The sequence below is a fragment of the Aristolochia californica genome, unplaced genomic scaffold (assembly GCF_029961685.1).
Source record: "Aristolochia californica isolate CCGP_79_NKW_82.1479 unplaced genomic scaffold, dmAriCali1.0.hap1 SCAF_9, whole genome shotgun sequence".
NCBI classification, from domain to species: domain Eukaryota; kingdom Viridiplantae; phylum Streptophyta; class Magnoliopsida; order Piperales; family Aristolochiaceae; genus Aristolochia; species Aristolochia californica.
Window position 1 is genome coordinate 26,385,933 of NW_027182290.1, and position 144,179 is coordinate 26,530,111.

Consider the following 144,179-nt stretch of genomic DNA (forward strand, 5'->3'; position numbering starts at 1 on the left):
TTCTTTTTATATTGTTGATTTAGATGAATTTTGTGGGTAAATTCCATGCAAACCCTCACGAGACACAACTCGTTCACTACTGTAAAGTAGGGGTTTAACAGCTTGTTGCATGTGCTAAATGCAATCATGTTCCCTACGAAAGTGGCATTTTGTTTTCCTAGGCTTAATTTTTGTTATGTTGTTGTTTTGCTAGGGACTAGTAAAGACTTAGTTTGGGGGTGTGATAGATGCCAGATTCTGACATGAGAACTAAGTTAATTATAATTGAATAACCCTTATAATTGTGTTATAGGTGGTTATTTATCGGTTTTCACTTAAAACGTACATTTATTGAATTTGACATTAATCATTGCTTATATTGCATATTTTTCTCTCCTGAATGATATTTCATTCCTTTTAGGGTTTATTTCTTCTTGAAATGATTTTTATGGATTTAATTATGGAATTTCGGGAGAATTTTAGTGGAGAAGGAAATATTTACCAAAATACCCTTAGTGAAAGGGAGGTGATTTTTTAGGGCAAAGCGTATTAAAACGAGAGCCCGTCGACGAAAACAGGGGGGCCGTTAACCGGAAAGAAGAGAGAAACAGGGGAGGCCGCCGACCGTTCGGGTCTCCCTCCGTACGGCGTTCGTCACCGTCGTCCACCACCATCCGACAACCGAGAACAGACCCGAGGAGAGCTCGAGAGAGTCTCCGTCGCGGCGAGTTCGACGCTGCTATTCTCTGCTCGCCAGGCCGAGAGGTGACCCGAGAGGGCTCCTCCGGCATCGATTCCGCATTCCGACCATCCTCCAGCGTCGATTACCCATTTCGGACCATTTTCGAAGCTATTTCGACTCAGACCGAGACTCGAGAGAGCTGGTCAGAGGATTTCGGCTTCATTCCGTTGTCCGCAGGTCGTAACCTCCGTATGTCGGCTTCTATCCTTCTTCGCCGACGTCGTCTCTACCTTCGGCCACTCGCTCTTGCTACCCGAAGCCATCAATTTCGGGAAATTGCAGCACCCGTGAGAACGAGTCTACTGCCCGAGCGAGAGGAAGGAGAAGGGGAGTAATTCGTCATTTTTGAATTTAATTTTTTATATAGTTTGGACTTATGTTTTGAATGTTTATTGAATCTGATTTGATAATTAATGTTTATGGAATATTTGTTTTCCGAATATTTGATTGAATTAGCTAATTAGGGTAGAATTATAATTGAGGTTGGATTTTGGTATTTTAATCCGATTTCTGTCTTTCACTCTATGCGCCCGAGAAGGGCTAGACGCAAGGATTGAGAAATTGGATCCGTGGTTACATGGCGCTCGAGAGAGGCACGAATAACCGTAAAATCCGGAGTTGACGTTTCCTGTTGTGCATGTAGTTAACCAGATGATTGCTTGATAATTTAGGATATAATTAGTGTTTAGTTAATATTAATTCATCATATTTGGTTAGGCTAGTTGACTGAAGAATACACAAAATTCAGTCCTCCTTGTGGATATGACCCTCGCTTCCCGCTAAATTACATGAACGATTCGTACGCTTGCAAGGTATTAAAGCCGATGTAACTAAATTTTACATCAAGTTTTTAGCTGGTCACAATCGGTACAAAGGGTTCTCATTACTCGTGACCTTCTAAGTCATGTTATCAAAATCCCTCCTCTGATTGATGATGAAGATGAAGCCTACCACAAGTGGGTTAAAAATGATAACATGGTTATCAGTTGGCTCATCAATAGCATGCATGGAAGAGCATGTAGCTAACAATGTGGTCCTTTTGGAAACAACCAAGGACATTTGAGACACTTGTGCTAAGCTCTACTCGAGTACTGCCTCATTACAAAGAGTATATGATGTCTTAAAAAGTATGTTGCATACTAAACACAGAGATAATATTCATGAGTTTTTGGCCCGATTTCGGGGCCTTCTCCAAGAATGGAAAATACCTCAGCCATACTCCAGTGACATTGCTAATCAAGAACGACAACGAGAGGCCTTGGCAGGAGCTATTTGCTTGTCAAATATTAAGCCTTACCTTGAGGTTGCAAAGACCCAGCTTCTAAGTTCCTCTACTCTTCCATCCTTCGATGACATCAGTGCTACGTTACTACGGATCCCTGATCCATCCCCGCTTTCTCCTATTGATGCTCTATTGGCTATGTTCTCTGGAAATCAAGGTACATCATCCTCATACCGAGGATGGGGCAGAAATATGAGAGGGGGCAAATGGTCGAACGGGTCCGAATAATTCTCATACTGAGCCTCGAGTTTGCACTTACTATGGTGGTCAGAACCACCTTGTAGAAACATGCTAGAAACTTCATGGCAAGCCTGATTGGGCCACGGGTAATCCTGTCTCTGTTAATGTTGAGAAACGAGAAGAAAAGGCTGACTCCCACTCCGGAAATGTGACTCTCACTATTGAAGACTATGATGATTTTCCTGGAGGAACCTATCCATTCATCTTGACTGCATTAGAGTCTTGCTTACGACTATAAACTTAGCACATTGTGGGCAATCCCCACGTTTCTATCCTTTTGTACATTACAGTTTTTATTTTTTGTTTATTCATTCTTATTGGGATAACCTTTGGTGTACTCTGGTCTTGATTGATTGGAGGTCCCTCGGCGAAGCCGGCCCCGTCATGGACTCAGGGTACTCTCTTGCCGGCTGAGAGCATAAATGGCTCCGGTAGTCGATGACCAGACTTTTGGTCCCTAGTTTGAGAGGCCTGTACTCAAACAACCGTTCTGGGATTGACCAGTTCGATCTTGAAGTATTGAATGAAAACCTTATGGTGAGTAACTTAAGGACTTGTGTTCAGCGACTCTTTTATATCTTAACAATGATTTTCTTTTGTTTTTTGTTCGTGGTTTTCAAATTACTCCTCTTAGTATGTGGTTAATGTTAGTAGAGTTAAAATAAGTTGCTCAAATGAATTTCAAAACTTTTCGTAAAACTGTGTAGAATATGCCTATTAGAAATCTGATATCATTTGTTGTGATCCATGAGAATTCAATGGGATAACTTACTATTGCATTAGACTTGGAACTTAGTTGCAAAAGAGAACATGTAAATCTAGTGTTGATCTATGTTAGTCTGAATAGTCTTGTATGCCTATTTGAACTCATTCCTTTTTATACCTCAGTGAAATTCCTTGTTGTAATGTATGAATGCAAATGGAAATGCTCTTACTTGCAAAAGACAGATAACTTCAGAAACAGCCTGGGCAAACCCAGGGACATGCACCGGAACTGTCGGTTACTTAAAAATAAGTGCATGTGCAGTGAAGACGAATACAAAATGGTGGTAATACCAAAAGTATTCAGTGAAACAAAAATTACGCTGGTAATAGCGTAAAATGGGTTTAAATCTGGAAGCAATGAGTTTCCTTAACTTTGATGATGAATTGTAATTTGAAAGAAGTTGCAGGTCAAAATTGAAATTGGTATATTTCTTTTGTGAGATTGTCAGACAACACGCTTACTCTACTATTTTCTCTTAATTGTGATATGACCAGGATTTTATTGTTATTTGTTGCCTCTTTGTTCTGTTGAAGTAATTGCTTATGGGTCACATTGGTTCAGGTGGAGTAACAATGAGTGTATTTGGATTGATAATGTGCTATATTTTACACAGGTTTTCAAATTGAGCAAGATTTCATATGATTTTCAGATAGTTTACGATACTAAGTATTAGTCATATGCTAATGAGGAGTAAATTTTCTTCAGTTTTCTTTTTATATTGTTGATTTAGATGAATTTTGTGGGTAAATTCCATGCAAACCCTCACGAGACACAACTCGTTCACTACTGTAAAGTAGGGGTTTAACAGCTTGTTGCATGTGCTAAATGCAATCATGTTCCCTACGAAAGTGGCATTTTGTTTTCCTAGGCTTAATTTTTGTTATGTTGTTGTTTTGCTAGGGACTAGTAAAGACTTAGTTTGGGGGTGTGATAGATGCCAGATTCTGACATGAGAACTAAGTTAATTATAATTGAATAACCCTTATAATTGTGTTATAGGTGGTTATTTATCGGTTTTCACTTAAAACGTACATTTATTGAATTTGACATTAATCATTGCTTATATTGCATATTTTTCTCTCCTGAATGATATTTCATTCCTTTTAGGGTTTATTTCTTCTTGAAATGATTTTTATGGATTTAATTATGGAATTTCGGGAGAATTTTAGTGGAGAAGGAAATATTTACCAAAATACCCTTAGTGAAAGGGAGGTGATTTTTTAGGGCAAAGCGTATTAAAACGAGAGCCCGTCGACGAAAACAGGGGGGCCGTTAACCGGAAAGAAGAGAGAAACAGGGGAGGCCGCCGACCGTTCGGGTCTCCCTCCGTACGGCGTTCGTCACCGTCGTCCACCACCATCCGACAACCGAGAACAGACCCGAGGAGAGCTCGAGAGAGTCTCCGTCGCGGCGAGTTCGACGCTGCTATTCTCTGCTCGCCAGGCCGAGAGGTGACCCGAGAGGGCTCCTCCGGCATCGATTCCGCATTCCGACCATCCTCCAGCGTCGATTACCCATTTCGGACCATTTTCGAAGCTATTTCGACTCAGACCGAGACTCGAGAGAGCTGGTCAGAGGATTTCGGCTTCATTCCGTTGTCCGCAGGTCGTAACCTCCGTATGTCGGCTTCTATCCTTCTTCGCCGACGTCGTCTCTACCTTCGGCCACTCGCTCTTGCTACCCGAAGCCATCAATTTCGGGAAATTGCAGCACCCGTGAGAACGAGTCTACTGCCCGAGCGAGAGGAAGGAGAAGGGGAGTAATTCGTCATTTTTGAATTTAATTTTTTATATAGTTTGGACTTATGTTTTGAATGTTTATTGAATCTGATTTGATAATTAATGTTTATGGAATATTTGTTTTCCGAATATTTGATTGAATTAGCTAATTAGGGTAGAATTATAATTGAGGTTGGATTTTGGTATTTTAATCCGATTTCTGTCTTTCACTCTATGCGCCCGAGAAGGGCTAGACGCAAGGATTGAGAAATTGGATCCGTGGTTACATGGCGCTCGAGAGAGGCACGAATAACCGTAAAATCCGGAGTTGACGTTTCCTGTTGTGCATGTAGTTAACCAGATGATTGCTTGATAATTTAGGATATAATTAGTGTTTAGTTAATATTAATTCATCATATTTGGTTAGGCTAGTTGACTGAAGAATACACAAAATTCAGTCCTCCTTGTGGATATGACCCTCGCTTCCCGCTAAATTACATGAACGATTCGTACGCTTGCAAGGTATTAAAGCCGATGTAACTAAATTTTACATCAAGTTTTTAGCTGGTCACAATCGGTACAAAGGGTTCTCATTACTCGTGACCTTCTAAGTCATGTTATCAAAATCCCTCCTCTGATTGATGATGAAGATGAAGCCTACCACAAGTGGGTTAAAAATGATAACATGGTTATCAGTTGGCTCATCAATAGCATGCATGGAAGAGCATGTAGCTAACAATGTGGTCCTTTTGGAAACAACCAAGGACATTTGAGACACTTGTGCTAAGCTCTACTCGAGTACTGCCTCATTACAAAGAGTATATGATGTCTTAAAAAGTATGTTGCATACTAAACACAGAGATAATATTCATGAGTTTTTGGCCCGATTTCGGGGCCTTCTCCAAGAATGGAAAATACCTCAGCCATACTCCAGTGACATTGCTAATCAAGAACGACAACGAGAGGCCTTGGCAGGAGCTATTTGCTTGTCAAATATTAAGCCTTACCTTGAGGTTGCAAAGACCCAGCTTCTAAGTTCCTCTACTCTTCCATCCTTCGATGACATCAGTGCTACGTTACTACGGATCCCTGATCCATCCCCGCTTTCTCCTATTGATGCTCTATTGGCTATGTTCTCTGGAAATCAAGGTACATCATCCTCATACCGAGGATGGGGCAGAAATATGAGAGGGGGCAAATGGTCGAACGGGTCCGAATAATTCTCATACTGAGCCTCGAGTTTGCACTTACTATGGTGGTCAGAACCACCTTGTAGAAACATGCTAGAAACTTCATGGCAAGCCTGATTGGGCCACGGGTAATCCTGTCTCTGTTAATGTTGAGAAACGAGAAGAAAAGGCTGACTCCCACTCCGGAAATGTGACTCTCACTATTGAAGACTATGTTGCATTTCAAAAGATGAAGTCCTTTAATGGAATCCTCCATTCCTCTATTATCTACTGCCACTACCACTATTACCTTTGGTATGTTTTCTTCCTCTTCATCCTCTTCCTCTGGGATCATCAACTCCTGGGCCTTTGAACATCTGTCAGGTAACAAACATTTGTTTCAGTCATTATCTCCTTCTCTTCCTCAAAAATTTGTTACTATTGCTAATGGTACCCAAACCAAAGTCCTTGGCAATGGTTCATCTTCTCTTACCTTATCTATTCCTCTTCAAGATGTTTTGTTTGTCCCTCAATTTCCTTTAAATTTACTTTCTGTTAGTCAATTAACAAAATAGTTGAATTTCTTTGTCACCATCTCACCGTCTTCTTGTATATTTCAGGATCTCACTACGAAGCGGGTGATTGGTGGCGGCCATGAAAAGGGGGGCTTGTACTACTTCACTCTTCCACCATTAGTTGCCCTATCATCCACTACATCCAAGGCCCAACTTTGGCACAACCGGCTTCATCATTCGTCTACCTCTTCACTTCGTTCTTTGCTTTCGTCTTTAAAAGTACTTTCTACTTTCAATTGTGAGGTTTGTCAATTAAGTAAACACATTAGGAGTACATATTCTCCTCGTTTTACAACTACAAGTGTTTTTCCTTTTGATTTAATACATTTTGATGTATGGATGTGTCTCAAATATTTCCCGAGTTAAATATTTTGTCACTTTTGTTGATGATTTTACCCAACTGACTTGGCTATATTTATTTAAAGAACGATCAGAAATTCTTCCTCTATTTAAAAATTTTTATGCTAGGTATTAACACAATTTGGGATGAAAATTCAAATCCTTAGGTCTGATCATGCTAAGGAATATTTGTCTAATGAATTCAAATCATTTTGTGACGATAATGGGTTTATCCATCAAACATCATATGCCTATACCCCTCAACAAAATGGTGTTGCTGAAAGGAAGAATCGTCACCTTCTTAAAGTTGCTCGGGGCCTCTTCTACTCCAAGAAGGTACCCTATTTTTATTGGCCTCATGCTATACTTACGACATGCTTTCTTATTAATAAGTTACCTTTATCGGTTCTTCATAATAAAACTCCTTACTCAGTTTTATTTCATGGTGAATATTTTTTTTCTCTTCCTCTTAAAGTGTTTGGATGTACATGTTTTGTTCAAGCTACTTCCCGACAAAAAAATAAACTTGATCCTCGGTCTATGAGGTGTATTTTGTTGGGGTACTCTTGCACCCAGAAAGGTTATATCTATTACAATTCTAACCTTCAAAGGATGCTTATTTCTCGGGATGTAACTTTCTTTGAGGACACCTCCTTCTACTCCCCCCATGATGCTCCTCCAGGATGGACATTTCCTTCTACCACTCCGTGTTCGCTTGTGCCTTTCAATGTTGATATTAATCCACCCCCAAACGCGCCGGCCGTACCTTAACCTATGGAGTTGTCGGATCCACCAAAGGTAAGTCCTTCTCCTCCTATGTTTGGGCCGGGATTTGATACTAGGCCTATTGCTTTAACAAATGAACGTTGTTCCTGTACTACTTCGCATCCTATCTCAAATCTCATGTCTCACCATCGCTTGTCTTCTGAGTGTTTTCAGTTCCATGTTTCTCTTTCTTCTACTTCCATTCCATAGTCGTATCAGGAGGCTCTGAAGCATCCAAGATGGAAGGCAGCTATGGATGAAGAAATGCATACCTTATATGAAAATCAAACTTGGTCCTTAGCATCACTCCCGAAAGATAAAAGACCGGTTGGTTGTGGATGGGTGTTTTCGGTGAAACATAATCCGGATGGATCGGTTGCTTGTCTTAAAGCTCGACTCGTTGCTAAAGATTATACTAAGTGTTATGGGATGGGTAGATTATGAGGAGACCTTCTCTCCTGCTGCCAAATTGAATTTGGTACGTATTATCTTATCTATTGCTGCTAACTTATCATGGCCCGTATATCAATTAGATGTCAAAAATGCCTTTTTAAATGGTGATATACATGAGGAAAGTTATATGGTTCAACCACCTGGTTATGTGGTTGAGGGGGAGTCGGTATGCCGGTTAAAAAAATCTTTATATGGGTTTAAACAGTCCCCTCGGGCTTGGTTTGATAAATTTAGTCAAGTACTTCTACGATTTGGTTTTAATCGATGGTGCTTGGTTGATCATTCAGTATATTTTAAAGATACTGTCACTGGGAAAATATTATTGGTTGTATATGTTCAAGATATTTTCTTAACTGGTGGTGTTGCTCAAAGCATACAAGAAGTGAAGAATCTGATATATTAGGAATTCAAGACTAAAGATCTAGGTATGCTTAAATATATTTTGGGCATAGAAGTTCTTCAATCCAAGCATGGGATAATATTGTCTCAGTGGAAATATGTCTTGGATCTCCTTAAAGAAACAAGAATGAAGGGTTGTCAACCAGTTGACACACCTATGGCTACAAATGTAAGATTGTGTGCCACGACTGGAGAAGATATTGATATTGGCAAATATCAAAGACTCATGGGAAAAATGATCTATCTCACAGTAACTAGGCCAGACATATCATATATTGTAAGTGTGGTGAGTTAATTCATGCACAAACCACAAATTACCCACTATCAAGCCTTAAAGAGAATATTACGATACCTAAAAGGAGCTTCGGGAAGAGGATTGTTGTATAAAAAATATGGGCACTTCAACATAGAAGGCTTCTCATATGCAGATTGGGCTCGATCACCTGGTGATAGGAAATCTACATCGGGATATTGTACTATTTTTGGAGGACACTTGGTTACATGGAAAAGTAAGAAACAAAATGTGGTTGCAAGATCTAGCGCCGAAGCGGAATACAGAGTTATGACCCATACAGTTAGTGAACTCTTATGGATTAGGACCCATCTTACCGAATTAGGATTTTATAAAAGAGGTTCCATGGGTCTGCATTGTGATAACCAAATAGCCATTCATATTACTTCAAATCTAGTCTTCCATGAAAGAACTAAACATATTGAGGTGGATTGTTACTTTATACGGGAGAAGTTTCAAGCAGGAATAATCTCTCTCAAACATGTTTCATCTCAAGAGCAAGTAGCTAATATTCTCACTAAACCCGTTACATCTAAAATCATATATTTTATATGTGGCAAGTTGGGTATTTATGATGTCTTTTCTCCTCTAGCTTGAGGGGGAGTGTTGGAAGATAGGCTCAAGCCCACAAGCTCAGGACAAGAAACCACACGTCAAAGGAGTGGCATGTGTAAAATGTAGTACTTTCTATAAAGATGGCATAGAGGTGTAAATATGTGTTCCTTTTATGTATTTTGTTTTATCAAGTTGTAGCCCTAAGGGCATTGTAAAATTATAAATAAAGACATTAGCTAAGAGGTAGAGCATTGAATCCCTCTCCTCTTCTTCCACAAATTCGTCCAGCCTCCCTCTTTCTTATTTGACACAAACCCTTCTTTCCTTAATCCAAACTCTCTCCTTATACGTTCTTCTTCTCCTCTCCTTTCTCTCTTCTTCTTCTTCTTCCTCGTTGATCTAAAGTTCTTCTCATGGGATCCTAAATTCTACATAATCCGATACGCATAAATCTCAATAATTTCATAAGATGAAGACAATAATAAAATCATCTCTAAACCATCTTCTAAAAATCCAAAAACCAAGAGCATGAAGTAATAATAACAGGAATGAAAAACTTATCAAGCTTCAATCTTGCTTCACAAAGAGCCATCTATGAGTAGCTTTGATCATAACTTCTTAGAGCATTCTTTTGACATGGGGATCCTAAATGTGATGCTCTGATACCATGTTGAATTTAGGACCTCATGATTGAAACCTCGAGCAAGATGAGAGAGGGAAAAGCAAAACAGTAAAGAGAGAGAGAGAGCTCGGGTAGAGAGGAGAGAAGAGAAAATAGGGAAAAAGACTTTAGGCTAGAGAGAGATTCTTCCACGAATTGAGAAGTGGAGAACTTGATTGAACCCTTAAACCAAGACCCCTATTTATACTATTTCTATTACATATTTAGGGAAACTTCAGAGAAAAGTTAGGATCCCTAATATCCTTAATTACATCAATCATAATTATACAAATCTACATAAATTAAATAAAAATAAATCAATTACATTAATCAAGGAAGATTGTCAAATATTTCAATTCATATGATAAGGATTCTAGCTCATGTGATGACTCATCATGCTACCTCACGTGGTGACTCATCATGCCAGCTCGTATGGCCATGGTGGGTTTGGTCCCACCTTGTAACACTTCCAACCTTATAAAGTCTTATTGGAGAGAGAGGAGCTAGTGCGTCTCCTTCTAGTGAAGGTGTTTAACACTAACTTAGAAATTGAGGAGCTCGGGCCTCATAGACTCAAGATTTCTTCCTATGAGAAGAAAACGTTTGTCTCCATTCAGATTGGCTCTCTACTCTAGAAGATGTCATAGATGATGCTCGGGCTACTCAGATAACTGTTAGTTCCATGTTAGACGAGGAGAAGGCACAGCCGCAAAGGATCAAGCACCACCTCAACACCATCCTCAACCGACTCCCTCCTCTAACTTAGTTGACCTTAGGATCCACCCATTTATTTTTTGACTCCCAGTGTACATGTTTTTTATATTTCTATGTACTTGTACACATCATTTTGTAATTAATTGAAAATCTTTAAGAAATGACCTTTGAGCTACTTTTTGTTCTATTCTATGCATTCAATTACCTATCATTTTTTAGTATGACAAAAAGGGGGAGAAAAAATAGGAAACTTGGATAAAAAAGACCTAGGCACTTATAAAATTGCGCGTAAAAGGATTAAAACAAATTGTGCACAATTATAGGGGATTTTAATATAGAATTGGATATTTACTAAACCTCAACCCTATGGGAAGTGTAATTTTTATTTTTTTCCAAGTTTAGTTTTGTCGTTATAAAAAAAAAACAGAGATTATTGACTGTAGGTTGACTCCCACATTGCTTTTGATGATAACAAAACTTCATTGAACTAACAACTTGCAAATCTAAAGTATTTCGGATACTTTACCTTCAAGAGCATCTCAAGGTCTAAAGTATCAAAGTTAAAATGAAGACTCCAAGAATATTTGTAGAACATCTCTTGAGGAAGCACCCACAAGGAAGAAAACAAGGGAAAGACTCAAGTTCATACATTATAGACAAACATCTAAACTCTATCATTTTTTTATGAGAGTATTGTAACTCCTATTCCTTAAGTACTTATGAAATCAGAGCTTTAGGATATAAATTTCATATAGACATGTTTGGAATCATGATACATATCACTTAGAAAACATGTTAAAGCAGATAAAGAGAAATTTCCATGCTTCATAAAATCTACACTTTTAATTTGGCATTGGAATGATTGATCGGTCACTGATAATGATCGATCATCTAGAATTGTGCAAGCCAAAAATATAAAGCATTATCGATCACCCATAGTTGATTGATCGATCATCCATGATATGGCCATTTCATGCTATAACGCATGATCGATCATCTCTCAGAGATTGATCAATTATAGCGGCCCAAGCAAGCATAATTTTCATGGAATGATCGACCATCCCTCTAGATTGATCGATCAGTCACAACCTTGTGATCAATCAAATGAAAATACACTAATTGATCATACTTGTATTGCAAAACTAGAGGGAATCTCATTTGCTTTCATTTCATATTAGACAAGCTCTCGTACTCTACATTGTGCTACAAAATAAGTCGAAGTTTAGATCTCTCAAGGAGAAGGTACTCTCCAAGTTTCGGTTGTAGGTTTTCCTTTCTTTATTTTTAATGTGTGAAAGGTTCATCTAGAACCTTTTTAATCTACATATAAAGGGCTAGTTAGAGCTAGAATCTAGCCAATCTCTTGGGGAGATTGTATTTGTAAAAAACGTGTATTGAACTACATGTGGCGTAAAGAGAGCCAAAATATCCTTTTTTGTAAATTCCAGCTATTAGAGCTTTGAAATAGTAGAATTTCCCAAGCAAGGGTTCTTGGGCCGTGAATACCGATAGAGAAAAATCGATAACAAAAATCCTCCTTGTCTAAGAAACAGCTCACTTTGAAATTTGATTTTATGCATATCTTTTATGTTTGATTCTCATACTTGTGTATAAACATAAATATAAGTAATCTTTCTCTATTTGGCTACAATGCTTTAAAAAGTGTATTGAATTTTCTTAGTGCAATTCAAACTTCCCTACCTATGATAAATTAATATTTGACTTACACCCTTCCTCGAGTAGTGAAGATTCTAGACGTAAGAAAATGATCTTAACAAAGTGAATATGTATACAGTCAGATAATGAACTTCATAAAGCTAAAACAATGACAATGAAGGGTTACCCCACTAGAAATAAGTTAAAGATTTGAAAAAGTTGAGCTAACTTCCATTCCTTCAAAAGACCTTGAAACCAAGCAAAGTATTAATTGAGGTTCCCTTCATGTTTTGCACTCTACATTGCCTAAAAAATATCATAAATTTTTTGTAGACTATCATAACCAAAGTAAAGTTTAGTATAGTTATCCCACATACGTTTGATAGATTCCAAATGAACAACATTGTTGACTATAGATTCCTTCATGCTATTAATCATCCTGTTGATTACTAATGTGTCCTTTTTTAGCCACTTTTTGTAGCTAGCATCTTCCTCATTAATAAGAAGAGGAAATTTTGATAGGTGATCAATTAAGTTTCAAGGAATAGAAACCTCTTGACCAACTGAGACCAAGAAGCATAATTAGAAACACCTTATAATGGAACAATAGTAATATTCAAAAATCAAGTTTCCCAAAGTCATGGGAAGAAGAAGAACTTTTAGCCATATTTAACAACAGAATTTAAATTAGCAAATAGCTAATGAAAACCAAGGCAAAATTTTGATTTATGTGTGCATAATTGCACCAAACAATGGCAGGTTTTCTTATGAAAAACGAGTTCAGGAACTGCCTCGAAAAGTCGAAATTACAGCCAAAAATAAATAAAAAAGAAAGCCTCTTTTTATGCTACTTATGTGCTGTTTGGAGAAGAAATTCCAGAAATTTCAAATATAGTTGAGTATTTTCTATAAAGGTGAGAACAAACTGCAAATTCTATATAAGCAATAACTTACTAAACATATTTGACTAAAGTCCCATGTAAATCAATATTTGAAAAAAATACTTCCAAACCCTAAATTAGGGTTTTAATGCCACAAAAAATAAAACAACATTCATAAGCCTCAAAGTTAAGGCCTGACATTGAAAGGGAATGTTCAAATTTTGCATTGCAATTCAACGAGCATAGTGTTAGAATTATGGTTTCAAATATATTATTTATAAAATAAAATTACCATGATATTAGAGGCATGAGGCCCACTTCAAGATGTTTTGTCATTGAAAGTTCAGTACAGGGAATAATGGCCAGCACATCCCTCTGTAGAGGTAGATTCATTGGGTGCGTTGACTGGACACATCCCTTGGGCATGAGGAGATGTATCTCTCTTGAGGGGATGTATCTCTCTTGAGGGGATGTATCTCTCCTTAGAGGATGTAACTCTCCTAAGGGGATGTATCTTTATGAATAGTCATTAGTGCCACACCCTTTAGAAATCTATAAATTCCTCCACGGTCTTACAAGTAAGGCTAAGGCTATTTGCACACCCAGTCTAGCTGAACGAGAGCAAACTTATCACGTGTAAACGAATTATCAAAGGTTATCTTGTGCACTTTAAGTTCTATTTATATTCTACAAGATGAAAGGTACACTCTCTTTATTCTTCTTATTTCAGTTCTATGATATATGTATGGCTTTCATGATAATGGAATTATGGAGGATTTAATATCTATTTATATGATATTTATTTTATTATTATTAGACATCAAGTCTAACAAATACAAGTGAATAATGCCTCTGCTGGTATCATAGAGATAGATTCTAATTTTCTATATTTTTTCCATATTTGTTTTGGATTTTTTGGTTATTTATTTGTGAATGAAAATAAGCCTAGTTTAGGCTTATTGGGTTTTGGCGCCGCAAGCGGGCCTATTGGTGCGAGCCTGCCGATGAGCGGATCTGCTGGTGCGGGCTGTTGTGCGCGGGCTGTTGTGTGCGGGCTATTGTGTGGGCCTACTGGTGCAAGCTTGCCAATGTGCAGGCTTGTGCGGTCCGGGTCGGTAATGACCCAGAACCATGAACCAAACCGGGTTTTGCTAATATAATGAGCCAGAATGTGTTTTAAGGGGTTTTTTTACCCAGAATTGTATTTTGAATAGAATTTTCATGTTATTTGGAATTTATTTTACTATTTGAAGATTTATATGTTGATATTTTAAAATTAGTTCATATCTAATTGGTTTAGTTTGTTGTTTTTTTTAAATATTTCTTTGCTATAATTTCTTGAAGTATTTATAATTTGTGTTATTGCATGTCTTGTTATATATTTATGTATTTGTATGTGAAAATTAACTTAATTATATAATTTGTTTTATGAGTTATACTAATTTTATTATACGATTAGCAAAATCCCCAAACGGTAATGCGAATTGTATAATTAGATTAGTATATTGTAAATTAATTCATATGAATCCCCAATGGGTAAGTATGAATTAATTTATTTGTTTGTTTGTTTGTTTGTGATATTGTTAGTTTTTATCATGTGTGGAATGATTTGCCTAGTAACTCTTATGAATCCCCAAAAGGTAAATAGGAGTACTAGATGGCTGAAATGATTGTATAATTATGTATGTTCTCCCAAATAATGAAATATTTTCTGGATGATAGGAAAATCCAGTAGTGGACATAATTTTGCTGAGTCCCTAAAGAAAAATGTACTTGATGAGACTAATTATGTGAACTGGTCACAACGGGTTGACTTAATGCTACGAGGCTATAGGTTTGATAAGATTATCAAAGTGGATACTCCTCCTCAAAGACCTTCCCGATTAAACTACCCTGGTAATTTGAAACAGTATAAGAAGGACCTTGGAAAATTCAAGGAATGGGATAATGCTAATGAAATTTCTAGGTCACATATTCTTGGGGCTCTAAGTGAGACTCTCTTGATGACTTATTTTCATGTCCCCACTACAAAAGAAATTCTCGACCAGATTGAGGTTAAATATGGTAAAAAGTCATCTACTCACATCAATAACTTATGGCAAAAGTTCACTCGTGCCAAATGCGCAGAAAATGTTGATGTGAGAAAACATGTAAATGACATGCTTGCCATGGCAGATGACTTACAATATCATGGTAGACCAATGGATGAAGAAACTAAAGTGGTCACCATTATCAACTCTTTACCCAAATCTCTCAAATATATTCAAGACTTTTATTCTTTGTCCAAGACAAAGTGGACTATATTTGATTTGGTTAATATGATCGACCACCAGTCCGATTGACTCAATCCAAGTATTGAGTTAGATAAACCTTCAACTAGCGCTAACGTAGTTTTGAAGCCAAAGAAGAAGAATTTTAAGAAAAAGAGACAGAACTTTCGATTTCAAAACTTCAAGGACAAAAAGGTCAATCAACAAAGTATTGAAGTACATGCAAATCAACGTGTTTGCTTCTTCTGTAATAAGCCAAGACATATAAAGAAGTATTGTAGGGCTTTGAAAACCATGCAAGAAGGGCAACAAGAGAACACCATTGACTCCTTATCTTTTGAAACTTTTACTATTTATATCAAGCCTTTTAGTTGGTGTGCTGATTCTGGTGCAACTATTCATGTATCGAATGAGTTGCAGGGTTTCAAGGAGCTAGGAAAAATTGAGGACAAAACAAGCTTTATTTACATGGGAAATGATGAAAAGGCCATTGTGGAAGGTGTGGAAACTTACCGGCTAAAGCTTGTTGATAAAAAGTTTTTTTATTTAGAAGATTGTCTTTATGCTCCTTCTATGAGAAGAAGTCTATTATTTGTATCTTGTCTTGAGAAACTTGGATTTACATTTTACTTTGGAAGTAGAAAGTTTCTTATGTTACAAGATGAAAAAGTTATTTTGAGAGGTTTTCGAAATTCTGGTCTATATTAATTGCAACTTAGTGGAAATATGGTGTTCAATGTTTCTACTTCTTCGGATATTAAAGAAAATGAATTGTATTTGTGGTATTTACGACTAGGGTATATAAATAAGGATAGAATTACAAGACTTGTGACACAAGGATTATTGAAAAATCTTTCACATAATAATTTTCCTATTTGTGAGTGTTGTATATATGGAAAAATGACAAAGATACCCTTTCCATCCAAAGGCTCAAGAAGTTCTCATGTTTTGGATATTATTCATTTTGATATATGTGGACTTATGAATGTGAAAACTCGTAATGGTCATTCGTATTTTATCACATTAATAGATGATTTCTCAAGATATGGAAGAGTATATTTACTGCATAGAAAAAATGAGGCCTTACATTATTTCAAAACCTTCAAATTGGAGGTATAAAATGTCACAGGAAGGAAGATCAAAACATTGCACACCAACAGAGATGGAGAGTATTGTTCTGAGTTATTCTCTGAATTTTACAAGTCAAACGGGATTATCCATATGTTTAGCATGCCTTATACACTTGAATAGAATGGTATTGCTGAAAGGAGAAATCGAACCTTACTAGAGATGGTAAGATCTATGTTGGCACTTGCCAATTTGCCAATATCCTTTTGGGGTGAAGCACTATTGATAGCTACCTATATCTCAAATAGAGTGCCTTCAAAGTTGGTTGAGAAAACACCTTATGAGGTATGGTCAGGCAAAACTCCTAGTTTTAACCATTTTAAAGTATGGGGATGTGTTGCTCATGTTTTAAAACTTGATCCTAAGGACAAATTGAAGGCTAAGACTCGAAAATGTTTATTCGTTGGATACTCTGAACATTCGAAAGGATATAGGTTATATGATCCCAAGGAGAAGGTGATTATTGAAAGTAGACATGTAAAATTCATTGAGGATAAATTTGATTGTGATGAAGATTTAGGTACGAAATCTCACTTGGAAGAATATGTTGAAATATCTTCTTTTGAATCTCCTTCTAATATAGAGAATTCCACCTAAACGGATATTCGAAGAGAGACTAGAGAAAGAAAACCAAGTAAACTCCTATCATCTTCAGATTTTTATACCTATGTTGGAGAAACATATGAAAGAACAAGGTTGAATGAAGATGTTACTGATCCTGACACTTACGAGGAAGCACTCCTTGATGTGGATTCCGACAAGTGGAAGTCGGCAATGGAAGAAGAGATGGACTCTATGTATAAAAATGAAGTTTGGAAACTTGTTGATCCTCCTACATCGGTTAAGCCCATTAAGTGCAAGTGGATTTTTACAAGGAAGAGAAATGTTGAAGGTAAAGTTGAAATATTCAAAGCTCGTCTTGTTGTCAAGGGTTTTACTCAATAATACGGGATTGATTATGATGAAACATTCTCTCCTGTTGCAAGAATACAGTCTATTCGAGCTCTCCTGGCATTGGTTGCATATTATGACTATGAGTTGTTCCACATGGATGTTAAAACCGTTTTTCTAAATGAAAATTTGGATGAGAAGATTTATATGGAACAACCACGTGGATTTGTTAGACCTGGAACTGAAGCAAAGGTGTGTAAGTTGGACAAGTCTATTTACGATTTGAAACAACCCTCAAGATTATGGAATATCAAGTTCAATAAAGCAATTACAGTGTATAGTTTTACTCAGAATCCAGAAGATTATTGTGTTTATATAAAAACAGTGAGAGATTGCATTATTTTTCTTACCTTATATGTAGATGATATTTTATTAGCTAGGACTGATATTCAGTTACTCCAAGGTATATAAAGACAAGGTTGTTTCAGGCATTTGATATGAAAAACCTTAGGGAAGCTTCTTATATTCTTAGCATTAAAATTATAAGGGATAAATCTTTGCGAAAATTGAGTTTATCTCAAGAGAAGTATATCAACACTTTTCTAGATCGGTTTCACATGTTTAACTGTATACAAGGTAAAGTACCTTATGATAGCACTAAAAAGATAAACCAGGTGGATTGTCCTTCTCGCCTCAAAGATAAGTTGGACGAATCTAAGTATCCATACGCTTCTGCTATGGAGAGTTTTATGTATGCTCTTATATGTACAAGACCTGATCTTGCCTATGCTGTTGGGATTCTTAGCCAGTTTCAGGCTAATCCAGGTTTCACTCACTGGGAAGAGGTAAAATGGGTAATGCGCTATCTAAAACGAACAAAGTCATATGCTTTGACTTATCAAGCGGACAAGTTGGAATTGGTTGGTTATTCCGACTCAAATTATCAAGAATGTATTGATACCCAAAAGTCTACTTCTGGTTTTATCTTTATGTTTGGCGGAGGTGTCATTTCTTGGAAAACCAAGAAGCAAAACTGTGTCGCGCAATCAACCATGGAGGCAGAATATGTGGCTATGAACTTAGCTACAAGGGAGGTTGTCTATCTTCGCAAATTCTTGTGAAGTCTTCTAGTGGTAGACTGTGTGGAGTGACCTATTCCTCTCTTTTGTGATAATGCATCTGCTATTGCTATCACGAAAGATCCGAAGTATCACTCCAAGGCTAAACATATCAAAGGAAAATACCACTACATACGAGACATGTTGAGGAATGACAAAGTTGTTATTTATAAGATATCTTCTCCGGATAACTTAGCTGGTCCACTAACCAAGTGTTTTCCCATGACCATATTCACTTTCCATGTGGGGAACATGGGGTTGATTTGTTTATAATTGATGAGGCCAAGTGGGAGAACAATGTTTTGTATGCATTGCGGTCTCAATGATTTGTAATACTATGTATGTCATGACATTGTAATTTATATTCCATGGAATGATTTTAAAAGAATGCATATGCTTTTGTGTGATAATATGAGTACTCAGTGTATGCCTTGAGATTCAGCTTCCTTATTAGGTATGCACTTGTACGTGTATATGTGAGGGTCTCAATAGGGAATGACGGTTGAGTCTCTAAATTGTCTAGGCCAATGAGACTGCATAGGCACAGTTTTCTTTACGGCTAATACTCATGCTGGTATAGAGCTTTACCCTGAGAACCTCAGGTACTGAGTATGCTATGGACGGTGAGATGCCTTGATGTCCAGCTTTTCTATTAGGTATATACTTGTATGTAAATACGGAAGAGTCTCAATAGGAAGGTAGGGTTGGATGTCTAAATTATTCAGGCCTATGGTGCTGATTAGGCACACTTACCTTAGTGGCTAATACTCGAATTGGTACAGAGCTTTACCCTGAGTTCAAGTCTGAGTATGCTATGAATGGAGACCACTAAACTGGCAAATTTGACAAGTATAGATTTGGTTTATTCCCTAGCCTTGGATATCTAAGATATATATTGTGTAGGCCCGGGTTAACTACACATGTATTTTAAAGTGTTTAAGGTAATGCCTACGGTCATGGTATGGTTTTATGTGTCAAGATTAATTTTTCATGTTTTTTCAAAAATCGGAGTTTGAAATGGATTTGAAACCAAGTGGGAGTTTGTTGGAATTATGGTTTCAAATATATTATTTATAAAATAAAATTATCATGATATTAGAGGCGTGGGGCCCACTTCTAGATGTTTTGTCATTGAATATTCAGTACAGGGAATAATGGCCAGCACATGCCCCTATAGAGGTAGATTCATTAGGTGCATTGACTGGACACGTCCCTTGGGTATAAGGAGATGTATCTCTCTTGAGGGGATGTATCTCTCTTTAGGGGATGTATCTCTCCTAAGAGGATGTATCCTTATGAATAGTCATTAGTGTCACACCCTTTGAAAATCTATAAACTCCTCCATGGTCTTACAAGTGAGGTTAAGGTTATTTGCACACCCAGTCTGGCTGAACAGGAGCAAGCTTATCACTTGTAAACGAATTATCAAAGGTTATCTTGTACACTTTAAGTTCTACTTATATTCTTCAAGATGAAAGGTACGTTCTCTTTATTCTTCTTATTTCAATTCTATAATGTATGTATAGCTTTCGTGATAATGGAATTATGGAGGATTTAATATCTATTTCTATGATGTTTATTTTATTATTATTAGACATCAAATCTAACACATAGCTATGCATGAATGGCATAGACACTAAGCAAAACGAAAAATGAAAATTTATAGTATGGATGTTGAACTTGCATGAAGATGACTTAAGCATGCATGGGAGAGGGAAAGAAAAATCTTTGACATAAAAAAGGAAAAAAAACTCAACTTTCCAAGCACAGATTCAAACTTAAATCAAGAGAGATTGAGGCCAATTTTTTTACTGTGGTAGTTTCACTAGTTTGTAGTAGCTATATATTGTCTTCCCATGCTTCCAAATTATGAATTGGGCACCAAAATCAGGTCTTAGAATCTATGCTCTGATACCATGTCAAATTCTAAGGCTTTGGCATATAAAATATTTGGTTAGAAAGAGAAAGAGAAAGATAAGAGAAAGAAGGAGAAGAAGATAAAATAAAGGTCGTAGCTTGGTTTAAGAAGAGGATAACGTGTGAGAACGAAGAGAAAGAGAAGAGACTCTTCTTTGGGCATGGGGACGAGCTCCTCGTCACTTAAATTTATATTGAAAATTATTACATAATATCAATCTTACCGCTAGGGCTTAAAATAACGAGTAAATAAGAGTAAGTAAACAATACGGTTAAAGTTCTTTTTAATATGGTTAAACTCTATCCTTGGGTTTATCATCTCCTTTTGGTGTTTCTACACCTTCTTAGACCCAAGATTAGAAAATGGTTTAAAAAAAAAAAAAAAGGACTTCTAGAAGAGAAATCTGAACTCATTCCTCCGAACTACCAGATTGGAGAGGGCTCTTCCGCACCAAGTCCCAAAGGATCTATCCTAACTTAGTCAAAGTCTTTTATTCGCATATGAAGATAGAGGAAGAGGAAGGGCAAGAGATTAATTTCACCATGTATATCAAGCACGTCAACATTTCAATTACAGTATGTGAACTATCATACTGATACGTCAAGGAGAGTTGTCCAATTGACTTGGACCATGCACATCCTCAGCCACTTCTGATGCCATCAATGCTGTATGTGTTCAGATGTCTCAGAGTTCGTATGAGATAAAGATGAAGAACCTAAGCATGAAGTTGAGGTTTTTTATAGAGAGAGTGATATATTTCCTCAAACCAAGGAAGGACAGTGTTTAGACTCACAACCGCCAAAGTATTCTGGCTATGGGTGTGAACTCAAAGAATTGAGCTTGACTTCGCTTACTTCATTTTCTATTAGATGATCAACATGGCCAATAACATTCAACTGGACGGTATGCCATTCAACAAATCATCTTGACAATCTTGGGGCAGAAGGGAGTGGATTTGACCACAAGTACCCTTTGTTTTTCCCAAATTTCCAAATAAATTGGTCACTTGGCTTTGAAAGAGTCCGTGGGGAAAGGGCGGGGTAAGGAACCCCATGAGGTAGAGTGCTTCGCTTATGAGCATAGTCCCAACCGGGACCAAGCTGAGCAATAAGGAGAGAAAAGAAATAATTATTAAGAGAGAGAAAGAGAGAAGAAAACATATGGGTCTTCCCACCTTTCTTCTATTTGTTCTTTCTGAAGCTTTTACCGAGGACAAGGTGTGGGAAGATGGAGAGTCGTCGCACTTTTCTTCTATTGGCTGTTTCTTATGCTTTTACGAAGGATGAAAATACCCTTCGTGCATAACCCTTCTTAGTGCCAATGACCACAACTCAAAGAGTATTGAATATAGAACCAAACATATGTTCCCACAAGGGTGCTTCTAGACTTACCTGAATATGGAAAGGAGAAGGGGACGATTCCCTCATATTTAAAAAAAAAAAAAAAAACTATTATTTTCAAAACTTTAATATCATTTGTACCCTAAAATTTAACTGATTCTATTGACCATATTTGGAATTTAGCTACATTAGTAAATACAAAATCTAACAAGCCACCTTGAGAATGTGTCTAAGAGGTAGTATACAAAAATTACTCTTTTAAAATAATTAATAACTTTAAAATTTAAGTTGATGTTTTATTGTTTTTGTAACTTCTATTAACTTCTATTAACTTCTACTAACTTTAGGGAACATATTTGTGCACTAAAATTTTTATTACAAGGCCAAAATTAAAAAACCTCATCCACTTACGGTATTCAAAAATACTTCATCTAACAGAGTCATATTTTAAAATTACCCATTTAAAATAAATCTATTTACTCTACCAAATCGAGAAACAAAGGATTCTAGAGGTGATTTCAAATATCAAGTTAGCCCATTCAACCAGTACAAAAATGGCTTAAAAACACTTCTATTTTCTCCTACCCACTTCGTTGGCATATATCTTTGTAACCCCACCATAGACTCGGGGATTTCTCATCCAGGGACCTAAATCTAACAACATTTCATGCTCAATAGCCAAAGGCATCACCGGAACTTCCAACAGAAAAATGTTAAAGAGGAACTAAGCATTTAGGTTTTTTCAAAAAGAAGTCCACAAAAATGCTCTTACTACAGGCAAACTTAAAATGCGGTTTAACTAGGAAATGCTTCGATAACTAAAAAACTCATGTGATCTTACACAGTCATTAGAAGACAACTATATATCTGATCTTTAGTTCAAGAAGACACTACTGTTCCACCACAGCATATTGAAGTGGAGAAAACAAAGGTAAGGTTCATAACATTATGATTGAAAAGAAATCTTAATATAAAGCAACAAGACTTTTTATCTTCCATCCCGCTCTCACAGACTGGTATCCTCAGTTTGCCTGTCTATTCATACAAAAGTACTGCGATCAAAACTGATTTGTGGCTATGAAAAATCTAAAAATAACACCTCCATATTTCTGTTAAATACTAAAATGAACATGCAGAAGCAAATATCCAGAAACAAAGGTCCAGTCCTCAAAGGTTGCAAAATTTTGGACAATTTTCACCTCAAAGAAAGAATGTTTAATATGATCCTTTGAGATCTTGTGACATCTAATTGTCAAATGCTGTGCACATAATTATGGACATTTCATCTAAAAATTCTTCTGCCAACCGTTCTATCCTATTGAGCCAAAACAACTTCTAAAGCACTTTTCCAAGGTTAAGTAAAAGGTAATATGCCAAAACTTGGGAATTGATGAATGCCAAAACTAAGTTATTAAACCCACAAGGGTCTAGGCTGACCCAATCCATAGGAGCTCAATAACCGAAATGCCTAATGCTGAAATCTAAGCTGGCTTAATCAATGATTTTCACTCAAAATCAAGTAAATGTTTTTACCTTTTCTTAATGGCTCTTATACTAAGCTCAAATAACTCTTTCTACAACATTATAGGCACTTGATCAATAAGCCAGAAGTTCTCAGATCTGAGGAAATGCAAAAACTATAGCCTTAAACTTATCCCATCTTAAGTTAACCTAATAACATGCCATTTCTCAGAGTGTGCACTGACAACACCTCTTTTTTTTTTTTTTTTTTTGAAATGGAGACACATAACTCCTCACATGATCAAAATAAAAATCCCTAAAAAAGAAGCCATAGTATAAATCTAGATAACTCAACACAATACCCTTCAGCATGTTGCTTACTACATCATGTCATCCCAAATGTAATTAAGAAGCAAGAGATGGAGAAGCTACTCAAAGGATTTTGAAGTACTTGAAGGGTGCACCTGGAAAAGGTCTTTTGTATTCTCATAATGGGAAAATTGATGTACTAGGGTATTCTGATGCCGATTATGTTGGGTGTAAGATAGATAAACATTCTACATCAGGCTACTGTTGTTTTCTTGGAGGCAACCTGGTAAGCTGGAAAAGTAAGAAACAGATAGTTGTGGCTAGGTGCAGTGCAAAAGCCAAGTATTGAGCAATGGCTCATACAGTTAGTGAGCTTATGTGGATTAAGTTTGTGCTTCTTGAGTTTGGTTTTTCATTACATGACCCTATGGTTATGAATTGTGACCAGGCAGCCATTTTTATTGCTAGCAACTCTGTATTCCATGAGATAAGGAAACATATAGAGGTTGACTGCCAGTTCATTAGAGATGCAGTTATGCAGAGGAAAGTCGTAACTCCTTATGTAAAGTCTTCATACCAATTGGGAGATATAGTTACCAAACCTTTGGGGAGACGTGAAAAAGTATCCTTTAGTGACAAGCTGGGATTGTTTGATATCTACTCTCCAAGTTAAGGGGAGTGTTAAAATACAAGTTCAGGGGTATTTTGGCCATTTCCTATATTTTCTATATTACATTTTTCTCTTAGTAAGACTATTAGATAGAGAATTGTCTTATTTTATTTCTAGTTAAATTTTCATTCAATTTAGACATGTATTTTAGGAGATATGTAATTTTGAGTATTGAGGGGCATTTTTGTCTTTTGTAAATTTTACTTAAACCCTGATTATAAAGAAGCAGGCCTTTTTGGCTTGGATTCCAAGGCAGCAAAGGTGCCCCTCTTTCGGAAATCTTTTTCCTCTTCTATTTTCTCCCCAAATCACCTATTTTTCAAACTTGATGAAAAAAAAAAAAGCATTCGAGGTGGGGAAGTAGTGAAGCAAAAGATGGAAAAATCCATAAAAGTGCAAGCAATATGGAAAGGTTATGGACTAGAGGTGGAGGAAGATTCATGGGAAGGCCTATTGTTGCTGAAAGCATCCAAATGAAGTTAATAATTTTACCCAGAGCTAACCATTTGAAAAATAATAATTCTAATGAGTCTCAGCCTGAGGAATAGAGCCAAGAAGTGCTTTCATGGTGCTGAATTTGATCATACTACAAATAATTGTAAGCTTAAAAGGGTGATGTTTGATGAATGTGGGGAGTTTTGATTTTAAGGAGTCCCTTAGTGAAAGTTTTATGATGAAAAAGGCCAGAATGATGAGGCAGTATTATCTGGTGATGTTGGAGACCCTTGTTGGTTGTTAGAAGTTTATTCATTCTACAAGGGTCATCCAATGATTGGTTAAAGACAAATACTTTTCGTACTACATTTACTGTAGCTGGAAAAAAATTGTTGATTATAGATGGCAACAGTTGTCAAAATGCTATATATGAGGAGGTCATGCAAAAGCTTAAATTACTTAGAAAACCCTAACCAAAACCACATACATTACACTAGTTAAAAATGGGGCTGACTTGGTCATTTTCCCAATGGGAAATAGATACTTTGACAAATTACTTTGTGATATAATATAGATGGATGCATGTCATATGTTATTGGGACATCCTTGGCAATATGGTAGGCAAATTGTTCATTATAGAAGGACCAATTCTCACACCTTTTAAAAGGATGGGATAGCAATAGTTACATCCCTCTATTAGTGAGGTCACAAAGCATGGCTGGACGAGGGGTCGGTCAAGGAGTAATTTCCTCCACCAACCATCTGAGGAACGAAGTAACTCCCACTCAACGACCACTCCCTCTGATCCAGCACCTCTAGTAGGACAGCGCCCAGGAAGGGGCGAAGATCGAACCAGTCTGGGGAAGCAGCACCGGCAGCAGCAGCAACGAAAAGATAAACAACCGGAAGAAGAAGACAAGAAGGAAAAAGAATGTATTGACTCTGAAGATAGTTCAGGCGAGAGATGGCAAACTGTAATCTCGAGATCCTCACGCCGAAGGATCCTAGTGGAGGATCCGACCAGATACGAATTTCATAATGGAAAAGCAAAGCTGACTTTTCGAAAGAGGAAGGAGAAAAGTGGGGAGGCCATCCAGATTCATGCACAAGAGGGGGGGAAAAAATCATACATCTCCCTCCCGATCTCCGCAGTCAACTATTTCCTAGACATCTTCAGGAAAGTCCAATTAGGGAACATGGGAAGAAAATACAGCAGATCACTCCTCACCGGGGATCTGGAATTCCAAGTACACAGCCAGTATCATGGAGGACTTCTTCAGTGCGTCATCCACCAAAGACGTGGCCAAATGATAATGGGTATGATTTTTCTCCCACAGCTCTCCACTTCTGGAATGGGATGGAAACGCTTTGATCAAATTCTCCAGCAGCTAGCCACACCCCAAAAAATCCACTCACAACCCAGCGCTTCACACCAGTCAATTCTGTCGCTTCCACCGGATCCTCCACCAGAGAAGACTCAGGTCTACAAAACCAATTGTCCAACACCACCACCAATATCACTCCCCCAAGTTTCACCCCAAAAAAACTAGTTCTCTATATCCCTGCCAGCCCACATCGAATCTGAGGGCAAGCGCAAAATGTCCCTGGCAATGCTCTTGGAAGATCCGGAAAAAATTTTCACCAGCAAACAACTCCAAGAATGGCTGCAAAAACGAAATATCATGTCCACAGCCATCATCAAAGCTCATGAGAGGAGCTGGCTAATCAACTGTCATTCGGAGGAGGACCGCAGGAGACTACATTCACTGAAGACAGAGACTAATTCAATGATCCTCCACATGACCAATTGGAGCCCAGAACTCACAGCCCCCATCTAGAGGCAATGGGTTATCGTCAAAGGTCTTTCGGTGGAAATCCGATGTCTGCATACTCTGGAATGCCTCACAAAAGATTTCGGAGAGCTTATTTGGGCCGAAAGCCAGCCAACGCAGCTTCACAAAGAAAAAAATTTCATCCGGCCAAAATCACCGGTAAGTGATTTATAGTTTTTTCATATCTCCTGCGGAAAAACCACGATCTGGGTCTCCATGGAATTTGGAGATCTGGAAATCCTTCCGGCAGCCAACTCAGAAGAAACCTCACGAAACATAACCCAGGCTGAGCCGACCCACCAGTTGCTGACTCGGAAACATCACTCGGAGCTCAATCAAACATGGGTTCCAAAAAAAAAAAAAAAAAAATCCGACCACACAAAATCAATCCGCATATCCCGAAACAGTCCAATCAATACCACTTCACAGTAACCCTCTCAATGCCTCCGCCAAAAAAGCTTCAATCCACATAAATGCCTCCACCGAAAAAATCCCATCTCTGAAATCGCCCTTGCCCACAGTGCCAATCCCCAGTTTTCCCAAAGCATCTACAATACATCTGTCCCCAAACCCAAAATCTGACAAGATCTCTCAACCTGATCTACAGCCACATCCTTCACCTGACAAGGGGATTCTCATTACTTCTCCATGCTCACCTCCATCGCCGTCACACTCTACCTCACCTCGACACAAAAACCAAAAAAAGAAACACTTTCCCCCCACACACCTATCTCTCCATTTACCAAAAACCATCACCACCCTCTCAAATCAATGGTATTTCCAATGCCCCTCCGATCTGGCAACCTCAAGCCCCGCACCGTACTTCTTCACATAAAAAAACACCTTTTCAACCATCAAATCCACAGCCGTAGACCACATCAATTCCCAAAACCCCTCAGTCCACATCACGCCGCCGCCCTGTCCTTTCATTTCTACATCACCCCCTTCCCCTCCGCCGCCCCTCGATTCCCGAAGCAGTACCACTCGCCTGTCATACGTCAACCTCTCAGTCCACATCACGCCGCCCTCCCGTCCTTTCATATTTAAATCCCTCCCCTCCCCTCCGCCACCTAAGGCTCTCGTTTCCCGAAGCCGTACCCCTAGCCTGACATACACAAACTCTCCCCCATCCCACGGCTTCTCTACCTCGATAAATCCCCTTTCCTCCCCACTCTCACCCACATTCTTGGCTCCTTCCCGAGGATTACCTCCTGAGACACCCCCCCCCCCCCCCCCATCTCAAACCTTCCACATCAACTCTCCCAGCATCCCGCTCCTCTCGCCGTCCCATCAGACCCTCTCTCTCTGACACAAACCTCCCTATATACGGCCACCCCTCGAGCCCCGCTAAGCCCATCCCTCCTCTCCAATGAATCCACCTGGAATTTAACCCCCCTTTTTACTCCCCTCCCCCCTTTTATATTCACTCTCCCACTATCCTCTGCCCCACCCCCCTTCGTATTATCTTCCCCCACTCGGACACCATGGAAAACCCAACCCCTCCCCTGCACACCAATACTGGAAAACAAATCGACAACACCCCTTACTGGTATACCTATTCCAGAAAAAAGAAAGAAGGGAAAAATAAAGCCAAAATCAGCAACCCCGCACCTTCCGAAAAAAACACTGACAAAGATAAAATACCCCCCCCCCCCCCCCCCCCCTCCTGTCCATCCATTGGAATTCCCCCCTGCTTTCCCCTCTGGAATCCCTCCAATTTGGTCCGACCTCCCCCCAACTATAACCTCTAAATCTACCCCAACCAAGACCTTCACTCCCAATCCACGGGATGAGCTCCTCCTGTTTTTGCTGGAACAGGAACAAGACTTTCCACGGGAGGAATTTTCAGAAATGACGGAGCTCGCCAACATCTTCTGTGTGGGCTACTCTGAAGCTGGAGCCATGGCGCGGAATATCAACACCCACCGTTCCCCATGATCGTTCTATCATGGAATGTTACAGGTCTTGGCTCTCTGGCCAAGCGAGCCCTCATCAGAGCGGCGCTTTTTTATGTTAAGCCAAAAATTGCTATTCTTCTTGAAACTAAGATACAGTCTTTTGATTACTCAATTGTTTGTAATTTATGGTATGACACCAACCCAGCGTGGGCTAATGTGGGTGCAATTGGCCATTCTGGTGGCATAATTGTCAACTGGGATCCAACTGCTTTTGATGCTATTTCCGTCATTCCGGGGCAATACTCAATCAGTCTCCAGCACCTGGATCACAACCTCGATACTTCTTGGGCGCTAGCCGGCATATATGGGCCAACTCGTTACCGTGACCGAGCATCTTTCTAGGTGGAAGTCTTTCAGCTTGTCCAATTGTGGGAACTCCCTTGGCTCATTGGAGGAGACTTCAATGCTACTTTACTTTGCTCTGACAAAAGTCCTCCTGCCTCCCAAACCTCATCAACCATGAGAGCTTTTTCTGATTTTATCAATAGTCTTGCTCTCTCCGAGGCTCCTCTCTCGGGGAAAAAAATCACCTGGACAAATTGTCAGAATCCCCCTATTTTGTCTAAATTGGACAGAATTTTTGTCAATATAGAATGGAACCTCCTCCTTCCCAACGCCTCTGGCCAAGTCCTAAACAAAATAGGATCTGACCATTGGCCTATCCAACTCAATTCTCGGCCAGTTACGTGGGAAAGATCTCCCTTTCAGTTTGAGAACGCCTGGTTATTAACCGAGGCTTTCATCCCTTCTTTGAAATCATGGTGGCTCGAATTAGAAAATCATCCGAATCCGGGTTGGGCCCTCCCTCGGAAACTCAAAGCCCTCAAGACAAAGATCAAAATGTGGGATAAAAATCACCGAATTTCTGCTGCTTCCCAGAAAGATTCGATTCGCCACCGCATTTCTGAGCTGGATCTACTAGAGGAATAGAGGTTAATCTCTCCTACTGATTTACTGATTAGAAATAATTTAAATTCTGAATATCTTACGTTTCTTCGTTCTAAATCTGTCCGTTGGAAACAACATTCAAGATTTCGTTGGATGGCTGAAGGTGATGGAAATACAAAGTTTTTCCATTCCATCGCCTCAGCCAGGAGGAAGACTAACCGTATCACTGCTCTCTGTAATGGAGACCAAGTGGTAACGGATAGTGCCTCCATTTCTAACCTTTTGGTGAAGTATTTCTCAGAGCTATATTCAGAAGTCTGTTTCAGAAAACCAAAAATCCATCAGCTCGACTTCGAGCGCATCTCAGCTGAAGACGCTGCTGATCTTGAAAAACCATTCTCCTCAGAAGAAATTGAACGGGCTGTCCTTGGCCTTCCTAAAGATAAAGCCCCCGGACCAGATGGCTTTAATGGTGAGTTTTATCATTATTTTTGGGACCTGTTAAAAAATGATGTTTGTGCCCTCATCCACAATTTTCACCAAATGGGAATAACTCACTCTGGAATCGGTGCATCTTTTATTGCACTTATTCCTAAAAAAACTAATTCGGAGGTTCCTAAAGATTTTTGCCCTATTAGTCTCATTTCCAATTCATATAAAATTATTGGGCGTCTATTGGCTAATCAGCTAAAAGTTGTCCTTTACAAGGTAATTAATCCTTGTCAAAGTGCTTTTATCTGAGACAGAAACATCCTGGACTCTTCTCTAACAGCTCATGAACTCCTTGATTCTTTCAAAAAAATTTCCCTTCCAAGGTTTGTTCTGAAAATTGATTTTGAGAAAGCTTTTGATCGGGTTGATTGGAAACTGGTGGACTATCTTTTTGACCATATGGGTTTTGGCACAAGATGGAAATTCTGGATGAGGAGCTGTATTTCCCCTCCTTATTCTGTCTTGGTAAATGGGAAACCTCGAGGCTATTTCAAAGCTTCTAGGGGGATAAGACAAGGCGACCCCCTTTCTCCATTTATTTTTACTCTCATTGGATAATACCTTACCTCTATGATCCGGTTTGCTAAACGTTCGGGTTGGCTCAGTCCTTTTTTTCTGATACATACCAAGACGTTCCCATTCTTCAGTTTGCTGATGATTCTATCTTTTTTGGAGGGTTCATGAGACAAATCAAACACATGAAAGCAATTTTGAACATCTTTGAATTGACGTTTGGTCAAAAGATAAGCTGGGAAAAAACATCAATTTTTGGATTTAATATTAAAGCCTCTATTCTCAGCTCAATGGCGAACTATCTGGGTTGTAAGGTAGCGTCCGTTCCGAGTACATATCTGGGCTTACCTTTGACTCCACTCTTGCCTTCAAAAAACTCCTGGTTTCCGGTTGTTGAGAGGCTTGAGAAGCGTCTGGCTTCTTGGAAAGGAAAATTTTTATCCAAAGCTGGTAAACTGGTTCTTATCAAATCTTGCCTTCATAGAATCCCATCCTATTTTTTATCTTTGTACCATTGTCCAGCATCTATTCGGGATAGAATTGAATTGTTGAAAAGAAGATTCCTATGGGATGGGCCAAATGGGGAAAAAAAGTTTAATCTTGTAAAATGGGTAGATGTTTGTAAACCAATTGTAATGGGGGGGCCTCGGGATTCGGGACATTGCTACCACAAACAAGGCTCTGCTCTTAAAGTGGATTTAGAAGTTCAACATGCAACCCAATCTACTGTGGTGCCGAATGGTTGCAATTAAATCCGGAACAGATAATGGCTGGTGGACGGACGAGGGAAGATTTTACAAGTTATCTCCCATTTGGAAGAAAATTGCCAAACTCTTACCTACCTTCAAATCTGCCGTCAAATGCTACATTGGCAGCAGTACAGATACTCTATTCTGGTCGGATTGGTGGATAGGGTCTAGTTGTTTAAAGGAAAGTCATCCTCGATTATACCAACTGTCAAGATCTCGTAGCTCAATGATTTCTGACCATTGGCAATCTTCGGGCGGCTGGAATCTTCATCTCAGGCGAGCATTGAATGACTCTGAAGCTGTTGAAGCCACCTGTCTGGTCAATTTGCTTTCTGGTGTGACCTTAAAAAGCTCTACCGATACACTCATTTGGACGCCCAACAAACAAGGTATATTTCTCTACTGCTTCAACGTACCATCACACGATTTCATACCCGCCTCCCCACGCAGAACATCCTGTTGCTTTTGCATGGTCGCTCCCGATTCCTCCTCGCATTAAGTTTTTCATCTGGACGGTATGTCGTAAGAAAATCTTAACTTCTGACGCTTTGCAAAGACGAGGCATTAATACTCCTAATCCAGAATGCCCATTTTGCAACACATCTCCTGAAACAGCAGATCACACGCTTCTACACTGCGAATATGCTCATAAGATTTGGACTGAATTAATGGACAAAATCGGTTTATTATATTGCCCTTCGCCAGATTTGCAAAACACTATCTTAACTTTGGTTAGCTCTCGTCTTTCGAAGTTGGGGAAAATTTTGATCTCTTGTTGTGTTGGGCACATTGCGTGGAATTTATGGAAAGAAAGAAACAATCGTAAATTCAATCAGAAAGTTATCCCTCGGAATATTCTTTGTGAACAGATCGTCGGTCAAGTTAGCTCTTGGGTTCTCCTTCGCAAAGAATTCTGTAATTTAAGAGCAACAAACATGCGAGAAAATTGGCGAAATGTTGCGGGTATGTCTTTTCCATCGAAGGTTCCTATTATGGTTGAATGGACCAAACCTCCTCCTGGACACTTTAAACTCAATTTTGATGGAAGTGCTCTCGGGTGTCCGGGGCCAGCTGGTTTTGGCGGAGTAATTCACGATGATCAAGCGAATCTTCTCTTCACTTATGCAGGTCCAATTGGAGTATCTGACTCTACTTGTGCGGAATTGCATGGTTTGTTCAACGGACTGAAGTTCTTCAAACAAAAAAAGTAGGGTGCTCTCTTGGTTGAAGGGGATTCTCAAGTCATTATAAACTGGTGCTCCAAGCCATCAAAACCTCCTTGGCGTCATTGGGAGATTTTTTATGAAATTTGTAATTTAACTTCTGGTTTACAATACACTTGGAAACATGTTCCAAGATCTGCTAATCACTTAGCCGATGCTCAAGCGAAAAAAGGCATTACCCTCCAACATCTTGTTGTGGAGGAAATGTCTTTTTAGCTTCTAGGTATATAATTTTTCTTTTTAAATACATTCACACATCCTCTCAAAAAAAAAAAAAAAAATAGTTACTTCCCTCTCGTCTACAAAAAAAGACTCCACCTTCAAGTGAATTGGCATACTATATATTAAATAAAGTGGACTTAGAACGAGAATTGGATGATGCTGGGTTTTGCATTATGGTCTTTATGAAGCTTTAGAGCATGATTTCAAATGTAGTTACAGAACTGCTAGAAGAGCTCCACGATGTCTTTCCCAATAATTAACCTGCAGGTTTACCACCTCTTACATACATACAACATCAAACTGACCCTGTCTCTAGGGCTGCTTTACAAAACAAGCCATATCATCACATGGGTCCAAAAGAACATGAGAAATCGCAAAGACAAGGTAGAGTTATTAAAAAAAGGGTATATCCAAACCTAGCCTTAGTACTTGTACAACTTTTTTGGTTCCAAAAACATATGATACTTAAAGAATGTGCATTGGCAATCAAGCTATCAATCAGATCACTGTAAAATATACCTTTTTCTTATTCTACGCCTTGATGACATGTTGAATCAACTATATGGGCCACAGATCTTTTCAAAAGTAGATCTAAAAAGTGGATGCCATCAAATAAGGATCAAATCAAACGATGCATGGAATATGGCATTCAAAATAAGGAAATATTTATGTGAGTGGTTGGTCATGTTATTTGGCCTTTCTAATGCTCCTTCAACATTCATGCAAACAAGGATACAACTTCTAAAACACTTAATCAGGAGGATTATATATTTTGATGATATTTTAGTTTTTAGTGCCACTACTAACAAACACTAGTTTTGTGGAGGATGATATTTTGGGAACTTCCAGAAATGAAGTTTCATGATCCCAAAGGTAATATTCTTGGTGTATGAAGTATCTAGAGGAGTTAAGAGTCAATGACAGCAAGGTTCAAGCTATTTGCTGAGTGGACTAAACATTTCGTGGCCTTGCTTCCTTGTACCTTCAGTTCATCAAAGATTTTAACACCATCAAGAACACTAACTGATTGTTTGAAGGCAAAAGACAAGTTCTTATGGAATCAAGAGGCACAATATGCATTTAAATCAACCAATCAAGGCAAGGTTGATGGTGATACGAACCCAAGCTCCAAGAGTGATGAAACACTAGGGTTGTCAACAGGAAATGGGTATACAGCTGGAAGATGAGTGGGTTTATGGAAGATTTTGTTGCTCTACTTTTACCAACTACAAGCAAGCTAAAAGAACAAAACTAAAGACTGAGGACACGTGCCCTCCCTCCAGCCATTCTTTTCTATTTATAATAGAAAAATAAGACAATAAAACTAGGACTCAATTCTGAAACTAAAGTAGAATGAAACTAGGAGATTACTAAGCTAAGAAAGTCTAATCTAACAATGACTTAGAAACTAAGAAACATGCTATAACCTACTAGGAAATAACCAACAAGAGGTTCCCTAAATAAGGAAGCTCCCCAATTAGGGAGGCTTCCAAGTTGGCGCCACCCTGGGAACAAGTTTCCTAGGTGGGACCTTCTTGGAAGGTGCCTGGCCAAGTGGCACCAACTAGGAGGAAGTTTCACGGTGGCTGGTCCCCCCTTGAGCATCCCAAATTACAAAACAACCCCTAATGCTGAGTGACAAGCATATTTTGATAAATTCCAGAATCCATTATTCTCGAGGTTTAAGTGAAAGAGTGTGTGAGAGAAAAAGGTAGTAGAAGAAAGAGAGAGAAAAAAAAAAAGATGTTAGGAATTAGACGCCCTTATTCAATACTAGCGAGAGTAATAATAATCGCAGAAGAAGAAATAATCAAGCACAAAAAATACAAGATTTATACAGGTTGGCCTCAAGGTGAGACTACGTCCTATCTTCAACCGTTGCAATAATTCACTATGATGATGAAACAGTTTATAAGAGAAATCGCACACACCCAAGCATGCCGACTCTGTGTAAAGCGTTAATTAGACTCCACAACTTAACAATCTCCCACTTGGAGACTAATCCATCATCAATAGCTCCTTTGCAGCAACAACAACTTCTCAATCTTTAGAAGTTCAACTAAAGTTGCACACAACTTTAGTTTCTCAATCGCAGTCTCCGTCAACATATCAGCCGGATTTTGACTCCCTTGAATCTTCTACGTGTTAAGACTCCATCCTCCAGAGCTGATCTAATGAAGTGATAAAGTACGTGTATGTGCTTTGTTTTGGCATGATAAATAGGGTTCTTTGCTAAATGAATAGCACTCTGATTGTCACAATACAACATATTATTCCCATGTTTGATCCCTAATTCTTCCAAGAAGGACTGCAACCATACCATCTCTTTGCTAGCTTCGGTCACGGTGACATATTCTGCCTCAGTAGTAGAAAGAGCAACTATTTTCTGCAACTTAGAGACTCAATTAATTGTTGTTCCACCCAATGTGTATACATATCCAATGGTACTTTTCCTGCCATCAATGTCTCCAGCCATGTCAGTATCTACATAACCCTGTAATCCCAAGTCTGACTTTCTAAAACATAAGGCTGAGTCTGTAGTGCCTCTCAAATACATAAGAATCCACTTCACTGCTTCCCAATGTTGTTTACCTGGATTACTCATATATTTACTCATAACTCCCACTACATGAGCTATGTCTGGTCTAGTGCACACCATGGCATATATGAGACTGCCAATAGCAGAAGTATAAGGCACATTGACCATGTAGGCTTACTCCTGATCTGTAGAAGTTAACTACTCCTTAGATGGCCTAAAGTGACTAGCCAAAGGAGTACTCATTGATTTTGCACCATTCATGTTGAACCTGCTCAACACCTTCACATATTCTTCTTGGGACAGTTTCAAGACATCAGTATCCCTAGAAATCCTCATCCCAATTATTTGTTTTAAAGCACCCAAATCCTTCATTGCAAACTCCTTGGACAACTCCATTTTCAACCATGTTTGCAAGCACCTGCAATCAACATGTCATCAACATATAGCAGTAAAATGATGTAGGAGTCATCAAGGTTTTTCACATAACAACAATGATCCGTTTGGCACCTCAAGAAACCAATAGTACTCATAAAGATGTCAAACTTCTGATACCACCGTCTTAGAGCCTGTTTAAGACCATAGAAGTTCTTTTGAAGTTTGAACACCATTATCTCCTTTCCTTGTGCTTTGAAACCCTATTGTTGCGTAATGTAAATTTCTTCCTCCAAATGACCATGAAGAAAAGTTGTATTTACATCCAACTACTCTAAGTGCAAGTCTTCATTTGCCACTAGTCCAAACATTGTTCTAATAGTAGTCAATTTCACTACTGGAGAAAAATCTCAGTGTAGTCAATGTCTTCTTTTTGTTGAAAGCCCTTTACAACCAGTTGTGCCTTGTACCACTTGCTGCCATCATGTTCATCTTTTATTCGATAAACCCATTTATTCTGCAAAGCCTTCTTCTGTTTTGGTAACTCGGTCAACTACCATGTCTGATTGGATAACAGTGAATTCATCTCATCCCTCATGGCCAACTCCCACTTGGTTGATTCATCAACTTGCACGGCTTCCTCATAACTCTCTGGTTCACCTTTATCAATCAACAGAATATAATTCAACTCAAGGGAGTATCTCTGTGGTGGTCGATCCGCGTGTCGACTCTCTGTAAGGCGTTAATTAGATTCCACAACTTAACAAGAGAAAAGAAGAAGAAGAAGAAGAAGAACTCAAAGGGAAAATAAATAAAGAATAAGAAAGATAAAAGACATCTTGAATAAATAGGAGCTCAGAAGGTAAGTTTAACTATCCCCCTCAAGCAAGTGCATAAACATCAAAAACACCTAACTTGGAGCATGAATTGTGAATAAAGGTCGCGATCCTTGGTAAAGAGGTCTAAAAGTTGATTATTTGGAGGAATATAATGCATGCTAATAACACTGGCTTGAAACTTCTCCCAAACAAAGCAACAATTAATTTTGAATGTGCTTAGTCACTTATAGAAGATTGGATTAGTAGCAATATGAACAGCTACCTAGTTGTCATAATGAAGTTGTTAGGAGTATGGGAGGAAAAATTAAACCTCGTTAGCAAGGATTTGAGCCATAGCATTTCACTTACAACATGAGCAATAGCCCAGTATTCAGCCTTTATGCTGGATCATGCTATAATTTTTTTTCTTACTGCTCCAGGTAATCAAATTGCCACCAACCATTGTTTAATTGCTAGCAGTAGACTTTTTGTCATCTGAGAGCCAGCCCAGTTGACATCTACAAATCCTTCAATATTAACATGTCCATGATTTTTATATAACAATCCTTGACTTGGACTCTTCTTGAGAAATCATAAAATTCTTTCTAATGCCGATCAATGTGACATTTGAGGATGATGCATGAACTAACTAGCCACACTCACTACAGAAGAAATATTTGACTGTGTCACTATGAGATATATTAGTTTACCAATCAATCACAGAAAATTCCCCACATCTTCCTCATGGCCTTCTTCAACACGCAGTTAACATTCAAATCCTCAGGAACATCACGAGGTTGACACCTAAGCATGGTGGTTTTTTCTAATAAATCTAACACATACTTTCAGTGAGATAGAATAATATCATACCTAGATTGCAACATGTCAATCCCAAAGAAGTATTTCAGCCCCTACATCTTTAGTTTGAAACACTTTGCTAAGTCCCTCCTTTGTTTGTTGAATTCCAACCTTATCTCTCCCAGTTAGCATTATATATGAACTACACCTCGAGTAGTACGCTTCACAAAGATAGAGTGATCAACTTCACACCTCTTAAAACCAAAACCGATAATCACTTTATTTTGAACTTTTCAAGTTATGCTTGTTGGTATTGCTTTAATCATAAATAGAATTTCAAAGCCTACAAACCTTCTCCCCCTCTACCATGTAACCAGGTGATTGAAACATATTAACTTCTTCATAAAAATCCCCATTAAGAAAGGTTTTTTTAATATCTAACTTTTGAAGTTCCCAATTAAAAATTGCAGCAATAGAAATCAAAACAAGTACCAAAGTAAGTTTAGCAACCGGGGAAAATGTCTCTTCACAGTCAATGCCATATGTGTAACCTTTGCAAACCAACCTGGCCTTAAGACAAGCAATACTACTATCAATCACCGTAAAAACCATTTGTAAACCACAATTTTTTTTTCATGTGGCAACGAGGTCAAGTCCCATGTGGTGTTCTCATATAAATTGTCATCTCCTCCTCCATGGCTACTCTCCAACGCGAATTGTGTAGAGCCACTTGATAGTCTTTGGGAAGATAAACAAAAGAAATAGCTGCTAAGAAAAAAAAAGAACTAGAAGACAACCGATGAATTAGACATAAAGTTAGATATGGGATGAGAAGTAGAAGACCTTGATTAAACACATGATGCTCTCTCCGGATGGCTATTGGTCAAGTGTCATACTGTAGCCCAAAAGGAGCAAGTGGAGAAGGAGAACTAGCCTTAGAGTTAGCAGACAACTCGAGTGATTGGTCAACGTATGGAAATGAAGGCTCAAAAGCTTCTTCAAGCGATTGTGTCAATGGCTGGTCCAGTGGCATGAGAGGTCTAGGCATCCTTACAAATGGAGTAAAACCATGGGGAGAGGAACCAATCCAAGAATAGAATGCTTTGTCTTCAAAAAATGTGACATCTATAGAAACACAGGTTCAACACAACCCTAGATAGAGCACATATCCCTTTTGATTTTTAGAGTAACCAACAAACACACATTTTAAGGCTTTGGGATCAAGCTTTTTATGACTACGGCTGAAGTCATGGACAATACTAATACATCTGAATGCTTTAGGAGGAAGTGGAAAAGATTTAAATTAGGAAAAGTTTGGAAAGAGGGGATGCATTATTCAAAACAAGAAAGGGCATCCGATGAATGACAAAACATGTTGTGAGTACCACATGAGGCCAATAATATTGGGAAACGTTCATGAACAGCAATAGGGCTCGTGCAACCTCTAAAAAGTGTCTATTTTTACGTTCGGTTCCACTGTTTTGCTGAGATGTATAGGTACAAAAAGTTTACTGAAGAATGCCTTTATTTTCTTTAAGAGATATTCATTTGCATTATTGGATCAAAACATTTGGACTTTTTTCTGAAATTGGCTTTCAGCCATGGCATAGATTGATGTAAAAATATCAAACACCTCAAAACGATCTCTCATTAAAAACAACCAAGTAACTCATGTATAATCATCTACAAATATGACAAAACAACAAGACTGGGCAATTTTAAAAACTTGTATCGATCTCCATACATCAGAGTCGATTAAAGATAAAAGACTAAAACTAGCCCTTTTCAGGAAGAGAAGGGAACACACTTCTACGATCTTTATTTAACTAGCAAAACTCACCAGAGAAACTTTTACAAAATGCAAGTAAATAATAAGAGATTGTAACATGGACAAAAATGGATGACCTAGCTTATGGAAGCATTGAATTGTTTTGTTGATCTGAGGTTGCAAGTGCTTAACTGACCTCATTATCCAGATAATAGAGTCCTCCTTGTCTATAGCATCCACCAATCATCCATTTAAACTAGTTGTCCTGAAAAACACAATGAGTAGAAAAATAAAGGTTATAAACAACTGGGTGAGAATTTGAGTAGTAAATATTATATTTTATTTTTAAGAGTGAGTAGTAAATATTATATTTTATTTGCATATTATAAAAGCAAAATTTATTGAAGTATTTTTTATATATTAATTAAATAATTAAACTTAATTTAAAATTTTAATTATTTAATTATTTATTAATTCAGACAAGTTAAGCTCTATATTAACTTATTAATCGAAAATTTAAATAAAACTATCTTATAAAAGTTAAATCTATTAGAGTATTTTATTAATAAAAAAAATTTGTACTTTCCACTATACTTCTCACTATACACTAACACAAAAAAATTATTTTACACTATATTTTTCATTGCACACACTAACACAAAAAAAGTAACTCACTTTGACTTTTACTTTCACTAGGTAATTCACTTTCAAAGTATCGTAACCACCCTAGAATTGAGAATATATTGGTTGAAGAACAACCATAGAAGGGGATGTGAAGCAAAGACAACAGATCATTAACTCCCATTCGTTTGAGTGTTAATCAGTAGGCAAAAAGAAAATAATCTGTCACATCAAATTGAGAACACACAAGAGAATACACTTTATGCTCAACAAATTTGACTAACTACACATGAAAATTATAGTTTATCAGATTATTAGCTAGTACATAGATGAGGCAAACAAATCAAGAACGTGACGGCAAGCTCAGAGCCAGAATTATGTGCACTTCACTATCCCCGACAATGATCAAAATACAACAAATCTAAGACAAAGTATTTCTGCTTTTAGCTTGTGTCTTCAAGTCCCTTCTCCTTGAAAAATAACCTGACAATTTCACTCCGGAAAGTGAAGCTACGGAGCGAAATTTTCTAAGCAAACGAATCAAAGTGTGGATAAAAAGCGAAAACAAAACGTACAGTTGCTCAATGTGTTTTTCTTCGTTGCGGTTGCCTCTCCGTGACTAGCCGATAAATCCAGTATACCTAAGAGATAAATTAAAGACAATTAAATAAATAAGAAATTAAATTAGAGAAAAAAAATGACATTCTGTAAGAGATAACGTTGGTTACCAAGGCAAGAACGTGGACGGCAAAGAGAATAACTACGAGAAAAGGAAGGGCATCGAAAAACCAGGGCCGCAGTCCGGGCTGCTCCGCCATTAGCACCTTACCAGTTCACCTAGTGCAGAGAGTTTCCGTTCTCAACATTCTAGAAATTCTTCGGTCTCGGACCCAAGAACCTTTGCCGGCGCTCCATTTGACTGGAGTGCGCATAATACTCAAAAGTAAATAAAACCTAATACAGTACATAATTGACCTTTGTAACCTAATACATAGTCAAAATTTATTGGATATCCTGATGTAAAATCCACGGAACTTTGAAATATGAAGTCATGTACTCACCCTCCATTTGGAATGTCTGATGTATCAAAGGTGCACACCCTCCATTTGGAATGTCTGATGTATCAAAGGTGCGTACCCACCCTCCATTTGGAATGTCTAATGTATATCAAAGGTGCACCATATGTATTGTACCCACCCTCCATTTGGAATGTCTGATGTATATCAAAGGTGCACCATATGTAATGTACCCACCCTCCATTTGGAATGTCTGATGTATCAAAGGTGCACACCCTCTATTTGGAATGTCTGATGTATATCAAAGGTGCACCATATGTAATGTACCCACCCTCCATTTGGAATGTCTTATGTATATCAAAGGTGCACCATAAGTAATGTACCCACCCTCCATTTGGAATGTCTGATGTATATCAAAGGTGCACCATATGTAATGTACCCACCCTCCATTTGGAATGTCTGATGTATATCAAAGGTGCACCATATGTAATGTACCCAAGATTATTATATAACTATTAATATTAGTGTCATTTTTATTATTATTAATACCATAATAAAGCTATATTATATTTTTATCATTAAATTATAGAATTATTTTTTATTACTATTATTATTATTATTATTTCTATTTAAAAAAAGCGTTAGTAACATATTTTATAATTATGTAGATGAGTGGCACTACTTGTAATTTTTGTAACTTTATATCCCTTTTTTTCCACTTTATCAGGTTCCTAACTCTCAATTATAAACATGAGCTCCCTTGTGTGTGTGAGGAACCTTCCTCAAGGCTCAAGCTCTCTTCACCGGTCTCCTCTTCTTTTCTCTTCTTCTCTTCTCCTCTTTCTCTTACCCTAGTCTCTTCTAGACATGAAGCCCTAAAATTTAACATTGTATTAGAGTAAAGATTCCAGTATTATTTTCATTAGTTACTCAAAAGTAAAACAAAGTTGAAGGTTTGAAGGCTTCAAAGGGTATGTCCTCATCAACTCAAAAGGGCAAGAAAAAAATTTCAACAGGTCTCTTATTCAAATCAGGTTCCAAAGTCATCATTTTCCATGTTTTGAACTATCAATAGTTCATGTTTATACTTCCCTTGATGTCCTTCAAATTAGAATTCCATGTTTCTTTTAAAAAAATCGTTTATGAGGCCTACATGAAAGCTAAAATCTAAGTTTTTTATTAGTTCATCATATGGGTTCAAAATAGTGTTAAATTGATGCCATAATTTTGAAAAAATCCTCTTATTGAATTCAGATTATAATTTATAGTTTATATGTGTTTTATAAATTCTGAATCATCAAACCATAAGTTAGGGTTTCAAGTTCTGGATGAAAAGTTGTTGTTTTGTTGAGTTTTGATCCATTAAAGGATTCTGAATCTTTCGTGGGTATATGATCAATGAGTTATTGCCTAAACTAGTCCAGCCATGTATATAAGTCCTTCAAAAGTTGTTGAAAGATGACACTTTAGTCATAAGTTGGTTGATAAATAACATGGATGAATTAGTAACTAACACTTTCATTGACTTGTATACGTTCTTGGAAATTTGGGACACTTGTTCTAGACTTTATTGTACTCCTGACAACCTGCAAAAGGTTTTGATATTTTTCAAGAGAAGTATAAGACAAAGCATGGAGATAACTTTTGTTAAAAGACACCCACGTGTGTAAGGGTGGCGTGACTAGTAAATAAGGAGAACTTTCATAGATATGGTATACAATTATAATTATTGCAAGCTGGTGTATACCCTCTTATTTATTTTTCTTTTTGAAGCATGTAACCCTAAAGGCATTTGTAGTCATTGTAAACGCCTTTTTAGAATTATAAATACTACCTTAAGGCATGGGGTAGAACATCAAGTTTCATCTCGACTGAATTATAAATACTACCTTAAGGCACATCTCTCCCTTTTTTCCTCTTCTTTTTCTCCCTTGGTTTCTTTCCTCCTCTCTTCCAAGAGCTAGAGTTCTCCCTCATAAATTATGTTTGAGCCTTCTCTAATCCTCTTATTCACAATGAAATGTTTGGTACAAAAAGAACTGAATAATCGTTGCATATGATTGATAACAAAAGACTAAAAAATACTTAGAAATTATAAGCTATGCTATTAAATAAACTTGATTCCTCTTCTTCAACAAACTTTGACTAAGATTCTAGGACTTTCTAACTTTAGAAATTACATCAAATTGGAATCCTAATCAAAAACTCTTAACTAAGACTCATACCTTAACTTTCTAACTTGAAAAAACTCTCTAACCCTTGGAGGCTGGAGCCCCCTTCTTATTTGTCTAGCCAATTTTGTGCTCCTAGCTTTCTAGAATTAACTCCCCAAACTCCCCATTACATGGCTTTGCATGTTTACAAATCAGCCCATATACCCTACCATTCTTATTTACAAAATTAGAATTCTATCATAGAACTTTATTTTTAATGTGATTTTGCAACTCATTTCACTCAAGACACTTTGGTCACAATGAGGGAAGACTCTCAAAAGCATACTCGGACTCTTCATTTGTGAAGATCGGATTTGCTACACTGCTCAAACTAATTTTCAAAAACGGTCATTCCTAGGGAAAGAGAGATCCCACCCTCTTGTTTGCGGAATTACCCCAATTAGAAATTCGCAAAGGCATACAAATGAACCCTGAAGTGGAGAAAGAAAGGAATCTTCCTACACCGACTACTGAAAAGAAATTTTGTCCTTAAAGAGCGTTGTAGCATTAACCCTGAGACCTGTACAGAAGAATTAGCCATGAATAATTGGATCTTGCCACCATCTAGAAAAATATTAATGTATCCTGAGGAGAATTTAAATGTTCTCTTCATGAAAGTTTGTGAAGAAATCTAGATATACAAAACCACAAAGACTCCGGTAATTTATAACGTGAATGTGCAATCAGAGAAGAAAGAATTTCACATATAAACGAATGGGTCTCGGGTTTCAATAACAGTCTTATGAGCATGGAGGACCATGTTGCTGGCGCTGAATTAACAGCTCTTCCTAAGGACCTTAACCCATTCAAGACTCTCGTAGCCACTGCTTCAACCTGAAAAAGCCAGCAAACTTTCACATAAGAAATTTGAATGTATTTCTTACACTTTCACCTTAATCCAGGTCCACTAGTTGTATTTCACTCTGAACCGGTAAAGAAAGAATCTTCAGGCACAATTGCCTCAATCTTCTCCAAGGTACGTTGAGGATTAGCATCTAGTACTGCTTGACAAAGACAAAGTAATCTTAAAACACAAGGTAGAAGGAAGAGAGCTGACCTGAACTTGTGGCGCTTCTCCAACCTCACTGGAATTGTAAAAGAGAACTTCATCATCAAGAAAAGCATCTGCTGCTTTAATTATGTCTTGAACAAGAAATACCCGCACTCTTCTGCCTTTCTCCGACAGAATGAAATGGAGCAGATCTTCTGTAGCAGCAACAACAGCTTTCATGTCAAAGGATCTCCATCCTTGAGTGCTAGTGGAAGCATTTGTAACAGTGTCTGGGAGTTCATTTGTAGACTCAGATGCTTGCTCAGAAATTGCTGCAACCTGGAAAAAAGTAGAATGAAATTACTTGAGTCAGGAGAAACTGGTGACCAATAATACCTGGAGTTCAAGCAAACGTGCCATCTAGTAGCTCATTCAGCTTAAGAGGTAGCTAGGATAAACAGGTCTTACATAACTTACGGTTACCATGGGTACCTTTCATATCATTTGGATTCCTTTCAATAGAGAACAAATATGAGAAAAATTTAAATACTAAAGTAAATGAACAGAGTGAGTATCACTGAAAGAAGGTATCTTTTGAAAACCAAATCAAGCCTCCCATCAAACTTACAAAAGGGACTTGACACAGTTGAATGCATAAAGCAAACAAACTGAGTCACACACCATATTGGTGAAAGAAGGTATCTTTTGAATACTACATCAAACCTCGCATCAAACTTATACTTCCTATGACGTGATTGATATCATTAACTACAAAAAAGGCCTACCAGGCGTTCAAACCGATTCCATCGAATCGAGCCATCATTGCAGATAAGAAGCTCTCTTAATATTTTCCTCATGTCAGGGCTGGGGTCTGCAAGGAGTCTCCCGATAACAAAAGGATAAGCGCTCTCAACAACTTTGAAGGCAGGATCTAATGCTTTTGCAGTCCCTTCGAGGGATCCCAATGCTCTTATTACAAGGGCATAGTCTGGAGGAAGAGAGAAGCTAAACTCATACATAACTTCATACAACTGATTCATTATAGCCTGAAATCAAACATCAAAAAACAGAGTCAGACTATTTGTTTATATTATAAAAATAAGTAAAAGATATCAAAAGCATTTATAAAGTTCATTTAGTGGTACAAAGTCGTGTAAATTCACTTAATACATATTTTACAATGGCAAAAGTGCAAGGAAATAATGCCACTATGTGGAGAGCCCTTCTCTGGAATTGACACATTGACATACCACATCTAAAGGCAATTTGTAGCCCTCTGCCAATAGATATACATGTTCAATGTAACATTGTTCAATGTCACTGCTACACAAGATCCCCATCTCATGGCCAACAAATGACCCACTTCAGATGGCCTCCAAATGCCAACTACATGTATATCTGGTGAGTAGCTCAACCATCTTTACAATTTCAGACAATAAATTCTCATCAGGGAACAAATTGACCAGCAAAAGACGTTCAAACAATCACAAGTGATGAATTGAACCTGAAAATCTTGAGATATTCTGGTGCCATAACCAAAGGATGCAGCTAGTGCTTCTGCTACTAACTGCGTATCTACCCCTTCAGGAATAAATCCCAGAGACAGGAAGTCATTTGCAAGACCTAAAGCATCACGGTTGACAAAGTGCACAAGCTGGTACAGCAAAACAAAAGGAAACACGGAAATCAACAGACTTACAACAGCTCCGGCAGATGTTAAAACAGAAGATGTCTATCTATACAAGTAAATAAACTAGACAAAATGTGCATGAAGAGGAGATATTTGGCACGTGAAAATACAGGAAAAAAATACATAGAAAAAAGAAGGAAGAAGGTTAAATGAGAACATTATGAAATTTCTTAAGAACAGTTCCAAGACACATCAAACATCTATTTCAGCCAACTGAAGTATGATAAACCACAAATCTTATATGAGAAAAAAAAAGTATGCAGCTGTCAAGTTGCAAAGGTCAAATCTTCCAAATTCATGCCACATCTCTGAAGGAGCATTCCTAGTCAATATGCAAACCCCGTATCTCATCTCCGAAGGAGCACTCTGTTTTGTTTTAGCTGCTTTCCCTTGGAATATTCATAAAGCATGACTATGTCCATACCAGTTGTTAACTCAATCCAACTACAGTTGAAAAGTCTCATGAACTTCTTTCATAGAATAAATAAAAAATATCTTAAACCTTTGACCTCCAACCATCCCCTCTGTCGACTTCAACTATGTCATCCCAAAGACGACTATATCGTCTTACAGTTACGATGTGAAATTTTTTCCAAGATCAAATTGGGAATATTTTGCACTTAAATATGTCATTTTGCTTTCAATATTTCTTGAGTGAAACAAAAGACAAATCCTGTGAATCGCCTATGTCAAAGCATGTGCATGATAACAAAAAGATCCCATCACAAAAGCCAGAATATGACAGCCACTAGATTACATGGTAAACAAAATATGTCAAACATCTTAACATTTTCATGATAACAAAGTATTTAGAAAAAAAAAGTCATGGATACTAACCATTCTGATAAGTCCCACACGGTAATGGCGAGGAATATCCCCCATCATACCAAAATCGAAGTATGCAAGGTGCCCATCACTTGTGGCAACAAGGTTCCCAGGGTGAGGGTCAGCATGAAAGAAACCGTCTTCAAGCAGTTGCCTCAGTGAACAATAAAGACCCTATTACATGGAAAAATATAACTCTTGCATCAAAAGCAACAATCAAGCAATACTTGCTACTCAATTATCAATCAAAGAACACAAAATAAGAATAAACTTTTGTTAAGGGATAGTCCCGCATGGATTAGTGAGTGCAAAGATCTTGAATTTATTAGTTGGGAAAGAGGTTTTCTAAGTTGACTAGTCATTTTGGGATGGGCATTGGATCCAACTTGACATGGTATCACAACAAGTACTCATATATGGGCCTACACCTAAACTATCCACTTGTAGAGCCACAAAAGAGGGCCTACACTTAAACTATCCATTTGTAGAGCCACAAAAGAGGGCCTACACCTAAAAATTATCCACTTGGAGAGCCACAAAAGAGGGCCTACACCTTAAATTATCCACTTTTAGAGCCACAAAAGATGGCGTACACCTAAATAATCCACTTGTAGATCCACAAAAGAGGGCCTACACATGAGGGGGAGTGTTGAGGAATAGTCCCATATAGATTAGTCAGTACAAAGATTTTGAGTTTATTAGTTAGGAAAGAGGTTTTCTAAGTTGACTAATTATTTTGGGATGGACCTTGGACCCAACTTGACAACTTTTTCTTTCAGAATCTCCCTATATCAGGCCAAAATGTGTCCTTCTGTAGTTTTTACCATTTTCTGGCAATGTTTTCCTCCCTATGTACATCTTTCTTTTCCTAAAGTTTTTCTTAAGCTTAAATTCCTTTCAAAACTCTTATCAACAATAATTCAACATTGATCATAAAAAAGACCACCAATTTTATTTAAAAAAAAAAAAGTCAACCACTTAAACCTCATAAATTATTCAATCAAAAGCCAACAATGCTACCTACACTAGTATGGTAAACTGTGTGCCATTGAAGCAATGCTCCCAACATAAAGTCAAGTTAGTCAGCCTATATCATTACAAATGGCCAAAACCGATCCAATAGGTATATAAAAGCAATTGATGAACAAAATCACACAAGTAGCACTAATGGAGGTTTCATAACTGCAAATCTTTTGGTCCAAACAAAAAAATCTCAGAGGTACCTGATCAATCAATTGATTACGATCCAAATGAGCTTCATTCAGTCCATCTGCATCTGTGAGTTTGATACCATCTATCCATTCCATTGTAAGCACAGACTTACGTGTCAAGTTCCAATATATCTTTGGCACTTTCACAAATTCCATCTTTGAATTTACCCCATCCAATGCTGCTTTTACTTGACCATTGCTTTGACTATTGTCTGTCAAATAAATACAATCATCAATAGTTTTTTCTTTTGAAAATTAACCCCTTCCTCCCACCCTCATACCCACACACAGACACTAGGAGAGTGAAAAAAATATACCCTGTTGTGGAATTGAAGCAAGACATTTTCACTTTAAAATCTTTCTCTATTGCAACCCATCATTTGTTTACTCCATTATTATATTGGACGTCTTCAAGTCTTTCATCACTGCTTTCACAGCCGTCATATTAAACTCTCTTCTACTTCAATTTTTGAAAAGTAAAAATAAAAAATCGTTTCCCCAGAAAAAAGCTTAAGCAAGCACCTAAAAAACTCTTGACAATTGTCAAACTGAAGCCAACATTCCCATTAAAAAACCCCCAGCACAGGTCTGGGGAGGGAGGGAGAATAAAAAAGGAAAGGAAAGAAAAAAAACAATTATTATGCACTTAGTTGGAGACCGTGTAAAATCATGAAAATTAAGTTTTGAATAACTTCAAAACAACTAGCAACTGCAGTTGTCGTCCATTAAATAATTACATAAGATTTAGGGTAAACGTTGACAGAAAATACAAATCAAGACACTTTAAGCCAAGTGACTAAATTACCCCTACTTGAAACAACTTAATAAAGAGGATCCTAACAACAATATTACCAAAGAACCTTACATCTCTCAACAAACTCCATGGTTTTGATGATAAAACATAAAACAGGTGCCTTGAAAGTATGCTCCTAATGATTTTATCAATGCTATTAGACACATGCCTGGCAACATAAGTTTGAGTCTACAACATGAGTTTGAATCAAGAACTTAGAAGATTCTAGCTTTCACTCATGGGCTCAAGTTAAAAGAAAATTGCCGTGAAGAAGATAAGTGAAGTAGAAGACCTTTATAGATTGAAAAGTGTCAATTTTTATGTAAAAGTCAGATTTTCCACATAAAACTCCACTTAACTCATCACTCCTATGAAGCATCTAAGCTAGAAAGCGATTGAAATGAAGTAGAACAAAAAATGACCTTGATGGGAAAAAATTACACTGAAATTTATCAGGTTGAGCTGATATGGATCAAGTTGTCAAAATAAATCTCCAATAAGCTTATGGAATTTAACAGGTTGACCTGTTAGGGGTAGGGTACACCTGTTAGGAGTCAGATCGACTAAATGGACTCCCAGTAAGCCAGGTTGCCATCCTGTCCCCAATTCTTAAGAGGTCAACCTCATATTTCAAGGGGGGTGCTTTTCTAAACCATTTTTTGGGAAGATCAAACTTTCCTGATCATTTATCAGGCAGACCAATCCATCAACAGTCCAAAACCGGTAAGTTGTGTATTAAACTCTATAAATACCCCTAAGGTGCAAAATTTTAGGAGGTTCAAAAATCATCTAGATACTGTCCAGGAGTCAAAATTGCATACTTCCTTTAATCTAGACCATATTTCAAAAAAAAAAAAAAAAAAATTCATTACCAGGTGCTCCAAAGACCGATTTCTTTCAGGTTTATCCACAATCAAGGAGAATGAAGCTAGGAGTTTTTTTTGGCTGAATAGTAAAATATCCACCAGATTGTATTTGATTTTGATTGTATTTTCTTTTATCTTCTGATTATAATAGGCTTTGTGCCTTGTTTGGAGGTTATTTGTGAACTTCAGGGGAGCAGGTTAGTCGTGAGTTCTTAAAGAATCGTTGGCTCTTGTTGTACTTGATGGAATGGTCTCCACTAAATCTCACATTGGTGTTGTGGGCTCCGTAAATCTCATTGTCTGATAGTGAATCTCATGCAGGCTGCTTGAGCATGGATTACACCAATTTTGATTAAATCACATAAAAACTCATGTTTCTCATTAATTTATAAAAACTTTTATTCGTTTGCTAGCATTCCTTTCCATGTACACAATAGTGAACGCGATTAAATTTTATAATCACTCAATTCAACTGCCCTCTTAAATGCCATCTAGGCTAACACCTAAATACCTCAATTTCAAGAAAATATTTCGATTGATCATGGGCTTTAGTGTGAAAATGGCCCTAGAGATAATTCTTCAGCTCTTCTATTCCTTTTTCTTCACTACAAGAGATGACATTGCTGTCCACATGATATAAACCTAGGAGTAGAGTTTGCACGAATTTTAGAGAAATATGGGGGACAAATGGCTAGGGTTAAGCTACAACAAATTAACTCAGAAAGCAACAAAATATATTAAGGCTTAGGGTTTTGAAATATGTGCCCCCCACTTCTCCTTAAATATATGAAATAATACAACTTATAGTAAAACTAGGGAACTTCAAATCTAATAATTAGAAAACAAGGATGTTTCCTAAACTATGCAACTTCTATTCTAAGCAAGATAACCCCAATAAGAAAAGTAACCCCATGGCTGGCACACCCCTTTTTCTGAAATTTCAAAACTACCCCCAACTAAAATACTAATTGAAGTCTTTAAAAATCCTTTTGCCAGCCCTTTTACACATAATTTCCCCTTGTGCCCCATAACCTCGAGTGCTATCATCAAATCACCAGAGTTGCATCTGAGAACAAACAATGAATGATGACAATGGCTACAGGAAGAACTAAATGAAGTAACTACCCTATTTAACTATTCAAACAAAGCTCCATGGCTTTGCTTCAGATGTAAATAGCCTTTTCTAACTTTTTTTTTTTTTTTTTTGAAATGATGATGAATAGCCTTTTCGAACTTGCACACTCCTATGTCACCTTTTCTGGGTGCAGCAGGTAAGTCCAACTCGTTGTCATCATAACCCTTAGACAGTGGAAGTAGTAGAGTAGAAAAGATGGTTTTACTTCTTGTCTCTCCTCTTTAGGTAGATTATACTTTCTTGTATTACAACCACCTTTCTTATGTCAATTTTCCTGTAATGGTTTCTCTAGTTGGGGCTTGGAATCAACAACAAGAAAAACACTGACTGAAGGAGGCAAAAGAACATCATTAATCAACTTTGAAGAGGAAGGAAACTCGACCAATAATAAGAAATAAGAAATATCTTCAAAGAGTATCACATCTGTAGAGGTCAAAATCAATTAAGCGGTTGGGAAGCAACGAGTGCTCAAGAGAGGGGAAAGAGTGTCAACATGGGGAGCGAAAGTTTATAAGAGGGGAAAAGAGTGAAAGCATGAAAGCGCAAAATCAAGTGGATTACAGAATTGAGAACCACGGTCAATCATTTCAGCGGATTAGCATCTTCACAAGGGAAGAGCAAAGAGTTGGATTTCGACAAAAAAAATCTCTCTTTTGTGTTGCATCACAATGGTATTCACATGTTCTTGGATTTTTTTTTATGGAAATGTGTGCAATTTTATTCAAAAAGAGGAGAGATACAACCTAGCGAGATGGGTCATCCTCCACAAGGAGGCATTGGAGGGAAGAACCCATTTTGGCATGATAGCCCCGCCAACTAATTGGCGGATCTAGGGGTGTGGGTCATATACAATTTAGATGAGAAGTAATATTACAGATTTCAAAAAAACATATCCCAGTGCTGCCAGGGGGAGGATTTTCTTCGCGCACCAGTCAATGACAACCTTGGAGTCACCTTTGAGGATAAGGGGCCTAGCGAGATGGTCCTAGATGATCAAAAGGCCCTAAAGCAACCCCGCAAACTCCGCAGTAGTAGAATCAGATATACCAAGTGGGCTAGCAAAGGAATAGAGGAGGCAGCTATTTTCATCATGAATTACCCCACCAAAACCAGTGGGCCCAGGGCAGAGGAAAATCAAAGACATTGGTTTATTAGAAGTTCAATGGTGGCATTTTTAGAGAGTGTTTTGACAATCTTCATACAGTTACTACAAAAGCTTGGAATAGCATAAATAAATGGTTACGCATGATGAACTTTGAGTTTCATCTACTAGTTGAACCTTGGGCACAGTCTCATATATATCATATACATGAACTAAGAGAAGGATGACAAATAAGAGCAGTTGCCATACCACAAAGGACGACAAAGATTTTTGATTGTTGGAATTCCTTTGTCAATGTTGTGGAGCATTCTTTTCTTGACAACATATTGTCCAAACGTGTACCCATATACCTCTTCCTCAACTTTCTTCAAATATTCAACCTCGTACATCTATGCTACAAATCAGTTCTTACAGGGATGCCTTGGTTGAGAGTCCACAAATTGGAGAAAGAGAAGTTACTTTGAGAAATGGTCTAGGACGCACATTGCTAGTGGTGGAAAAAATTGAAAGGATAGCTTGAAGATAGTACAAGCATCATGGGCCACATTTTGCTGAATTGTGATCGAATGGAAATAGTTGAGTAATTGGTTAAAAACTGGAATGTATCTGAAGGTTTGGAAGCATCCTTCTTATGGAGTAAACAGTAGTTGATTATATTTCCTAATCAACAAATCATATGTGTAATATTCAAGATGTAAAGGAGACATACTCACAAGGTTTATACTATGGGACGATAGGCCTTAGCAAGAAAATAGTCACTGGGTTCTAGCACATGGTGTTCTAGTTAAACTGTGGAACTCAGAAATTATCTTTTATTTTTTTGTGAAAAGAGTGATTCATTTGCAACCAACCGAAAGGCGATTATAAAGGAGGGAGAGGGCAATCGAAACAATGAGAGATTGATGATTGACCCCCTCATTGACTAGCCTATCAGCTAGACCATTTGCCCATCTTTTTTTACATGAGACCTGTTAAGGAATAGTCCCATATAGATTAGTGAGTACAAAGATCTTGAGTTTATTAGTTGGTAAAGAGGTTTCCTATGTTGGCTAGTCATTTTGGGATAGGCCTTGACACTCCCCCCACTTGTAGACCATCTTTTTGTGGCTCTACAAGTGGATAATTTAGGAGTAGGCAATTTAGGTGTAGGCCTTCTTTTGTGAGTGTTAATGACTAGCCAACTTAGGAAACCTATTTACTAACTAATAAACTCAAGATCTTTGTGCTCATTAATCTATGTGGGACTATTCCTTAATAAGAACATTTACAAACTACAGGATAAGTCGGATTACACACTTCAAAAGAAGCATTTAAGTGTCTCCAAGGACATGAGAAGCTTGGAACTCCTACTTATTACAGAGAGTCCCCTTCAACTTCCAAAGGCCCAGAGAGACGCTGATGAATGAGGTGAAGCCCAAGGAGGACAGCCTGCAACTCTGCTGAGGTGGCATCCTCAATGCCCGTTGAGCTCGAGTATGTCAAGACAATAGACCCATCCCCCCCCCCCCCTTCTGATTTACGTTTTATATGCTATTTGTTGTGCTAGTTTGTTGTTATCCAACCTTGTCTTTTGTAAACTTCTTCCTCTTAATGGAGTTAATAATATTCTCAGGAAAAAAAAGGACGGGCATAACCTAGTGATTCTCCATAAAAAGGAGCCAAACATCTGGTGCACAAAGTTCATATGTTTAATTTTGGCATCATTTGAGTTCTTAATAGACATTCGAGTTAAAAAAACTTATCTATGAAACTAAAACCATAAGAAAAGAAGGAAGTAAGCATAGCATTTTAAAGTAAACATTTTGACTTTTTACACTCACTCACTACACCCCAAACCCCAATGAGACATATTTTAAAAAAAAAACTTATCTATGAAACTAAAAACCATAAGAAAAGAAGGAACTAAGCATGGCATGAAAGCAAGAATTTATTCTCTTTAAAAAAAACATTTTGAATTTGTTTACATACACTCACTACTGCCCAAACCCCAATAAGACTTATACCACAAGACCTCGCACTAAAAACCAACCCCACTCACTCCCCCAAACCATTGAGCTGAAAATTAGTGAGAAAAACGTACATTTAGGAAAAGAATAAAGAGAAGCAAACCGATCTGCATTTTGTGCCTCAAGTATGTAGTCGATTTCCTCAAACATGTGCCTGACCTGCCCATTCATGAAAAGCCTACTAATGTTAATAACTCTGCCCTACAATACACTGTTTTAGTTCAAGAAGGAAACCGATAGGAACATAATAAAAAAAGAGAAACAGCAGAAAGGAAACAGAATACAATAAAGAAACACCTAAACTAATTATAGAAACTAAATAATCCTTTTTGTTGTCGTCTTCATAAGAGAGATTCATTTATCACATCAGACCTAATTGAGCAAAAAAAATGCATAAAACTATTTCATCCAAAATTATTCATAAAACAAAGACCATGATCAAAATATAAATATCACAGACATTAGATGTAAGGAAAAGTAGTGAGATGAGATAGAGGGAATGCAGGAGTTGCAAGGAGACTGCACAAAGGTGAGTTTGGGATAGGGAGCACAGCCCTGGGAAGGATGGTAATCATGAATAGCAGAGAAGGCGAGATCGCAGCAGGAATAAGCAAAAAAGACTTGAGATGAGAGGTAATGGAGAGAGAGGACGCGAACAAAGGGGAGAAAACAACAAAAATGGTCAGGAGAGAACCAGAGATCATGAAACTACGAACATCACGAACCCCAACGCAGCTCATTCTTAAGCCTTTCTCTCTCCCTTTTCTCTTTCTCTCTCATTCTCTCTTCATCTCTCTCTAATCTTACTTTTTACAGGTTTCTTGAAGCACCACAACATCCGGCTTCTTGATTTTTAAAGTATCACAACTGGAAGCTCTTTTTTTCTGATTTTCAACTCCTCCAATTTCAGGACATAATATTCACCTTTTTTTCAGATCATTCATAACAGAATGATACTTCTTGACAAATTCAACCATTCTTGTCTAGGTTCCTTCATCAAATTGGTCCTTTTTTATTTTAAATAGCTTCCAGAAGTGAACAAGATTGTTTTTTTTAGCATTTCTTACCCCCTTTTCTAGTGTTGACTTTAGCTATGTCTTTCCCTTTTGACTTTCGATTAGAGCATTCCTCAAGCTGAGTATCAAAATTATCTGCCTGTCTCACCTAATGCATGACTGTAAACACTTGAAGCAGATAAATGTTAAAAGTCTAATTGCTTCGATTGAAACTGTCCTTTTCAGTAGTATCACTGCTGGATTTTTTGCAGCTTTTGTAGTTGTTGGAACTATGTCGTATGGTTCAGCAACTACCCCCATCGGACCCATTGGAGAGGATGGCTTTCTTGATGATGACTCGTCACTTCTAGACGGGGACTAATCCATTATTGGTTCAAGAATGGAAATAGGAGTACCTGGATCATCTTCAACATGAGCATTGAGTGCTGGAGTTGTAGGTGATTCACCAAATTTTCTCCAAATATATGTTTTAGGAGCAATGGAAGAAGCAGATGTAGGGGTTATAAAAGGATTTTTTTTTTTTCAGGGATATGCTGAGGGGAGTGATTTTCGCCAATCTCAACGCTTGATTTTGAATTGTGATAGGAGTTTTGAATGGATTGTGATAAGAAATAAGATATAGAAGATAGGGAGAAGAGAGGAACAGGAAAGAGGAAGAAGAAGATGCTGGAAGAGAGCCAGAGAGGAGCTCTCTTTTGGGATCAAAATTCAACCCCTGATGCCTTTTCACTTTAGTGAGTTTGAGGTACAATGACATATATATCCCTCTTATACTTAACTACTTGTTAACTCCCAATGTACACCTCTAAATTACATACAAATTGGTCCATAGAGACATCTAAACATGCTGAGCAAGATAGTATCCTCACTAGTAAATACAGACCATATAAAAAGACCAAAGTACACCTTTATACTACTTTCTAACAGATTGATTTGGCTGAAGATGGTTATCATGTTTTGGTGGTGGTGATGAATGAATAGGATAAGTGAGGAAGGTGGGAGTAATAGGTAAGTGGTTCGTTGAATTGTTTGGTGGGATATTGATTGGGTCATTGATTGGAAAGAGTGATGGAATAATAACTGGTATGTGATTTTGTGGGAGGTGTGATTGAGAATTGATTGGGGAATAAATTGTTCTTTTGAGCTTTTTTTTTTTTTTTTTTGATAAAGATGTAATAATAACATGAAAGAGAACAAAATTTTAAAAAATTTGGGGGAGCATATCCCTTACAACCAGCGATTGTAGGTTAGCTCCCTGCCTAGCAAGGACATCTGTTGCCGAATTAGTGGATCTCAGAATGAAAGTTCAAATACAAGAAACAATTGAGGTAATCCCTAAAATTTGCTGAAAGGTATCCCAATGTCGCCACGGGGGAGGAAAAGCATTCTCACACCAACCGATAACCACTTTTGAGTCACCTTCGATATGAAGAGGCCCGCTGCAATTGTCCCTGAAGACGCGGAGACCGGAGAGGAGGCCGTGTAACTCAGCAGACATAGAGTCAGATATGCCCAAAGGGCAAGCATAAGAGAAGAGCTGATTGCCGGAATGATCTGAAATGACTCCTTCGAAACCCGAAATCTCTGGATTACCAAGAGATGAGCCGTCAAAATTTAACTTAAGGTGACCAGGAGCAGGAGGAATCCATTCTTGCAAAACCGGGATCTTTGTCCCATAATGCATCATAGTCATATTTCTCTAGTTTTCACATTCCCAAAAAGGAAAAGAAGGCTTTCTTAGTCAGAAGCCAAGTAGATATATGCCCCACCACTCGATCCGCTACCCGATCTGCAGATTCACATTTTGTATCTAAACGTCTTTTATTGCGCTCATTCCAAAGTCCCCACGGAATGAAACTAATGCAAGCAGAGAGCATCATTTTACCAAGACCAGGTCGAGGGGTACCAATGAGCGACTTACTAAACGAAAGCAGATCAGCCGCCATGCAAAATTGAAGCCCAAACTTACTAAGAATGAGAGTCCACACCCCTCCAAGAGAATATGCATTGGAGAAGAATGTGACTTGTGGTTTCATCTTCAGAATTGCAGAGTGGGCAAAGGGGATCAATTGAGGGATGTCCTCTTCTTCTAAGAATGTTTGCCAATAGAATCTTGCCCTGATAGGCACTCCACATGAAGAACTTTCTCTTTGGTGGGGCACATATACGCCATACGAAGTTAATTTCAATCTCCCTATCAGACGAATTCCAACCATTTAAAAAGCTATATGCTGATGAAACAGTGACTTTGCCCCTTTTATCTGGCTACCAAATGAGCTTGTCAACCTCCAAAGGCCGAATTTTAACCGATGCAACAGAATCCATCAGGCGACTAGCCTCCAGGGCCTCGTTATCCGAGAGACCCCTTCTAGGATGAAGGTTCATACCACCTTCCTCAAAAGCTTCTACTATTGATATGTCTCTACGGGATGTGAGGAGAAAAAGACTTCTGAAAGCGTTCTGTAATGGCACCTGCCCTATCCACAAATCTTCCCAAAACTTGAGCGATCTACCGTTGCCAACATAGAATCTACTTGCAGAGTGAAATTTTGGAAGCAGGAGGTATAGTGTTCTCCATATTGAGGATAAACCTCTACGATTACCGCCTGACATCCACCAATCAGTATCCCCACCAAGTTTAGCAAGAACCATTTCCTTGCAGAGATTTGAAGAATGGGTATTAAACTTCCATAACCATTTGAGAAGCAACGCTTGATTCATATTATTGGATTTCTGAATTCCAAGGCCACCCATGTTCTTTGGCAAGCAAACATCATCCCATCGAACCAAATGATACTTGAAGGCATCACTTGAACCCCTCCATAAGAATCTTCTTTTGAGTCTATCCATAGCCTTACAGATGGAGATAGGACAGGGCATAAAAGATAATGCATAATTAGGGTTTAGGAATTCCTGCAATGCAAGACTTAAGAAGAATGAGCCTACCCACTTTACTAAGCAATCGTCCCTTCTAGGATGCAAGTCGGGCTTCAATTTTCTCCACCACCGGATTCCAAAGATTGTTACATATAAGACCATTGAATAGGGGCAGACCAAGGTAGGTTGTTGGAAGGTGACTTGTTGAGCATCCAAAAATACTAACCATCTCTGTAAGAGTCTCAAGATTAACATTGAAACCCATGAGGGAAGTTTTTTCCCAATTAACTTTCTGGCCAAATGCTAATTCAAAGAGCCCCAACACCTCTTTAATCTTTCTTGCACTGTCAGTGTTGCCGATTCCAAATATGATGGTATCGTCTACATACTGAAGAATGGGGATATTGAAAGCCTGATTGGTACTAGTAGGCGGGAACCATCTGAGATTGCCTGCCGAGTAAAACATAGCAGATAAGAATTCCCCAACCATATTGCATGGAAGCGGGGAGAGAGGATCACCCTGTTTGGTTCCTCTGGTTCCTTTGAAATAACCACAAACTGAGCAATTAAGGAGGAGAGAATACGAGACCGAGCTGACACAACTTCTAATTCAGAATCTCCATCGATTTCCAAAGCCCATTTTTCCCATAATCTCATCTAGCAGAATCCAATTCACTCTGTCAAAAGCTTTTTCAAGATCAAGCTTCAAGGCAATTCTTGGATCATTATTGCGCCGGAAATGGTCAATAAGCTCATGAGCTACCATAGTGGAATCCAAAATCTCTCTTCCTTTTAGAAAAGTGCCTTGCCCTCTGTGTATAACTGTTGGAAGAAGAACTTTGAGACGATGAGCTAAGATTATGGCAATAATCTTGTAAGCACTTGTGACAAGACTGATAGGCCTGAAATCCTCTGGTTTCTCCACACTAACTTTCTTTGGGGCCAAGGCAATAAAAGACGCACCAATACTAAGGAAAGTGATACCATTATTGAAGAAGCCATTAATCATTGCGATGATATCTTCCTTGAGGCGAGGCCAGAATCTTTTCAGAAAATCTCCATTAAAGCCATCAGGGCTTGGCGCCCTATCACTTTCCATGCCTAATACAGCACATTCAACTTCTCTGACTGAAAATGGCATCTCTAGGAAAGAGGCAGTTGTTGGGGAGAGACGAGAGAGCATGATATTCTGAAGCTTTGGCCTATTAAAGCATTCCTCCGAACTGTAAAAAACTTGAGCAACACATTAGTAATCGAAGTCCTACACGATGTTACCTCATTATTTACACATAATGAGGTAATTTGGTTGGACCTATGCTTTGCCGAAGCTACAACATGGAAAAACTTTGTGTTGGCATCTCCTTCCTTTAGCCATTTAAATCCGGCTCTTTGCTTCCAACAGACCTTCTCTTAATGGAGTATTGCATTAAGATTAGAATTAAGAGAAATACGGGAAGAGAACTCCGCCGGAGATAAATACCTCTGCTCTTCTACCAAATCAAGGTCCGCAAGTTGAGAGAGAATAGAAGACTTCTCAGTAATCAGAGAGGAGCGATGGTTCGTGGCCCACTCTTTAATTTTCTTTTTTAAAAATTTAAGCTTCAGAAAGAAAGTCCACTCCCGCCTGCTCAGATATGGACCCGCCATCCACCATTCATCAACAAGAGCCTCAATTTTTTTTCCCAATAACCAGGAATTTTCGAACCGAAAAGGAGAAGGACCCCATTTCTCAAAAGAGGTGGTTAACATGATAGGCCAATGGTTTGACCCTACCCTATTCAGAACCCAACCAGAAACATTCCCGAAGAGCTGCAACCAATCTAGACAAGCCAGAAAACGATCCAACTTTGACAAAATTGGTTGTTGTTGGACCATGTGTAATTTTTCCCAGAGAGAGGGATCTCATCCAGCCCACATCCGTCGATGAAATCAGAGAAACCCCGCATAGATGCAGAGATGCGGTTGGCCGGCGGTTTCTTTCGTTGCAATATCGAATAGCATTGAAATCCCCCGCAAAAAGCCAAGGGAGCCTCCAAGCCTGGAAAAGGTTACTCAGCTCTTCCCAAAACAGGCTACGCTCACGATATCTGATCGATCCATAAACTCCCCTTACGCAGCAAATTCTACCACTAGAGAGATCCCTAAATTGCAAACCCAATGAGAAGCTACCTTCAAACACTAGAAGGGATTCTAGACATGTCGAGTCCCAAGCAACAAGGATGCCTCCTGAATGACCAGTAGCATTAACAACTACCCACTTTAATGAAGAGTTTGCCCAGAGCTCTCTGACAATATCATCGGACATCACTTGACATTTTGTTTCTTGGAAGATGATTATAGAGGGCTTGAATTGAGAAAGGAAGCTCGAAATCACACCTCGCTTTCGGATGGCGTCAATTCCCTTAACGTTCCAGGAGAGCACAATCATTTGTAACCGTACTCCTGGACTACCGATGCAGATTTGTCTCCTGGTAGTAGACCTCTGAAAACTGCACCCATAAGACGAGCCAAATTCATCATTTGTTGCCATGTTTCCTCGTCGTATTTATGGCGTTCCACTTGGAGTTCCTCGACTAGACAGTCAGGTCTATTGGGGGAGAGGGGGAGTTTGGCTATTGGGGGAGAGAGGGGGAGTTTGGGTGCTGACTGGTCTTTTAGGAGATTGAGGATTGGCCGGAGTTGAAACTTCCGGCGCAGTGATAACTATATCCTATCGTCGCCTTCTTCTTTGGTAAGTGGCCATAGCTAGGAGATGGGTTGGATTTACATTCGGCTCAGAGTGGGAATTTTGGGCCTCCCTGGTAGGGTGAAGGGGCAATTGGGACGTCGACGCCATTCCTGAACTAGGGGAGCGGGGGAAATTTTGATCAAGTTGCTGTCCAGAACTGATACCTCTCAATGGCTTGGGAGTCGTGAAGTGGCCTCCTTGGTTAGGCTGGATTTTTCGAAGGGGGTATGGGACCAGACTTGTTTCAATGTTCGGACTAGGGTAATTTTTCTTCTCGGGACCAGTACTGTGCAGCGAGCGGCACTGGTCTCGAGGGGAAGGATTCCAAGGACGAATTGAGAGAGGAGATGGGGTTTCGAGGGGACATTTCCAGAGGAGGGGGTTAGCTAAGAGTATAGTACGAGCATTGTTTTGGAAAGGTGAAAAGTGAGAGGTAGAGGTAGGTGACTTTTCAGGGTTCAAACAAGTAGAAGTAGGCGATTGATGGGAGTAAAGAGTTTCGGGATTTGGAGAGAAAAATGGGGAATTCCAATAAAAGACGTTGTATTTTCTGACTTACAATTTAAAACTTGCCTTGGAAAGCGAACATGCCTTTCTTTGGACGGTGAGCTGGGATACGTGGCCTTTATTCCCCTTTGATGTTCGCAATTTGAATTTGAATTTGCACTAGCCAGAAATGCTTCGAAGAGCGTGCCCAAAGAGGCCTTCGAATTGGCTTCTTGGGACATGCGCTGCCCTTCTTCGGACGGTGAGCCAGGTTGTACGCACTCTGCTTCTTTTTCTTCTTTTTGAGAAGCACAATTAGAAGTTGATAATGGACGAGTCACTTCTAAAACGGCTCCCGAACTCCACATTGATTCCGCATTTTGAGGTTTTTGCTAAGTCGGAGATCTCATCTTCTCGGCTACGGGACTTTGTCCAGCGTTGGACAGAGAACTCAGCTTTACGACTCCTAGACTCTATCCAGCGTCGAATAGAGAGGCCAGCTAGAGCTTCTGGGATTCCACATTTGGAATTTGAATTTGAATTCCGACGAGCATAAGGCTTCGAGGTGTCAGAGTGGTTTCGTCAACTCTTGTAGGTGGTAGCTTTCCACACCTAACAGATCGGTCTGTTGGGTAGTATTGGCTAGCCGCTGTCATGGTATCAGAGTTGGGCACGCCACGTCCCGCGTTCAAATCCCGTGAGAGGCGGTCAAGAATGGGCGAGGTGGGTGTTAGAGTGGTTCCGTCCACTCTTGTAGGCGGTAGCTTTCTGCACCTAACAAATCGGTCTTTTGGGTGTATTGGCTAGCCGCTATCACATAATCCAAATTATATAACAATTATGAACATAAATTACATCTAATATACATTTTAACATATCGTAACATCCCCCCTCAAATTGATGCTGGTGAGTCAAACCAGCAACAATTTGCCAACCAAAAAAATTATGTCGGGATTGAGACAATGCTTTGGTGAGACATCGGCCACTTGAAGATCCAAAGAAATGTACGGAAGAGATATTCCCTGGCGCTCCAAAGTGTCGCGGATGGAGTGACAGTCAACCTCAATATGCTTGGTGCGCTCATGAAAAACCGGATTGGCCGCAATCTGGATAGCACTCGTATTATCTGCATAAAGTGGTGTAGATGAGGGCTGAGGAAACTGGAGCTCAGCAAGAAGACCGCAGAGCCAAATAACTTCAAAACACGCAATAGACATAGCGCGATACTCAGCCTCAGTAGATGACTTGTTTCTTACATTTCCAAGAAATCAGTGCATCCCCTAAAAACATACACCAGCCTGTAGTAGAGCGACGGGTATCGGGGCACCCCGCCCAATCAGCATCATTGTAGCAACCAGACGTAGCGCGGAGCCGGTAGGAAAGAATAAGCCACGAGCAGGGGAGTTGCGCAAATAGCGGATGATGCACCGAACTGCCGCAAGATGAAGGTGCCGAGGAGATGACATAAACTGACTGACCTTATGAACAACATAGGAGATGTCCGGGCGAGTAGTAGTCAAGTATATGAGACTCTCGACTAGTCGGCGATAGATAGTCGGATCATCAAGGAGAGTCCCTTCATCTTTCCTATATTTGACATTGACCTCCATAGGGGTAGCCACCGAAGATGTGTCCTCCAACCCAGCAAGAGTAATAAGATCTTGAATATACTTATGCTGGTTTAAGAAAATACCTTTGGGTGTGTGATGTACCTCCAACCCTAAGAAGTATGTGAGTTGTCCAAGATCCTTCATATGAAAAGTGGCATGCAACACCTTCTGAAGCTTGGTAATCAATCTAGAGTCAGTGCCAATAATGATGATGTCATCCACATAAAACAAGAGAATAACCATGCCCGCAACAGACTTATGACAAAAGAGAGATGAATCATACTAACTCTGGGTAAACTAGTGGAGGATAAGTGTGCCGCGAAACTTCTCAAACGAAGCCCGGGGGGCTTGTTTAAGCCCATACAAAGGACGATGTAACTTGCAGACAAGTTCAGGAGAGGATGTAGACATTCCTGAGGGAAGCTTTATGTAGACATCTTCCTGCAGATCATTGTGGAGAAAGGCATTTTTCACATCTATCTGATGAATCGTCATCCAGTGCCGTCACTAGATGCCTGTTTCAGTGAACTTCTCCGGGAGGAGCAGCGCCTTGCTACTCAGGCTGGCATGGAACCTCGAATTCAGGCTGATATCTCGACTCCTATAGCTTATGTAGCACAAGGAAGACATAAGGATCGGGACACCAGTTCTGTTCAGTGCTTCCACTACAAGGCTTATGGTCACTTTGTTCGGGAATGCCCCAAGAGGTCTTGTAGCTACTACAAGAAGTCGGGTCATCACATCGCCGTTTGTCCTACATGCCCTGAAAGGAGGAGGAATACCGCTTATCATGCCTCCACCAGTACTTTAGTTCTACAGCATTGCGGCCTGTCGTCCCAGTCACTACCATTCCAGTTCGACCAGCACCTGCAAGTTCAACCACCCTCACTCCTAAAATGGTGCAACAGATGATCATATTTGCCTTTTCTACTTTTGGTATCTCAGGTAAACAGAAACTCTCTACTCACCCATGGAATTTTGATTCCAGTGCCTCTAACAACATGACCAACAATGTTGTATCTCTTTCGAATATCAAAAAGTATGATGGCAACCTACACATCAACACTGCTGATGGTAGCACTCTGCCTATCAGTGTTGTTGGTGATCTCTCTCCGTCGTTAGCTGATCTCTTTGTCTCCTGACCTGTCGACAAACCTTCTGTCTGTTGGTCAATTGGTTGATAAAAATTGTAATGTCAGAATAGTTCCGTCCACTCTTGTAAAGGTAGTTTTCCGCACCTAACAGATCGGTCTTTTGGGTGTATTGGCTAGCCGTTGTCATGGTATCAGAGCTAGATTCGTCCGAAGATTGACAAAGCATTTTCGTCTGAAGGTTTTCCGCCCGAAGTATCCGGTCCGACGACCTGCGCTGTCCGATGGCTCTGATACCATGTCAGACGAACGATCCGACGATTGAACGAACGATCTGACGAAACTCAACAGCTGACGGCACAACGACGGCACAACGAGCTCACAATGGTGGACGAATCTACCACCACCTCACGGGACTGACAGAACAGTCCAAAACACCAACGAGAGAGAGCGTTGAGCTCTTTGGTTTCACGGCGAACACAAAGAACATGAGCGACGAAGGAAAAATGTTTCCGTTGGGTTTTTTCCCCCCTTTCATTATGTATTTAAGCTTTAGGTTTTCCTGTTACAAAATGGCCCATGGGCTCAATACAATACCACCCATCCCATTAAGCCTAATCTAATAACCCTATGTACATAATGTCAGAGTGGTTCCGTCCATTCTTGTAAGCGGTAGCTTTCCGCACCTAACAGACCGGTCTGTTGGGTAGTATTGGCTAGCCGCTGTCATGGTATCAGAGCTGGGCACACCACATCCCGCGTTCGAATCCCATGAGAGGCGGTCAAGAATGGGCGGGGTGGCTGTCAGAGTGGTTCCGTCCACTCTTGTAGGCGGTAGCTTTCCGCACCTAACAGATCGGTCTGTTGGGTTGTATTGGCTAGCCGTTGTCATGGTATCAAAGCTGGGCACACCACGTCCCACGTCAAATCCCGTGAGAGGCAGTCAAGAATGGGCTGGGTGGATGTCAGAGTGGTTCCGTCCACTCTTGTAGGCGGTAGCTTTCCGCACCTAACAGATCGGTCTGTTGGGTAGTATTGGCTAGCCGTTGTCACGGGGCTCTGCCCAGCGTTGGGCAGAGAGCCTAGCTAGTAACCTTTTGGGACTCCGCGATTATTTAAATTTGAATTTGCTTTGGATGCTTCGGAATTCGAGTTGTCAGACTGAGCACACCTCGAGATGCTCCCCCGAGAATTCGAGTTTATGGACAAGTTCGATCCGGAACTCGGTAATGACATGGATTCACCGGAATCCGACGAGTTAGACCTTGAGTTGACTCGGTTGGGAGGTGAGTTGAAATTCGAAGGTGGTCGCCCCCTTCGGTTCCGGGGGTGCTCCGACTGTAGCGGGATTTTGAAATCTCCAAAGTTTACCTCAATCCAGATGAAATTTCCTCTGAGAACCAGTTCCATGAACAAATTTTCAGATCAACGTGCGTTTGGGGCGACAAAGGCCATTGCGATGTCCATCTTTCTTCTCTCCGCCGTGTCTTCTGCCCAGAGAATTATATTTTCGAATGGGCAGAAGATTCGTCGTAAAACCTCTTCAGACCAAAGTTCGATTAGGAGACCTTTGACGGAGATCCATTGTCGGGCTGATTGAGAGCAATCTCCTCCCATTCTGACACCTCTACCTCTGTTTTGAACTCCCATAATCCGGCGTCCATGACTGCTTCCACCTCTTCCTTCGAATTGAGGTAAATCAGCCACTTCCGAGGGCTCAGCCAAGAGCTTTTAGGGAGATCATTGATTTGGAATTTGCCGCGGATCCAGGAAGCGAGAGACTCATTCGTCCAAACATCCGATTTGGTCTCCACCGTAAAGGCTGCTTTCAGGGATTTGTTTCCATTTGAGAAGATTTCAGGGGGAATAAGGATGAAAGTTTTTCTGGAATTTGAAGTGGGAGTTTTCTGGAGGGATGGGAGAAGACAAATGGAGTTTGGGGGGTGATTGGATTTCTGGGACGAAATTGGTAGAGGGGGGGGAGGGGAAGGAACTGGAGAGTGTCTTTTCTGAGGGGAACGGGATGAGAAGGCGAAGGATTCGAATCATGTTGCAAAGAAATTCCTCCTTGTACACCGTTGAGGCTTGATATTTTATCACTCAGTTCTCTCCAGCACCGAGAAGTGCCAAACACCTCTGGGAGGTAGACCTGAGCCATGATAAGCGTCCCCCTTCTCTGGACGATTTTGAGTTCTCTGTGTCCCCTCTTTCGGAACACCGACACAGAGAAGGAGAGATCGCTGATTCTGATCTCCGGAAGACGAGGCACCGTCGTCGTTTCCTTGTCCGTGAAACATCTCACAAAGTCAGCAACAGTAGCCAGCAGTATCGAAATGAAGGATCTCCTCCCAACGACGCTGCATTATCGATCAGAATATTTTTGCAATCTCCTGTTCGGATGGAGCACCTTATCGAGTCTCCTTGGCTTTAGTTCTACCGAGATATCCGAGCTCCCACAGACCCACGTTTCATCTCTTGTCTTCCGCTTGCCTTTCTACTCTGAGTTTCGCCCCCTTGCCTTGCACCATTGCCCGCCTTCCATTGTCTCTTCTCTGACGAGGTCGAGAGCTCCGTCGGCATAAGCAGAATTAGAGATTTCCGCCTCCGTCTTGTTCGTCTTTGTCTTAGTCTTTCCCGTCGGAGGGAGTGTCAGCGATGCTTGGGGACGATGAGGCGTGGGGGGAGAGTGCTCCTCCCAACGACGCCGCATTATCGATCAGGATATTTTTGCTATCTCCTGTTTGGATGGAGCACCTTTTGGGATTGCTTCAAAGCCTCTCCTTCTGATACCTTTGAAACACATCCAAACCATGAAATTTGTCGGCCTTCCTCGCTCTGGAACCCAACACCAAATCTGTAGCAACCCTTCAACCAACTCCACCCCCCATCCAGCTCAACAAGAAGCTGACTCATTACCCTATCACCAACAGAAGCCCATTCATTTTCCTTCCCACAGGTGATTGCAAGACCATCAATCTCATCAAAGAATATAATGGATGGAGCAGCAGCCCTAGCTTTAGCAAACAAAGATCTCACAACTTTTTCAGATTCTCCAACCCATTTACTGAAAAGTTCAGGACCCTTCACTGCTAAAAAGTTTAGACATGCATTGGATGCCACTGCTCTTTTGAGATTTTGTCTTAATAAAAATCAGCATCATTTAAAAAAAAAAAAAAGTATTGATTGGGGCATTTATGGCTAATTGAAATTGGGGGTTATCCGGAGGGATTGCTGCTGAAATTTGGTCAACAATGCCACCTTGCAGTGGAACTCCAATAGGGAAGATCCAGAATTGAAGGATCGTATTCAATATGGATCTGGTATCTGGCAGACTTTTGGGATTCAGAATTGAAATTTTGAGTTTCCAGCCTATTACCTTCCTTAATAAGATGGGCTAGTGAGGCAAGGGATAACTCATGCTGAGTTTCATTACACTGAGTGAGCACCTGTTGCTGAGTTTCGGAGACTCGTTCATGGCTGACTCACCAGGATTTCAAGATAGGAAACTGATCTTCATCGTCTGGTTGAACAGAGATGATGAATGATTCCTCCCCTAATAAAAGATTTAATTTCATGTTGAGCAGAGGTTGTCTTGAAGGAAGAATCTAAATTCGAGCTTAATCCACTCCTCTATACTGCTTTGTGTTTTTAATTATTTCTTGATAGGCTTCAAATCTTCTTGCAATTTCTTGAAAGACTTCCTCTGACCAACGCTCAGCTGGTAAACCAGTTACACGACTAAGTACGGAGTGGGCCAGTTAGAATACAGTAGCACCAAGTAGAGATAGAGCTACAAGGAATCATGGAAATAGTATTCCAGGAGGATTAACAAAGAAGAGAAAACAGGACAAAATCAGGGGAGCTAATCCCTAACAACAAGGGATTGGAGGGTTGCTCCTTGCTTGGCAAGCACATCAACTGCCAAATTAGCGGATCTCGAAATGTGAGACCAAATACAAGAAAAATGAGAGGTAATATCCAAAATCTCATGGAAGGCGTCCCAGAAGTGTACTGCAATCTTCTACACAAGATAACTGAATAAGCCATCCATTTCCCCCCAAAAAAGAGATATGTTGTAAATGCACAAAACCCCAATTTTGTGAGATACAATTGTGAAGTTCATTGCCTTTTTCCAACTTCCACTTCACCATTGCCAAAACAGCATGGCTTAGATTTCTTCTTCCTTCCAAGAACAAATGAGGTGAAAGAAGAATGGTAATATCTTTTGAAAAAAAATCTGGAGGAGTTGACCAGCATTTGGATCAAAATAAGTTTCATACAACTTTAAAGATTCTTCTGGCTGGATAAACTTTTGAGTATTAGTAGGAAAGAAGGATCTCAGAGTATCATTGAATTCAAACCATCCAAATCCACCAGTAGAACATCGGGGTATATAAATCCTCGTTAATACAATTGAGTCTCAAAATATGAGTGATCTTGCATTCCAATCGGCCACTATATTGGAAAACAGAAAGGACGAATAGTGAAATATCCATCCAAACTTCTTTACTTCTAACACGATTAGTATCTTCTTATGTGAGAACCTCGAACTGTAAAGTGAAAGAATGACCAATTTAAATGGGATTCAAATGAAAGATTGCTTCTCACCGTTATGACAGAAATCTTTTGTGGTACCTTTGCTCCCTTCCCAATTCTTCCATCTACCTACAATTCTCTCACAGTGAAAGCTTTTGTCATTCTTCCTGGACAAATTTCTTCCTGCATGCTTTTGGCTTCTTTTCACTACCACTTGCCATCCATTCTCCCATCCTTTTTAGCTGCTAAATCAAAATCATTAGTCCTTCTGCCCACTGATTGTCGACGTAGATCAGCTTCATTTCAACGATCACCATGCCTTTGATGCTGTCCTTGATCACTGTTTTTTGCTCTCTCACCATCTCGCTATTTTCTCTCTCACACCCTTTCTCACCATTTGACTCAACCATGGAAACATCTATTGAATGCTTCAGGTATTATGGTCATTTTACTATATATTTATTTCCCCCCAAGGTTAGATGTCTTTATGTTTTAATTAGACTCAGATTGGTACTCTTTTATTTAATTCTGGATTGTAATTAGTGAATTATGAAGTGTATAGGAACGAGAGGTATTTTTGTTCATTCAAGTGATATCTTTAAGTGCTTAAATAATAGAAGGCTGGAGGTCTAGTTTGACTCCGAATAATTGCTGCATCTCTCAAGCAGCTTTCTGCCATCTTCTATTCTTCTTCTCTCTTCCTCCTCTCTCTTACACTTCTTAATCTTTAACTTCTAGATGCATCTAATGGTATTCTTCATCAAACTTCTTGTCCCTACATCTTCAATCAAATGGAGTGGCAGAGAGGAAAAATAAGCACCTATTAAAAATTGCATGAACTTTATTATTTCAGATGAAAGCACCCAAATTTATTCGGGAGAGGCTGTGCTCTTGATTAACCAAGTTCTTTTTAATGTTTTGGATGGTGATATCCATATCAAGGTCTTATGTCTTGACCAGCTTTTATTTTCTACATCTCAGGTATTTGGTTGTGCAAGCTTTGTTCATGTTCCTTCTCCTGATCTAGAAAAACTTCCCCCCATTCACTTAAATACGCTTTTGTGGCCTATTCTTGTGTGCAAGAAGTTTAAAAATGTCACGGTCTATCAAAAAGAAGTTGTATATTTCCACTAATGTGAATTTTTCGAACCTGATTCCTATTTTCTGTCCAATCAGCATTAGTTGAGTTCTTTGATGCTATTCCTCTGACTATTCCATGTAAGACAGTGTCACTGAAACAGGAGGAAGAGATAAACAGCCTATTACCTCAACTACAAAAGATCTTCCTTCTTCACCAATGGATACAATCAGCCCACTTTTACCTGCAGAGCCTCCACCATTATCTAACACACCTCAAGATCCAGCTCACATTCCTATGTCCAATTAGGACTTGTTGATTGTACGATTGTCCTATTGTACTCTGGAAAGGAGTAAGGTCTTGTACTTAAATATGTCTATAGTTGTTTCAGTTTAGAAAGTTAACTTCTATCTGGATAATGTCCCAAGAAAATTCTGTTATAGTGATTTTAATTAGTTTAGAGAGTCTGTAGATGAGTTTTAACAGGTCTAGGAAGCTAAATGTAAAGTGTGGAGGGCGTTGGAGATAATGGATCAAGAGTTGTCTGTCCTCCGCATCATATTCCCTCATCCTAAATGGAACAACTTGCGGATGTTTTAAAGGCTCAAGGGGGCTGAGACAGGGAGACCCTCTCACCCCACTTTTATTCAACATTGTAGCAGAATTCATTTATGCTATATTCTATTCAGCTAAAGAATGTGGATGGCTCACCCCAACTAGCACCTCTTCGGCTTTTGATATCTCTGTACTTCAATAAGCGAACGACACTTTGATTTTCGGAGAAGGAACAATAGACAGTATTAGAAGAATTAAGGCGGTTCTCGAACTCTTTAAGATTAGCTCAGGTCAGAAGGTTAATTGGGGGAAGACGTCCTTGATTGGATTCAATATCAACCCAAGCTCCCTCTCAGAAATGGCGGAAGTCCTCGGCTGCTTAGTCTCGTCCACCCCCTGCACTTATCTCGGACTTCCCCTATTTTTGGGCCAAATATGCAAAAACCTCTGGTCCCCAGTTATTGAAAAACTAGAGATGCGCCTTGCCACCTGGAAGGGTCGACTACTCAGCAAGGCAGGAAGGCTCAACCTTCTAAAATCATGTATTGCAGGAACTCCAAACTACTATTTATCTTTTCTGCCGTGCCCTGCCTCTGTTTATCGACAACTGGATAAGATGAAGAAGCGTTTTTTTATGGAGGGGATCCAACTCTGATTTCAAGAACCTTTTGGTCAGTTGGGAGGAGATCTGTGTTCCAAAATCTCTTGGTGGCCTCGGGATCCGTCTCACCAGAGATATGAATCATGCCCTACTCCTTAAATGGATTTGGAGATTTAACTAATCCATTCCAAACCGCTGGAAAGATATGGTGCAAGCAAAGCTCGGCATCTCCTCGAACTGGTGGATTGAGGAGGGAAACAAAAGGCGTTTATCCCCTATCTAGATATCTCTCTATCTGCTTCTCCTGATTTTCTCTTCGTCAATCCGATTTTATGTGGGTAATGGCCAATCAATTAAATTTTGGGAAGATTGGTGGTCAGGAGAGGTGCCTCTTCAGAACTCTTTTCCGAACCTCTTCCAAATTTCCAAATTGAGGAGAAGCTCAGTTGTTGAAGTCGCTAATAATGGGGGATGGAACATTGACCCTCGACGGGGACTATCGGACTTAGAAGCTCTGGAGGCGAGTCACCTTTTGGAAGCAATTCAGTCGACCAAGATACAAGCTAGCAAAGTTGATAAATTAATCTGGTGGCCAGATAAGAGTGGCTCTTTTTCGGTGTCCTCCGCCTATCTCGCTATACATGAATGGCTCTCTCACAGTTCTAGACATGTGGTATTGTTCACCTGGCGCCTCAGCACCCCTCCAAAAGTAAAGTTCTTCATGTGAAGTGTTTGCCTCAACAAAATTCTCTCTGCTGACAATCTCAGAAAACGTGGCCAACTTGGGGTTGAACCCATTTGCCCTTTTTGTCATGTAACTGAGGAAACTGTCAGCAACCTACTCCTTTCATGCCCTTTCTCATGGGAGATTTGGATGTCGATTATTAGCTGCATTGGGTTACAGTTTTGCTTTCCCACGGATCTTCCCACAACCTGTCGGATGCTTGCAAGGACTTCCGTCCCCAGTCTTGGGAGAATATTGATCTAGGCTCGCTCGTCTTTCATTCCTTGGGGGCTTTGGCTAGAGCGCAATCAAAGGAGATTCAATGCCAGGTTCAATTCCCAAGAAAGAATCACTGAAACCATCTCAGGTTCTATTACTACTTGGCTTCACTCTCAAAAAGCCTTTTCCCCCTTCTCGGGATCTTCCATTAGGAACAAGGGTTGTCTTGCCCAGCTCCATACAAATTCAAAATCCCCAGCTGTGTTCTGACTGGACCCCGCTACCTGCTGGAGTCCTTAAATTAAACTTTGACGTCTCCTCCCTTGGCAACCCTGGTCTAGTAGGTTTTGGCAGAGTGGTTCATGATTCTTTTGGGAACCAAACCATTTCTGTCGTTGACCCTCTCGGTATTGCAGATTCTACGACGGCTGAGCCACACGGTCTTCTTAATGGGCTCTGTGTTTTCCGCGATCACTGTGCAGGGCCCATTCACATCGAGGGAGACTCAGAGGCCGATTGTTAGTTTGTTTGATTTTTATGGTCTCACATTCCGATATCAGCAAATTTTGTGGCCGATTGTTTGGCCAAGCAGGGAGCTTCCTTGTTGTTAGGGGTTAGCTCCCCTTTTTCTCCGTTTCTTTTAATAAAATCATCCTTCATAAAAAAAAAAAATGTAAAGAGTGAACGGAGTTGATGCAGCATTTGATCAGAATGAAGTTAGCAAAATCTCAGAGCATCTAAAGCTCAATTTTATATTGTTCTTCTCTGTTTTTCTTAGAGTTCCTTTGCTACATTCATTCATAACCAACTCTTTCTTCTAGATTGTGTGTTAGTATCAACCCTTACCATTTCATTCACTGCCACCAATAAATCCTTCCGAGCTTTAGCAAACCGTTTCAATTGCCCTCCAATCATATGAAACAGGAGGGCATCGAGTGTCAAAGTGAGCAACATTCCCGGTCTCTGTACCTTTACTGCAACAAGCTCGCCAGAGAACAGATGAGCTGCATGACTTGTAGCAACAGAAGAAGACATTTAGACTAAAAGATACAATAAAGATGTCCTGAGCAAAGAAAAATTAAGTGCAAATGGAGCTTGAAACTAGGAGGATAACAAATAAAAACCACTAAGAATCTCTGCCATGCATAATGACAAAGCCTCAAACCTTTATACACCTGCCCAAGAGATGCAGCAGCAATAGGTTCTGGACTGATGTCTGCAAATATTTGTGATATGGGAGCACCCAGTTGAGATTCAATGGATTTGATTGCAACATGATTTGAAAAGGGCGGTATTTGATCCTGGAAATTGATCAATTAAGACCAATTCAATTACTGATGGAGGAAACAATAGCACTGAAAATGAAGTAAAAATAATCATAAGGCCATTGGTGATAAACTAAAAAGACAAGGGATGACATACGTTGTTTTGTTTCAGTTAACTTGACATCTTATAAAGACTAGGTAATCTGACAGTACAATAGGCAAAGAAGCTTATATTCAATGAAATTTAGTTTTGAGACTGGACAAACCACATTAGAGCTTCGAGTACAAATATGCAATTTTAAAAGTTTAAAAGAAAACAACCAGCAAACTGGTTTTTTCATGGTTCAGAATGTCTAGAACAATCAACGAATTTCAGGAAAGCAACAAGTGTATAACAAGCATCTGCAGCCTCAAGAAGCATACCTGCAATTTTGCAAGTTCCTGACAGTAAGTTTTTGATAATATATCAGGCCGAGTGCTTAGTGCCTGCCCCAGCTGTAAGCTCATAAAAGTCAACTAAAGCATGATAATGAGAATATGAAAGATATCAGAAAGATGCATCACAAGAAAATGTCTTTTTCGTTCAGTGCACTTTCCAAAATGCACCATGTTTAGTTTCATTTCAGCAACTCTATAAAATAAATAAATAGAAAGCCACTCTCACATGTTGCATCAGCAAATTTTCCAAGTCACTTCAAGACCAAGGCCAGTATGAGATAAGCTCACGTCCGCAGCACATTGAAGTAGTTTCAAACAGTCATGAAGAGAGGACTTTAATAAAACAGTTAAGACAAGTATATTTAGTTAACCTCATAATATCTAATCTGCTAATATCAACCACGTGCTGGAAACTCAATGTCATAAAGTATTGCTAGGTCTAATGCAAGAAACAGAACCTCAATTACAAGATTATAACAGTGAGCCAAATCTAAAATTGTAAAATGAGTAACTGACAACAGCCATTGATGACTCATAATCATAGGGATGCCTACAAGACTTTCACACAGATGAAGAAATGGACGAATGGAACTGCTATTACTTCTTTATCATTCCCATAGAAGTTATTAACCACTGTTATCCATTATGCATAATTGCATAAGGGACAATCTATTGGTTTTAATATCCTCATTGAGATAATTTTGATGATACCAAATACTTAAGTTACTAATTATGTGTATTAAGTATGTCTTGCAACTCAAAAAACCTCTAAAAACTTCTAGCAATATATACATTTAACTGGCCAAGGACCGTCTGAAGGGCCCATAGAGAAAAGGACAAACAGCTCATGCCAGGAGCATACCGTAAGTCTTACCTAGCAACACCATCCGACCAGACAAGAAAGCTTAGCACAGCAAGCAAGGTAGATTGTCCGACTGGACGTCCCCGTCCAACTCAACAAAAGAGAAGAAAAGGCTATGAAAAGTCCGTCCAACTAGACATCCAAATGCCTAGCCAACGAAGGAGAAAAAGAAAAAGGAGAAAACAAGGGCACATGACCCCCCCCCCCCCCCGCGTCAATCAAAGATACTGTAAGCACCTATCCGCCCAGCCATCCTACCAGCTAGAAGAAAAGGAAGAAGGTGATTTACAAAGGTTGTCCGATAGTACCAACACCATTTGTCAATCATAAGAGATAAAAACTACTGGAAGCATCCGTTCGACTAGCCATCCGAATGATGCATCCTAGAAAAGTTTCAAACGAGATTAAAAGCTTCAATTTGGCCCAAAACAGGTCTTCAAAATCTATAAGTGGCCTATCTGTGCAGCTCATCACGAAAATATTAAGCCTTTTATTGTGATTTTTAATCGAGATGTCATCGAGTTTTGGAAAGGACGTTTCCTAGCTCGACAATTCTATTTTTGGACATTGAGAACTTGTCTATTTAAGTTGATTTCACCCCAAGATTTGTTACCCTCAATTCCTAAGGTGAAAACAACCACTCCCAAGCACTCTCATATTTTGGAATTGAATTTGGATATTGGATTTGAATTTTCAAAAAACCAACTATCATAGAGCTAAGTATTTCTGAGCATAGACTTTGAAATCTTCATTACTCAACACCTCATGTGCTAGAATCTTTATACCCATACTCTAAAATCACATTATTCATTCCAGCACTTAAATTTGAAGAGACTTTCACAAAGTATTGATTATTTGGGGTGGTTGTTGTTAAAAAATCCAAGCATCATTGAGCTTATACTTTGAAATATTTTTATTGATCTTTTTTTTTTTTTTGAAATAAGGATGTATAAACTTTGAAATATTTTTATTGATCTTGACCAAGCAGATCTGAAAAAAACCCTATACTTTGTAATAAAAAATAGTTAGTTCAAATCACTACTTGTGAGCTTATATTATTAAAATTAGTTTTAAATTGAGCTGCTTCTAAGTTCTGCCTCCCCCATTTCAAAACCAATCTAATTTAATCTTGCGCTTTAAATTATGAAATCAAGTCACTGCGGACTACTTGAGTTATTATTATATAGAATAGATACTTTGGATCCTTATATCTATTGATTGTGGTCGAATTATGAGATTTGCCTATTAAAAGGCTATTGATATTAAGCTGCAATTGTAAGCAAGTAAACATTGCAATTTTAGTCACACTTGTTATTGTCCGTAAAGGTGTTTGCATCTGTACACAGAATCCTATTTCTCATTTTGTTTCTTTTCATTCTTTGTCGAAGTCCTTAAATCTTTTGCCCTATAATTGTCTTCTTAAGCTATTCTTTGTTCAATGCAAGAAGCTTTGTCATCTCCCTTATAGAAACAAGCTATGGACGTTGAGATGGAGGCTCCATTGGACCATGGGTGTTGGACTCTATGTGAGTTGCCTTCGGATGCATCAGTTGTGGGTAGTATATACCGTCAAATACAATGTTGACGGATCTATTGAACAGTATAAGGCATATCTTGTGGCTAAAAGATATACTTAAACTTACGGCGTTGATATGTTTGAAACTCACTCTTGTAGCCTGGTTATCTTCTGTTTTGATTCTTGTTTAAGGTTGGGCATTACCCAAGCTGGACTTCAAAATGCGTTTTTATATGGTGACTTGCGAATGTATGTAAGTTGAATAAGGCTATTTATGGTCTTAAACAGAGTCCCAGGTCATGGTTTGACAAGTTCAACACGATAGTTATGGTATTGGGTTTTTTTTAGAAGTCATTGTAATCATTTCTTATTTATTCTTAGAAGACATACAGAAATTGTGGTTATACTTGTCTATGTTAATGATATATACGATCTGAAAGTGATAAGCAAGGAATTGAGGAGGTGAAAATACATCTTGCAAAGCATTTTCAAACTAAAGTCCCTGGAATATTTTATGGGCCTTATGGGTGCTACGAGTAAAGCAGAAATTGTGTCAACTCAAAAGAAATATATGACATGTTTCACAAGTATGGGTTACTAGGGCAGAAGCCTATAGAAACTCCTATAGAAGTTAGTCATAACCTACATGAAGGTGATAGTCTAGAGCTCAAGGGCAAGACTATGTATTGGCAGCTTGTAGGTAAGCGCATTTATGCTACTGTCACACACCCAAACATATCATTGGTTGTCAGTATGGTCAGCTAGTTCATGGAATGTCCCTATAAGGTTCATTTGGAGGCATCCAAAGGATTTTACGATACTTAAAGGGAGCAATAGGAAAAGGTTTATTTTATGCACCCCACGGTCACTTAAAGATTGAGGCATACTTAGATGCAGACAACGCAGGGTCAAAACTAGATAGAAAACCTACTTCTGGTTATTGTTTTTTTGTTGGTGGAAACTTGGTTAGCTCGAAGAGTAAGAAACAGAATGTATTAACTCACTTTCAAGTGTAGAAGTTGAATACCGAGCAATGGCACATACAGTACGTAAAATCGTGTGGGTCAGATCGGTGTTGTAGGAGATGAGCTTTATTACTACAGAGGCCATCATTATGCATTGTGATAATCAAGTTGCTACATTTATTGCAAGCAACCTTGGATTTCATGAACTTGCAAAACATATAGAAGTTGATTGTCACTCCATCTGTGATGCAGTTATGAGTGCAACAGTGGTCACACCATATGTTGGGTCAATTGATCAGACTAGTGATATTGTCACTAAAGCTTTGGGCAGGAAAGAGTAATTTTTTTTGTAACAAGTCGGGCCTTCTTGATATACACGCTCCAACTTGAGGGGGAGTGTTAAAATCTATACAAGGGTATTTTGATCATTCTCCTTATTAGTGTATACTTCTAGAGTTAGCAATAGATTATAGTTAATGTTAGGAACCTACGGTTCATGTTTGATTCGCATACATAAAGTTATACGAGTAGAGGTTAAGAGGGGTATTATTGTAAACTTACCTTTATCATTACTTGAGTGAAATAAAAGGAAAGGGAGATCGACTTTTGGCCTCCAATGTGTGCTGCCTCAAACACTCTTCTCCTTCATTCTCTCTATTCCCTCTTCCTTTCTCTTTCTTCCTCAATTTCTTACTTTTTTTAGTAAGGGATGATAAAAGGAACATCCAAGATAGAAATCTAGACTATAGGAAATCACCTAGCAGCCATAGGTGAACATGAAGTCATTGGCAGCTTTTTTTTTTTTTTTTTTGAAATAAGATGTGTAAGTTGTATTAAAAGAAAAAGAGAGATTACAATACCTTGTTAAACAAGGCCTCCTTCCACAACAAGGTATTGGAGAGAGACACCTAGTTTAGCCTGGGCATCCGCTAAATGATTAGCAGATCTAGGAATATAATTCCATTTACAATTTAAAGTAGAAATTAAATTACATATATCATAATACGTATCCCAATGCCGCCACGGAGGACGATCTTTATTTGCACACCAATTGATAACCACTTTTGAGTCACCTTTAATGCAAAGGGGCCCAGAAGCACGACTTTTGAAAATCCGAAGTCCATGTAATAATCCAGTTAATTCATCCGTTGTAGAATCCGAATTTCCAATTGGCCCGGCAAAAGAAAAAAGAAGAATCCCATTTTCATCATGAACAACTCCACCAAAACTAGCAGGGCCCGGACACTCATATGCGCTACCATCAAAGTTCAACTTAAAATGGCCAATAGGGGGAAGGGACCAACTCACCATAACAGGGGGCCTTGCTGCTGCAATGTGCCAATTTTCGCGAAAGTTTGTCCCTCGATGATCACAAAATTCCTTTTGCAATAAAATCCACAAAGTAACTTGACCAATAATTTTTTCAACCAATATTTCTTTAGAAATAAACTTCAGGTTGAATTTTCAATTATTCCTTTTGTTCCATAATGCCCAAATAAGATGGCCTACACAGCAAGATATTAATATTTTTCCGAGTTTTGGTAGGCTGGTATTTGTAACTGAAAGGATGGTAGAAGGGAGATTATGAGAGGAACAGAATTGGAAACCGATTTTGTTTAAAAGGCTAGTCCACACAAAAAAGGCATACTCGCAATGTAGGAGGATGTGGGAGAGTCTATGTAGAAGTTTGGCAAAAGGGGCAAAGAGGATCAAGGACATGGGCACCTCTTCGAATTAAGGTGTTCGACGTAAGGACTTTGTCCCAACAGGCAATCCATATAAAATATTTTGCACGAGGGGGAGCATGAAGAGTCCATGCAATGGCAAATGGATGATTTATTTGTGGGTGGTTGGAGGAGCATAGGAAGCTATAAGCAGTGGAAGTAGAAAAATTACCTTTCGAGTTGGGCATCCAAATGAGAGTATCTGCTGAATTTTTTAGACTCACCGAAGACAACATTGTGATGAGATCAGAAGCCACTAAGGCCTCATAGTCTGAGAGTGATCTTCTGAAATTTAGGTTCCACCCTCCTGAATCAGTTAGCAGGTCAGAAATAGAGACTTCAGTATTTCTTGCCAGATTTGATATCAAGTTGTGGCTATTGTTGAAGCTCTCAGTACCAATCCACCAATCGGTCCAGAATCTTGTCACAGAACCCGTGCCCAAGTAACATTTTACAGCAGATTTGAAAGCAGGTAATAACTTTACAAAATTTTTCCATACTAGAGACAGCTTATTACATCGCCCACCCTCAGTCCACCAACCCAACAATTTATTCGCTTTTACTGACACCAATTTTCTTCAAATTAATTCAGGAAATAAGTTAAATTTCCAGATCCATTTAAGTAACAATGCTAAATTTGTAGTGACAGTATCACGGATCCCACGCCCACCAAGAGATTTTGGTTTACAAACCTCAACCTATTTCACCAGAGAGTATTTCCTTTCACCATTTGGTCCACCCCAAAGGAAATTTCTTTTGAGTTGTTCAATTCTTTGGCAAACAAAGGCAGGACATCGATAAAGTGAAAGGAAATAAGAAGGTATTCCATGCATACAAGACTTAATTAGAACAAGTTTTCCAGCCTTGGATAAGAATCTTCCTCTCCAAGTAGCCAGACGACCTTCCAAAAGCTCAATAACAGGATGCCAAGAGCTTTTAGAGGGTAATGAAGGAGATAAAGGCAATCCCAGATAAGTACATGGAGGCGAAGCAATTTTACATCCCAAATATTGGGCCATGGAATTTAACACAGAAGGATCAATATTAAAACCAGTAATTGATGATTTTGACCAACTAACTTTCTGACCAGAAGAGATTTCAAATAAATTTAACAGGGCTTTAATATGAGAAATTTCTGCTAACGTACCTTCCCCAAAGAGAATAGTATCATCAACATATTGCAGCAAAGAAATGTCTTGAGATAGGTCATCAGAGATAGATTGCAGCCACCCAGAATTTTTGGCAAGACGAACCATTGAGGCAAGATGTTCAGCAATGAGAGTGAAGATGAACGGAGATAATGGGTCCCCTTGCCGAATACCTCTAGTTGGATTAAAATATCCACAAGCTTTACCATTGAGTAACACAGAATATGAAACATTCGAAATGCAACTCCTCATCCAAAACTTCCATCGTGAGCTAAATCCCATCTTATGAAACAACTGGTCAACAAGTTTCCAATTTACATGATCAAATGCTTTTTCAAAATCGAGTTTCAAGACAAACCTGGGTTTTTTTTAATCTTTGAAGGTATCCAACAATTCATGTGCAGCCATGGCAGAATCAAGGATATTTCGACCACGAATAAAAGCACTTTGACAAGGGCTAATGATCTTGGGAAGGAGAATTCTCAAACGATTGGCCAAAATTTGTCCAATGTATAACTCGTGGTGAGACTAATTGGACGAAAATCTTGAGGTAATGCAGAGTTTGCTTTTTTTGGAATAAGGACAATGAATGAAGCTCCCACAGCCTTGTGAGTGATCCCCATTTGATGAAAATTTTGAACAAAAGCAAAAACATCATTTTTTATGACCTCCCAGAATTTTTTATAGAACTCGCCATTAAAGCCATCAGGACCAGGGGCTCTATCTTTAGGGAGGCCAAGAGTAGCAGCCTCGATTTCTTGAGTACTGAATGGCAGCTCTAAGAAGTCCACATCCGAAGAGGAAATGAAGTTATACTCAAGTTGGTACAAAATAGGACGGTTGTAGCGCTCCTAGGTGGAAAGTTATGTGAAAAACTTCACTAAAATGTTAGCCATCCCATGGTAGCTTTACTCCTCATTAAGAGAGGATACACCCTAACTAAAAGATGCCTCAAATATCTATGAACTAAGACCCAATGTTAGGTCTCAAGATCCCCCATAAGATGGTTGTACATTGATTGTCAGTGTATTTGAAACTTGTTTGTGAATGTGCACGCTCTTTGATTGTAATAGTATGTGCACGGTGTTTTCAGAAACAACAATGGAGACCCTATTTTATCCTATGCAAGGTTGGTGGGTATTGCTAATTCAAATACTGCTGAAGTGAGTGCTCTTCTATTCGGCCTCCAAATCTTTAAAGAGTGGCTTCATGGCAAGTTGATTATCGAAGGAGACTCAAAGACTGTTATCAACTAGTGTTCAAAAGATAGCTCTCCTCCTTGGCGCCACTAGCCAATCACTGATTGTATTGCTGACATTGTGTCATCCATCCATTGTAATTGGAACCTCGTTCCTAGATCAGCCACTTCTTTGGCTGAAAAATTGGCAAAATTCGAAACCTCCCAACAATCTCCCATTGTTTGGGAAGGTTTCCCCTCTTGTAATTTACTCGTTTGAGCTCTCTTAGTAAAGTTCAGTATCATTTAAAAAAAAATAGTATTTGACGTTGCTTATAAATCATAAAACATGTAGGAGAGTGTAAAAGATAAAGGGGAGAGTAGATGTACATAACAAAGTGTACATCACATACAACAGGGAGTGTCAAATGCAATAGCCAAAACGAGAGCATTGTCTGATGACAAAGGTAGCATCTCTATAGTCCCTACTATATAAATTTGATGCTGTCAAAAGGGGGAGTAAAATCAGGAGGCATATAAAAATCCAAGTGGGCATATAACAAACCTCAAAAGGGGAAGTCAAGATAAAAAGATAGATATAAAACTCTGGAGTTTTTCAATATTTGTTTATGATTATGCAATCATTTAAACTCATGTTTTCATATGCTTATGAGTATTTTCATCATGAAAAAGAGGAAGAATGTTGGTCTCAAAATCCCCATTAAGATAACTTTGATGATAACCAACACTTAAACTACTAATTATATGCATCAAGAATGTTTTAAATTGAGCTGCTTCTAAGTGTTGCCTCTCAAAACCAATCTAAATTACTCTCTTGCTTTTAAATATTGGAATTATGTCATTAAAGATTATTCTAGCTGTTACCATATAAAATAGGTACTTTGCATTGGTGGATCCATTTATTGTGCCTGAATTGTGAGATTTGCCTTTAAGGAGACTATTGATATTGAGCTAAAATTCTAAGCAAGTAAGCCATGCACTTTGGGTCACGTCTTTGGTAAGGCCAGACCGTCATCATCTCAAGTTGTTTGAGATAAACCTGTTTAGCTGAGGAGAAAAAGGTTGGTAAGCCTTACAATGTTGTGACTGTTGTGTAAACCATGAGTCCCTACATAAGCAAGTGGTGCTAAAAATTCTATTATTAAGTTTAGGCCTGAAGTGCCTAGTGTGTTGTTTTGGAGCTAGGCAGGATTGCCTAGTTAACTATTGAAAATCCCTTTGTGAGTCGAGGTAGGATAACCAAGTTTGTCATTGTAAACCTATGTGAGGTTAAACTTGTGTAAGTTGGTTGTTGTGATCAATTGAGTGATGCAAGTTCCTGAGCACCACTATAATCAGCCTTACAGGCAATTTTCCGTAAGTGCCATTGAGCAACCTAAACATGATGAAACTCCGAAATGCAAAAGCATCTAGGGGAGCAAACAAGCTCTACAAAGCAGAATTGTGAACCATCATAAATCATGTGCATTCTTTGTATTTTGCTATAGCATGTACTCAATTGTTTGTGTATTTGCTTAGATTGTGAAATTATGTTGCGCATGAGAACATTAACAAATGTGAACACACATAGGATTAAAGACTAAAAGGAGTTGAAAAATAGTAGCAAAATTTAACAACAATCCAAAGTAGGCCTTTGTGATACTCTTAATCCAACAATCCTAAGGGGAGCGAACAAGCAATCCAAAGTAATCTTTTCCAACTTTGGGAAAACTCTTAATCCAGCAATAAGTAGGCCTTTTGGTAGGTTGCCACCTTCAGTATTCAAAAAAAATACATGGTGCAGGCTTTAATATCAATTGTTAAATACATAGCCAACCAAAAGGTCCAAAGCTGACATGCAAAAAGTTATTCCTTAAATTTATCCCATACTATGGTAGCCCAGCCTAACACCCATACCCATACCACATATTGGACCCCATAAGCATAATAGTTTTATTTTCTATACAAGGTACTATATCCATCGCAAAGCCGACTTCCAATTCATGTTTAAACCACAAAGATTAACATTGATAAGACTACTATACCCTAAAAAATTTTATGCAAAATAGAAGACCAACTATAACCCCAGATACTATTATTCTTTTTTAAAAGCCCCTTACCTCTATTATATTCAACAATGAACTGAACATACCTTGATATAGAAGGGCCCAAGTTGGATTAGAGTCTCTCGAAACTAACAAAAGACAAAAAACAAACAAGATAACTAAAGAAAGAAGTTTATTGCATCACATCTCATTCCAAGGGAACTCACTTTTAGCTGAAGCTTGTTAAGAGTCACCTGACTTACCTTAATAGCACGCTTCTGCAGATCTTGAACAAACAATTGCCAAATTGCTAGCTTGGCCACATGGAATGAGATAATTGCAGCTCTATACAAAGCCAAAAATGGGCCAAAGCGATAGACAGCCGAAACACTTTGTGACCTGTAACTCCCAAGGACGTTGCCGAATTGACTTTCTAAAGATTCTTTCCTCAGCTTTGCATACTCTGATGATGGCCTTCCCCCATGGACACTGGTGAAACCAGTCGAGAAACTGCAAAATGGACATTGTATGTCCCAACAGGCACATCCGATGGTGAATATTCAACGTCAACAGGAAAATAGAAGTATCTAGAAAATTTAGAGAACCAAACATACAGATGCTTATGCAATAGATTTGATGGTAAGAAAAAAGCTTTTCTCCCCCTTTCAATATCTAGCTCATCTCCATTGAGCTGATCTCCATTGAGCTGATAGTTCCAAGAGAACAGTACTCTATCCAAAGCTGCAAATAAAAAAATAATTAAATCAATACGAAGAAGAAGGATGCGATGGTAGTGTTATAGAAACAAATGCCTGAATATATCACTTCTAGTTAGACCCATTAACTTGATGTTCAGAAATATACAAGTATTTTTTTTTAAATGATGTTGAATTTTATTAAATCAAAAGCTCAAATAAGCAGATTACAAGGGGGGGAAGCTTCCCAAACAATAAGAGATTGCTGGGAGGTTCCGAATTTAGCCAATTTATCAGCCAAGGAATTGGCTGATCTAGGAATGAGACTCCAATTACAATGAATTGAGGACACAATGTCAACAATACAATCAGTGATAGGCCAATGGCGCCAAGGGGGAGAGCTTTCTTTTGAGCACCAGCTGATGACAGCCTTTGAGTCGCTTCAATAAGCAGTTTGCCATAGAGACGGTCCTTGAAGATTTGGAGGTCAAATAGAAGAGCACTCATTTCAGCAGTGTTTGAGTCAACAATGCCCACCGGCCCAACATAAGACAGAATTGAAACTCCACAGCTATCTCTGAAAACACCACCTGCTCCAGCCGGCCCAAGACAGCCTAAAGTGCTACCATCAAAATTGAGTTTGATACAGTCTCTAGGGGGAGGATCCCAGGTAGCCATAACCTGAGTCCTGCAAGGGCCCGCTATATGAGTGATCAAGCTCTAATTTTCTCGAAGGGAAACACATGATATAGAGGCAAATTCCTTTCTAGTATGCAACTAGCTAGAGATAAGGCCCATTGCATAAGAAGTATTATCCGAGGTGCTAGCTTTGGAATTGAATCTCCAGTTATTTCGCTCAAGCCATAAGCACCATGGGACATGTGCAAGGCATGCCAAGAGAATTAACTTGCCCAATCTAGGAAGGTGAATCCCCATAACCATCTCACAGGTACCGAAGAGGTCCTGGTGCAACCCCATTTGGAAGCCAATCTTCTGAAAGATCTTCATCCAAACTTAGCCAAGAAAACCCACATTGTAAGAGAATATGTTGAACTGTCTCGTCACACACACTACAAAGGGGACAAGTACGATCAGGAGCGGTGAAGACTTTTTTGTAGAGGTTGTCGGAGGTGAGGATCTGGTCTCTGATGGCAATCCACACAAACAAATTTGATTTTACTAGGCAGTGAGAGCTTCCATGCCAGGTTTGCCCTTTTTTTTAAAAAGGATGTGTATATATAAACAAGAGAATTACAGAAATTACAAAGAGGAGAGCATGTCCCTGACAACCATGGATTGTAGGGTATCTCCGTTTTTAGCAAGCGCATCGACTGCCAAATTTGCGGATCTCGGAATGTGAGACCAAATACAAGATAATAATGAACAACTTTCAATAATCTCCCAAAAAATGTCCCAATGACGCCACGGGGGAGGGGATGCACACTCGCACCAGCCAATGACCACCTTCGAATTCCCTTCAACATGGAGAGGGCCGGAGCACTTATCTCGAAAACTCGAAGCCCATTGAGGAGGCCGTGAAGATCTGCCGAGGTAGAGTCTGAGATACCTAGAGGGCCGGCATATGAATAAAGCTGGTTACCTAGGTGATCCGAGATAACCCCTCCGAAACCTGAGAGTCCAAGGTTACCAAAAGAAGAACCATCAAAGTTCAACTTAAGGTAACCAGGATCAGGAAGGGTCCATTCCCGCATAATCCAGGCATTTGTCTTCAAGTGCAGCCTAGCCAAATTAAACCAGTTATCACGGATAGGAGTTCCCACAAATGAGGAGAAAGACTTCTTCATCAGGAGCCAGGAGGAAATATGCCCAATCACTCGATCTGCCACCCGATCTACAGATTCGATTTTTCCTTCAAACCTTCTGGGATTGCACTCATTCCATAAACCTCACGGTATAAAGCTAGCACAAGCCGATAGCATCACCTTGCCGAGACAGGAAGGGACATACCAAGTAGAGATTTACTGAATGATCTCAAATCGGCCGCCATACAGAATTGAATCTCCATCCTGCTGAGAATGGATGTCCACACCTTCCATGAGAAGATGTATTGAAGCAAAATGTGACTAGTGGACTCAACTTCGATATTGCAGAGAGGGCATAAGGGATCTACTAAGGGGTAACCTCTTCTTCTAAGCACGTCAGCCAAGAGAATCTTGCCAAGGCAAGCACTCCACATAAAGAATTTAATCTTAGGAGGAGCACAAAGACGCCAAACAAAGGAGACCGCGTGATTCTGTTGAGAAGGATTCCAACCATTGAAGAAACTGAAGGCAGATGATACTGAGAAGATGCAATTTTTCTCTGGCCACCAAAAGACGAGATTTTTATAGTAGATACTGAATCCATCAATCAGCTGGCTTCTAAAGCCTCGGAATCCGAGAGTCCTCTTCTAGGATGAAGGTTCATACCACACTCCTCGAAAGCATCGGCAACTGATATATTCATATGAGTGGATATGAGAAACAAACTTCTAAAGGCAATTTGTAGCGGCTCCTACCCCAACCATAAATCATCCCAAAATTTGAGAGACCTACCATTTCCAACATAGAATCTGCTGGCAGCTGAAAATTTTGGCACAAGTAGGTATAGCGTTCTCCAAATTGGAGATAGACCTCTCTGATTTCCCCCTGATATCCACCAATGAGTCATACCTCCAAGCTTGGCGATAACCATTTCCTTCCAAAGGTTTGAGGATTGAGTATTGATTTTCCATAGCCATTAAAGGAGCAAAGCTTGGTTCATTTCTTTGGTTTTCCGAATCCCCAGGCCGCCCAAATTTTTTGGCAGACAAACTTCATCCTACTTGACCAAGTGATATTTAAAGGTAGCACTCGATCCTCGCCATAAGAACCTTCTTTTCAGTTTATCTATTGTCTTACATATGGATGCAAGACATGGCATAAATGATAGAGAATAATTTGGGATACATGCAATGCAAGATTTGAGAAGGGTGAGCCTCCCTGCCTTACTAAGCAACCTCCCTGTCCAAGTTGCCAATCTAGATTCAATCCTCTCAACCACTAGAGTCCAAAGCCTTTTCCCGATGCGGCTGTTGAATAATGGCAGGCCAAGATATGTGGACGGTAGATTGCTTGTTGAACAACCGAACAAACTAGCCATTTCTACAAGAAGCTCAGGACTAACGTTAAACCCCATCAGAGAGGTATTTCCCCAATTGACTTTCTGGCCAGATGTTATCTCAAAAAGACCCAAAATCGCTTTAATCTTCCTTGCTCCCTCAATGTTACCAATCCCAAATATGATAGTATCATCTAATCAGAGAGGTATTTCCCCAATTGACTTTCTGGCTAGATGTTATCTCAAAAAGACCCAAAATCGCTTTAATCTTCCTTGCTCCCTCAATGTTACCAATCCCAAATATGATAGTATCATCTACATACTGGAGGATAGGAATATTAAATGCTTGTTGAGGGCTGATTGGAGGAAGCCATCCAAGGCTAACTGCAGGATAAAACATAGAAGAGAGGAATTCCCCGATCATGTTGAAAAGGAGGGGGGAGAGCGGGTCGCCTTGTCTAATACCTCTAGACCCTTTGAAAACCCCACAGACAGTGCCATTTAAAAGAAGAGAATATGTGGCCAATCCCACACAACTCCTGATCTAAAATCTCCATCTGTCACCAAAACCCATCCGACCCATGATCTCGTCAAGGAGAAACCAATTAACTCTATCAAACGCCTTCTCTAAATCAAGTTTCAACACAATTTTGGGCTCCTCATTCCTCTAGAAGTGGTCAATAAGCTCAAGTGCAGCCATAGTGGAGTCTAGAATCTCTCTTCCTTTAAGGAAAGCACCTTGCCCTCTGTGTATGATGGTAGGAAGACAAACTTTTAGGTGATAAGCCAGAATTCTAGCAATGACTTTGTAGGCACTAGAGACGAGACTGATTGGTCCGAAATCCTCCGGCCTCTCGACATTAACCTTCTTCAGGACCAATGCAATAAATGACGCACTGATACTGCGGAGGGTGACCCCATTTCTAAAAAAACTGTGAATCATTTCTAAGATGTCCTCCTTGAGCAAGGGCCTAAATCTCTTAAGAAAATCACCATTGAAACTATCAAGGCCTGGCGCTCTATCACATTTCATGCCTAGGACAGCACGCTCAATTTCCACGGCCGAGAAAGGAAGCTCTAATAAAGATGCAGCAGCTGGAGATAACTGAGAGAATCTGATGTGCTGTAATTTGGGCCTATTGTAGGATTCTTCTGAGTATAGATCTGAAAAATACTTCAACAACACATTAGTGATATCAGTCCGACACGACGTTACCTCATCATTAATACATAATGAGGTAATTCGATTGGACCTACGTTTAGCCAAAGCCAAAGCATGGAAGAATTTAGAATTGGCATCTCCTTCCTTCAACCATTTAAATCTAGCTCGTTGCTTCCATCGGATTTTCTCTTGATGAAGGATAGATTGAGTTTAGAGTTGAGAGAGACTCGGAAGGAATATTCCACCAAAGTCAAGTACCTTTGCTCCTCCGCAAGGTCCAAATCCGCTATCTGAGCAAGAAGGGAGGTCTTTGCTCCATGCCAGGTTTGCCTTATGCTCAGGCATGTTGTAGTCATGTATCTGATATGAGAGTAGACGGAAGCAACTGTGAATCGGCCATTGATATTAGGCTTCTATGTCAGTTTATCGACAGCATGCTCACGGATAGTAATGTTGTTGAGTCTAGAAAGGAGAGAACAAAAATCAGCAGTTTCTTCATCATTTGGTCCCCGACAAAACAGGAGACTCCACGAATGTTCACTCCAAGAGTCGGCCACGGAGCAAGAGAGGTCTCTAGCCACCCTAGAGAGCCCCGGGAAGTCCTCAGTGAGGGGGTGGGGGCCGCACCATTCATCCGACCAGAAGAGGTCCTCCCATTGTCGATGTAAAAAAATTTGTATCTCTGAATACTGGGAGAAGCTTTTGAATTGATTTCCATATTGGGTATAAGAGACGAGTGACGCCACCCTCTCTCCACCAAGCATTCAAAAATTGAAGGTAGAACCTGACTATATCTCTCCATAGGTTGTTGTGCTTGACGATGAAGTTCCAAATCCACTTGAGCATAAGGGCTTTGTTCATTTCCTTTGTAGGCCGGATGCCTAATCCACCCCTATTGTGAGGCATGCATATCCAACTCACCAAATGATATCTCAAAGTGTCTTCTAATCCTCTCCAGAGAAAGTGCCGACAGATGGGGTCAATCTTGGAGCAAACTGAGGCCGAACAATGCATGAATGATAGCAAATAGTTTGACAACCCTACCAAGCAAGATTTGAGGAGAGTGAATCGCCCACTGTAGATAGAAGCTTACCCCTCTAAGTAGCTAATCTCTTCTCAAATTTCTCAATAAGGGGGGACCAAAGCAACGCCGAAAACCAAGATTCAAAAAGTGGGAGCCCTAGATATGTAGCTAGCAAGTTTTCTAAGGCGCATCCCAAGTAATCAACCATGCCCCGAAGCACAGATGAGTCAATGTGAAAGCCTAGGAGAGTGGTTTTCTTCCAGTTGATACTCTTAACCAAAAGCCAATTTAAATAAGCCCGCAATAGCACGCAACTTCCTGATTTGATCTATAGTACCAACCCCAAAACTAATGGTGTCATCTGCAAACTGAAGGATCGGTATATCAAAAGTTGCACAGTCCGTCATGGGGAGGAACCATCCCAAGTTCTTGGCTGAATAGATTAAGGAGGAGAGATATTCTGCCACCACGTTGAAAAGCAAGGGGGATAGGGGTCTCCCTGTCTGATTCCCCTAGATCCCTTAAAATACCGGCAAACAGTTCCGTTGAGTAGAATAGAGTAGCTCATAGAGGAGATGCAGCTTTGGATCCAGAAGCACCATTTTTCTCCAAATCCCATCTTCCCCAGGAGAGTGTCTAGAAACTTCCAATTAACTCTGTCGAAGGCTTTCCCAAAATCAAGCTTGAGGATGAATCTAGAGAGCTTTAAAACCTTAAAGTGGTGGATGAGCTCGTGACACGCCATGGCCGCATCTAATATGTTCCTTCCCTTAATACACTCTAGCCATGATGAATGGCAATAGGGAGAACCGCCCGGAAGAGAATAGCAAGGAGGCGTGCTATCACCTTGTAAGTACTGGTGGTGAGACTAATCGGCCGGAAGTCTGATGGGAGTTTTGCCCCTTCTTTCTTAGGGATGAGGCCAATAAAGGAAGCTCTGATACTCCTCTATCTGATGCTATGTTGATAGAAGGAGTGAACCATGTAGGCCATGTCAGATACAAAAGCAAGAGAAAATCCATTAAACTGCAATGGTGAGTACACTGGAGCATGGACATTTACAGTAGCATGGCTGCCTTGACAGAGATGACCCTAACCCTCCTAATCTCTGAAGTCAAAGATTTTACTTTTACGAGAATCAACTAAGACGTTCATTCCTTTTCTCAAAAAGAAAGAGTCAACTAAGAGCACTAGCTTAGTTTCTGAAAAAACTACCCTTTTAGCTCTTTGTTTACAACATATATTATACATTTCCCCTCGAGTCGGTGCATAAAGATTATAGAAACCAAGCTGCCCCAATCAGACACGTAGCTGGCCACAAACAGATTATACTGAAGCTAGTGCAGAAGTCTTGATAAATGTATATGCAAGCCGACATTGAGGTGACACGCACTAAAAAGATATGACTTTCTTCTGCATCTTGTCTCACAAAAACTTTCTTGAAAAAGATTCTTAGTTGTATGTGACTATTTGAGTTGGGCAACTGTCAAACTATTCGTTGGACCACATTTCTTCAATACTTTTATACTGTAACTTGCATTTAAGCTGGGGAATACATAACTTGCAGCCCAGGTTTGAACCGAAACATACAAGGAAGCACAATGAGAGCCCTCAAATTGTTCTCATGATTTTAATTTCTTTCCTTTCCCCTTGAATGAAAAGATCATCTCAAGAAGTTTAGTTAGACAACACCTAAAACAGTATGAAAAATCCAACATAATAGAAAATAAATAACACAGACAAAGAGAGGGACTCTCACAACTCTAACTAGAGGGTAAAGAAAAATATATAAGAAAATGGGGTATAAAAAAGAAGAGTGACACATTCAAATTCAAAATCAGCCAAGACATAATAAATGATTTCAAACAAAAACCAATTATAGAATAACTAAGTAAAAAACTTAGATCAGGAAGACTAAGTAAAAAACTTAGATCAGGCAAAAAATAATTTTATCCTTCCCATAGCCTATCAAGCATTAGAGAATCACCTCGTAGACCCATAATAAAGAGAACAACTGAAGGAATTCAAAAACATTAATGGCCTGCTTGGAGCCCATAGAAAAGAAAATGGGAGAGAAAGTTATTTTTTGTTGTTTGGTAGCAGAGAATCATTGAGAGAAAAGAAAATAAGAGAGAATCACTTTTTCTCTTAGTTAATAAATTTTCTCTCACAAAATGATTGAATTTGGGGAAAAAGAAAAGAAATAGAACCTTGAGAGAAAAATTTAATCATCAAAATTTTAAAATATTTAGTAATTTTCTATTTTTTTCATTTTTCTCCTGTATCTAAACAAGAGAAACTATATTTCTCTTCCATTTTCTCTCTTATTTTCTTTTCTTTTCTTTTCTTTTCTCTTTCATTTTCTCTTCTCTTCCTTTTCTTTTCTCTCCACTTTCTATGTTCCAAACACAGCCTCAGGGATTGATATGATTAAATCCCAAAAAAAAAAAAAACTTTTTTTCAAAAAAAGATTATGAACCAGGTAAAGCAACCAAAAAAGACCCAACCAAGAAAAATAATTATATTTGAATTCAAAATCTACAAACAGTGGAGTTCCAAACAAAATACAGGAGTTGGATCTCACTAAATAAAAAGAGTCATTTTCATTTTATTTTATTTTTTGGGTAGTGAGATGGAACTAGGAAATCATAGTATCTATGGGAGTTCACCAATAAAGTCTAGTCAATGAGGGACCAACCTAGTCGGACATAGTGAAGCAAGGAAATGAACTAGTCGAGGAAATTAAGTGGGAAACTCAAACACTTATTGGGAGTGCCTAGGAATTTGATGGAATTTCCTAAGATTTTTCAAAGACTTTCCTAAAGTTTATATAATATATGGAAATTTTCTGATATTTTTTGGAATTTAGGACCTTCATTATAGTGAAACATTTCCTATTAGGATAAATAAGCTCATATGGATTAATATCAATAAAAGATCTTACGATTATTAGTTAGGAAACAGCCTCCCAACTTCGGCTAGTCTTTTTGGAATAGACTAGAAACCATCTTTAACATGGTTAAGAGTAGGATGTCTACCATATAGGGCCTATTTTTTTTTTAAATAGTGTTGGATTATATTAAAGGCTCAAAAGAGAAAAATTACAAGGGGGGACCGTCTCAAACAATGAGAGATTGCTGAGATATTCCAAATTTAGCTAGCCTATCAGCCAAGGAATTGGCTGACCTAGGAATGTGGTTTCATGTACAAGAAATAGAATATACAATGTCAGCTATGGAAGAAATGGTGGGCCAATGTCGCCAAGAGGGGGGGTGGTCGTGACCTCAAATACATGGTGTTATATGATGCTTTTATAGATCCTCATGTATTATGAAGTAATGTCAAATTCTCTTTCTAATTTTTTTAGAATTTTATAAATTTTAATTTATTTTTTACTACTTTCCAATTATTTACATGTTTACCTAATTGGTAATTGGGTAAATGAACAAAAGTGAAATGCTCTTATTTATAATTGGGCGAAAAAAGAAGTGGAATAATAAAATGGTAATAAGAACGGTATCTTTTTTTTATATATAAAGATGTATTTATATATATTAACAAGAAAAAATTACAAAGGAAGAGGAAGCAGATCCCTCATAACCAGAGATTGCAAGGACGCTCCCTGTTTGGCTAGCACATCTGCAGCCGAATTTGCAGATCTCAGAATGTAAGACCAAATACAAGAGTGGAGTGAGGTAATATCTAAAATCTCCCGAAAGATGTCCCAATGGCGCCACTGTGGAGGGGAGGCACACTCACACCATCCAATGACCACCTTCGCGTCTCCTTCAATGTGAATGGGACCACTGCAGTTGTCTCTGAAAAAGCGAAGCCCATTGAGTAGGCCATTGAGCTCAGCCGACGTAGAACCAGAAATGCCTAACAGGCCGGCGTAAGAGAAACATTGATTGCCAGATGGATCCGAAATAACTCTCCCAAAACCAACAATCCCCGGATTGCCGAGAAAAGAGCCATCAAAATTCAACTTGAGGTATCCAGCTTCCGGGAGGTCCACTTCTGCATTGCTGGAGCCTTGATCCCAAAGTGCATCCTTGCCAAAATACTCCAGTTTTCACGGATAGAGGTTCCTTTGAAGGAGGAAAAAGCCTTCGTAGTTATAAGCCAAGAAAATATTTGCCCCAACACCCTGTCCGCTACTCTTACTTCCGATTCACTTGTAGCATCGAACCGCCTTCGGTTGCGTTCATTCCAGAGCCCCCACGGTATGAAACTGGCACAGGCGGATATCCTCACTTTTCTGAGACCAGGGAGGGGGAGGCCAACAATCGACTTGCTGAAGGATATCAGATTAGCTGATATACAAAATTGCAGCCCCATCTTGCCTAGACCAAAGGTCCACACATACCATGAAATGGAGCAATATAGAAGAATATGACTGGCAGTTTCTGCTTTAGTGTTGCAAAGAGGACAGAGGGGGTCAATATCTGGGTGGCCCCTTCTACTAAGCACATCACTCGTGAGAATCTTACTCTGGCAAGCACTCCACATGAAGAATTTTATCTTTGAAGGTGCGCAAAGACGCCATACAAAGTGAATATCATGCTCCCTTTGCGTCGAATCCCAGCCAGTAATAAGAACGGTATCTGGAATAGCTTATTGTATGTTATCCACACACCATATACAACCCTAGACATTTGTGCATGCTAGCAGGGAGGATAGGAGCTCCAAACTTGCCCCACTCCCTCTTGTTTTTGATAGACAAGGAAGGGTCATTTGTGCATGGTGGCAAGCAGGACAAGGCTCCTGCCCCACTTGCAAAGGAAAAAGATGCAAAGCAAAGCCCCCCTTCCCCCTTCGTGGCCACTCTATAATGATAGAGAGGCCATGGAGGGGATATGACTACCCACCCCCCTCTCTTTGCCTATCTATAGGTAGGATGGCAATTGCACCTGATTACCCGATTATAAGTGGATGTGAAAGAAAAAATTCTATCCATATAAGGATTTGGGTAAAATTATCCAAATACTTGTATTTCACTTTTTAAATGGAACTGATTTGGATAACATATATACCTGTTTACCCAAATAGATCACACTTTTAAGGGTAAAATTGGTATTTTCTAGTCGGACGACAGTTTAAAAACCCTACCTCCCAGAAATTTCGCTTAGTTGACTCATATGCATCCACCAAACTCAACGTCACCCCTTCGCTCCATTCATCCCACTTCTAGAAAATGGAGATTAGTCTTTGTCGACCCTTGTTTCTCCATCCCTCCCCCATCTATCTCTATTCTTTGACGCCATCTCTTCCCCATCTATCTTCGTTCTCCACCGCTAACAGAGATTTGTCTTCTATAGTGATTGAAAAGACACCAAGAAAGGGCAGGCATAGACCTTAAAATAGAAAAGTTGGCAGCACTTTGAATGAATTGAATTGAAGGTCATTGTGTTAGAGAGCAAAACAGGTGGTCACCTTCATCAGCTTTTATCATTTGTTTTTAGATTTGAAAATTTGCCTTTATCATTACCCATATTTGATTTTTTTATCTTCTCCCCTTTCTTTCTTTTATTTCATTTCTTCCGATAAGACCTATTACATCTCTAATAAATTATTTTAGAGTTTTAATGCATTTTCATTTTCATAAGGAGTTTGTTTCTTCATAATGAAACTCTTATATCTGTTGATCTATAATTTTGTAAACCATAAAGGCTCAGACATCCAATTTCAGGAATAAATGTGAATTTTATGTTTTTTAAACATTTTAGGTTTTGTCTATATACCAATTTATCTATTGGACTACACATTTACCACAGGTAAACAGGTAAAAAAATGGTTATGGAAACCTTTTCCCTATTTCAAATGCAATGTGTAAAGAAAAAGATCAAAGATAAATGGAACAGGTAACAAAATTACCCTTTACCCTTTCCCTCCATTACCTATTGTCATCTCTACCTACAAGAGGCAAGGAGGAGCCCCACCCTCCATCACCAATTAAAAAGAAGGGGAGGTGCAACCTCACAAAACCTTATGGAGACCAGACCTAACAACCACTACTTGCTGAAGTTGGAAGAAGAAGAACTATTGAACTTCGAGAGAAAAATAAACTCAAATAGCAGATTTCTTTAGATAATATTACACAAAAACCTCTTACAGGCCAATGAGAAGAACTATATAATTCCTAGTGTCCATCGTCATCCCAATTCCATCATCAAAGATAAGTGGAGGACAATTTCAGCTCTCAGGGACACTAAATTCTATACTTCAACCAATTGTTCCAATCCCGGAGCATAGGATCTCAAACACTCACTTGTATGGATGACCTGTCACATTCGGTTGCAGCAAGGACATATTCTGATTTGGTTGATGCGATCTTGCAATCTGCCAGCCTGTAGTATCCATCATCCAATATACTACAAACTACTCTCGACAACTGAGTTCATAGCTGAAGGGAAACTTCCTACCATAGTGTTTACCATAACTCTACTTTGTATGGTTTTCACTTTGTCTGTAGAACTGGAACATCCTCAAATTCTTCCCTCCTCTTGCAAAATGGCCAAGGCTCGATTTCATATTGCTTACAGAGTTAATTGAGTGCGGCAAGTGTGAGTGCTAGCTTTCAAGATAGTCCAGGGACATTCCCCTATTACACTTGACTCTGTCAAAGCTGTGTTTGCTCTCTTAGAGGATTTATGGCTGCTATTGAAATCCTATCTAAAACTACTCAAGGGCGACTTATCCAATGTCATCAGTGACACGATGAAAATGTCTAACATTCTTTTCTAAGATATTTTTATGAGATCAAGAAGATCTGCCACTCCTAACTGCCTCATGGGCACATCAGTCAAGAAGAACCAACTCCTGGGCAGGCTCCCTCACCAAAGATGGAGTTGCTCTGTGTCATGGAAGAGTCTATTTGCTCTAGTTGGCCTTCTCAGAGCCGCTGTTTACCTTCTTTTGATTGTCCATTTTGACCCCTTCTCTTGGAGAACTTGTATCCTCTTTAAAACCTTAATTATTCTCACCAATAGAAAAACATGCAATGTTATCAACTTGTCAAAACTCAAGAATTTTAACAAATGACAACTTAGGGACTTCATAACTTTACAACCTAGATAGCCCAAAGATATTACTAGTTTTGCTAAATCTACCAAGTTTGTCAACTGTAAAGAAGGCAAAAATACATGTAGAAATGCCTCAAACCTTTATCCTCAAACAATGAAGGTTCAGCCATTTATCTTCCTTAAAGATGAGCAAACAGAATATACTTGAAGATTCTCTCCACCAGACCAGTTAATCGATTGATAACCAAGAAATAGACAGCGTATAAAATAAATAAATAACTAAATGAAATCCCAGACAATTCAGAAGTCATTAAAATGAACAGCTTTAGTGGACTTGTCTCTGAATTCAATAGGCATCGGCATTTGCAAATTGTTTAGAATTAAAGAGAAGATGGCATTAAACAGAAATCAAAAGGATTTTAAAAAGAAAAAATTTGAGTGAATCAGGTCTTTAATAGCCATTGTAGAAATGAAACAAATCAACCGTTCAGAACTCTTCCACTTTGTGGCCGTGAACGAAGCTATTAGAAAAATAAATTGCAGAAGATTTATACCCGTCGAATGGCGTAAAAAAGCTGCGACATTGCGCCTGTTGAAGCGAGTAGCCACATTCCTCATTGGCTAAGTTTGTTAAGCACAGACGCTTTCATCAACCCATATCAGGAAACTGTTCTCTAACGTCAATACCATTGTAGTGGTTTCGACAAAATGCTCAGACCGGAGTTCTCCCAGGTAGAGGTAGGGCGACTCTTCCGTTGTAAAAGGGGAACACAAGATAAAGAACTTTGCAAAGGAGCAGGGACTCCGAGAGAGATGGAGGGAAGGCCTGCCACCTCGTTCGAGTTTCTTCTTCACGTTGACACGAAGCACGCTCGGAAAGGCCGGATCGGGACGAACAACTAACGAGTACATCTCGCCGACATCGGATCGGCTCTCAAATGCCATAAGTTTGCAATAGTGTAACATCTTCTAAGATGACATGACCATAGCCAATGTGAGCTAGTGAGTGATTCGACATTGCTCGGACCCTGGTGCTAATCTTAGGTGTTGCTCGACTCAACGGGTACACTTATATAACTTTTAAATGCACATATTTAACCTTAAACATGTATAATTATATTTGTGTGCCTCCCTAATTTAATATATATATATTTATTTGAAATGATATAAGTGAATATAGGACTACATACTCAGCTTTTATTAGGAGCTAGTTACTCCACTTAAAAAAGTTAAAGTAAAATGTGAATTTCGCTCACTTAAGTGCCAAAATCGCATTATGAAAAGTTAAGAGTAAAATGTGAATTCTACTCACTTAAGTGCTAAATTGCATTAATATATGTGAAAAGTTAGAGTAAAAGTTACTTCACCTAGGAAAAATAGATCACCCTCTTCCTTCACAAAATAATGGATTTGAAATTCTACCTCTCACAAGTAGAGTCCAAAATGATTCTATATCCCCCTTTGCTCTTCCTTCCTTTGTCCTCATCTTCAACAAGTGTCATTCTTTCTTGCACTAGCCCCCTAAAAGGATACACTAACACAAAAAGTTACATTCTTTAAGGAAAGTAAAATCACCCTAGAATTCACACTCACTTTTTCTTTCTTTGGGTGATCTATTTTCTAGATGCCCTAACCCTCCTTAAAGTATTGATTTCAAATTCAGTCTTGCTAGATTTTTAGCACTTTATTTTTTTTACTTTTGATAACCAATGTGATTAGTTTTGTCATATTTTTTTCTTATGTGGCATGCACCTATCGATTCTTTCAGTATTGCATAAGTATGGTGTTGCAACAAATTCAAACCCATCTAAATTAGTTGAAACAAAAAATGTGCATAATAGGAACACAATGCATGAACTTATGTAATGAATAACTCATACTTACCAACTTAAAAATAAGCACAAAAAGGAACTAAGCAAACAGCATCAAAACAAAACTCAAAGACACCCAACATCATTAAGCATGAGTCAATAATATTACACGATTACCAACATCACTAAATACCTAGCATTTTCTAACTTTATATTCGAACTAGAGGAATTCAACATAATAGGATTAATTAGCCTAGATTGATTGTGTTATAAGGTCGAGACCTTAGCATCGTACGTAAGATATTGGCACCACTAAATATCCAATACGTGGTGATGATCTTTACAATGGTGAATGTACGAACACAACTACCATTAACAAACTAGCTTTGTGCCACTAGTATCACTAAATCAACTCTCTTCCGTCACAAAAAGGGCATTAGTTAGTGTAAAATCAGTTAATGTAAATGCCAAAGTTAGTTTCGAGCCTCAAAAGTTATTATTTATTAGTTTGATCACTCAAAACATTTTTTTAGGTCGACTCTACTTCTCCTACGACCCTCTATCAGGTGATTGTCTCTATTTATTCTCTCTCCTCTCTAAAAGATTGTTTATTTCCTCAACTCATGTTATTGATTCTTGCCACCCTCTCTACGTCCTCTCGGGAGAGCAACCTTGTCCCAAAGCAATAAACCCATATGCCATATGTAGTTTGTTGGAAGAGAAACCATACCCCAATCTTTGTCTAGAAAAGTAAGGTTGGTTTGTTTTCTTACAACTATTGTTTTAATGAAATATTTGTTTTACCAACTAAGAAAGCCTAGTAGGCTTTTTTTCCCACTTTTTTTTCAGTTTGTGTTGGCGTTGGTGGCATCTCAAGAGATGGGTGAATTGAATATAAATTAAAACTCATATGGAAACAAAATAAAAACATACTCTTAAAGAGAATAAAAAACAAAAATTATTTGTAATAAATTTTCCCTTAATGGTATTCACCGTCCAAGGTTTCTAACTTAAGAAATCACTAATCTAGATAGAAGGTCAATACAAAAGGATTCATGAATCCTTTAGGCCAAACTTGTGCAACCCAAAATTAGACAAGTCCTCAAATCTCTCCCCAATAGATTTTTTATATAATGCTAGATTCCAACTCTAGCATGCACTTTCCCTCTAGAATTAGAGCCCTAGATAGCCAATCTATCTAGATTAAGGTTCAAGATTATCTTTACAAGGAATTCAATCAAGAAAACAACAATTCAATTTACACCACATTGATTGGTGAGATAGCCAAACACTCCTAATGAGAAATTTCAACCTTCCAACACCTTATGCACAAGTGAATGATGAATTAAAGCTTAAATTACTATTAGTGAATAAAATAGAGAAGTTTTGAAAAGAATTTGAGAGATAGGCTCAAGAAAAATTACATTTTCAAACAAATAGGACACAAGAGCTTCATTTGGAGCAGTATGAGATTTGTGAATGCAATTGACTGCACTGGGATGCTTATGCTCAAATTAAAAGTGAAAAAAACAATCCAATTTTATGATTAAACAAAGAAACTATTCACTTTTTAAGGTAGCTCAAACACAAATCACCTCTTGGGTGAAGAATAAGAGACTTGAGTGAGTTGGATGTTGGGCTCATTCCTATACTTTTTAGATAGTGCGTCTAGGCATTGCTCTGAAATGATGAAAATACGAGGTGATAATTGGAAGAAACACTAAAGGCAAACAACTAAAACCCAAAGGAGGTAATTATGCAATACTCATACTTTCAAATGAATTTAGAATGTGACCTTTTTTTTTTCATAAAAATAGGGGAGAATGTAATGGTATAAGTGTAAAAATAACAAACAAGTTGTACCAAGTATGACCTTAAAGAAATTTCTTGGGGGTGAGCATAACTTTTGATGATGTTGAAGATACGCAACCAAGTAACAAAAATGCAAAACTTAAAAACAACATCCAAGTAGGATATCGCATACTTGAGTCAGCATGTCTTGGAGTGATTAAGTCTAACCAAAACTCTTTAGTTGAAAATTTTTTCCCTAAAAACTAGGACTGTTTGAGAAAAGGAAACTCAATTCATGTCAATGCATGGAGAAGTAATAGGAGAGAAAAAAGGAAAAAGGAGAGATTTTTGGTAGAACTGACCTTTAGTACTTTTAATATTGATATCTTCCAAAATATAGGTCAGAATCACAAATAGTCTGTTACTAAAGAAACTAGACTCAAAGAGATTTAATTTGATACCCAATTAGACATAAAAAGATTCATTCTTGAATCTGTTATGACTACTTGATTTGCTTCATTTTGTGCAATAACCCTTGGTGACTCCAATGTGAATATCTCCTTACATATAGATTAGATTAATGTGAAAGTTGTTCCTTCAAAAACTAGACTTTGATATATTTCATTCAAGTATATTTTTTTTCATATAATATACTTTATTTTGGTAAAAATAATCTGATATATTTTGGACTCTACAATCTAACCGAACCGAGTACTATTTCTTCTTTGGCCAACATGACCATTGACTCTTTCAATATTGATATCTCCCTCTAGAAAGACATATAGAGAATTGGTTTGATAGATTCAAAAATAAATTTACATATACTTTATTTGACATAAAAATCTCTATATAAAGTTTCATTCTTTATGGTATCAAATGCCTCAAGAATTAAAACTTTCTGTTGTTGTTTGACCTTTGCTGTTTCAAATATTGATTTCCCTTTACAAAAAAAAATTGATTGCCAAATTATTTTTGAATTGGAAAGTAGACACAAAGATAGTTATGTCAATATATAATTTTCAATATGAAAAAATTAGTATGGAGGTACGAATACCAAGGAAACAACATGTACTAGGACTATAAAGGAAGAAAAAGGTAGAATTCGAACCTAAACTATTAGAGATGATATATCATATAAGGATCACATTATCTCTTTGGGTTGACTAAGTCAACTCATAGAACATGCTCTTATACCATTTGAATTTATAAAAAAAGAAATACTTCACTAACTTGTTGTAATTTTAGTACAATGAGTTTCCATTTATAATTGAGGAAACAAGTATAATCATATTACAATTAAACTACCCTTGTTCTAGTTATACCCAAAGTCTAACACTTAAAGACAAGTCCTAGCATAATAAAATAGTTGAACACAAATAGAAGACTAACATAACTAAAACACTTTTAATTAAGACTCTTCTATGAGACCTCCTTCCATGAGATGCCTCTTAGACTCCACCAGATTAATTCTGGCTTTGTGAGACTTGTTGTTGTGAGAGTCATGTAAGACTCTTCCATACCTGCTCTTCAACATTCTCTCATATACGTTTTTATTATGAAAATTAATATGGTATCAAAGTGATTGTCCTCACAAGGAGAAGGAGAAGAATAAGGAGAAGACATGGAGATAAGGGTTTTAGCTTCTAGTTGTTCTCTTTTTTTATTCGATTTGTGTTCTTATGTGAGGACTACCAAGAGAGAGATAGACCAAGTTGACCCCCAAACTTCAAAGTTGACCTGGTCTAACACCAAAGAGATTAATAAGCTAACATTGACTTTACCATACTATTTAACAACCACCGACAATCTGGAGGATAAAAAAAAGTTAAAGGACTGACTACCTGGAAAGGCCAAATTCCTACTAGCACCTAAAAGCTACTTCAACTAAACATTGAAAAATCTAACCTTACAACGAGAGGAGCAACACTAAGAGACAACAACACACAACTCAAACAAAGAAACTATACAACTGATCAACCCAACACTCAATTTAATTGGATAAAAAAGTAAAGTACCAATTCCTAGTTTATGCTCCAAAAACAGACATCAACGATAACGTATGGGGCCAACCACTCAAACACCATGAAGATAAAAAAACAAAAATAGATAGCATCAACCCAGATACCAAAGAGGTAAAAAACAACTCGCTAATGGCTAGAGCATAGGGCCAAACTTGATCATAGTAGAATAGACATGCATTGGACACAAACAACAAAATTTAGAGGATTCCTTATATTGATTGCACTCTAACACAATTAATAAATTTAAGGGGAGATAAATTGTGCACTTCATCAACCAAAGAAGTCTTCGTTAGTATCCATATTGATGTCTGAGCAATATAATTTTTTTACAGGCAAAATTGCACAAAACAAGACCTTAAAAATAGATACAAGATTCCAAAGCATTTAGATGAACATTGTCACAATATAGTTAGACTAGGAAACCAGGAACAAGAAAACTCTACATGCATTGCTCTGTCCTTGCAATAATAAATTCTTTTTTTCTAGCACATAAGACAAATAAAGTGGGTCATTCTCTTTCAAAGTAAACCAAAGGAGCATAGTGGAACAAACAACTCTCAAAGCCAAAACAAAAATTGAAGCTTCAAAAACAAACTTGTTAGTTTCTATAATTACCTCCAATATTGAGTTTGAATAAATGACAAGATAAACCATAACAATAACTATAGACCAACAATAATAACAAAAAAAATCAATAGGCCAAATTAATATATATATCAACTACATATCTTTGCTAAAACATAATTCACCAACAATAATGATCACAAGCCATTGAAACTTGTGAAGCTAGCGACAAAAAAAAAAAAAAACACAAATCCCTACACTCTAATTAGTCACACGACAAGTAGTAGTAGGGAAAAGTCCTAGTTTTATTAGGACATGAGTTGAATAGAAAAGGAAAGTGTAATAGCTCTAAACTTCCATTGAAAATATATGTCACATTTTTTTTATTGATTGTGCCCTCTAGATATTCTGGGAGTCACTAATATTTTTGTTTGTGTATTTTGTTCACTTGGATGTCTTGAGGTGGTCTATTATTCAATGGAAGATGGAAGAAGTTGAATACTAAAGGTACTAGAGTTTCTCGAGTGTTCGCTAGCTAGAGGGGGAGAAGTGTACTAGTGGTAGTATTGGTAAGAGCTGAAAATGCAGAGTTCAAAAAATTTCAAAAAGAATGGAAGACGAAAAAATTGTGAATTGGCTGATTGCATATCAAGTTAAAGTTGAAGAATTCTGATCTAATTGAAGACAAAGGAAACTCTTTTTTCTCGCAAGATGAAGTTATAAACTCTAACTTAAGGGAGAATGTTGAAAGAAGTAGTTCTATGAATTCTTAACCTGAGTCTCATAGAGGAGCTCTCATAAGACGAAGTTGTTTGAACAAGAAAAGGGAAACTCACATTAAAGACATGTGGAAGTTGAGAGTAAAAGTTGTTTAAGCAAGCATGTGGATGTCTCTTCATATCGTTCAAGTTGTTGCCTTATTCTATTTTTTATTAATGTGTTAATTAATAAGTTTAAGTTGGGTATAATATGGTAGTCTATGCAATTTACTTTACATATGTTTAGGAGATTGAAATCAATAAAGCATGTAAGGGAGAAAGGAACACTTTTGAGTTTCCCTTTAGGTGATGATCAAAATGAGTCTTGAGGTTTGTTTCATATGAGTTGACACCTCTTCCTCCATGAATCAAGTAGGTTTGGGTTATACATATGGAATGCTAAATATTCAACGTTAGTACGACAAAATCAATGTTTTGTTATCCTCAAAATCTAGATAATCTAACCATTTGGACTGAAGTCAACCTTAGTAGATTTGTTTTTCCATTTATAGGTTTATTTGTCGTTCCATATTTATTTTATTATTTTAACTAATCACCATAATTGTGTAGATTGTTGCGTGTGTTTTTTTCTTTCTATATTGATTTTACACAAATAATTTTTCTTATGTATGTTGTGTGAAATAATCATAGCTTTTAGAAGTCACCTTCATGGTCCTCTTTGGACTTTCAATGACCAGACTTCGAAGAATAAAAAAAATACAGAAAAAATGGAATAAGGTAGCATGGACGTTACAAATTGAGGAAGAGGAATTTAGAGTTGATGGCTAGGAAGTTACAGATGATGATGTAAAATAAATAATTTATTTTTCATGTATAGTAAGTTTATGAAACTTTAAAATTAATTGAGCTATCAAAAATAATTGAACTATTAGTATGCACGTTGTCTTAGCTGGCATGTGAGATTAACTTTCCCGAAAAGTATAGGATGGAAAGAATTAGATGTGTCATGTTGGCCCATGTGGCTTCTCAAGATGGGTGAATTGAGATTAAAAACTAAAAATTAAGTGCTCAATGTGGCAAAATACAATATGACAAGTAATTAAAACACAAACACCACAAGGAGACAATGAATTTTGTTTTCAATATGCCCCCGTAATGGTAGTCACCACCCTAGAACCCTTGTTAGGAAAATTTCACTAACAAGCTCTATTGGCTGAAATTTACATCCAAAAGAGATTCCACCTCTCTTCAAGCCAACTATAATGCTCAATTACACAAGACCAATTTCTCCCAAGAGATTTTGTACAACTAAGTTCTGGCTCTCATAAGCTATTTGCTTCTTGATTGAGGTTCTAGAATACCTCTAAGATAAGAAATTGAAAACACACAAGTAAAAGGAAAATATACACATTTCTTATAGGAGAGATAACCTTCTCCTAAAGATATCAAAGATTCAATCCTTTGAACACAAGAGGAAATATAGTGGAGTTTGAAATAGCTAGGAATGGCAACTGTATTTGAGAGAGGATGAAAACTTTTTTAAGCTAGAACTGCCTTTATTTTTTTTCTGAAAGAGGGTATATTTTTAATTTCAATTGAAAAAGCCTTCTTAAATGCTTTGGATTGGCAATAAGTACTCAATTAATGTCTCACAATGAGTTTGGATGCCTATTTATATGATTCCTAGACAAAACAAGCTATTTTTTGTCTGTTTCCAAAAAACTGAAAAAATTGTTGATCAATCAACGAAAAGTTACGATTGATCAACCATGTATACGACTATATTTTATAAGTTCTCCAAACTTTTTGATTGATTTGGGCATCAATTAACGAGTTTTGAACCTCTTAGAAAATTGATTGATCATTCAAGCCATTTCGATTGATAGATCATGGATTATAGAGTTGACCATGTAGTGTTTTGATTGATCATGCTATAGAGGATGATTAATCATGCTTTATAACCTTTATTAGTAGTATTTTGTATGATAAATCAAGCCTAAACCATTGACTGATCATGTTTTATGAGTTTCTCTAATCGCATTTTGGATGATCGATCAAGACTATATAGGTTGATTGATCATGCTATACATTAGGGTAATATTTTAAAATCCAAGCATGATATAGGCTAGACTATGGGTTTTAGAAATTTTAAATCATTCAAATGCATCGATAAAACATGATCTTTGAAAAAATTCTGTCCTAAAGCTCTAAAGCTCTTGAGTATCGTAGAATTGAAATTTGGTTGATTATCCTCTTACATGAATAGGGTTCTTGAGAGTTTTCTATGTAAGTTGGCTCTAGATCCTCAAATATTCAAGCTTCTTGTAGGTGCTTCTTCAAGATGATTTAACGTTTCATTTTGCACGATGTCTTTTATTAAATTTGTCTATTCGTCTTTATTGACCTTAATTTTTGTCTCTTGAAGACTATTTCTTTAAAATGCTTGAGTAGCAAATATTATCTCAATAGGGTTAGGTTTTTTCTATCATCAAAATTTGGATGAGGGTCAACCTAGGTCAACAATGTCCCCCTTTTTGTTGATGCCACAACCTAACTTATAGAAGATAAAAACATAATCCCAAATATGATTTCATACATAATTTTTAGTATTCTTGCTCCCCCTGAATTTGTGAATAAAAATTTAGTTATGATTTTTAAGTTCTCTCCCCCCTTTGACGTAGATCAATAAGATTAGTTTATAAAGGACAAAGAGATGCACAATGGTAAAAATGCACAAGGCTTTCATTTCACAAGCGCAAAGGAGTACAAGAGATACAAATTTGACCTTTAACTTTTAATTACAAAATAAAATACATGGAATACAAATTGGGTCATTCCTAAGTCAACTTGTGAAAGAGTAGAACACTAAGCCGAGGATGGACGTGTAATAGAAATTAAGTCAATGACGGAGTAAAGGAGTTCTTTAATCTCCTTTTGTATTCCTTGATTTTCATAAGTGTCTCCTTGATTTCATCTACCTCATCCTCTAGTGATCTTGAGGACATATCACTCTTCTTTCTCTTCAAGAAGGCATTGTCCTCCACCTGATCTCGTTTTGGACTAGGCTTTCACCCGTGTGGTCTTCTTCTTGGGTGTCCTTCCCTTTATCGTGCTTGGATGCCCATGGGCAAAGCACTATTTCAAATCAAAAGTTACTCACCTTGAGCTCATCGATTGTCATCTTCTTTGCAAATATGGTAGCTTCTTCTTACTGAGTGGAGAGCTCTAGGATGAGAGTGATGCTCTCTCCAAGTGGAAAGCCTTCGGCTCTAACATTGTGAACCACATCCACCATTTCATTGTTATGGACTCCATAGCTGTTACGGTCCCGAATCTGACAAAGGATTCTTTGGGAGGATCTACAATCTGCCACGGGTTACGGGTCTTCCAGGCATTACCGTAGGGATAATAGGAAGACATGGGGAAGACGAAAACGAAAGATCAAGCCAAAGGGAAGTTTGAACACCCTAGAGTTCGTTGAGGAGAACTCTAAGCCTCTTTACGCTAAAATTAACCTAATTCTTAATACTTCAATCCTTCTTTTTCTCATTACTCTTACCCCTTAAATAGGGTTCACCCTATTATGGTTTAATAAAATATTACAAAAATATCCCTATGAATAAAATATTCCAAAAATATCCCTATTAATAAATAATTCCAAAAATACCCCTATGGCCTAAAACTGAAATAAAATAAAGTAAATTAAATAAAACAACTAAAATAATAATGTTATTGCATGCATAACATTACACCCCCCTTGGAAGATGAGCTTGTACTCAAGCTTGGAAGTAGTGTCGGTATGCCGACGTCTCCACCTGTGCAGAAGTAGCAACTGCGATAGCTATGAACCACCTTCAGGACGCCAATTTTTTTTTTTTTGGCCCGGTCTGAGTTAACCTGGGTTGACTTGGTTCAGGAACCCGGTCCGGCGCACGACCCCCCTTCTGGACGCGATTTTTTTTTTTTGGGCCAGTCCGAGTTAACCTGGGTTGACTTGGTTCAGGAACCCAGTCCGGCGTGCGACTTAGCAGACTGGGCCGATTAAATTTTCCTAAGTTAGGAAAATTTAATTGGGAGTCATCTTCATCCTTCGGCAGCTCCCGAACTCTGCGGCCGGTGGTTCCGTTCCTCACGGCACCGACGAAGTCCGACGACGGGCGTCTCCTTCCTCTCTCCCGACATCGACGGAATCGCCTGATTTTTCGGTGGTGAATTGCAGCCCGTCGGGGCTTCGCCGCCTGGATAGTTTTCGAGACAGAGGGGTCTCAGAAACTTTTGAATCGTCGTTGCTCAGCCTCTTGGAACCGAGATCCCTTGCGAAAAAGTTGCTTACGGCGCCGACGAACTATCCTGCTTCGCCGGTGGCGACGAGAAGCCCGCTGAGGCATCGCCGTTTGGAATTTTTCCTAGACAGAGGGCTCTCGGGTAGTTTGCCGACGAACCCGAGGGACGCGACTGAGTCGCCTGCTACTCCGGTGGCAAATCGCACCACTTGGAGGCGAATTGTAGCCCTTGGAGGCATTTCGGGAGTTTTGCACTTGCTCGGAGATTTCAAGTGCCATCAAAATTTCCAATGCAGCTGTTTTTGGAATTTTGGAATCCCCAAATTCCGATGTCGTCGCCGCTGGAGTTCCTGGGCGTTGGCCTTTCTGCTCGTCTGAGGCAGCAGCTGCCTCTTCTACGCATATGCCGTAATCAGATATTTTAGGTCGTATGACCTTTTCTGTGGGAGCACATGGTTCCCTTGCCGAACGTTCAATTGAAGCATCTAACCGTGCTCATATTTCTTCCAATTCCTTACCCATAGCCATCCATCTTTCTTGAGATATAGAATAACCCATTGTGTTCCTGCTCTAATACCAGTTGTTACGGTCTCGAATCTGACACAAGGATTCTTTGGGAGGATTTGCAATCTGCCACGGGTTACGGGTCTTCCAGGCATTACCGTAGGGATAGTAGGAAGACATGGGGAAGACGAAAATGAAAGATCAAGCCAAAGGGAAGTTTGAACACCCTAGAGTTCGTTGAGGAGAACTCTAGGGTTCTTTACGCTAAAATTAACCTAATTCTTAATACTTCAATCCTTCCTTTTCTCATTACTCTTACCCCTTAAATATGGTTCACCCTATTAGGGTTTAATAAAATATTACAGAAATATCCCTATGAATAAAATATTCCAAAAATATCCCTATTAATAAATAATTCCAAAAATACCCCTATGGCCTAAAACTGAAATAAAATAAAGTAAATTAAATAAAACAACCAAAATCATAATGTTATTGCGTGCATAACAATAGCATCCCAAGTTATCCACAAACGTAGGAATTAAATTATTTCCCTTTCCATGTATGTTAAATTTGGTTTGGTTTGGTTTGGATGTACTTTGGCGTGAACCAATTGACCCATGGGTCTAAGTGTATTTTCACTCCCAAACATATTTATTGGAACCAGATGCTGAATGAAGGCAAGCATTGAGTAAATTAATTTTAGCCAGGTCAGATTCTCCCTCAGAGGTCCAGGTCAGGCTTCCTTCAAAGCTCAATCCATTCCATTCCGATTCCACCATTACACGTTCAAAGAACTGGGGTTCTCTTCCAGCGTCAATAGTCAATCTGGAGGGAAGAGAGGGAAGAAGGGTGATGAGATCCATGGCCCGCGAAGATCCCAACATCTTGGTATCAAACAGGTCCACCCTTGGGGATTCCTCTTCCCCGGAGGATTTGCGTCAGCTGATTGATGCAAATCGTCAAAGATCAGATGAAGGCATTGATGATCTTCGCACTTCAATGGAGACCACAAATACGACCCTATAGCTCATTCTCCGGCGACTTGATGAAGGTGGAAGGTGGGGGTCGTGGACCACCACCGCCAGCAGCCTATTCTTTGCCACCGAGCACCACCAGCCACCACAACCTCCTCCACCACCGTTGCGCCACCCCCATCCACCTATGGCACCTCACGCCCAAGGACCAAATTCGGTTCCCAGGTATGTGAAACAGGACTTTCCAACATTTGATGGGTCTAAGGACCCCTTGATATGGTTAGACAAATGTGACCAGTAAGAAATGAACATTTGGTTCAGGATTGGGAGACATTTAGACAATCTTGCATGATGAGGTTTGGTCCTCTAGCCAGTAGCAATCCGTTGGGCGAATTGATCAATTTTAAACAGACAGGCCCACTTGATGTGTACCAAAAGACCTTCTAGGAACGTTTGACCAGAGCTAGTAATTTTGTCAAGCCCTCCCAGTATGTTCAAATCTTTACTGCTGGATTAACTGAGGCCCTGCGTCTGGAGGTTGAATTACATGGCCCAAGATATTTGGACCACGCTATGAATCTGGCCAAGACAATTGATACTAAACAACGTGTTCTAAAGGACTCACTGATCTGGAAACCAGCTTGGCCAAGCAGGATAAATCCCTCTACGCCATTACCCTATTCAGGCTCTCCACGTACAAGTCCTACTACAGCCCAACGTGAAGAGAGCTCTTCCTCCACGCCACCAGCCCCTTAATAAAAAAATTAAATAGACAGGAGATGGAACAGAGGAGGGCCAAGGGCCTTTGTTTTAATTGTGATGACCAATATGTCCAGGGTCACATATGCAAAAGATTTTTCAATGTAATTCTCTGTGCTGATTCTGAGGACATCTTACCCGAGGAAGACATTGTTGAGACAGACCAGGAGGGCCCATCTATTTCACTCCATGCCATGACTAGCCTACGCAATTCCAACACAATGCAAATTCGGGCACAATTGCACCTTCTACAGTTACTAGCCTTAGTTGACTCGGGCATCACTTATAACTTCATCAGTCAGCCAGCGGCAGAACAACTTGGGTTAGTAATCCAGCAGAACACAGTCCTCTCAATCTCAGTGGCCAATGGGGCCAAAATTGCCAGTGTGGGTATCTCTACAACCACCCCCTTTTTCTATTGAGGGCCACTCCTTTATTACCATTTTCTTGGTGATTCCTCTGGCAGGATTTGATTTGGTACTCGGAGTTAAATGGCTTCAAATGTTGGGGCCTATTTTATGGGATTTTCAGGCCCTGACCATGACCTTAACAAAGGCCCAGCGTCGGATAACCTTGCATGGCACACATGCTACTGTGCCTTGTACACTTCAGACAGTTAAGGTCTAGTGCACCAAGTTCTGTAAGTTATCTCAATTACTTACAGACTTTGAAGATTTATTTTAGGCACCTTCTGCTCTTCCGCCTATTCGCCACTGTGATCACCGCATCAGATTGCACATAGGGACTAAACCTTTGGTGGTTCGGCCTTATCGTTACCCCCACTTACAGAAGGATGAAATTGAGCGATAGTGCCAAACTATGCTCGTCTAGTGAATTATTCAGCCCAGCAGGTCTCCTTTCTCATCCCTGGTGTTACTGGTCAAAAAACATGACAAGTCGTGGAGGTTTTGTGTGGACTACATGCAGCTCAATGCTCACACAATTAAAGACAAATTTCCCATTCCAGTGGTGGACGAGCTGTTAGATGAGTTACATGGCGCCACTATATTTACCAAGCTGGACTTGAAGTCAGGTTATTATCAGATTCGAGTTCATCCTTCAGATGTGGAGAAGACCGCATCCCGCACGCACCATGGTCATTTCGAGTTCCTCATCATGCCCTTTAGTCTCTTGAATGCGCCATCCACATTCTAGGCCCTCATGAATGAGGTATTTAGCTCTCTCTTGCAGAAATATGTTCTTTTTTTTAATGATATATTGGTGTATAGCAAACACTGGGATGAACACCTTCAACACCTTCAACAGGTATTTACTCTTCTCCGCTCCCATCATATGGTTTTAAACAAGTCCAAATGTTCTATGGGTACCTCCGAGGTGGCATACTTGGGCTATGTTATTTCAACAATTGGGGTGAAGGTTGACCAGAGCAAGATTTAGGCCGTCACAGATTGGCCTCCTCCCACCTCCATCACAACGTTAAGGGGATTTTTGGGCCTCGCTGGGTATTACAGAAAATTTATCCACAGCCATGGCCAGATTGCAAAGCCCTCCACAACCTCCTCAAGAAACATGCTTTCACCTAGTCCGAGACAACAAATCATTCCTTTCAGCAGTTGAAGGAAGCATTACCTTCAGCGTCGGTTTTGCAACTCCCAGATTTTGATGATTTGTTTGTAGTGGAATGTGATGCTTCGGGCGGAGGTATCTGTGTAGTGTTACAACGACAACGCCACCCGATCATTTATTTCAAGCGACAACTTGGCCAACACCATCACAAACTAGCGGCTTATGAAAGGGAATTAATAGGTTTAGGTAAACTAATTCAGCATTGGTGGCCTTATCTCTGGGGGCGCCCATTTAATATTCGAACCGATCGTTGCAGCTTGAAGTATCTTCTTGAGCAACATCTCACCACCTCCAGTCAACAGCACTGGTTGAGTAAGCTGATGGGATTTGACTTTACCGTTGAGTATAAACCTGGCAGTTTGAATCTGGGGGCTGATTCCTTGTCTCACCAGGACGTTCCTGAGCCACACTTACATGCTATCAGTCAGCCCAGAGTTCTTTTGCTGGATTCCATATGGGAGGAGACACAACAGCATCCAGAACTCATTGCATTATATCATGATATTCAACAGGGGACATCGGATATCCATTGGACAATCCATGATCGTCTTATCTTGTTCCAAAACAAGATTTTTCTGCACCACACCACGCCACTTATCCCATTATCTTAGCCTCTTTCCATGACAGTACACATGAGGGCAGACAGAAAACATATTTTCGCTTCAGTCGAGATTTTTATTGGAAGCGTATGAAAAACAGTGTAACAGATTATGTGGCAGCTTGTTAGACTTGTCAACGGAACAAAATCGAATCATTAAGTCCAGCGGGGTTGCTCCAACCACTTCAGCTACCATCACAGGTATGGTCAGATATTTCCATGGACTTCATTGATGGCCTTCCCCCCTCTTCCGCTAAATCCGTTATATTTGTTGTGATTGACTGCTTCTCCAAATATGGCCATTTCCTCCCTTTGGTGTATCCCTACATAGCCGCTCACGTGGCTCAAATCTTCATGGATAACATTGTCCGGTTACATGGGATGCCTACGTCCATTACCAGTGATAGGGACGCCATCTTTACCAGTACGTTCTGGAAAGAACTATTCAAGTTGCAAGGCATGAAATTGGCGTTCTCTTTCGCCTACCATCCGTAGACTGATGGACAAACCGAGGTAGTTAACAGGATGATTGAGATGTATCTCCGTTGTTTTGTGGGGGACTCACCTAAAAGGTGGGTTAAGTGGCTGGCATGGGCAGAGTTCTGTTATAATACATCATACCACAACGCCCTGGGCACTACTCCGTTCAAGGTAGTATATGGCAGAGATCTGCCTCGGCTTTTGTCCTATGAACCAGGTACATCCAAGGTAGCCACCTTGGACCAAGCTTTAGCAGAAAGGGACGCCATACTCAGTGAGGCGCGCACTCATCTCCAGGAGGCCCAACATGCCATGAAACTATCTTATGATAAGAAGCACCGGGAAGTGTTCTTCTCTCCCGAGGATTATGTATGGCTACGTCTCCAACATTACAGGCAACTTTCATTGACCGCCTCCTAACGTCACAAACTCTCCCCAAAATATTATTGTCCCTTTCAGGTGTTGGACCGCATTGGCACAGTCGCCTACAACTTGCAACTTCCACCAGAACCCAAGATCCACAATGTGTTTCATATCTCCCAATTGAAGGCCTTCCAGGGAGACTCCCCATTGCTACACACCCCTTTGCCACCGCTACATGAAGGTCGGTCCTTTCTACTCCAGTGTAGGTGTTGCAGGTTCACCACATTCATGGCGATTGGGAGGTTCTAGTGCAGTGGGCTGATGCTGACCCATGGGTCTAAGTGTATTTTCGTTCCCAAACATATTTATTGGGACATGATGCTGAATGAAGGCAAGCATTGAGTAAATTAATTTTAGCCAGGTCAGATTCTCCCTCAGAGGTCCAGGTCGGGCTTCATTCAAAGCTCAATCCATTCCATTCTGATTCCACCATTACACGTTCAAAGAACATGGGTTCTCTTCCAGTGTCAACAGTCAATCTGGAGGGAAGAGAGGGAAGAAGGGTGACGAGATCCATGGCCTGGGAAGATCCCAACACCCATGTAGTTTGAAGTAGCCACATTCTATTTCCACCCATTGGTTCAAAGCCCACAACCAAAATATGTTCAAGGTCGTCAAATAGAAGAAGGTGCCTTTCCTTGCATTGACTATATGAGTTACAATTTCCGTGTAGAGACGAGGCTCCATACTCAAGTCCTTAACTCATAGGAGCTTCCAACCGTCTACCCAAAACTGAGGTTGATTGCATCCATGAGGGATTGTGGGCACTCATCGCTTAGGTCGGTAGGCCAACTCTCCTTGACATACCTCTTGAAACCATCTTTAAGTGTCTCCAATAGCTCATTGAACTCAAAGAGCGTGAGAGAAATAGAAATTCTCTAAATGTCCATCATGAACTTGAGCCATCCACTATCAAGCTCTTCTAATTCCAAGTTTGTGTAGAAAACTTCGACATGGTTTGGGGAAACACCCATATTGCCCTCCAAAAGGGTGGCATATAGTCCAAAATAATTCATCAAAGTATTCCACTTCTCTTCACCATAACCCCAAGTCCACCTTTGTAGGTTTAATAATATTTCTGTCGAGAAACATCTTGATTTATCTGTTGGCTGAGGTGGCTTCTCAATAGGGGAGTGAATTGAGAATTACAATTTTAATAGCTTTAAGGCGTAGAATAAAAATTCATGCAAACATGCAAATTAAAGTGTAGAAATTCACATAGCACAATATTTGACATCAAATATTTTTTTATATGTGATCCCTTATTGGTATTCACCGCCCAAGAGCCCATGATTGGGAAATTCTACTAATAATGCAATATTAGCAAGAATTTAGATAAAAGAGATTCTAGTTCTCTTTAAGCCACGTGTAACTCAAATACACGATTTATAAAATAATCTCCCCAAGAGATTGGCTGGATTCTAGCTCTAACTAGGCCTTTCTATCTAGATTCAATTTGGTTCTAGAGGAACCAATCTCAAAATAAAAATACATAAGAAAAGTAAAAACTTACGCCCATTTTAATTGGAGGGAAATGTTCTCCCTTGAGAGATCCAAGTTCCAACCTTTGAAACACAATGAAAGATGTTGAATCTTGTCCATTGTGTATGCAATGGAGAGGATATAAGAAAAAAATAAATGATTTTTCTAGAGTTTGGCTCACTCTTTCTAAAATAAAGCACTTTAAGAGGATTTGCAAGGGATTGAGAAAAAAATGTTGGTAGAAATACCAATAAAGGCTCATTAATTTCGTAATAAGAGGTTTGGTGGACCAAATGGAATAGGGGAAGAAAGAATTACCTCGATTCGATCTCATAATTCCACAAGTGTGGTATCGGTTGATATCTCCATTAAAAGGCACACATGAACAAGGAGCGGGTGGAGGGAATGAAAGAACGAGAGGAGCATCATTCGAGGAATAGAATGAGGTGTCGTTAAAAAAGGTCACATCCCTAGACACAAGTAACCGCTGAAGGGTAGGATTGTAATAGGTAGAACCTCTCTGGGTGTGAGAGTAACCCAAGAAAATGCACTTCATAGAGTGAGGAGCAAGTTTACTTTTCTAAGGAGATATGAGATGGACAAAACAAGTATACCCAAAGACCTTCACATGAAGAGAAGATGGGTTTTCACTAGGAAATAATACGGAATATGGAGTCTTATGACCAAGTACAGATGAAGGTAACCTATTGATAAGAAAACATGTCGTAAGTATGGCATGAGGCCAATAAAATTAGGGTACCTTCATGAAGTAGAAGAGGCCCTGGGCAACCTCAAGGAGATGGCGATTCTTTCTTTCGGCAACACCATTCTATTGAGGTTTGTAAGCATAAGGCCATTATCTTGACAGAAGGATTGAAATTCACTAGAAAAGTACTCTTTAGCATTATTAGATCTAAGTACTTGAATTTTCTAGCCAAAATGGGTTAATACAGTAACATGAAAGGCCTTAAAGATAGAAAAAAATTCAAATCGTTCTTTAAACAAATATAATCAAGTAACTTGGGTAAAATCATCAACAAAGGTAACAAAATATTTAACTTGAGAAATGTTTGAGACACTCATAGGTACTAAAGAAAAGCGAGCAACACTTTTATTGGTAGGGTAAGAAGAATATATACTCCTTTGGTGTTTGCGTATTTGACAAACTTTGCAATTTAAAGTAAACAAAGACTTTAAATAATGAAATAAATATCAAAGAGAAGATGTAGAAGGATGGCCAAGCCGGTTGTGCCATAATTGTGCCTCAGGTGGAGAGGATGAAAGTGCAGCTAATGGTGGCAGGTCCAAGTAATACAAACCCCCTTGTTCAGGCCTCCATCAATCACTTTGTTGTTAGATCTTGAAATACACCAGAAGAAGGCGAGAAGGTGACGTAGCAATTGAGATGTTTTGTGAGCCGACTTACCGAGTGTAAGTTTAAAGGGAATTGAGGAACAAATAGGACATCTCGAAGTGTGATAGAAGGTGTAATAGAAGATGATCCCTTGCCAAGTACTTTGGTTTGGGAACCATTACCTATACTAACAAACTTATCGGGACTACATGGAGATAAAAAATTTAACATATGTTTGTTACCTAAGAGATGTTCGGAGGTCTCTGAGTCTATTATCCAAGATGACAAGGAGGAGGTGGAAGAAAGTATATCTGAGGCAATAGTGGTAACAACCGTAGGTGAGGATGTAAGAGTAGACCCTATTAATGACTTCATTTTCTGAACGTTTCATATTCTTCATGAGTGAAAGTCGTCTTCCCAGTTTGTGGTTCAGTATTTTCTTCCCATTTATAATTAGTAATGGAGGGTGGAGTAGCCATGTCCCATTCCAGTTTTCCATGAAGCTTCCGCCAATTTTCCACAAGGTGGTTTTGGCCACTACAATAGGTATATACTCAAGGCTCTGTGTGAGAGAAAATAGAGCCGGTTCTACCACCTCTTGTTCGGCCTCCTCTAAAATGTCTACTGCATCCTTAGTTGAAGGATGAATTACCTCTATTACCGATTGGAAATTCACAGCAATGTGACACTTATCATCAAATGAAGGAAGTGCAAAGGAGCTAAGAAGTTGAAGCCTAGCAACTTCAAGGTATGGCTTGATATTTGTCAAACAAATCGTCACCACTAAAGCTTCCCTTGACCTTTCTTGAAACAAAATATCAATGGAGTATGGTTGAGTGAGCTTCCACTCTTGAAGTGAACCTCAAAACCGAGTCAAATATTCATGAAGATTGTCTTCTTGCTTGGTATTGAGCATGTTTTGCAATACATAAAATAACTTTTGTAAAGTCATTGTACTAGAATATAACTTAGTACTAGTGTCCCAAATATGTTTGGCTGATTATAAGGGGACAATATTGTTGGCTACATGTTCTTCCATACTATTAATAAGTCAACTAATTACAAAATTGTCATCCTTAACCCACTTTAAATAGGATTGACTTTCTTCATCAATCGGTGGAGACGGCTTGGTTTAGTGACTAAGAAGGTCTCAAGTAATAAGAAGCCTGCTAATTCATTGAGACCAACTAAAATAATTGGATAATTCTCTTAAGGGAATAATATTAGTTTTGAGTATATCACTCTTACTACTTGTATTTACTTCAGCCATCGTAAGTCAACAAATGTTTAGCAAAACACAAACAAGAAGAGGATAGGATGAAAATCCAATCAAACTGAAATTTCAATTAATATGGCGCAATTGCTATAGTTCAACATTGAAGAACTGATTGGGACTGAAGTAAGGTCACTTTGACAAGCTTGAGAAGCAATTAAAGCAATGATATGTTGTCCAAAAAAAAGAAGGTAACCTGAGTGAGGTAACTTTCATCCTAATCAGAGTTTTAACTCAAGAAAGACCTTTAAGGGTTCAAAAATAATTCGAACTTGTATTCAAATTGAAACCTCATGCTTGCTGAAAAATATCCATACTTAAAATTTGAAAAATAATCCACTTAATCAATTTTTAACAACCTTCTTTCAAATACTAGACACTTTCAAATAGAGATAAGTTCTTATCCACTACATCAGCCACTAAATTAGGCTCCAAATCAACCAAAAAACGTGTCTTAAGTGGAGTAGATTATCCACTCATTCAATACCAATTCAAATCCATTTTTTTTCATAAAAAAACTCAAGAACTAGTGGCTGAATCTTAAAACCAAGCTTGGCTTAATTCTTCTTTACGATAGCTGTCATCTTTATCACTTAAAAGGACACCTTTCCCTTACTCTTTTCCAAAAATCCTTTAGGCATTGAAATTGCTCATAAGTCTTAAAGGGTTGGAAAAGGAACTAGAAACTTCCAAATTTCATAAATAACCAAAAACAATTGCTCTTTAAGCTCGGCAAAATCCCACTAACAATTTCTTCATGTTTGAAAAATCCGTGTACCATAAACCATAAAGCAACTTGATTTAATCTAAAAATATCAAGTAAAATTATTGGTATTGAATAATGAGAGATCAAGCTAAGTCTCATGCAAGTTTCATTTCTTCCATCATATAACCAACAACTTTATAATCAATAGATCTTCGTAAAACTTGTAGGCAACCGATATTGATCAAACCCGCAATATTTGAGGGCAAGAAGATCAAGGTCATAATATCCTATACACACCAAATATTAGCATTCAAAACTTCTCATATGAAAGCCATTTGTTTCTTAATGTAATATAGAGATTAAAGGCTTGGTACATAGCATGAATTTATGAAACGAATAGCCAAATATCACTTATCTTTCCATGGTTGAATCTCTTCCTTCAAGATCACTTTGCATGAGACCTTAAAAGGTACTTAGGAATCACTTCAACGAGTGAATCCTAAATCCTAAGATTTGATACCATGTAGAATTTAGGACTTCTTCATATTGATCTCGAGCCAAGGAGGGAGAGGAGAAGAAGAAGAAGGAGAAGAAGAAGAGAAGAAGAGAGAAAGGAGAAGAAGAAGTAAAAGAAGAAGAAGAGGAGAGAGAGAGAGTTTAGAGCACCGCTTCCAAGAGAAGGGAGAGGAGAGCTTGGACGAATTTGAGTAGTGAGGAAAGAAATTAATATTGTACCTCTTAGCTAATGGCCTTTATTTATAGTTTTTTAAGTGTATGTTACAAGGACTACAATGGCCTTAGGGCTACAACCTTTACAAGAGAAGAGAAATAAATAGACATGTAATTACATCTTCACACCATCTTTATGAGAAGTCTTCTTATTTACCAAGATTCCACCTCTTGGACTTGTGGTCTTTGAGCCCATCTTTTAACATAACAAACAATGTTGCCGTTTGGATTCAATCTGTCCTCGGTAGATCATTTTATTTTTGTCGAGAATACCTTAAAGGGAAGAGTATTATTGAAAATTTATGTGGATGATATTGTCTTAACTAGAATTGATGCAGACAATATAAAAGGAGTCAAAGAGAAGATATGAAAAGAATTCAAAACTAAGGATCTTGGACTTCTGAAATATTTCTTTAGTATTGAGGTCTTCCAATCAAAGCATGGGATCATATTATTTAAGAGAAAATATGTTCTTGATCTACTTGAGGACAAATGGATGATGGGATGTCGACCAACCAATACTCCTATGGATACTAAAAAAAAACTATGAGGAAGCTCTGGTGAAGATGTTGATATAGGTAAATATCAAAAACTTATGAGAAAAATTATTTAAATCACCATGAGGAGACCAAATATATCATCTCACAGTGAGGAGACCAGATATATCATCTCATAGTGAGGAGACCAGATATATCATAAGCAGTAAGAAAGGTTAGTCAGTATATGTGAAAACCACAACTTACCCATTGAAAAGCCTTTGAGAGGATATTGAGATATTTACATGTAGCTTCGCTTTTTTATAAGAATCATGACCACTTCAACATAGAAGGTTTCTCAGATGCAGATTGGGTTGGATTACATGTTGACACTTATGGGTATTGTACCTTAGTTGGAGGTAACTTGGTTTCATGGAAAAGTAAAAGTTGAATGTTATTGCAAGATCCAGTGCAAAAGTAGAATACAGAGCTATGACTCATGCAGTTAGTGAGCTTCTATGGATCAGATTCCTTCTTATTGAATTGGGGTTTTACAAAGAAGCCCCTATGGAATTATATTGTGACAACCAAGCAACCATTTATATTGCTTCATGTTGGAAGACATCTCAAAGTGGCATTAAGATAAATACCTTCCCCGTGTCAAGGAGGTGGCAAAAGGTGTAATTTAATGATCTTCTCATAAGAACAACACAAATGTATAAATAGAGAAGATGATGTATGTCTAGTTATGTTTTTTCATTTTGAGAGCTTGTAGCCCTATGGGCAAAGTAGTCATTGTAACCTTCTTTCATAAACTATAAATAAAGGCTCAAGGCAGGGTAGATTATTAAGTCTTCCCTCTTCTCTTTCAAATTTGTCCTTAGACTTTTCTCTCAAAGCTTGTCTCTCTTTCTCCTTTCCTGCTCCTCTTCTTCCTTCTCTCTTCCCTCTCTCATCTTGGCCGAGGACCTTATCATGGGATCCTAATCCAACATGGTATCTGAACAATGGGTTTAAGATCCCGACATTAAGATGGTGAAGCAAAGGCTCGGCTAGAAAGATAAGTGTTTTTTCTCTACCTTTCATGAGATGATTTTGATAATGTCTTGATCTCGACAAGAGGTTTACTGGTTGATTCTTCTTTGGATAAAATATAAGTGTTTCATCTCATGCAGGATTTTTTGTGCTCGGTTTACTTTGAACCATGCAAGGAGATTTCTTATGCTCAGTTTAAAGCATATGTTGGATTATCATATGTTCAATTTTCTTTCCTAGAAAAACATATGTTTGATGAAGATTTTCTCGTCCTCTCACATTATATGTGGATTATCATGATCGAAGCATGATTAAATTCATTCAAGACTAGTTTATGTTGATGTTTGTATGTTTATTCTCTTAAAAGAGGTCGATGAAGGCTATTTTTTTATTACCAAGAGAAGGAATTTTGATTTTTGAAAAGGTGCGAGTCTTTTGCATTATTTTTGACCTTCCATTGGTTGTGTTATCCTTTGGATTATCTTACCCAAAAAAAATCAAGGAGAAAATGTTAGATCAAACTGTGATTTAAATCATAAAGTTGTAGAAGGAAAGTTGCATTCTTCTAGATCTTTCCAAAAGGAAAGTTGGAGAAAAGAAAGTTATGTGTTTTCTCTATTTAAAGACTTCCTATATTAGATTATTCTATGGAATTTCTTTCTTAAATTATTTAGGAAAGAAGGAAGTCAAAGATTGTGATCTTATTTTAATAGTTGGCGCAAGTGACATAGAAGAAAATTTTACTTCTTTATGAAGATCCTCTAAGTTGTCCAAGATCCCTTGAGATTTCACTTGCCTTTTTATTCTCTCTTAATTGAGAAATATTTGTAATCAATTTTATATGATTTGGCTTAGCACATGGAGTCAAAATATCCTTAATTAGGTGCATGATTAAGGGCTTGGTTTGGTTTGGTTTGGCTTAGTGTGAATTGTTGATTGACTCGGTTTGGCTCGGTTTGGCTTGATTGGTTTCCTCTTCCATTATTGGTTGGTTGATATAATGCATTGAATATTCATTAGTGATGGGTGAAAAATATATGAATATGAGTTGTAAAAGTGACTTAAGATTACCTCTATACCCTTGAGAGGGTTATCAAATTACTTAGGTTGAGCTCAGTTGGTTAAGAGATTCCTAATCACTAGAAATCTCATAGGACATTTGGTTAAACCAGCTTCACCTAGATGAAGATGATAGTTCCTATATTAAATGGCTCAAGAATGGCACACTTTTCATTAGTTGGCTAATTAACAACATGTAGGAACATGTGGCACATAATGTTATCCACCTTGAGATTGCAAAGCAGATATAAGACACATGTTCCAATTTGTACTCTAGCACAGAGAAATTACATAAATTATATGATGTGTTTAGAACTTGTTTACTACAAAACAAGGATAAAATTATATAAGTTCTTGGCTAGGTTTAGAGGGTTGATTCAGGAGTGAAAAATTCTTCAACCCTATTCCACAGATATATCGATTCAAGAAAAGCAATGGAAGGCCTTAGCAGCTGCTTCTTGCTTGTTAAATATCAAGCCATATCTTGAAGTTGCCAAAATCCAACTCCTTATCTCCTTCTTACTTCCATCATTCGATGGCATTAGTGCAACATTACTTCTAATACCAGATCCTTCCTCTACCTCTCATACTGAAGTATCATCTACTATGTACTCAGGAAATAGGGATACATCTTCTAGCACCAGAGAGGACATAAAGAAAATTGAGCAAGAGATGGTAGAAGTGGCACGGTCCTTCAAGGTCGGACAACAGGGTCTGCACTCACTATGGTGGACTAAACCATCTGGTGGATACCTGTTGGAAGCTTCATGGCAAACTGGATTGGGTTACTGCCAACCAAGCCTCAGTTCAAAATGGGAAGAACGCGTTGCTATCACCACTGCTTCAGGTATGATTTTGACTACTTCCTCCTCTTCATATGGGATCAATGAATCAGGGGCCTCCGAGCATCTTACAGGTAATAATAGTTAGTTACATTCCCTATCTCCATGTCTACAAAATATGTTTTTTACCATAGACGATGGATCCCAAACCAAAGCTCTTGGGAATGGATCCTCCTTTGTTACACCATCTCTTCCGCTTACTGATGTTCTATTTGTCCCTATAATTTTCTTAAATTTGTTATATGTTAGCTGTTAACAAAAAATTTTAATTGCTCCATCACCTTCTCATCCTCTTCTTGTGTTTTCCAAGATCTCACAATGAACAGGTACTTGGTGGTGGCCATGGACAGAGGAGCCTTTATTACTTAAACTTGCGTCCAGTCACTATGATAGCTACTAATCAGATAGAGGCAAGTTTATGGCATGACCGATTTGGTCATCCATCAACAACATCTCTTCAACATTTATTTTAAACTTTAAAACTTTATCAAATTTTAATTGTGAAGTATGTCAGTTAAGCAAATACCAGAGGACAACATATTCTTCTTGAACTGAACTTTAAGGTGTTGCTCCCTTTTCATTAATTTATTCAAATGTTTGGGGACCCATAAGTCTCTCGACCATATTTCAAGTTAAGTATTTTTTCACCTTTGTTGATGACTTCACTCGAGTCATATGGCTATTTCTATTTAAAGATTGGTCTCACATTTTTCTACATTTAAATCCTTTCATCCTATGATGTCCACTCAATTTAAAAAAATAATAATACTAGTGTTTCGATCAGATAATGCCAAAGAGTACCTATCTAGTGAATTTTAATCATTTTGTTACAATAATGACATCATTCATCGAAATGGTGTAGTTAAAAGAAAAAAACGACATCTCCTTGAGATAGCTCGTGACCTATTCTACTCTATGAAGGTGTCATACTTTTATTGGCCTCATGCCATTCTTACATCCTACTTCCTTATAATAAGCTTCCTTCTTCAATCCTTAGCCATAAATCCCATACTCATTATTATTTTTGGATGAAGACCCCTTCTCCCTCCCTTTGAAGGTCTTTGGTTGCACTTGCTTTGTACAGGTCACATCCCCCCAAAGAGTAAACTTGAGTCTAAGTCTCTTAAGTGTATCTTTTTGGGTTCCTCTCATACCTGAAAAGGTTGTCTATTATAATCATTCTCTTCAGAAGTTAATTGTCTCTAGGGATGTCATTTTTTTGAAGACACGTCTTTTTATCCTCAAAAGATGCTTTTCCTAGTATTTCATCAGTTTAGGTAGCTCCAAAGCCTGTTGTGCCACTTGATGCGGTTCTTCTTAGCCCCTTGAAGACTCGCCCAACACAACACCTATGGAGTGTACAGATCACTCTAAGGTAAGCCCGTCTTCCCCTGTTGTATTTGGCCTACAATTTGATACTTGCCCCATAACTTTATGGAAGGAGCCTCAAACAAGCACTAGGCCCTCCACTTCTCATCCAAAATCAAAATTTTTTTCTCACTATCGGTTATCTTCTTCATGTTGTTAGTTTCTTGCATCTATTTCTTCCATTTCTATTCCATAGTCCTATCAGGAGGCTTTGAGACATTCAGGATGGAAGGAGGCCATGGAAGAAGAAATGCATTCCTTATATGAGAATCGGATTTGGGTCCTTGTTCCTTTTCCTCTCGACAAGAAACCCATGAGCTATAAATGGGTTTTTACTATCAAACACAATCCAGATGGTTTTGTTGCTCGCATCAAAGCCCGACTCGTTGCCAAGGGATACACTCAGTGTTATGGAGTGGATTATGAGGAAATTTTTTCCCCAGTGGCTAAATTAAACTCGGTACACATCTTATTATCTCTAGCAGCTAATTCCTCTTGGCCGGTCTCTCAATTGGATGTCAAAAATACTTTTCTGAATGAGGACATAAAAGAAGAGATATATATGCATCAACCACCTGGTTTGGTGGTTGAGAGGGAGATATACAAATTGAGAAAATCTCTATATGGGCTTAAACAATCTCCTCGGGATTGGTTTGACAAATTTAGCCAAATAATGTTACGGTTTGGATTCAGCTAGGGCTTAGTAGATCATTTTGTCCTTATCAAGAATATCTTAAAGGAAAAATTATTACTAGTAAATTATGTGCATTATATCGTCTTAACTGGTAATGACGCGAACATCATAAAAGAAGTCAAAGAAAGATATGCCAAGAATTTAAAACAAATGATCTTGGACTTCTATAATATTTTATGGGAATTAAGGTATTCCAATCAAAGCATGATATTATATTATCTTAGAGAAAGTATGTCTTGGATCTACTAGAGGACACATGGTTGATGGGGAGCTGACCTGTAGACACTCCTATGAATGCTAATGCAAAACTATGTACAAACTTTGGAAAATATGTTAATATAAGTAAATATCAGAGGCTTGTGGGAAATATTATTTACCTCATGGTGACTAGACTGGATATATCATATGCAGTAAGTGTAGTGAATCAGTATATGCACAAACCACAACTTACACATTGGCAAACCTTTGAGAGGATACTGAGATATTTAAAAGGAACTCTGGGAATAGGACTTCTCTATAATAATCATGGCCATTTCAACATAGAAGGTTTCTCAAATGCAGATTGGACTTGATCACGTGATGACATGAAGTTCACTTCAAGATATTGTACCTTAGGGGGTTAGTCCACAATGAAGTGGAATGAATTCCCCCCGCATTATATTACTTAGTTGGAGGTAACTTGGTCATATGAAGAAGCAAAAAACATATTGTTGTTGTAAGGTCCAGTGCAGAAGCAGAGTACAAAGCTATGACCCACACGGTTAGTGAGGTTCTATGGATCAGATCCCTTCTTATTGAATTGGGATTCTATAAATAGTTTCTACAGAATTATATTGTGATAACCAAGCAGCCATTCATATTACTTCAAATCTTGTCTTCCAAGAGAGAATAAAACACATCGAGGTAAACTACTACTTTACACAGGAGAAATTTCGGCTAGTATCTTATCTCTCAGATATGTTTCATCACAAGGGCAGGTGGCAAACTTTTTTAAGAAACCCTTCACATTCATGATCTTAACTACTATATGTGGCAAACTGGGTGTCTATGATGTTTTCTCTCCACCAGCCTGAGGGGGAGTGTTGGAAGATATCTCAAAGTGGCATTAAAGTAAATACCTTCCCCATGTCAAGGAGGTAGCAAAAGGTGTAATTTAATGTAAGAAAAGTATAAAAATACCGCTAGGGCTAGAATAAGTAATGTAAGCAACATAATTAAGATTGTACAAGTCTCTTTAATTCTTCAACACAGACAATCACATAATTGGAGGATTTTACCAGAAGTGGCAAAAAGAAATAAAAAGTGTTTAAAATTGTTTTTAGTACATACAAACTTATCAATCCCCTCTAAGTTTGTGATTTACAGGACCTAATGGAACCAATTTATCTTGGTCTAATGTCTAATGTTTTTGTTCTTTTGGTAAATTAAACAAGGACTAATTGTTGCTCCGAACTCAAACCGGTTTATTATTTGGGTCAGCAAATAAACCCATAATCAACCCTTTTATAACTTAGTCAGTTCAGACCAAATAAATAGGTTTTGAGTTGGAACGAAGTTACTAGGTCGGATCAAATTAGTCACCATTAGATAGAACTTGCCTAAAATAGAAGAGGCGATCTGACCTACCATGACCCAGTCGCTTTGAAAGAAAATCAAATTGCGAACTCCGTTTCATTAGCCCGAACTGGCGCTTTATCACGGTTTTGAATGAGTCGCACCAAGCTCAAAGCCAGTGGTCCAGCACGCTACATTCTCTCGTGCGTCAGCTTGAATTTGATTCTTACGTTTGCCGCCTGAACCCGAACCAGTTCAGTCCGGCGTCTGCCGCGAGTAAAATGCCAAATGAAACTATAAACCGTTCCTGATCTTTCGAGTTTCGTGGCCGGAAACATTCAGATATATCTGATATTCGTTCTCCGTCGACATTCTGGTTCTTTCTCTCAGTGCTCATGGCCGCTCACTTCATCTGTTCTCACCAGCAAGATGCCCTGTTTTACTTCACAACCATCACCTGAAAAGAAACTTTTATGGTGTCATAGAGAGTGTTTGTTCGTCCTTTCTCAGTTCATGTGCTGATCACCGAACTCTTAGAGAACTCCACGCTGTAATTCTTTGTAGCGGGTGCCGATCTGTTTCCGTCTGTGAAAGGCTAGTAGCTCTGTATGCAAACTTCTGTGATGTCGAGACTGCACTCGGCATATTTTGGGAAGTGTCCAAAAATTTACAACCCAGTACCCGTCTCTGGAACTTGACAATGAAAATCCAGATAGATGCGGGTTTTTTCGAGTCTGCTCTCTCTTTATACAGCCAGATGCGTGCAATGGATGGTTTATCTGATGTTTATACATTTCCCTTATTAAATAGAGCAATTGCATCACTTCCGTATCGTCTCAACGATGGTAGAAGCGTTCATTGTCTTTCTATCAAGGCGGGTTTTGGATGGAACCTATATTTCTGCAATACTTTGATAGAGATGTATGGAAAGAACGGCTTAATCCACACGGCTCGCCAGGTGTTCGATGAAATGTTGGAGAGAGATTTGGTCTCGTGGACCTCGATGATTTCGAACTATGTTCGGGTTGGAAAGATTGACGACTCATTAAAGTTATTCAGTACTATGCGAGGCGCAGGTTTTGAACCCAGTGAGGTGACGTTTGTGACTATGTTTACAGCATGTTCTGCTGCCAAATACGTGTTGCAAGGATTGCAATTTCATGCTTATACATTCAAGAAAGGTTTTGTGACTTATGATCGCATACAAAACTCAATACTGCTGATGTATATGAAACATTGTAGAGTCAATGACGCAGAAAAATTCTTTAGAAGACTACAGCAAAGAGATGTAGTGGCTTGGAACATCATGATCAGGGGCTTTACATTAACTGGAAATCTATTTGAAGTAATTAAGAGTTTCAATGAGATGAGAATGGAAGTTCACCCTAACCTAGAAACATTAACGTTGGTTATCTCTGCCTTTACCAAGTCTGCGGACATTCTTCATGGTCAGAGCCTACATGGCTATGCTCTGAAAAGCGGGCTCATAGACACGATTCTTCAGACTTCACTAATGGCCTTTTATGCTAATGGTGGAGAAGTTGAAAGGTCAGTTCTACTGTTTCAAGGGCTTGCAGAAAAGAACTGTGTGTCATTTAGTGTTATGATGTTGGGCTTTGTGCACAATGGGTACTTTAAAGAGGCAATGGAACTTTTCCGACACATGCAACTTACAAGGATGACGCTGGGGCCAGACATTTTGAGAAGCCTAGTGCTTGTCTGCACCCATTTGGGTGCTTTTAGACTAGGTAAAGAAATCCATGGATGGTACATAAGAAAAAATTTCTATTGGGAAAAAGATGAGTCTACTCAAACTTCCATTGTCATCATGTATGCTAAATGTGGATCAATTTATTATTCTAGACGGTGTTTTGACCAAATTGTTTTTAAAGATGTTGTAGCATGGAGTTCGATGATTGAGGGTTATGGAATTCATGGTCTTGGTTTGGAAGCATTGGAGATTTTCCACAAAATGACAGATGAAGGAGTAAAACCAAATTCAGTTACCTTTGTAAGCTTATTGTCTGCATGTAGCCATACGGGCCTGGTTAAAGAAGGGAGAGAAGTTTTTCATTATATGAAAGAAAAGTGTTGCATTGAGCCAAACTTATATCATTATACCAGTCTGGTGGACCTGTTGGCACGGTCAGGGAAACTTCAAGAAGCAATGACTGTGATCAAGGACATGACTCTGGCGCCTGACAGTAGGATTTGGGGGTCTTTGCTTGCCTCTTGCAGGGTTTATTCTGACTGTGAACTTGGTGAGTATGTGGCCCAAAGAGTATTTGATTTGGAGCCAGAAAATGCAGGTTACCATGTGGTCTTATGCAATACGCAAGCTAGTATTGATAAGTGGGGGGAAGCAGAGACTGTCCAAAAAGTAATGCGTGTGAAGAATTTGAAAAAGAAGCCAGCCTGGAGCAGCTTAGAAGCAAGAGGGGAGTTTCACACATTCATCGCGAGGGATACATTGCACCCCCAAATAAAAGAAATATATGAGACTTTGAGGAGTTTGGCTAATAATGTGGAGCAAACTGCATGCTGAGCTAGTCGATGGCTTTGTCATCAAAACCAATCTTTTACTGGCAATACCAAATAGCAAGTTCAGGCCATGTTTGATTTGAAAGAAATTTAAGAGAAATAGAGACAGAAGAGAAAACCCACTTTCCAATTTCTTTGTTTTTGAGAAATACTTCCGTTTTTACTTTTATGACTGTTAGGGAACTAAGAAAAAATAAAAGTGATGGGGTAGAGATTGTTCAGTGTTAAAAGTACAGAAAAATTGCAGTATCCTTGAGTTTAAATTACCTTTAGTTTATAGTATTGTCCAGTTTTATACTTTGAATAACAGAACACTTGTCATTTGACTTCTATAAATTCATTTAGCATGTGTAGAGTTGAAGATTTCCAGGCCATCATACTTCTTAGAAATATAATAGTACTTAAAAGTAGTTGTTTTTTACTACTGCACTTTTGTTTTTGCCTTGTTATTTAAGGACAAGGGTATATTGGTTATTATGTAATAAATTTGTTTATCTATGAATAAATGCGAAAGAAGAGTGCTCGAATTAAGGGACAACTCTGCAATGTGCTTAAGACTTAACTTCTCTGCTCTCATTTTTATCTCTCTTCTTCCTTTTTTCTTTGTTTTACTCTTCGTTTTCACCTCATCCTTTTTTTTTTAATTCTTAGACATTTTGAGACATCTAACATGATATCAAAGTAGGAGTTCTAGAGTTTTATTAATCATTATTCAAAATTTAAATTGAATCTCCTAAAGCCACAATCCAAGCCATATAAGCTATAGCATTCAAATTTTCCATGTTACTCAGATAAGTTTCAATCAAATTCAAGTTTAATCTCTCTTTAGGCATTAATCGTCATGCTTGAGGAATATTAAAACTCCAGCAATATGATTTTTCTCATTACACATGCATGAACCTAGGCCTCCTAAAGAGAAATTTTTGGTTCTCCTAGTATACGTAATCAAATCAAGTTCCATTTAGTGGCTTGCATGGCAAATACTATTTTCTAAAATTCCTCGTTTGTAGAATTTAGGATCCCATGTAGAGGACTTAGATCAACCAAGAAGAAGAAGAGGAAAGAGAAGAGAGGAAGAAGGGATCAACTACAAAAGGGAGAGAGCTTGGACTAGGAGGTAGGAGAGGTGCGCCGACCAAGGGAAAGAGGGAGGTTGGACGAATTTGAGAGAAAGGAGGAGAAAGTTTCAATGTTCTACCTCTTAGCTATTGCCTTTATTTATAGCTTTTACAATGCCCTTAAGGCTACAACTTTATAAAAGAAGAGATATAAAAAGGACAAGTATTTAGACTTTCATGCCATCTTTATGAGAAACATCCTATATTACCCATATGCCATCACTTAGACGTGTGAGCTTCCTTGCCTTGGATTTGTGGGCTTGAACCCATCTTCTAACATCTTTGATGACATCTTTTCTCTTAGTTTGTTGAGAGTTTCATTATTATTTGTGGATTGAAACCTAAAACCATTAAAATTTCTTATTCTTGCATGTAAAGTTTGTCTTTTTCAATCCTATTTCATAAATTAATACCTCTAAGATATTTTGGCATCTAATCTGCATCTTCAAAGAGTGGTTTTGCAATTCTCCCAATTCAGCCATAATATCATTTGAAACTCCAACCTCCGTTCTACATGCAAGATTAGCTTTTTTTTTTTTTATTCCACCCATAGTAAGTATTGTTAAAACCAGTGGGCTAAAAGGCTCGAACTTTTAAAAAAGCAACCCCATAGATCTTATACAAGGACTGGCCCGATCGATACAAACAAATATTCCAACACTCCCCCGCACGGGAAAACTGGTGGACAAATTCACCGAAAAAACCCAGGACAAATTCGGTGGGAGTGGGATTCAAATTCGGGACCAACCTGCTTTGATACCATGTTGAAACCAGTGGGCTAAAAGGCTCGAACCTTTTAGGAAAGCAACCCCATGGATCTTATACAAAGACTGGCCCGGTCGATATAAACAAATAGTCCAACAAGTATCAATTTCCTTACTGCTTGATATATTTTTCAAATTTCTGGTCTTGAAGTTCCTTCTCCATCACTATCAAGTCACGTGCTCAAATATGGCTAAAACTGGGAACAAGTCCAAGAGTTACCTTAGTAAACCAAAGAAACATGAGTTTTTGAGGATTACAACAATTTTTCAAAAATATTTCCAATTATGGTACATGGGCACAATCTGTTTAGAGATTTTCTGTCACTTGAGATCTTGCTAGCCACCTGCCTTACAAATGATGATGATCCTTATTGAGTGAAAAAAATCCTACATTGAAAAATGGGAAGAATAATCAATGACTTATAAGGTTAAGCAATAGGCCTCCTAGGTGGCTATTGTTTAGGATGGAATGAGCTCAACCCAAAAACCCAAAAGTGGTATTAGAGCAGGTTGTGTTTGTGGCCAAGGACCACTTTATACTCCCTTGGTTGTCTGATTAATGTGGGCTCTTTGACGTATGATTTTTGTGCCGTAGGCTCAAATAGGTAAGATTTTGTGTATTGTGGGGTTTATGAAGTAGGAGTCTATGCCCTATTGAGGGTTTGAGCCCCGCCACGGGTCCATAATGTGTAAGCTAGGATGTGAGAGGAAGTATTGAGTGAAAAAATCCCACATTGCAAAATGAGAAGAAAAGTTAATAGTTTATAAGGTTGAGGAAAAAGTCTCCTAAGTTGACTCCCACATTTTTTATTATAAAAAAACTTAATTAAACTAATAATTTTCAAATCTAAAGTATTTTAGATACTTCACATTCAAGAGCATCTAAAGTCTAAAACATCAAAGTCAAATGAAAACCTCCAGCACAATTGAAGAACATCTCTTGAAGAAACACCCACAAGGAAGAAGACAATGAGACGACTCTAGTTTAAGCATCATAGACATATATTTAAACTCAATCAATTTTTGTAACTGAGTATTCTACACTCCTAATCCTTAAGTACTTGTGAAATCGAAGCTTTAGGATTTAAATTGTATATAGACATGTTTAGAATCACTATACACATCACTCAGAAACTTGTTAAAGCACTTAGAGAGAAATTTCCATGCTTTATAAAATATACATTTTAGTTTGGCATTGGAATGATCGATCAATCACTGAATGTGATCGATCATTCAGAACTTTCCATGTCAGAAATATAATGCACGATTGATCAACCATAGTCGATTGATCGATCATCTAGGACATGATCATTTCATGCTATAACACATGATCGATCACCACTCATCGATTGATTGATCATAGATGTCCAGGCAAGCAAAATTTACATGGAATGATCTATCATCCTTCCAAACTGATCTATCAGTTAGAACCTTGCCAGTAAGGGACTTCAATCATGATCGATCAAATGAAAATGCACTAATCAATCACACTTGCATTGCATAGACAAAGGGAATCTAGATTGATCGACCAACCACTGGTAATGATAGATCAACTTAAACTTTTTTGGACCAACGGTAACGTATAGATTGATCAGTCCATTGATCAATAAGTCACTGTCTGTCAAAAAATTAGCCGTTATGATTGATTGATTAATCAGTCACTTACCAGTGATCGATCAATCAACGGTCTGATTTTTGAAAACGCGCAAATAATGGCTAGTTTGAGTTGGGGAAGCTATAAATACCCCACCAAATCGTGAATAAGAAGTGAATGGGCATTTATTGGCGTATGTTCAAGCCACAAATCTTTATCTTGTAAATTTCTACCAAAAGTGCTTTAGAGAGAAAGAGAGAAAGCTTTACCTTAAAAAATCTTCTATCTCTTTCAATCATCCTTGCTTGTATCATAGTACAAATTCCTTGATTTATTCACAACGTGTTACAAAAGAGGAGACACCTTGAATCTCTTAAGGAGAAGCATCTCTCCAAGTAAGGGTGTAATTTTTCCCTTTCTTTTTATCAATTTGTGAAAGGTTCATCTAGAACCTGTTAATCCAGATAGAAAGATCTAACTAGAGCTAGAATCTTGCAGCAATCTCTTGGGAAAATCGGCTTGTGTAAAAATTGTATATTGAGCTATAAGTAGCCAAAGAGAGCCAACACATCTTTGTAATTTTCTAGCTATTAGAGCGTAAGAGTGAAAATTTTCCCCAACAATGGTTCTTGGGCGGTGAGTACTACTAGGAGAACATCGAGAACAAAATATCTTTTTGTCTCTGTGGTGTGTGCATGTTATTATTTTCATTGAATTACTTTTATGCCTGATATTTTGATTACACACACAAATTGATTTTAATTTGAATAACTCAATTCCCCCGCCCCTCTTGAGAAGCCACCTGGGCCAAAAACAAGTCATTTTAGAATGGAATTGACCTCAAACCCAAAACCTGTATGAGTTGTTTTTTTTATAAAAAGGAACTTTGTAAAATCTTCTTGAAGGAAGATACACTAGTTGTTAACTGGCTCATTAACAACATGGAAGAATTAGTTAAAAACAATTTGATTCACTTAGATATATTGAAAGTAATTTAGTACACTTGTTGTAAATTATATTTTGCCCCTGCCACTAGTTTTAGAATGCTCTAATACGAAGCAAGGGGATAATATACATGATTACTTTGCTCAATTTAGACAACTTTAAGGATGAAAAGTTTCTCAACCCAACTCCACAAATATTGTTGTTTAGGATAAGCAAATGTTGGCCCAAGTGGCTTTTCAAGATAGGGGTGAATGGAGAATAAAAATTAAATTTAAATTACTAAATGTGTAACTAAATTTTATAAACTTACACAAAAATGTACACACTACAAAGAGGCCAAGTTTTTTTATTTTTGAAATTTTCCCAGTGGTAATCACAATTCAAGATCCTTGATCAGGAAAAATATCACTAATATACTGTATTAGCTGAAATTATAAAAGAGATTTCGGCTTTCTTTAAGCCAAAAGTAATACCTAATTATACTTCCAAAACTCTTCCAAAGATATTTAATTATAACTAGATTCTAGCTTTAGTAGGCAATTCTCTTTTAGATTTAAAGGTTATAGAAAACCTCTTAAAGAAAATGAAAGTACAAAAATGAAATGGAATACTTATACCTTTGGACAGATAGATACTCCCGAAGTGCCTTCAAACTTCCAATAGTTTAGTCACTATTGAGAATGTGTTTGGACCTTTAAAGGAACTCAAAATTCTAAGAGAATGCAATTATAGAAAACCTCTTAAAGAAAATGAAAGTACAAAAATGAAATGGAATACTTACACCTTTGGATTGATAGATACTCCCGGAATGTCTTCAAGCTTCCAATACTTTAGGCACTATTGAGAATGTGTTTGAAGCTTTAAAGGAACTAAAAATTCTAAGAGAATGCAAAAGGATTGAAGGATTTTGCTGAAAAGTTGAGTTTTCTCTTGCAAAAGGGTAATTTTGGAAGTATTCACTTCAAAATCTTTCTTGGATGCTTAGGTTTGCCAATAAATGCTCAATAATGGCTAAGAGACGATTTTGGGTCCCTATTTAAATTTTTTACTATGAAGAGTTGATTGATCAAACCTTTCCACCGATCAATCAATCGACTTCTAACGACTATATTTTGAAGTTTTCATGGCCGTATGATCAATCATTGCTGCTAACAAAGTGTTTTTTTATTGCTTTGTAGTTGGTTGATCTATCATGTTGCTAGGGTTGATTGATCAAGCATTATACATTAGCCTGGTGGGGATTTTGGTTAATCAATTCTCCCTACATAGGTTGATTGATCATGCTTTATAACTTCTACCTATAACATTCTATATGATCCATCATGCCTATAAAGGTTGATTGATCACGTTTTTATAAATCTACTTGTCAGCATACTGTATGATTGATCATGCTTTATGCAAAAGGTTTTTGGCCTATGTATGCCCGATCATGCCTTATAGAGGTCGACCGATCATGTTGTTACAAAGTGTACTTTTAAGCAACAAGCATGGTTAAGGCCAAAACTAATTGAATTAAAGGCCCACAACATTCAAATGAGCTTTGAAAATATGGTTTTGGAAAGAGTATGCTTGTCATATACTCCAAAACATATTAATACCTAAGGTTTGGATTCTTGATGACTGTCCTTTTTAATTTGCGAGAGTTTTTGAGATTTTTCTCATTTGCCTAAAATCTAGGTTTTCTATTCTTTGTTCTTCTCCAAGGTGCTTCTTCAATGTTTCTTGAGTCTTCATTTTGACTCAAGGTCTTGTGTTGGATTTGTTTGTTCTTTCTCATAGACCTTGTAATTGAGTTACTTTAAGTAAAACATCTAAAATTTTATGAATTGCAAATTTTATCAAGTTACTTAGCTTGAACTTTTTTATCATCAAAATCTACGACCAAGTCAACCTAGGTCAACAAAAAGGGTAGCCGTAATATTTACTATTGGAGAACAAGTATGGAAGAGAGGTACATGACTCTCACATTAAGAAGTCTCACAGAGCAACAATTCATATGGTAGAATTATACTAGATTCTCATGGAAAGAATTCTCACAAAAGTCTCAGTTAACAGGTATTGTAGTTATGTTAGTCTCCAATTCTTGTTCAATTGTTTAATTGCTCTAAGATCTATATTTAAGTGTTTGAATTTAGGTGTAACTTAGTATGAGTAATTTAATTGTAGTTTGATTCTACTTGTCTAGGGTTTGAGTCTAGTTTTTTACTAGGACATTTATGATTTTGAGCTATATTTTGGGAGATATCTATATTTTAAGTAGCAAATGTCAATTCTACCAAAAATTGCTCCTTTTTATGTTTTTTCTCTTTGTTACTTCTCCATGCAATGACATGATTTGAGTTTTCTTTTAATCAAAGAGTTTTGGTTAGACTTAAGTACTCTATTTTGGTGTCTATTAATTTGGTTTGGAGGGAAGATCTCACTAGGCAATTTGTCTTGGGTCTCTTCTCTATTTTTGGCTTACTTATTTGCATCCATTGTGTATCATCTCCATTGTCATCTCCAAAAATTATGCTCAACCCCTCAGAAATATCTTTGAGGTCATACTTGGTCCAACTTGTTTGTTATATTATAGTTCTACTGTTATAGTCCCCTCCCCTCTTTTTTATTTAGAAAAAGAAGGTCACACTCATTATTGATTTGATTAAAAAAGTTCTTATTATTTTATTTAGAAACTCAGTTTGAAGTAGACTGTGACATAGTTGCCTTCTTCTATCTAAAGTTTCTAGATTCTTTTGGAAGTATGAGTGTCATATAGTTGCCTTCTTATGATTATTGTTATCATTATTTTCTCTAATATGTCTTCAATTTATCATCTTTGTCATCTATACTTTTCTTGGAAAATCTCAACCCATTCCTTGATGTGCATCTCAGATTTTTAGCTCTACTGGTAATTCATCCTTTGATGACCTATGTGCTTCAATGATATGATTCCCAGCCAAGGCACTGATTTTCAAGAAGTAAATACAAACACTTCTACCATGTTATCACAAGGGAGAGGTGTTAATAACACTTGAATAGACTATGGAAGAGGCTAAAACACAAGTGATTCAACAAATTTCAGAGGCAACACCAACACTAGTGGTTTTAGAAATTATAAAATTGCACTCAATATGTTTGAACAATCATGTGGTAGAAAGATATTGGAAACTCCATACTAGATTAGTTTTTTTCAAGGCCAATCAAGCCAAGAAAGATATTGGAAACTCCATACTAGATTAGTTTTTTTTCAAGGCCAATCAAGCCAATATCAGCATTAAGTATAAGATAGAAGAATCCTTTGACACCTTCCATGACAAGATTGTTCTTACAAGTGAAGATTATGAAGCATTGCAAAAATTCAAAAGTATGTTGTCAACATCTACCTCTACACCTATAGCTACTATTGCTACTAATGTTATGTATTGCTTTGTTGTCATGTTCTAATTATTCACCATGGATCATTGACTTAGAAGTTTTTAAACATCTAAATGGTAATTTTAAGAATTTGACCTCCTTATTTGGATGCCGTACAAATTGGTATATTTCTATTTTTGATGGCATAGTTCAAGGCATAGACTCTTCTAATGCTTCATCATCACTTTATGAAATGTTTTACTTGTTCCTTAATTTCCCCTTAGTCTCATGTCTATGACTCAATTAAAAAAAAGACTACTGTTATATAACTATTTTTCCTACTCATTGTGTGTCTTAGGACATTTAGACCAAACAAGTGATTGGTGGCAACCATGAGTAGGGAGGTTTTTACTTCTTTGAAAACCAAATAATTTTAACGATAGTGTTAAAAGTAGCCACCCACGAGTAAGAGTGGAATGGATGGTAAATAAAGCGCAAAGTGGCATGAATAGTAAATAAGGAGAACTTCTATAAAGATGACATAGAGTTGTAATAATACAAGCCCTAAAGGACATTGTAGTCTTTATAAACACCCTCTAAAATTTATAAATAGAGCCCCAAGACATGGAGAAGAGCATTAAGTTCAACTCTTTTAAGTACAATTTGTGCTCCCTCTCTCTCCCACTAATTCCCTCTTCTTTCTCTCTCTTGGGTTTTTACCTAGCCTCTCCACGAGCTAGAGATCTTCTCTTCCCTTCCCTTCTTCTTCTTTCTTCTCTCTTCTCTTAATCCCTTGTTATTATTATGTGCAGAAGGCCCTAGAAATCACTTGGTATCAAAGCAAATGATCTAGGGCCTTTATTTGAAGGCTGCTCAAAATTCTTCCCTTACTAGTGTTGAAGAGGAGAAACCATATAGATTGTATCTTCCTCCTAAAGATAAGTTTATTCTTATTTTTAAGATTTAATTTGGTTGAGTTGTTTATTGATTTAGGATGATCAACAATTTCTCTTTTTCTAAGTACCTCATTTTACAAGAAATTTCAAACATTTATTCCTATCCTTAAAAACTTGTTTTTTTGTTTGCTCCATCCTATGCAAGGAGGATGATTTTTTCTTGATGGAAAGCTCCCCCTTTGTTGCATCTTTTATCTTAGCCACGCTTCTCAAGTAAGAACTTTTTTCCAGCCCTGAAATATCTTTCAAACTTTTGGGCAACTTCCTCTTTGTTCTCTTTGGAAACTTGTCTTCTCTTTAAGGTTGAATTCCTTCTTGAATTATGGTGTTTCCCATTTGAGTTCCTTGTACTCCTTAAGGAATTTTTTTAAACTAAAACCCAAATTCGTAGGCTACAATATAAGGCTCAGTCCTTTTACTTTTGGAAATGAAAAAAGAGGAAAAAAGGAATTAAAAAATGAAACTTCCCTTCACTCAATTTCCTTAATTAAGTTTCTAAACTCAAAATAGCAACCGAATCTTCCTATTTTAGAACTTTCCATATTTGGCCTATTATAAAAATTTCTTTCATTTTTTTAAGAGATCATTGTTTGAGTTACTATCAATCAATTTCTCTTGTTTTCTTTTGCTCAATATAGCAAGTAAACCTTCAAATTTTAGAACTTTTCTTATTTGGTCTGTTAATTTTTTCCCTTATGAGATCATTTATTGAGTTCTCAGTAGTCAAATTATGGATGAAAATAGTGAATTTCTCTCGTTAAATTTTGGAAAAACCTAATTTCTTAAATAACCACTGTTGAATTTATGGAAAAGAGTAATACTTCATTGACCTCATTAACTTATCATAATTAGAGTACATGAACCTCTATTTATAATAGAAGATGGTAGTAGAGTCCAATTATAATAAAACTACATTTGTCCCAATTACACCCAAACTCTAACACTTAAGGATAAGCCTTAGCATAATTAAATAACACAATATAAATAGAAAAAAAACATAGCTCAAACTAGAACTCTTCTATGACGTGACCAAAAGATAAAGATGCCAACTCATGGTTATCTTTGTGAGTCCTTGATCTTCCAACCAGCTTGTGGTTATCTTTGTGAGTCCTTGATCTTTCAACTTATGTGAGAAGATTGCCAGCTCGTGGTAATCATGGTGGGTCCTACTTCTTATGTGCTTGGGCCCATCTTGTGGGCCTTTCTTGGTCGTGTGACCCATCTTATAATACTCTTAGATATATGGGTCTTCCTTGGTCGTGTGGGCTGGAGCCCATCTTCCAACACTCCCTCTCAAGCTAGGGGAGTGAGAACTTCATGAACTCCCAGCTTGCTACAAATGATGTGTAAAATCTTTTTGTATAAAATGGCAGTTCTCCCATCTTCCAACACTCCCCCTCACGCCGGTGCTCTCTTCCATGAGGCCCAACTGGCCAATTCAGGGGGGTATAACATAGATGTAATAATAAGTTCCTCTGTCATGGTATTCCAACCGTGATATTTTTTGATAGGGTATCCTCCGTCATGGTTTCCCAACCGTGATATTTTTTTATAGGGCCCGTCATGGTTTCCCAACCGTGATATTTTTTACAGGGTATTATGTTCCATCGTCATGGAATACCAACCATTGATATTTTTTATATTTTTATGGGGTATTAAATGATGGTATGAGAAAGGATATTGAGTCCACCTCTTCTTCAATAATAATGTCTCATCCAAAGAGACATAATAGTTGTAGTTGAATATAACACGACCATTTTCCACAACTTATAACAAACTTTTTAAAAGAACCCATGAAATAATGCGATATTAAAATTTCTTCTTAGATGCACAAGCTTCATTTGTGCTCTCCCTTTCTTGAATATTTTGGTCACATAAAACTTATCCACAACATATGGAATAAAATACCTCTTCCTTATACTTCTTGTACTTCTCACCCTCAAGCTGGGAGGTAATGGCAGTGATCCCAGTTTGAACCAAATATCATAGATGTAGCAATAAGACCTCAAACCAGGGAGAAGTGAGATATTTTCCTGATATAACAACTGAAAAAGTGATGCAAAACAATGAGCTTAAATTTGGATTTTTCAATGCAAAAGAATACCAGCATGACCTTTGATTCTTCCAATGCGAATATATCTTAAAACATAGATCAGATTGACATATAATATTTTCCTTAAAAAACTAGACTTAAATACCTTTCATCCAAGTATAACTTCTCTTCATAAAATATAATTATAAAAAGATAAATAATCTGATAGATTTTGGTGTCTGTCATCTAGCCGAACTAGGTACTGTTTCTCCTTTTTTTCCAGCATGACCATTTACTCTTCCATGATCAATATCTTCTTATAATAAACTCAGATCGAGAAGTTGTTGGATAGATAAGAAAAAAGACTTACATATATTTATTTTGATATATAATTATCCTTATAAAGTCTTATTCTTGATAGCATAAAATACCTCGAAAGTTGAAGTTTTTTGCTGCTGCTAGAACCTTTTTTTAATCTGACCTTCGCTGTTTCAAATATCGATTTCTCTTTGTAGATAAATCCGATTAAAAATTGGTTGAATATGTAAAAGAATATATATATATATATATATCTCCACATAAAGTCTCGTTCTTGATGGCATAAAATATCTCGGAAGTTGAAGCTTTCTGCTGCTGCTCGAACCTCTTTTGCAATCTGACCTTCGCTCATTCAAATATTGATTTTTCTTCATAGATAACTCCGATTGGAAAAAATTATTTTTCCTTGGAAAGTAGACTCAAATATATTTCTTCAATATATAATTTTAAATATGAAAATCTTATTATAGAGGTGAAAAATGCAAATCAAACTATGGTTTTAGGGACTGAAAAAAAACACTATGAACCTAGACTTAGGGTTTAAGGTTTAGAGAAAAGAATCTCATTATCTCTGTGGGTTAACTAAGTCAACTCACTGAACCTGTTTTGATACCATCTTGAATTTATCAGAAAGAGTAATACTTCATGGACTCATTAACTTATCATAATTAGAGTACATGAACCTCTATTTATAATAGAGGAAGGTTGTAGAGTCCAATTACAATAAAACTACCTTTGTCCCAATTACACCCAAACTCTAACACTTAGCCTTAGCATAATTAAATAACTCAATATAAATAGAAGAGAAACATAACTCAAACTAGAACTCTTCAATGACTTGACCATAATATAAAGATGCTAGCTCATGGTTATCTTTGTGAGTCCTTCTTGATCTTCAAACTTATGTGATAAGGATGCCAACTCTTAGTAATCATGGTGGGTCCTACTTCTTATGTGTTTGGGCCCATCTTGTGGGCCTTCCTTGGTCGTGTGGCCTATCTTATAATACTCTTAGATATGTGGGCCTTCCTTGGTCATGTGGGTAGGAGCCCATCTTCCAACAATCAATAAATATCTGATACCATCAGTATGTCGACTAAAAAAATCTTGGTATAGTCTAAAACAATCCCCTCATATATAGTATCAGAGCATTAAATTTAGGATTCCCATGTCAAAAGGAATGCTCTAAGAAGATATGATCAACACTACTCATAGAAGGCTCTTTGTGAAGAAAGATCACGAACTGTGAGATAAGTTCTTAATTTTATTTATTGCTTCATGTTGCTGGTTTCCGAATTTAGAAGATGATTTAATGATGAGTATGTGAATATTTTTCATCTTATGAGATTTTGGATATGAATGCCTCTCGATCTAGAAGAAGCTATCAAAATAGTTTTGTAAGTTTGGAATTTCTGTTAACCGAAACCAATCCATGATCAGATTATTGAATTTTTTTTCTTCGTGGAAACAAGAGTCCCCTAATGTAGAAGATCGATATTGAGTCTCTTATGAGTGATATTTATTAAGAAAAAAATCAGAATAATGATTTAGCATCAATGCTAAGGTTCTCCATGCACCAATTAGTTTGAAGAATACTACTTGGATATTTTGATTAGAATTTTTTTTGGAGAATTATTTCGTTGAAGTGCCTATTATGGCTAAAGATAATATGAGTAGAAAAGGCAGTATACTCAGAATTAACACAATACCCTTACGAAGGGTATCGAATTTTATGAATTGGTCCACATTGGTCTGGAGGTTTCTTATAACAAAGGACCTACTTGGTCATCTCACTAATCGTGGACCACCTATTGATGAAGAAGACATTTTTTTTATAACAAATGGTTAAAAAATGATACCATTGTGATTAGTTGGCTAATCAAAAGCATGAAAAAATTATGGAAAGAATGCACTCATTGTGGGAGATATGGCCACACTATCAATACATGCTATATTACAAGGAAGGAAATTACAGTGGAAAAAATGGTCACTATGGGGAAATGTGTTATAATGCCAATGGCAACTCAGACTTGACAAAGGCTAATGAAGCCTTAGTAGTTGATACAAAGGAGGATCAGCCCACAAAATCAACTAAAAAGAAAATTTTTACCGATGAAGAATATGAGTTGTTTCAGAAAATGATGGGTTATTCTCCAAGTTCCTCATAAAATACCGTTGCCACCATTGCTTTAGGTATGTTATCTGCCTCATCTTCATCCTGGATAATTGACTCAGGAGCCTCTGAGCATCTTACAAGTAACAAACATTTATTACATTCTGTATCTCCGTGTCTTTCACATAAGTTTGTTACCATAGCTGACGGTTCTCAAACCATGGTTCAAGGGAAAGGATCCACTTCCGTTACACCATCACTTCCGCTCACTGATATTCTATTTGTTCCTACCTTCTATTTGAATTTGTTATCTGTTAGTCAGTTGACAAAGTATTTTAATTGCTCTATCACCTTCTCACCCACTTCGCGTGTCTTTCAGGATCTTATAACGAAGCAAGTGATTGGTGGAGGCTGTGAACAAGGGGGGCTATACTACCTGGATGTGCGAAAAATAAATACCGTTTCCACCAGTTAAAATGAGACAAGGCTATGGCACAACCGTTTTGGACATCCATATGCACATTCTCTTCATTATATGTTTCCTACTCTTCAAGTCAGGTCAGAGTTTAATTGTGAAGTTTATCAACTGAGTAAACATCAAAGTATTACTCCATTTTCATTAATTCATACCGGAGCGTCTCAAATATTTCCCAAGTCAGGTATTTTATTACATTTATTGATGACTTCACTTGTACCACTTGGTTGTTTCTATTTAAGGAGCGTTATGACATACCATTGATTTTTAAGTATTTTCTTGCTATGGTACTCACTCAGTTTGGATCAGAAAATAAAAATACTTTGGTATGATTAATGCCAAAGAATATATTTCCAAAGACTTTGACTCTTTTTGTCAAGAAAATGACATTTTCCATCAAACATCATGTGCATACACTCCTCAACAAAATGGTGTAACCGAACGAAAAAATTGTCATATTCTTGAGGTAGCTCGAGGTTTACTTTATGCCATGAAAATTCCATACTTTTATTGGCCTCATGCAGTCCTTACTGCATGCTTTCTTATAAATCATTTACCATCTTTCATTCTTGGTAATAAATCTCCTTACTCTATATTCTTACCAAATGATGATCCATTTTCACTGCCCTTGAAAGTCTTCGGGTGTCAATGTTTTGTCCATATTTCCTCCCCAAAACACAATAATCTTGATCCTAAATCTATCAAGTGTTTCTTTCTAGGATACTCTCGTACACAAAAGGGTTATGTTTGCTATAATCCCACTCTTCAGCGTTTACTTGTGTCCAGGGATATCACCTTTTTTGAAGACTCTCCATACTATTCTGACAATGCTTCTCTAGTTTTATCTTCAATACCAGGTTCTCCTCGACTGATTGTGCCTTGTGCTACAAAATCTTCTCAGCCCCCAAAAACACTGGCTGACACCACACCTGTTGAGTTTACAGATCCCACCAAGGTAAGTCCATCTTCTTGATTTGATTTTGGCCCACAATATGATACTCGTCCTATTGCACAAAGAAAAGAACCCATATCATGCACCATACCCTCTACGTCTTATCCCATATAAAATTTTGTGTCTCATCATTGTTTGTCGCATGCATGTTGTAAGTTTCTCTCTACTATTTATTCCATATATGTACCACAGTCCTATCTGGAGGCTCTCAAACATCCAAGGTAGAAAGCAGTAATGGATGAAGAAATGTAGGCATTTTATGAAAATCAGACATGCGCTCTAGTTCCACTTCCATTAGATAAGAAACCCGTCGGTTGCAATTAGGTGTTTACTGTGAAACAAAATCCGAAGGGGTTTGTGGCTCGACTGAAGGTTCACCTCTTGGCTAAAGGCTATACACAATGTTATGGAATTGATTATGAGGAAACCTTCTCTCCAGTGGCAAAAATGAACTCAGTACGTGTGTTATTATCTTTGGCAGCTAACTTGTCCTGGCAGGTATATCAACTTGATGTGAAAAATGCCTTTCTGAATGGGGGCGTCAAAGAAGAAATTTATATGAAACAACCACCTGGGTATGTGGTTGAGGGGGGGGGGGGGGTTAGTATGTCGACTAAAAAAAAGCTATGTATGGTTTAAAACAGTCCCCTCGTGCATGGTTTGAGAAATTTAGTCAAGCCCTCATACGGGCAGGATTTTACAAATGCTCTGGAGATCACTCAATTTTTATTAAAAACACACCTAGAGGCAAGGTAATTCTAGCAGTATATGTTGAGGATATTATTTTAATTGGTAGTGATTCTGAGGGCATCTAGGAAACAAAAGAAAAAATATGTGTTGAATTCAAGACAAAGGATCTTGGATTACTCAAATATTTTTTGGGTATTGAAGTATTACAATCCAGACATGGGATTGTGCTATCCCAAAGGAAGTATGCCCTTGATCTACTAGAGGAGACAAGAATGCCGGGATGCAAACTAGTAGACACTCCTATAGACTCAAATACAAAATTATGTGCAGGTACTGGAGAAGATGTAGATATCGGAAAATATCAGAGACTAGTAGGAAGACTTATTTGCCTGTGTGTAATAAGGCCGGATATATCATATGCAGTAAGTGTGGTGAGTCAATACATGCAAAAACCACAACTTAGTCATTGGTAAGCACTTGAAAGGATATTACGATATCTGATAGAAGCTCCAGGAAGAGGGATTCTCTATAAAAATCATGGTCACTTCAACATCAAAGGATTCCCAGATGCAGACTGGGCAAGATTCCCAGATGACAGGAAATCTACTTTGGGATTTTGTACGATGGTTGGAGGGAATTTGGTTACATGGAAAAACATGAAGCAAAATGTAGTAGCACAGTCTAGTGCAGAAGCAGAATAGAGAGTCATGGCACACACTGTTAGTGAACTCCTATTGATAAGATCTCTTCTCACTGAATTGGGATTCTACAAAGAAGCTCTGATGGATCTATATTGTGATAATCAAGCCGCAATACACATTACATTGAATCCAGTCTTCCATGAAAGAACAAAGCATATTGAAGTGGACTGCCATTTTATAAGAGAAAAGTCCCAAGTAGGTCTTTTATCTCTAAAGCATACATCATCACAAAGTCAAGTTGTAGATATTCTCACCAAGACGGTCACTCACAAGATTATGTCTACCATCTACAACAAGCTGGGAATCTACGATGTTTTCTCACCCCCAACTTGAGGGGGAGTGTTACAATGTGGGACCCACCATGCTTCACGAGCTGGTGGGACCCATCATGAGGATGTGGGATGCCAAGAAGAGTCTTCACCCAAGCTAGCATGAGTTAAGAGATAAGAGGCACAAGTTGGAATAAGTTAGTAGACATGAAGATCAAGTGGGACCCACAAAGATACCACGAGCTGGTAATCTTATCAATATGAGCTGGAAGATCATGTGAGACCCACAAAGATAAGACCACGAGCTAGCCTCTTCTCTTATGTTCACGTGATTGAAGAAGAATTAGGGTTCAAGTTATATTAGACCTCTAGCAGATTGTGTTATCTTTTCATGATAGACTTATCTTAGAGAGTTAGAGTTGGAATGTACTTAAGAGAGTTAAAGGCTAATTGTATAAGGACTCTATCACTTCCTCTACTATAAATAGAGGTGTTGTAATTCAGAATTAATGAAGTTCTACAATTCTTTCTCTAGTAAATTTCTCTCTCTTTGTTTGGCGCACACCTTTCTTCTCTTCTTCTCTTCTCTCTACCCAAGAGCTTTCTTCCCTTTTTCTTCTTCTTCTTTCTCTCTTCTCTTGGTCAGAATATTGGAAAAAGGATCCTAAATTCAACATGTTGAATTTAGGACCCCTTGAATAATACCTCGAGCAAGGGGAGAGAGAAAGAAAGAGAAAAAGAGAAAAGCTCTCGGGTAGAGAGAGAAGAGAAGAAAAATAAGGGAGATTAGATAGAGAGAACTTCACACGAGAGAGGAGAAAAAAAGAAGTAACTTGTTTGATTAGTTTCGAGTTACAATCACCTCTATTTAGAGTTGAGGAGGTGATAGAGTCCATGTACAAGTAATCTTAGGACTCCTAATTATATTCCAACTATAACTTTCTAAGATAAGCCGATTATGATAAGATTACATTATCTATTTAAGAGACTACTTGAACTCAACTTCTAAATCTTCTTTAATCACGTGAACCAAGATAGAAATGCAGCTTGTGATCTTATCTTTGTGGGTCCCGCATGATCTTCCAGCTCATGTTGATAGAGATATCAGCTTGTGGGTCCCACTTGATCTTCAAATTTTCTATTTAATTCATGCACATATTCCTTATCTTTTAGCTCGAGCCTTTTTGTATGAGGACTCTTGTTGACACCTCTCGAACTCATGGTGGGTCCCACCAGCTTGTGTCGCTATGGTGGGTCCC

General features: G+C 38.3%; 2 protein-coding genes and 1 long non-coding RNA gene across 5 annotated transcripts; 1 reads left to right on the forward strand and 2 right to left on the reverse strand.

Annotated features, from left to right (window-relative positions):
- Positions 1-22,596: 22,596 nt before the first annotated feature.
- LOC137942057 (uncharacterized) lies at positions 22,597-40,481 on the reverse strand. 3 transcript variants are annotated; one of them, XR_011110472.1, is made up of 4 exons: positions 40,248-40,481; positions 40,095-40,160; positions 39,095-39,163; positions 22,597-22,882 (listed from the first exon to the last, which is right to left on the reverse strand). It is a non-coding gene; the product is annotated as an uncharacterized lncRNA (long non-coding RNA). The 3 variants fall into 3 exon arrangements; XR_011110471.1 differs by having other exon boundaries at positions 22,597-22,886; XR_011110470.1 differs by lacking the exon at positions 22,597-22,882 and having other exon boundaries at positions 38,748-39,163; positions 40,248-40,466.
- A 2,760-nt stretch (positions 40,482-43,241) lies between these two features.
- On the reverse strand, positions 43,242-95,924 carry LOC137941486 (uncharacterized). The gene is made up of 14 exons (XM_068786924.1): positions 95,585-95,924; positions 82,643-82,769; positions 82,292-82,538; positions 82,136-82,177; positions 72,577-72,648; positions 72,054-72,189; positions 71,735-71,892; positions 53,442-53,526; positions 47,478-47,677; positions 46,267-46,428; positions 45,244-45,393; positions 44,525-44,785; positions 43,806-44,078; positions 43,242-43,582 (listed from the first exon to the last, which is right to left on the reverse strand). Exons 1-14 carry the CDS (start codon positions 95,646-95,648, stop codon positions 43,358-43,360), a joined length of 2,202 nt encoding a protein of 733 aa, XP_068643025.1. The 5' UTR covers positions 95,649-95,924; the 3' UTR covers positions 43,242-43,357.
- A 24,406-nt stretch (positions 95,925-120,330) lies between these two features.
- Positions 120,331-126,661, forward strand: LOC137940696 (pentatricopeptide repeat-containing protein DOT4, chloroplastic-like). Its single transcript, XM_068785835.1, has 2 exons — positions 120,331-120,574; positions 124,602-126,661. The coding sequence occupies exons 1-2, from the start codon at positions 120,331-120,333 to the stop codon at positions 126,659-126,661; spliced, it is 2,304 nt and encodes a 767-aa protein (XP_068641936.1).
- Positions 126,662-144,179: the final 17,518 nt, after the last annotated feature.

Bases quoted from the DNA above. Each gene is read 5' to 3' on its own strand.
- LOC137941486 (XM_068786924.1), bottom strand. From the start codon at position 95,648: ATGAGGAATGTGGCTACTCGCTTCAACAGGCGCAATGTCGCAGCTTTT. The intron at 82,178-82,291 runs GTAAGTCAGGTG...GTCTTTTGTTAG, and splicing joins TGCAGAAGCGTGCTATTAAG to TTTCGAGAGACTCTAATCCA. The intron at 71,893-72,053 runs GTTTGAGGCTTT...CAAGTCATGCAG, and splicing joins TCTTGGGCAGGTGTATAAAG to CTCATCTGTTCTCTGGCGAG.
- LOC137940696 (XM_068785835.1), top strand. From the start codon at position 120,331: ATGGTAGAAGTGGCACGGTCCTTCAAGGTCGGACAACAGGGTCTGCAC. The intron at 120,575-124,601 runs GTAATAATAGTT...ATGGTGTCATAG, and splicing joins GGCCTCCGAGCATCTTACAG to AGAGTGTTTGTTCGTCCTTT.